At 39.1% G+C, this 144,179-nt stretch overlaps 9 protein-coding genes across 10 annotated transcripts; 2 read left to right on the forward strand and 7 right to left on the reverse strand.

Moving 5' to 3' along the window:
• Positions 1-11,283: 11,283 nt before the first annotated feature.
• LOC120714504 (gap junction alpha-5 protein-like) lies at positions 11,284-22,149 on the reverse strand. The gene is made up of 7 exons (XM_040000761.1): positions 21,711-22,149; positions 18,605-18,732; positions 17,026-17,190; positions 15,032-15,328; positions 14,685-14,750; positions 14,442-14,590; positions 11,284-13,575 (listed from the first exon to the last, which is right to left on the reverse strand). Exons 2-7 carry the CDS (start codon positions 18,671-18,673, stop codon positions 13,107-13,109), a joined length of 1,215 nt encoding a protein of 404 aa, XP_039856695.1. The 5' UTR covers positions 18,674-18,732; positions 21,711-22,149; the 3' UTR covers positions 11,284-13,106.
• A 5,525-nt stretch (positions 22,150-27,674) lies between these two features.
• On the forward strand, positions 27,675-33,493 carry LOC120714280 (follistatin-related protein 1-like). The gene is made up of 11 exons (XM_040000416.1): positions 27,675-27,782; positions 28,036-28,110; positions 30,431-30,520; positions 30,660-30,789; positions 30,874-30,903; positions 30,996-31,117; positions 31,307-31,425; positions 31,616-31,728; positions 32,257-32,367; positions 32,466-32,566; positions 32,938-33,493. Exons 1-11 carry the CDS (start codon positions 27,777-27,779, stop codon positions 32,959-32,961), a joined length of 921 nt encoding a protein of 306 aa, XP_039856350.1. The 5' UTR covers positions 27,675-27,776; the 3' UTR covers positions 32,962-33,493.
• A 176-nt stretch (positions 33,494-33,669) lies between these two features.
• Positions 33,670-36,608, reverse strand: LOC120714048 (runt-related transcription factor 3-like). Its single transcript, XM_040000062.1, has 6 exons — positions 36,605-36,608; positions 35,297-35,487; positions 35,012-35,171; positions 34,310-34,414; positions 34,149-34,223; positions 33,670-34,042 (listed from the first exon to the last, which is right to left on the reverse strand). The coding sequence occupies exons 1-6, from the start codon at positions 36,606-36,608 to the stop codon at positions 33,696-33,698; spliced, it is 882 nt and encodes a 293-aa protein (XP_039855996.1). The 3' UTR covers positions 33,670-33,695.
• supt3h (SPT3 homolog, SAGA and STAGA complex component) lies at positions 35,993-45,342 on the forward strand. 2 transcript variants are annotated; one of them, XM_040000414.1, is made up of 12 exons: positions 35,993-36,118; positions 37,049-37,152; positions 40,395-40,479; positions 40,757-40,843; positions 41,000-41,096; positions 42,124-42,254; positions 42,481-42,556; positions 42,934-43,046; positions 43,130-43,234; positions 43,338-43,469; positions 44,400-44,489; positions 45,211-45,342. In XM_040000414.1, the coding sequence occupies exons 2-12, from the start codon at positions 37,061-37,063 to the stop codon at positions 45,250-45,252; spliced, it is 1,050 nt and encodes a 349-aa protein (XP_039856348.1). In that variant the 5' UTR covers positions 35,993-36,118; positions 37,049-37,060; the 3' UTR covers positions 45,253-45,342. The 2 variants fall into 2 exon arrangements, with proteins under 2 accessions (XP_039856348.1, XP_039856349.1); XM_040000415.1 differs by having other exon boundaries at positions 43,341-43,469.
• Positions 45,343-45,349: 7 nt separating this feature from the next.
• On the reverse strand, positions 45,350-54,336 carry cdc5l (CDC5 cell division cycle 5-like (S. pombe)). Its single transcript, XM_040000413.1, is given in 19 exon segments — positions 45,350-45,769; positions 46,070-46,150; positions 46,284-46,415; positions 46,514-46,603; positions 47,246-47,353; positions 47,449-47,700; positions 47,869-47,949; positions 48,024-48,188; positions 48,466-48,637; positions 50,343-50,491; positions 51,457-51,648; positions 51,768-51,912; positions 52,129-52,220; positions 52,326-52,452; positions 52,591-52,690; positions 52,935-53,062; positions 53,199-53,360; positions 53,542-53,645; positions 54,115-54,336. Coding segments are annotated over 19 exon segments (2,439 nt in total). The 5' UTR covers positions 54,160-54,336; the 3' UTR covers positions 45,350-45,655.
• Positions 54,337-55,782: 1,446 nt separating this feature from the next.
• napba (N-ethylmaleimide-sensitive factor attachment protein, beta a) lies at positions 55,783-67,037 on the reverse strand. The gene is made up of 10 exons (XM_040000236.1): positions 66,798-67,037; positions 63,299-63,378; positions 62,626-62,742; positions 60,253-60,299; positions 60,061-60,138; positions 59,902-59,957; positions 58,108-58,192; positions 57,771-57,875; positions 57,591-57,659; positions 55,783-56,942 (listed from the first exon to the last, which is right to left on the reverse strand). Exons 1-10 carry the CDS (start codon positions 66,893-66,895, stop codon positions 56,790-56,792), a joined length of 888 nt encoding a protein of 295 aa, XP_039856170.1. The 5' UTR covers positions 66,896-67,037; the 3' UTR covers positions 55,783-56,789.
• A 2,924-nt stretch (positions 67,038-69,961) lies between these two features.
• On the reverse strand, positions 69,962-106,207 carry LOC120714164 (1-phosphatidylinositol 4,5-bisphosphate phosphodiesterase beta-1-like). Its single transcript, XM_040000235.1, has 32 exons — positions 105,834-106,207; positions 101,455-101,532; positions 99,301-99,369; positions 97,047-97,187; positions 96,873-96,952; positions 96,512-96,565; positions 95,802-95,877; positions 95,251-95,351; positions 93,656-93,819; positions 91,564-91,710; positions 90,320-90,477; positions 89,162-89,244; positions 88,983-89,067; positions 88,698-88,863; positions 87,373-87,428; positions 85,488-85,584; positions 83,827-83,911; positions 83,455-83,579; positions 82,598-82,752; positions 82,320-82,487; positions 82,138-82,237; positions 81,305-81,409; positions 79,066-79,178; positions 78,833-78,983; positions 78,634-78,687; positions 77,410-77,587; positions 77,007-77,139; positions 76,653-76,729; positions 74,178-74,267; positions 73,958-74,015; positions 73,698-73,784; positions 69,962-73,210 (listed from the first exon to the last, which is right to left on the reverse strand). Exons 1-32 carry the CDS (start codon positions 105,930-105,932, stop codon positions 73,058-73,060), a joined length of 3,486 nt encoding a protein of 1,161 aa, XP_039856169.1. The 5' UTR covers positions 105,933-106,207; the 3' UTR covers positions 69,962-73,057.
• A 12,894-nt stretch (positions 106,208-119,101) lies between these two features.
• crls1 (cardiolipin synthase 1) lies at positions 119,102-126,011 on the reverse strand. The gene is made up of 7 exons (XM_040000607.1): positions 125,415-126,011; positions 123,198-123,335; positions 122,669-122,798; positions 122,501-122,586; positions 121,789-121,857; positions 120,970-121,061; positions 119,102-120,126 (listed from the first exon to the last, which is right to left on the reverse strand). Exons 1-7 carry the CDS (start codon positions 125,865-125,867, stop codon positions 120,030-120,032), a joined length of 1,065 nt encoding a protein of 354 aa, XP_039856541.1. The 5' UTR covers positions 125,868-126,011; the 3' UTR covers positions 119,102-120,029.
• Positions 126,012-126,272: 261 nt separating this feature from the next.
• Positions 126,273-134,665, reverse strand: mcm8 (minichromosome maintenance 8 homologous recombination repair factor; the record flags this gene model as incomplete). The annotated part of the gene is made up of 20 exons (XM_040000063.1): positions 126,273-127,074; positions 127,694-127,883; positions 128,767-128,843; positions 128,982-129,191; positions 129,285-129,498; positions 129,578-129,773; positions 130,087-130,167; positions 130,288-130,348; positions 130,523-130,660; positions 131,375-131,405; positions 131,715-131,853; positions 131,939-132,019; positions 132,231-132,376; positions 132,897-132,982; positions 133,122-133,320; positions 133,417-133,514; positions 133,666-133,815; positions 134,006-134,088; positions 134,215-134,280; positions 134,485-134,665. Coding segments are annotated over 20 exons (2,520 nt in total), but the record flags the coding sequence as incomplete, so codon positions are not given.
• Between the last annotated feature and the right edge of the window lie 9,514 nt (positions 134,666-144,179).

Here is a 144,179-nt window from a genome sequence, read left to right on the forward strand (position 1 = left end):
TTCTGCTTCATGATTGGCTGTAGAGCATTGTCAATCAATTGCATGCCGTGTCTCCTGTCCAGTACAAAATGTGTTCAGCTTGTTAAATTTACTTAAATCTTTGATTGCTAGCAGTGTGACTCTGAAATGCTGTACTGTATTTTTTTCAGTTTCTCCCCAACAAAGCCTGTTTGAGCTCCCTGTGCGACCACTCCCTGGAACCATACTGAATTTCACCAGAGAAACACACACACACACACACACACACACATATATGAAGAGAGAGAGAGAGTATGTATAGTATGCAAACGGCTACCAAACAGCCATCATAATTTGTCATGCAATGAGAACAGGACAAATCAACAACTGACAATGACTAATTAATATTAAAATCTGTAACATAAGGTATTGTTAGGAGTTTAGTCTGTTGCTGTTACTATTTTTACCATTTCTTCTTGGAGCAACTGTAACCCACATAATTTCCTTAGGGATTAATAGAGTATTCTGATTCTGATTGTTTCAGGACACATGACCTGCCATTATCCAATGACACATCTGCTTACCTGTGTCTTTTGCTTGTTTCTCCTCCTCTTCTTTTGTCTTTTTTCTAAACTCAGCACCTGATGGCTTTGAATTTTTCTTGTCCATCTTCCATTGGTGTTAATTTTGCACTCCAGTATTAACACCCATCCTCCAACTCGAGGATGGCCACAACATAACCTAATAGACCTACATCTTGGTTTACAGATTCACTTTGTCTAGGGTGCATTTCTGGGATTTCGCACAACCCAGGATTCAAATCATGAATACATAATGAGCTTGGATTTACAACATTATGAATGAATTTAAATCATCAAACTATAAACTTTAAATTGTTATTGATCCCTTTACCCAAAGTCCTAAAGTGTATATTTATTTTCTTACTCTTCTTATATATATTGTTTGTTTACCTGCACTGCTGTAACTGAAGCCTCGTTGTCTCGTCTCTCTATATACTGGACTGTATGTAGCAGAGTTGACAATAAAGTTTACTTTGACTTCAGCAGCAAGCAGGCGCACCGAGGGCTCTCGCGCTCACTTTTCCCATATGGAACTTTGAAAAAACATTGGTGCAAATTATAAGTCTGTATCATAATGTCTGGTGTTTTCGTGTTTGTTGGTTTGTTATTATTTTTGTTTTATTTTGCGAGTTGGTTATTAGATGCCGCTCCAGCCAGCCAGAGAATCCCCCACCGCCCCGCTCTCTCCTCCCTGTGCAGCAAGCAGCAGGCAAACCTCACAAACGGAGGGCGCCCTTACTCCCAGCAAATGGGTGATAGAAAACCGATCGGTGCCTATGCCATTCCCAATATGCGCTAGCATGGCGTTGGGGCAGCATGAGAACGAGCATTTTTTTTCTCTTTTTGCCGATGCCCGTGATGACGCTCCAAACCACAATGCCGTCCCGGGCAGACGCCCATGTCACCCGTATCAACAACCACTACTGCTTGTTGTTCCTAGAGTACAATGGGAGGGAGAGCCTTCAGTTTTCAGGCCCTGCATTCTGTGGAACCAGCTTCCAGTTTGGATTCGGGAGACAGACACTATCTCTACCTTTAAGATTAGGCTTAAAACTTTCCTTTTTGCTAAACCATATAGTTAGGGCTGGACCAGGTGACCCTGAATCCTCCCTTAGTTATGCTGCAATAGACGTAGGCTGCCAGGGGATTCCCATGATGCATTGAGTTTTTCCTTTCCAGTCACCTTTCTCACTCACTATGTGTTAATAGACCTCTCTGCATTGAGTCATATCTGTTATTAATCTCTTTCCTGTTCCACAGCATGTCTTTATCCTGTTTTCCTTCTCTCACCTAAACCAGTTGCAGGAGATTGCCCCGCCCCTCCCTGAGCCTGGTTCTGCCAGAGGTTTCTTCCTGTTAAAAGGGAGTTTTTCCTTCCCACTGTTGCCAAAGTGCTTGCTCATAGGGGGTCATGTGATTGTTGGGTTTTTCTCTATCTATTATTGTAGAATCTATTGTACAATATAAAGTGTCTTGAGGCGACTGTTGTTGTGATTAGGTGCTATATAAATAAAATTCAATTGAATTGTATTGAATTACAACAGTAAACTACATAAAACCACATAAAATGCACATTCAAAAACTATGGCAAAGCCACATGGATCCCAACACTCAGGAAACGTAGGTCCGCGCTCATCCAATGGTGAGCACAAGAGACCAAACAGAGAATGACACCACAGTCTTCTTTTTTTTTTTTGCTTGTCTCGTTTGGCTCTTTTGCCATCAGAATTATTGTCTAAAGGAAAAGAAAGATGGCCAACGAATTTACTTTACCAAATGGACCAACCCAGCCTTGCCGTATTGGTCTATTTGATTCACCTTTTATTGTTTATTTTATTTTCATTTGTTAAATACGGGACAGACTTGACAGAAAGGGGAGAAAGAATGAGGGGGAAAAAACAGTGTGCAAGAGGTACGGTGATAAAGGGCAAAAAACAAAAGCCAACAAAATAAGCAGACAAAAAATACATACACTCAACAAAAATATAAACGCAACACCTTTGTTACTGCTCCCATTCCCCATGGGATGGACGTAGAGACCTAAAATTCATTCCAGATACACAATATAACCATCCCTCCCAAACAGTGGTCACAAATCAGTCCAAATGTGTGGTAGTGGGCACATCTGCTATATTGAGATAATCCATCCCACCTCACAGGTGTGCCACATCAGGATGCTGATCTGACATCATGAGTAGTGCACAGGTGTACCTCAGACTGCCCACAACAAAAGGCCACCCTGGAATGTGCAGTTTTTTTGCGCTATTGGGGGTCTGGGGACCCAGAACCGGTCAGTATCTGGTGTGACCACCATTTGCCTCATGCAGTGCAACACATCGTCGCATGGAGACTATCAGATTGTCAATTGTGTCCTGTGGAATGTTGGTCCACTCCACTTCAATGGCTGTGCGAGGTTGTTGGATATTCGTGGGAACTGGTACACGCTGTCGTATACGCCGGTCAAGCACATCCCGAACATGCTCAATGGGTGACATGTCCGGTGAGTATGCTGGCCATGCAAGAACTGGGACATTCTCAGCTGCCATCTGCCCTGAACAATGTGAACCATGATTCATCCGTGAAGCGCACACCTCTCCAACGTGCCAGACGCCATCGAATGTGAGCATTTGCCCACACAAGTCTGTTACGGCGACGAGCTGGAGTCAGGTCAAGACCCCGATGAGGACGACGGGCATGCAGTTGAGCGTCCCTGAGACGGTTTCTGACAGTTTGTGCAGAAATTGTTTGGTTGTGCAAACCAATTGTTCCAGCAGCTGTCTGGGTGGCTGGTCTCAGACGATCTTGGAGGTGAACCTGCTGGATGTGGAGGTCCTGGGCTGGTGTGGTTACACGAGGTCTGCGGTTGTGAGGCCAGTTGGATGTGCTGCCATATTCTCTGAAACGCCTGTGGAGACGGCTTATGGTTGAGAAATGAACATTCAATGCACGGGCGACAGATCTGGTTGACATTCCTGCTGTCAGCATGCCAATTGCACGCTCCCTCATTGCTTGTGGCATCTGTGGCATTTTGCTGTGAGACAAAACTGCACATTCCAGGGTGGCCTTTTGTTGTGGGCAGTCTGAGGTACACCTGTGCACTACTCATGATGTCAGATCAGCATCCTGATGTGGCACACCTGTGAGGTGGGATGGATTATCTCAATATAGCAGATGTGCCCACTACCACACATTTGGACTGATTTGTGACCACTGTTTGGGAGGGATGGTTATATTGTGTATCTGGAATGAATTTTAGGTCTCTACGTCCATCCCATGGGGAATGGGAGCAGTAACAAAGGTGTTGCGTTTATATTTTTGTTGAGTGTATATCAATCACCTGTTGAGAAAGAAAAAAGAGAAAACAAGCAGAAAAAATGAGCAACATAATAAACAACATCATCACGATGATCTGGGAATATAACAGTAAATACTAAATATTAAACATTATTGTGCAGTACGTAAGATCAACAGCACACAGTGTGCTTTGAGGTAGGAGCCAAAAAGGGTGTAGTTTGTGTGTGTGAGCACCCGTGTGTACACCTGTGAGCATGAGCGCGCTTGTATTTAAAAGGTTCCTTCATGTAATGATCTGATAGAGGGGGTGGGGGGCCACAGCCCCGTCCTCCAGGGCATGAAGCAGGTATGGAGGAGATCAAGACTCCAGACATCCAGAGGCCCCCAGAACACCAGAGACCAAGGAAGACCAACAGAGGGGCAGCAGCGCCACTGTCCCAGAAAGAGCTGAGGAGAGTCCCAGATAAGGGGTCACTCAGCAGCCGCGGAGCAGAAGCCAGGGGGGGTTGCAGTGACGTGCCCGTGAGCTCCGCCGGCAGCCAGCTGTGCCAGAGTGACCGAGCCCCAGGCCGAGAGGCCGAGGGCACCCCACCCCCGAAGTGGCCCGAGCGAGCCCCAGGCTCCAGGCCCCGACAAGCAGCCACCAGGAGTGAGCCAGTGTGTACCTGGATGCCCATCCCAAGACACAAATAACCACCAATGCACCGATGTCTCAGGGCGTCTGCCACAGGCAGGGGAAGTGGTGGGGGGAGATAGGCCTCCATACCTTGGAGGGCCTGAGATATCCCCAGAGAGGTGACGTCTGATATCTGACCTGACATATAGACACACATACAAACATCCATTCCTAACGTGGAGACAGACATAAATAGACACTGTACACACAATCACACTCCCCAAGCGTACTCTAAGCCCCCAGGTCTAGGTACTCTTGCCCGATGGACTAGAGGTAGGCCTCCTGAACTGTTGTCAGCCTCTGCCTACCCACAGCGGGTCTCACCTGTTTTGCCGCCCACCGGGTTAGCCGCCAGAACTATGTTTGCTGCCAATAGGGCAGGGGTTGGACTAAAGAACTGAGTTTTTCGTTTTTGTTGTTTAGTGGTGTTGTCGGAGAGGTTTTGGGGCCCTCCGTCCTGGACCCCCCACCGCCCGCCCTGGGTTGGTTTCCTGTTTTTTGCTTTTTTGTTTTAGGGTCGTCGGGAGCCGACCCTTAGAGGGGGGGGGGGGTACTGTCACGGACCCGGCTCTGGAGGACTCGGGGGTTGTGAGCAGGATGGACCATTATTATTATTATTATTAGTGTTGTTGTTGTTATTTGGGGATGTGTGTTTTTCTGCACTATGCTGTGTTCGGTGTTCCACTCATTATATGTACAGGCAGGGTGTGTGGGTGTGTACATGTGTGGCTGGAGGATGGAGAACAGCCACATGCAGGCCTGATGGGTGTGGCCCTGCAGGAGGACTGGCCACACCTGAAGTTCCTGCCACACACCTGTTGGTGATCAGGGCTCGTCGGGGGAGCTACTTAGGAGAGTGTTGGAGCTCCCACCGTCGCAGGATCATTGAGTTGTCTACCCAAGTTAGTGTGTGTCAGTGTACAACGGTGCAGTTCGTGTATGCCTGCCAGGGTTGGTGTTGATGGCTGTTTTTGTGGTTTTCACCCCAGGTGGAAGAGTGGACCAGAACAGCAGCACGCACAGGTGTGCGAGAACACAACAGCGGGGAGCACACACACGGGATTCAAGGGAGCAACCGGGAGTTATTGTGTTTACAGCCTTTACTGTAAATAAAGTGCACTGTTTGCATCGCAGAACCATGCGTTTTGGGTCCTCATTCCCCCATATCCCCACGGTCTGCCAGCCAGACCGTGACACCCGGCATGCAATGCGCGAAAGTCACGTGGTCTGTCAACCTCTATAGGGTCAAAATTCGTACTTGTAAGTTGAAACTTGAGTGAAGAGTTTCACACGTACTTTTTTGCTATGTGAACACACAAATCTTTTGTACACACACACAAATTCTTTTTACACATACAATCCTGATTTACAAGTACAACAAATTTATGACCACAATTTGAGCCCATATCCTCAATAGACCTGCATGAGAAACCTCAGGATGCAGGTCTATTGAGCCTATTTCCTGCTGGCACACCTGAGAGTCAGCTAGAAACTTACAGTAACTTGTACATCATGCAAAGACTGCCAGACTCTGTAATACTGTAAATGATCAGTGACTCAGATTAACACTAAACTTTAAACAGTACCTCTGTGTCTTTCTGTGTGTGTCGAACATCCAGAATCAGAATTGAGTCAGGCTGCATCAGCTGAATCCATTATTTGTAAATATCAATATTTTTTTATTCAGGTGTGAGGGAAATACATAAGAGTGCAGTGGAGCGATGTACCAGATGAATCCCTGGCTAACGGTATCGTACTTAAATCAGACTACTGAACCAGCCACATCAGCCACATCAGCCTATTGTGAGGTCTGTTTAAAGTAGACTGAAAATGAACTGCAGGTTCCTGAGAATTGGACTGTGAGCACAGAAACACATGTTCATACATACAGCTGTAGCAAGCTTACAGTAATTTTAAATAGTCTGCAGAGAAATGTGTGATTTACACACCGGGAGGAGATGCACCACAAGGCTGGATAGCTTGGTTGATCTCTGGATTGTGGTGGCATATTCTTTTGAAAATGGTTATTCCTGTTGTGTTGACTGTTAACATTGATTCACTCACTTGTAGGATGCAGTTTATTGTGTGTGAGATCAATGAGAAGTAAGATAATTGCAAGCATGTTTAGTACATTTATCAAGAGTGAACTTTTTCAGCAATAGGAGGTGAATGACATGACAGAAGCTTTGTGCACATGGTGCATTGGTGGACATTTTAAGTACAAAAACAGCAAAAAGGAGGGACTGTTAGAGTGAATTGTTAAAAATTGCCCTTTTCTAATGTTAATATGAATATTGCATGTTATAGTATTCATATATATCCACATAGTATTCAGTGCCTTTTAATCATAATATATAGTGTGGCAAAAATATTTGATCATTTTATTAATATTTTAACGTGTGACATTTATTCAGAGGTAGTGTTTGAAGTATTTCTTTTACCCAGAAATCTTTTAGTCACCTTTAGTAACTAAATGTATACCAAATATTATTACTATTACTTATTGCACTTGAATCTCTCAGTACACAGTACAAATTCACACGCTGTGCTGTCACACATTTTCTGAGACAGGATGTGTTTCTATGTTCTGTCTCTGAGAACAAGATACAGTGACCACAGATTGAACCTCACATAAACTTAGGTCACGGTAGGTTTAACCTTCATCTGTAAGTTTCAGTTTTCAAACAACTTGTCTGTGGTGTCGTCGCTGTGTCTGACCACATTAGCACATTATGAACTTTTAACACTAGAATTACTGGCCCTTGTTTTTTCCTGGTACAAGTCCCTACTACTAGATTTACTAACCCCGTGCAAATTTGCCTAAATTCCCCTGAACCTAACACCTCCTAGCACCCTGCTGAGAGGCCTTCAGCTCTATTGTTCTCCTGCTTTTGTTGTGCAAACATACCCTCCCCCAACCCCCAACCAGGAGAGATTCAGGAGACAGAAGAGAACCAGAAGAAGGTCTTTCCTTCCAATCATTGTCAGACTCAACAACTGTGTCTCTCTGTGTGTGTTGAACATCCAGAATCAGAATTGAGTCAGGCTGCATCAGCTGAATCCATTATCTGTAAATATGAGTATTTTTTATTCAGGTGTGGGGAAAAACATAAGAGTGCAGTGGAGCGATGTACCAGATGAATCCCTGGCTAACGGTATCGTACTTAAATCAGACTACTGAACCAGCCACATCAGCCTATTGTGAGGTCTGTTTAAAGTAGACTAAAAATGAACTTCACACATCATTGAACCTCACATAAACTTAGGTCACGGTAGGTTTAACCTTCATCTGTAGGTTTCAGTTTTCAAACAACTTGTCTGTGGTGTCGTCGCTGTGTCTGTCCACATTAGCACATTATGAACTTTTGACACTAGAATTACTGGCCCTTGTTTTTTCCTGGTGCAAGTCCATACTACTAGATTTACTAACCCTGCGCAAATTTGCCTAAATTCCCCTGAACCTAACACCTCCTAGCACCCTGCTGAGAGGCCTTCAGCTCTATTGTTCTCCTGCTTTTGTTGTGCAAACATACCCTCCCCCAACCCCCAACCAGGAGAGATTCAGGAGACAGGAGAGAACCAGAAGAAGGTCTTTCCTTCCAATCGTTGTCAGACTCAACAACAAAGTACCTGCAGCCTACAATACACCATGGTAGTTTTTATGTGCAGTATTTCTCATATGCAATATTAGTTGCAATATTAACATACCATAATAGACCCATTTCTGTAATATACTCACATATCTATATTATTGCTAATATATATTGTAATATATCTATATCACTAAAGCACTTCTGGATGGATGCAAACTGCATTTCGTTGCCCTGTACCTGTGCATGTGCAATGACAATAAAGTTGAATTCTATTCTATTCTATTCTATTCTAGTTCTTGTCAATCCTTGTCACTACATTGCATGCCTGTCCATAGACATATATACACACAGAGTTGTACATATATTTATATATCCACACCTTACAAAATATACATAAAGTCTAGTTATAGATAGAGTGTGTGTGTATATATATATATATATATATATATATATAAAAACCATTGTCCTTGATGTAAATATGTAAAAATTGTGTATGTTTCTGTTCTGTGTCTTGTGTACTGTTTGTTTGTATATGTGTCTTTCTTGCTGCTGTTACACCCAAATTTCCCCTTGTGGGACAATTAAAGGATTATTCTATTCTCTATTCTATTCTATTTTGCGTTTTGCTGATTACAAATTTGAAGAATGTAACAATGGCACTGACTCTGACATATAGTTTAAAGCAAACTATCCATTTTAAAATTTGACACTCTTGACAACTCTGATTTTCTTCCTTCTATGTATATGAAGACAAATAAAAAGATGAAGACAGAATTTAGTTTGAGTTATTTTTGTATTCAACACATTAAACATATAACTATAACTGCAAAAATACTGAAATGTGATGAAATGCCATTAGTTTTCACACTTTTTATGTCAAAGGAATACCAAACCGCAAGCTAAATTTTTGAGGCACAGGCATTATCTCGTTACACTCACTTTATTTTTGCTATTTAATATAAATGTCTATCTTTTGCTCAGTGCCCAGAGAGGTGTTAAAGTTAAGTTAAAGTTAAAGGAGTTAAAGTTTAGTCCCACTTTCTATTATCAAAAACTTAATGAGACACTAGGCACTATGGTCTGGACTCCTAAACCATATCCAGACTGACAGTGTGTGATACATTCTGGAAATCACTAAACCATCATGTCAATGGTTAAAAAGTACCATTTAATATCTCTCATAAATTACCCTGTTTCACCAGATGGGGATGCTGTCTCTCCACTGTTTTCCAGCTCCACTATCTCCCAGAGCAGAAGGTTGGCAAACTTTACTACCAAAAGATAACAAAAGCAAACAAACAACAAAAACAGCTAAAAAAAAATCTATTTCATATAATGAAGCTCACAATGCTTATTAAGTGGGACTTAAGTGCCCTTCAATATGCTTCTACAACCCAGAAGCAAGACTTTTACCCTCCCAGTGACTTGTGATTTATTAATTACTCATCTAACATTATTTAACAATTCCTTTGAAATACAATATAATGATGATGTTCATAATGGTCATTTATTGCTTTACATCTCTCACAAGAACCTCTTGTGATGGGATCACACCACAGTGAGTTAACTGTAAAGAGGAACCTGTATTCATAACTTAACTTGGATTTGATTTCAGCAGTTTCCCAACTACACACCTGTGCAGTTTTGTGACTGCATGTTGCATCATTGTAATGCTACAAGTTTGTTATAAGTAACAGCTTACAGCATCTACTTTCACTTCTAGCTGTGGCGTGGTTATATTTTTTATTTAATTGGTCTTTATTTGTTGTTGTTATTATTATTATTATTATTATTATAAGTAGTACTAGTATACTATTAAAAAGGACATATATTTATCTAATATTTAGATAATAAGCTGAGCCTTGATATCTTGAAGTTAAACAACTTACCACAGATTAAACATGGCTGCCACAGATGGGACAAGAGAAGAGAGGGGAAAAGAAAACATGAAGCTCTTCTTTTTTGCAGTTCCCAAACATTCCTGGACCTTAAATGACCTTAATGGGAATTTTCCAATCAGCTCCTGTCCATGCTGGAAGTTGGCCATGGGAATCAGGACAAATGTATAAAAGTGCCCCTTCCTTAAACTATCTAGCATTTCTCATGTATCTTAATGCCTGTTTTGTCCATCGTTACTGTTCTGTCTTTCATGGGAAGAAATCAAGTCTGCTGGCCCAAAGTGAAAACATGTGCCATAATGATGGCAGATAGATTACACTGTCATAATGACTGGTCATTTCTCTACCAAGCAAACTGTGTGCACATATTATCAATTTGTGTGAACTTAGCAGCATTAAGTGCAGTTACAGTTAGAAACACATAGACTAGTCTAAGTATACTATTAGATACTATTAAAATACTTTACTTGTGTATTTATACATTTAACTTTTCCTGCATAGTAACAACACAACACAGGAATCCTTGGTGCTCAGATGACTCTGTTCTTTCTGCTTGTCTGCTGATTTAAATTTTATTACAGAAGCTCAACAGATGTGTGGCGATGTGTTGCTTGAGATATTGAACAAACATTGACCTTGAGGTCTGGAAGTACCAATAACTCCATTTCCTTAAATGTCTATTCAAGACTGACTGCAAAAATGAATAAATTGCCTATGTTAAAATAACCAAATTTACATTAACGAAAAAAAAACATATTTACAGCCACCGTTCTACATAGAACTCCTTCTTTTTGGATTTCTTTTACAACTCACAACACTGATTTTTTTAAGGCTTAATATTTTAATTGTACCTTTTGTTAGCATTTTTGCAGATGCAATGGAATTACCTGACAAATAATATGGCCTGCTGTGAGGGATAAAAGTGTGTGCTTCAGATTCTGTGAGTGAAATTCTAATTTCAGCGCTAATCAGCAGATATTGCTGTCTTCATGTTGCACCAGTACAGTTTATGAATGCAGGATGTTCCCAGCTCCAAGTATGGCTGCCTATGGCTCTAAGAAAAAAAATCAACATGTCAAGCAACTCTGAGTCTTCAAAGACTCTGAGGCTGCAATTTGCATTCCTGACTGAAAGCATCATGTGTGTCCTGTATATACAGTCTATGATGCTTTGTAGCAAACAGGCCTTAACTTTCCACATAATATCCTGCAGAACCAGTCCACATAGTTGCTGCATGAACACGAACAGTTTCTGGCTATTGTGGTTCCAAGCACAAACTCTAATGGTTTGCATATGTTGCATTTATTTTCAAAATGTATAAAGCATTCACATTATTCAAGTGTAATAATAAATATAAAACAAATTTAAATTGTCATTAACAGCATTGGTCACTGCTTAATACCCAACCTTTTTTGTGTGTGTCTCCAATGACATTACGAACAATTTGAAACAAAACACATCATATACATTATGCTAGACATAGTAGTAGTCCCATGCTTCATTCTATGTGTGTTCATAGCTAAAATGACCATAATATAATGTACTAGAAACCCATCAGTATCATCCAGACTGTCATATTTTAGGAAATGCAAGAAATCTTTGAGAAGAAATTATAAAAGACATGCTGGTGTGAAAAGATAATCTACACGGTATCAAATGTGGCTGAAAACAGAGTGCAGTTCAAATGTGAAAAAAAATTAGCAAAATGTTTTTAAGCGGTTTTACAAAATCACATCGTAAATTTCCAGTGCAAAATGTTAAATAAGTCAGTCATAAGTCCAGCCAATAAGCCACAGAGTTTAGGCTCAGTCTACAGGTAACATAGAAGTCCCCACTGTGTCCAGTGCTGGTACTTCCAAAGACATGAGGCTCAATTTTGTATTTCCTGGGCACACTCAAGGACTGCAAACCAGCAAGAACTATAAAAAACACTGCTCATGCAATATTTATGTGATACTGAAATGTAAATGTATTGTTTTAAAGTCTCATTTAATTCAAATGGCACCTAGTAAGAACGTAATTCAACTGATTATAGAGCAGGTGAGCTAGAATAAACATTTCTGCAAAAAAAAATGTGAAGAAGTAACAGTGAAATAAACACAGTGTAAGTTTGTTATAGGTTTAAGTGAAATACCTGGCAAGCAGGTAAATGCACTAGCATTGGAGGAAATCTTCATCTCTATCTTAAGTTTATCGTCAATGATAGGCGACAAATTTTGGGAGTAAAATCTCAGAAAAATATATATTTAAGAGGTGTTTGCCTTTACATGATGTTAAAAATAAAGCTTTAAATGAATGTGCCTCATGCCTTTTTCTTTGGGCTTTGAAATATAACAAATACGTCACAGTCAGGATTTTAGTGCATTTTTTAGCTTTTCCATTTGGGCCTTTTAAGGTCCTGAAACACATTAGTACTATTAAGGCAGCTGTGACTTGGACCAGATCTCTTCTAGCCTGCACAAGCTGCTGTTAGTCAGGAGATAAAAATCACAAAGAGCATGTTTTTGAAAAGTTTTCAGATACAGTCACTGCTGCTGTTCTCAAAAAAGGCTTTGTCAGCATGCTTGTGACTAAAGTCATGAATTAATTTGTGCCCAACTGAGTCACACCAGTAAATAAAGAAAAGAATAAGACATCTATGCTATACAGTGCAGACTCCCTCAGTGGTGTCACCCAAACTGTGTTTTTTTTTTTCACCTTTTATGGCCTTTTTGGTGACTTAAGTCTCAGCATATAAACAGTGCAAGCTTCAGGTGCATGTTTGTTTCAGTTCAAGAAGAAGCCACAATCCAGTTATTCTTGATGGATTTAGCAATCTGTGTAGCACCACAACTCCAGACATTGCTGCCCAGTTGTTCAATCCCTAGTGCAGGGTGATTACTCAGATGTTGGGTAAAGACCATCGTTTAAGTCATTAGGAGCCGTATAATGTTGGAAGGAAGAAGATAAAAGGAATTAGTCATCATTTGCATGATTCCTTAGATAAAATGAATCATGTTATGAAAGCTAAGGTGAACGGACTTATTCAGCTTTAGATTGTCTTTTATGCATGTGTGGTTTTTTTCAGCAGGTTTGTAAATCTATTATCTATTTTTTTATTTTTTTTCTAAACTGCGAGGTCATCTGCTCTAGTTCGGCTGCTCGTTCCGCTGGCTTTGCTGTATCTTCGCTTGTCCTTATGCAGCAGCACATCTGGGCCACCATTTTGGATCTGAACACAGCCGACGTCCCTGCTCTCGGGGGTATAGCAGTTAGCATCGGGTCTCAGGTATCTCCCATCTTGGATCTGACCGTCATTGGTCTTCTGCCATCCATGCGAATAGCAGCTCATTTGGAGGAAGTTTACCTCTTCCACTGCGGCTGCCATTTTGTTCTGCTCGGTAGCCATGTTTTCAGAGTTTTGTTGGTTTGCTAGTCGGTGGTTGGGGAAGGGGAGGGGTAGGAAGTGTGTGGAGCCAGTCACGCACTGGTTGAAATCCGGAGGTGGTGTCGATGGTGGTGGAGGAGACAAAGAGAGCTGTCGGCTCAGAGAGGTGTTGGCTGCTTTTTTGGCTTTTGCAGAGCACAAGAATCGCCTGCAATAAACAGAGTGAACCAGTGGGAAAATGTAAGATTTCAAGTTATGCTGCCAACCACAACATACCGTGCTGCCCGCTGTGAACACTTCTTTAAGAATTCACTACCACAAAGTGGAAAGCATTCCCTGTTTTCCTCATTCCATTTGTTCTAATGGTAAATTCCAGGAAGTACATCTGAATCACTGAAGGCTTAAAATTGTTATTGGAATCGAATCTCTTGAGGGAAATGAAATTTCGTGAGAAAGTTGCATTGTTTAATTTTACAAGACTTTAAAATCCATATGAATACGTCTCACTGTTGACCAAAAATCGGAATCATCAGCAATCGTTATCTTTATCTCTTTCTTTAATCAGGTTTAGACTGAATACAGGAGAATAACCTGTGTCTAGTAACATATTAGGATATTATTACCACATTGCAGTATTTACTCTTACTCTTCAGAAAAAAAGCCACCTTTATTTTTTCATTTTTAGTGGAGTTTTAGTGGAGTTAGTGGAGTTTTGTCTAGTTAAAACTCCACTTTTTTCTGGCCACTTTGGGGGTCACAAAACAACAGATTAACACAGTCGTACCTGATATGAAATAAACTGTTACATAATTCACCACTATTTTTGTTTGTGCAAACTGGCAACAAATTACATCTTTGTTAATGACTAAATGCTCAAATAGGTCTTAGTAACTTTATCAACTTTAAGCTTCTTAAATAAGAAATAAACATAACAATCATTAAATAAAATCATTAATTACCTAAAAACTAATCATCAATTATCATCATAGTTCAAAAGAATATTCTGAATTCGTTCGTCTATGTCGTCATGTAAAAACCTTTTCTAACTAAAAAACTATACAATGAATTTCTGACCTGCAACAATGTTTCCATGCCAGGTGATGTAGTTCAAGCACACTGAGGACCAGAGAGACAGCTGACACGACCAACATGAACACTATAAAGACATTTTTTTCTGTAGGTCTGGAGACATAGCAGTTAACTGGATGTGGACATGGCCATGCCTAAAAGAGCAAAGGAACAACAGAATTACTGTTATAGGCCCAAATATTGTGGTTAATAGCATAGAGTGAAATCAAAATTATGTCTGATTTTTACCTTGCAGACGTACAGAGGATTGAGAAAGATTCCATACAGGAAGTACTGAAGACACAGAAACACCACCTGGATGGAAGGACAGGTTTTTTTGTTGTTTTTTTTACAGGTAGACATCATGTTTTAGGCACAATACAAATACGAGTCCTTTAATGTTTACAAATCCTAAACTTTCATGAGCAATTTGGTCCAAACTCTGCAATACAATTTTTCATTAATTTGCTTCTATTCTCATTTCAGACCCACCTACAGCCTTTGGAGGACAGACATGAGCTTGAACTAGACAGATTTGAAATCTTGACCTGCTATCAAGTTATGTTTAAGTTAAAGGCAGAAATGGTGACATTTACCTCCATGATGCTGCGTATCAGTATACTCAGAACATATGTCTGCAGCAGCGCTCCCCTCAGGCGAATTCGACCTGCTGAGTGACTTTCATTTTTTTCATTTCCATCTCGTTCCCCTTTCCTCTCTTGTTTCTCTCCACCTCCACCTCCTCCTTCACCTCCTCCTGGGTCTTCTTCTCCCCCTCCCTCCTCTCTTCCCTCCTCCTCCCTGTTCCTTCTTTTCTCCTCTCTGCGGACAGTGTGCATAGCGTGGCCCATGTAGATCAGACTGGGAGTGGATACAAACACAATTTGGAGCACCTGGAAAGACATGAATAAGACTTATAATCAAAAGTAAAACAAAAGTTGTTATTTTCATCTGCAGCAGTGTGAGATATTTCTCAGTATGGACTCCCAGGACTTTATACTTTAAACAATTTAGGTGGGGAGAGAAACAACGAAACTCTCATCCAGAGCAGATCAGGCATCAGTGATTGAAAGTATGAAATGCAAGAGATGTGTCATTGTTCTGGCCCATTAGCCCAGTTATGTGTTTTCATGAACTTTAGAATCATAATTGATGTTGTAATTGGTTCTCCGTTATAATTGATTGCCATGTTTCTTAGTGTCTTAGTTCTTTGTTTCTCTCTTTCTTCCCCTTAAATCTTCTTTTATCTGATAATCTGTTCTTGCTTGTTCCTTGCTTTTAATTTTACTTCCTTGTGTCAAGTCATCCTGATTCATTTCAGCTGTCTCTTTTTACCCATTTTCCACATCCCCCATGTCTATATAGTTTCTAGTGTGTTCCCTTCTGTTGTCTGCTGTGTTTCTGGACTTTGTTATATTATGATCTGTTTTATTATCAGCCACAATAAAGGTTTTGCTCACTTCAAACCCGTCTCATTTGGAGAATGCATTTGGATCCTATTTTCCTGCAGTCTTTGACAGAATGACTCAACTAGCAGTTGAGTGCTTGAACAGCAACAGGTGGCGCTCTCCTTTTTAAATAGGGCTTTTGAACTGAAGCTATGGCTCAGTCCTGAGTATTAGTCTGTACTCAGGGGGACAAACTGGGGCAGCTGCCACTGCAGGCTTTGCAGCCTGCTTGAACATATTACTTGAACATTTATTTTTTTAGGTTTACACAAAGGATAGTGACTCAAAATTAAAAGATTAACTCACTAATCTGATATCTGCAAGAGTTTAACTTCCACCATTGAAGATTATTCATTTTCTAGGAAGCTGTTAAATTTAGGTCAGACTAATGCAGTAGAATGCAAAGATTTAAGCTTGATAGACCTGGAAATCTATGTCATAACCTACGTTGTAATTGGAAACTCAGTCTTTCATACCATTCAAGTCTTTATGGTATGCATCAACCCAAAGTGTTGCCACATTTCTTGGGAAATGAGTTTCCGGTTTTTTTGGTTGTGAGATTTTGATAAGAGTTTTATTGTTTGATCTGAACTGTTGTTGTGGGGGGGGGGATTCATTTGCAGGGAGGCATTTTTAAAGCAGCCCTTGCTCTCGGCTGCAAGCATAGATAATCTCATTGAATAGCCTGTATGAAATGGAAACATTTCACCATAATTAATCCCTTGAGGACATCAAGTGACTGCAATTTATTTTTCACACTGCACTGAAATAAATGGAAGTAAATAGCTGTAAGGAAGGTGGCAAACCAATCTTAACACGTGATAGATTTAAAATTAAAATGCTTCTTTTTCTTCAACGACTCCAGGATACTGTAGCCTGAAATGTTTGATGAATGAACAGGGATGTACAGACACAGATATATTCCAACTGACTAATTAGAGTTCATATTGTGTTTACAGTTTTAGAAAATGTTTAAAAATCATCAACATGTATAAAGAAGTTCTCTTGGTTGATGTGATAGAGTAACTCTAATATATTTCTAATAAAATGTCAAGCTTTAAGATGGATTGGCTGACTTCTTTATGATCTTTGATTTCAGTTGGTTAAAACAAAAAGATAATCTTTGACTGCCAATGCATTACCCAGTATCGTATGTGTGCTATGGGGAAGGCTCGGTCATAACAGACGTTCTCACAGCCTGGCTGTTCAGTGTCACAGTTAAAATCTTCCTGTTCATCTCCCCACGATGACTCAGCTGCTGTCCCGAGAACAAGGATTCGGAAGATAAACAGGATGGTCAGCCACACCTGTGGAGAAAAAACATGAAGCAATTATGACCTCCAGTCTTCTTCTTCTTCCAAAGATTAGAACAAAATCAGCATTAACTCAGAGTCGGTTAATTGGATAAGTGTAATTAAGGGTTACTATAATTATTTGTTTCTGCTGAATTGCTTCAATAAAATATCCTTTAATCAAAGTCTAGACTGTGGACATTCCCATTTTTACCCTTTTTAAAACAATAAAGGTATAAACAGCTCTTAAAGGTTACTCCAGCCCAGAGGGGAGGGCCACTATAATGAATGAAAATTGTTATTTTCATCTGCAGTTATTTGGGTTTGGTAGTATATTTATGTTATGGAAACTCCACCTCCATCCATGGACAAGCAGGGAGAGCAATAGCAAGACCCTGCACAGAGCAGTGAGAACAATAGGTCAGTGATTAGGTCGGGTGCACCATGAAAGGAGGACTCGGAGTTTAGCTGGATTGTAAAGTGGCATTTAAATAGTTTTCCCTGTATGAGGTTTGCCAGTTGGATGCCTTGACAACTTCTAACTGAGCCATCAGCTGGCTGGCAGTGAGAATAGCTGGTCTGCCAGTACTGACTTCATGGCCACCCTGAACTAAAGTTATTACATACTTTAGGAGCTGGTTATCTTTGTAGTACTTCTAAACAGATTTAAAAATGCCTTAGAAAAAGTACACAAAGTGCTGACTGATTGAATTGACCATTACAATTAGTTATTTAAGAAAGAATCTAAACTAGAAAACTGAGCCTTCTCACAAGTTCAATGATATGTAATGTTTATTGGGGGGGGGGGGTTTAAAACCAAGAGCGTCATCATTTCCTAAACCTAACCAAGCGAGTGAAACAAAGATTTAAAAGAAACAGTCCCACAAAGAACGTGAATTCCAGTCCTCTTGACCTTGTGCCATGTCTAAATTTGTTATCTTGGTTTATAAATTGTGCTCCTGGATTCCTAAGCTTTGCCAACAGTTCTGTAAACAACTTACTTTGAGGACTACTACTACTTAGCTTCTCAGAAGAAAGAGGACGCACACAGTACATGCACACATTTTACAACAATGGACATGCATTGAAAACCAGAAGTTACTATCGTTACAGTTGTAAGTAACATTAGTTCCATAAAATCTCTGAAAGTGAAGTTATTTGTTTTTGGTTTCTTTTAAGACTTGTTGAGTTGAGTTTCGAATGGTTAAACTAACAGATGTTTGTATGATGTTTCATTCTAGTGTTACAAGACTCTGAAACCACAAACCACGAGTCGGGATACACAAAATAAACAGGATGATTTAGAAATACATGAATGTTCTATTTTGAGTGTATATGTTTGTCTGTCATGAACAGAGGATGTCGGACCAGTCTTGTGTGTTAGTATGCAATGTGTGTGTACATATACATGTCTGTGTTTGCATGTTACCTTGCCGACAGAGGTAGAGTGCTCCTGTACTTCCTCCAGGAAGTTTCCCAGTAGGCTCCAGTCTGCCATGACTGATTACAACTCAGATTCCTTACTCACTGCTAAACTGTGAGCTGGGCAATATCCACCTGAACACACCAACAAAGAGCATGGGAAGGTTTGCATGAGTAACAGGTGGGTCACATGATGCATTCAGGCACATCTTACAAACTAATTTTATAACAAAGTTGAGGTACCAAGAATAATCCTCCCTGAATCAGACAGAATTTTATGTTTTCAATAGATTTTAGGACTTCCTACATTTATGGAGATGTAGCTTCTTTTTTATTACTTCATGAGAATGCTTTTCAACAAAAGCAGGGAATGTACAAGTGAGAAAATGTCTTTAGCTTAGAAAAAAGCATGGAAATCTATTAAATTAACATCAACTGTTAACATTTGATTGGCGCAATTTTTTAATCTTCCTTTAAAAAAACATTTCATCTTGTTTATAAATAGATTTTAGTGTGTGTGTGTGTGTGTGTGTGTGTGTGTGTGTGTGTGTGTGTGTGTGTGTGTGTGTGTGTGTGTGTGTGAGCCTCTCTCCAGCCCGGCCACGACCCCATTAATAAAAATGTCTGTGCCCATGGTTTAGTTTAGCTTCCTCTCTGTTCCCACACTCCCCCTCCACCTGTCACTGGGGAAGGAAAACTAGAGATCTACTGTAAACACTGCTACCATGCACATACACACACACACACACACACACACACACACACACACACACACATCCAGTCTGTTCCTATGTTTGGTTGTGTCTGTACCAGTATGAACACAAATCTTCCTTCCCGGCAAACATGCCCCCTTGGGGCCAGTGTGGGCAGGCCTGCATGTCCCACAGTGGGCAGTCCACTATGGGCCCCAGTACCATGCCAATGCCTGTAGGGGACTAGGCATCTGGACCGAATGGTATGGAGCCCAGAAGTACACACATTCCATACCAGTACCAGGATCAAGAGTGTAGGACCCACATATGCCCCATGTTGCATTACTGTCACCAGCTGGTATGGAATGTTGATTAAAATCTGTGCTTCCTTTAAGCACTCCCTCGTTTACAACGTGCATCAATGCACAATGCTGGAGATTTCACACCAGACACCTGGCCTGACACAACCATCAGGTCTTATGTCTCTTGTGCTTGAACCAAGAATCTTTTGCTTGTTAAATACTCAAGTCTCTACGTAATAGAGGCACTTACCCTTAAAGACAAAAACCAAAACCCTCAAATTCTTGGAATATGACCTGATATCTTTCACTTCTTGAGTTATTTTGCAGTATATCAATAAGAACCAATTTAAATTCTATTTTACTGAGGTTTTGAATCAGTGACCTTCTCTCAGCCTCATTTAATCTTCTCCTCAAGAGTCATTTATTCCTTCATGGTGATTCCTTATCATAAAGAATGTGCTAGCAAACATGCCTGTTTGACCCCACAGTGGGCAGGTGTGGGTGAACTGTGGGGCTGTGTGGGCGCAGAGCAAACCTACATTTATCCCACTTGGGACTCAAATGGGTGTGTTGGGGTTAAAAAAAAGTTAAACATTTCACATTACTTTTTACTTTTCTTAAAAGTAACATGTAACATAGAGTACATTACTTAGTTACTTGAGAAAGTAATTCATTTCATTATTTGTTAAATTATTTTTGCATTACACGTGGCAGTATTTGACTGCCTGGGATGAGATTTTGTGTCACAATTTTTAAAGTTTGAGGAGATTTTGCAGTTATCTTTATTATTTAAATACATGTATGTGTAGATACGTACATGACAAGATAATAAAAAGGAAACACAGACAAGGTAACTGATGACGACATACCTAGGTATTTGGATTATGGATTCTGATGTTACACAAAATGTGATTCTGATGAGTACCAGACTCTGTACAGACTTCCAAAACAGGGGGAACAATAAAGAGCATTTCTGGGTGGAGTGGGACTGCTTTACATGCCAAATTTCTCACCCTTCTGTCATTTGATTGATGTCATTTCTCGAACCAGTGGGCAAATGTCTCTGACTGTTTTTGTCCCTAACTTGGAACTCATATTAAACTTATATTAAAAGTCTATTTCAGACGTGTTGTTATGCAAGAAGCACTAATTTCAGATGAGAAACGAAGATGAACTTAAAAATCTGACCAGAAAAAAAAAGTTTAAAATCAGATTACAACTTTTTTGGCAACTTATTTATTAAATGCCCATCCCTTCCTGTTTTTGTAAAGCCCAGAAGCTTCGAACAAACCATGTGTGTGTGTGTCTCTGTGTTGTGTGTGTCTGTGTGCTCCCATTCATATCTTTCACAAGTGATCCCAGCATCATTAATAACAATATTACTTCCTTGTATAGACTTTCTCTTGACCTTTGCATGCATGTGTGTTTCTCTTTGTGTGTGTGTGAGAGAGAGAGACTGGGTGTGTATATGTGGAGTCAGTATTGTTCTGCATCCTGTCTTGATAATGGGCACACAGACACACACACACACACAAACACACAAATACAAAGGCCCCCTCTTTCTCGAGCTGGTTTACAATAATAAATGATGAATCATTGACATCGGTCAGACATGAGGATGTTTTCAATGCGATAATAAGCTGAATAGAAAGTATCAACAGGTCAACGTGATAAAATTCTGCCACATCCATCAACATCATGGGCGTTCATTTAGAGACAAACTAAATTCCAAACTCAAGTAACAAACTCAAGTAACAAAAGAAGTTTAATTTGTTAATTATTTTAGAATTTACTCAAAGATTTCTCTATCTTTATGCACACTGGCATGCACACACACACACACACACACGCACACACGCACACACACACACACACACACACCTTTTATTTGTGGCACTTCTTTGTGATCTTATTTAAGGTTTTGGGGTCTGAAAATGCTGTTTTGTGGTCATTTTTAGCACTGATGTGGTCATTATTAACACTGGAATGCATAAAAACAGAAAAAGATGCTTACACTTTTGATATTAATTAAATATTTAACATCTTAATCTTAAAATGAAGGCATTAGCCATACTGTAAACATGTTGCACTAAAACTCTGCCACATACAGATACTTTACCTGATTTAGGATACAGAGAAAGGAAACTTCTAATCCAGTGATAGCCTGATGATTGTAGACTGAGGTTAAACTGATGGATGCTTTCTTCCTGTTGGTGAGGTGCTAGTAAGCCAGGCACTCCTCCTCTTCAGAGTTGATCCTCAGGATGTAGGAGCAGCAGATTTAACAGCTGACAGATGCACGTATTCAGATGATCTGTGATGAATGACGGCCACTCTCCAGCTGTGAGTGTGAGCGTTCCTGCTCAGCCTCAGTCACTGAATGTCAGCGTGAACTTGATGAACCCGACAAACTTCAGGACAGACAGGTTGAGACTGACACAAAGACGGATCGATGGAGAGAGTCAAGTTGATTCAGGGGAGTGAAAAAGGAGTCAATCCAGCAGTTTGGAGCAATTTGTGTCCAGAGAGATCTGAACTGAAATGAAATGTGTGTGAAGCTGTAGTTTATACCCCTCTCTCTCTCTCTCTCTCTCTCTCTCTCTCACTCTCTCTCCCCCTCTCGCTCCCTCTCCTCCTTCTACATCTCCAGAGGAAGTGGGCCTGGTGCCTCGCTGCCTGCTATTCAACTCTCAAATATAGGTGCATGTGTTTGTTTGTGGTGTTTGGCACTGAAGGAAGTCACATATTGTATTAAGACACAATAGCTAAAAGACCCAGTCCTGCATTCCTTCATGTCACTCTCTCGACATATATCTCTCCGCTTCTCTTAAGCTCTGGTAAGTGACTTAAGCTTAAAGTATAATTCCACAGGTCAAAGGAGCTTGCAAAGAAAAGGGAATCACAGACATATAATTCCACAGGATTTATTATGGAATCTCTTTGGAAAACCGCTGGTTAGGTTCCTGCACTGAGACTCTTCCGAAGATAAACACAAACTGGTTTCAGTTTCTTAAGTCTTTCGTTTTTGTGATTTCAGTGAATTACATTCATTTCATTTACTTATTTGTTTTTAATGGAAACTGAAATTTGCCAAATATAATCAAAAAGTAAAAGTGAACATCTTTGCTCAAAATAAAAAGTAGGCTAAGATGCAACATGTGACTTCAGTTCATGACCCCAGAATGACTGAAGGGTTAGAATGTTGGACAGAATTTCACTTGGGGTTTTTTAAATCAGCATGAAAACACTTTCTAGCAGCTGTGTCTTCTTTTCAGAGAACTTGTGATAGAATAAAAAGCACCATGGCTTCCTCCAGGCTCTTAACAGCGTGTCTTTTCCTCAGTATATCTAAAGCAGTGGTTATACCATGTGACACTTAAAGCAATGTGGCGAACAACACTGCACAGCCAGAGGATATAAACGTTACACCAAATGTCAGAAATTTTCAAGGTAATTTTCTTGTTTTGAACCAGCTGAACTGCCATTAAAAATTAAGTGATGACATTCGGCTTCGTTTCAGTGAATTCATCGACGTTTTCTTAAATTCGGTCTGTGATATGCAAACACATAAATCCTCCACTAATTATGTAGTTTCACAGTTAGGGGATTTTCTTGAATGGAGTGGGTAGATAAAATAAGGTCTCTCGCTTTGAAATGACCAGATATTGTTCGAACATGCAACTCTGCTCACTGCTCACTTCATTAGGTACACCTGTTTAGCTGCTTGTTGATGCAAATACCTACACAGCCACTCGTGCGAACATGGTCCAGATGATCCTCTGTTCAAACAGATCATCAGAGTGAGGGAAAAAGGTCATTTAAATAACTTTCAATGTAGAATGCTTGTGATGCCAGGGTGGTCTGATGACCTGGGATAACTATTTCTACAGTCTGCAGAGAATGGTTAGAAAAAGAGGAAAGCAGCAGTTATCTGGGTTAGAATTTCTTGTTGATTCTAGAGGTCGTAGGAGAATAGTCAGACTTGTTTGAACCGATAGGAAGGCGACAGTACCTCTAGTAATCACTTGTTACAACCAAGGTATGCAGAAGAACATCTCTGAAAGCACAACACATCAAATTTTGAACCTTGGGCTACAGACCACAATGGGTGCGCGGCCACGCCTGTCAGCTAAGAACAGGAAACTGAGGAAGTTATTACATGTAATATAACTGTAGTGTAGTTTGCTTAAAGGCTACTGCTAGCGTTTTAATTCTTAAACGATTGAATATTTTATTTCCTTATTGCATTTACAGTTCAAAAATTCTAAAAGTTGGAATAACTTGTGACACATTTTCAGCTGGAATCCAAAAACCTAGTTGCTGGCTTTTTGTCACATGAAGCAGAGTGATCATTTACTTCAGGGTTGTCCTAAAAAAAAAAAAAAATCTCCATGGGACAAAACAACAGATCCCCCAAAAACTTCCTGTAACACATGATCTTTTTATCAAAGATCAACTTTTAATGCTTCACAGAGCATGCACACCCTTTGATATACAAAAACTCTTTATTTTGTTCCAAATAGCTTCAGGAGATTAAAGTTCTGCAGATTTTTAAAATAATAAATAGAAAATTTGCTTGTTAAACTTTTTGAACTTGTTGACTTTTTGTTTATTTCCTTGTTTTTGCTCACATGTTTATTGAATAGGCGACCATATTTAACTAATCTAGAATACAATCATGCACATGTGACTGAGATTTCATACCATATTGATACTTTGGTATTGTTATAGATTTTCCGTGCATTGGGTAAACTAGATGAATTGCACAATGTTAGTGTTCTTTGTCATTTATTTATGCACTAACTTATACCTTAACTTATAACCTACACCTGTTTTGCATCAGTTAAAAGTATGAATAATTCATTTAAGTGTCATCATAAATCAGATCAGATCAGATCACTCTGAGAACACAAGCCTCCACCATGGCAGCTCACTCTCTGCACACTATTTTCTTTTATGCAAATAGTTTTGTATTTTCTGTATATTCATTTTGCCTTCTTTGTTCTTTTTAAAAGTAATTTAATAAGTTTAAGACGTGAAACAAATGCATTTGAGCATAAATGTATATTATTATTTTTTATTTATGTGTTTAGACAAATTTAAATGTTTAGCAATAGATACATAGTAGGGAAAATGGATTTGCTAAGTAAATAGTATACGTTTATTTTGTTTTCCAAAAGAAATTAGTACTTTGTACATGTCTTCAAATTTTTATGCATTTAAATCGTGATGAAACCTGTTTCTGTAATGTACACAAAAAGTATCCAATACCAACATGTTTGCGTCAGTCTGAAAGCCTGTTTTCATTTTAAATAGTTCTCTATCCCTTTGACCTTGAGGTAAGTTTATTGACCTTGAAGGAGAGGTCAGAGGTTAAATCTAAGATGAATCATAGTTCCTACGTTTCTAAAAGGTTTTCTGTCCATTTTCAACCAATAAGTCATCAAGCTGGCCGTGACGACCTTAGTGGATGTAAGGCAAGTTGTAATGGATTATTAACATGACCCCACTCTACACAATAAACTTTTATCAGAATCAATTCAAAACTTTTTTAGTTATTGTGTTCATGGGACAAAATGACATACATGCAAAAACATGGTGGTGGTAAGAAACTTGCTGTGGAGTTGTGAGATGTGATACATGTTTGTGTCACCTTATTCATAAAGGAATTAAAAGAATTTAACTAAAAAGACAACTTCAAGCATAATTACACTCTGTTCCACTTTTGGTGCTTTGTCATTACTCACCCAACAAGCAGTTGTTTTCCTAAATTGTCTCACACAGAAAGTCGACTAATGTGAGGTCATCACAGTTTACCAAGTAAAAGTGATCACCTCACGTTAGCCTCTAGAGAAACAAGCCTCTTCTTAGCTTGAAAAAGGAGATGTATATATTTAAGAAAAAGAAGAATATCTCTAAAGTGTCAAATTATATGTAGAGATATGAAGAAGAGAAAATAATTAAAATGAAAAAAATCAAGACACTGATGCAGAAAATTTAAATTGAATTCCTGTATAGTCAATATTTGAGAAGGTATAAAAACTAGATAGGTGTTATTAGTGGTCCGTATAATGAATGCAGGCCTATTTAAAACTGTAAAATGAACCAATAAACTCTCAGAGACTCAATGATGAAACGCAGAAAGAGTACAGGCAAACATTTACTTCCTATCATCATCTCCTCTCCTCCTCTTTAAATTGTGTCTGTATGTGTGGCTTTGTGTGAACTGCATATTGGTGTGTATCCATTTTGGAGTGTTTTGGATGCATCACACCTCTGCTATCTCTTAGCTAATGGGAACAACGATAACATACCTTCCATTAAAAGAACACACGCACACAGAAAAATGATGTTAACACTCTGGCTGACTGCTCCCGACTATTTTTAAGAAGCACTCCAGTGGTGTGGCAGCGCACACCGGGAGGTTGGGTTTATCTGAACCTCAGCACCTCCTCTGACAAACAGCTGACTGTCACACCCGAGAGAGAGAGGAAGCTCCAAGAGGGATGACAAAGTCGAGCAAAATGTTAACACAGTGCTGGAGCTACAGAGTTTTGTTATCGGAAAGGTCACACTGTGAACAGAAGCCTACAACAATCATTTCCAAAATCAAATATTTAAAAAAACTAAGTGCAATTCAACTAAAAATAGTTTTTTTTCTAATATGGCCAAACTTTTCAGATGAATTAATATTTATTTTCAAACACTTATCCACTAAAACAGCTGCTGCCTACTGTCTAACCTTGTGTCCTTATCTTAGTCTAGAAACACATGTGACTGTTAAGCTGTTTGCCGCTGTTATATGGGCTGATCAGACCAAGATGATCCAAGTTTGTTCCAGTGTTGTTCACATGATACTGTTCTTAGCTAAAAGCACACACTAAATATCTTATCTTTATCTTGAAGATTGTTTTTGACATGATTGATATTTTGTGATTAACATTTGGAACTAATGATGACACCTACTACATAAAGAAGAATGGATCCATCTATGGTCTCATGACTCTCCCCCAGTTACAGTTCTGGCCTCCTGGGCACAGTTTTTCTGCATGTAGACAGTTTGTGTTTATGTTTAAGATTAAATATTAGCACATCTACCTCCCGAATCCTATTCATTATTGCTCAGTGTGCTGGTAAGAGTATAAATTTAGTCGTAGGGTTTACACTTATCTATGAGGGCAGGCTGGTAGAAATAGTCTGCGTGGGACTGTTTGTTTCATTCACCATCCTGTTTTTTAAGTAATATGTGGATGCCTAGTGTACTGCTTCACACATTTGCCTGGCAAGTGAAAGACACACAGCCTGCCCTCTGTTGGTCACAGTGTAGTACTACCTCATCACGCACAAGCTACATTTTATGTGTTCCTGTTGTGTTATAAACATTTTTGTCTGTTGTAAAAGTGACGGCAGAGGTGTTACTAATGTAACTACTGATAGTGGTTTGAAAAGCTACGCCAGCACGCAGTACCTGTGTTGTTATTGATGGCATTTAGATATAGAAGCACTAAAAAATGCAAATGCTTTACTTCACTTGGTGGTCTCAGTGCTACAGCACTGAGAAACTGAAGGGTACAGAGGCCAAACAGGGCAGAAAAGTCAGTGATAGTAAAAAGTAACAGCTGGAGAATATTTTCTTTATTAATTAGGATAATTAGAATCGAGATTGTACACAAAAACCTTGTATCTTAAGTCCAGAGAAATTGTTTAATTATCTAATAATAAATAACTAAATAAAATATAATAAAGAATATAAATACATAAAAATATAATAAATATAAATAAACATTTAAAACTAGATTATATAAAACATAAATCTATATTCATAAATACGTATAAATATAATTTGTGAAAAAAACAGTGGCACTTTTTTTTTTACTGAAATTTGTCAGCAGTGACTCTTTTTTTCCTGCATCTGTCAGTCACTGTTTAAAGTTGTCTGAACATGTTGCGTGCCTTTAACTCATCATTCCTACCACAGAAGACAAGTGGGTTTTTATGTGTTTCTGAGGCTTGGGGGGTAGAGGGGTGGGGGTGACTATGGACAGCTGGTCTTCTTTCTGTTCCTGCATCACTCCTCCTCCTCTTCTCTCCCCCCTCTCTCTCTCTCCTCATACCATGCTGTCATTTTTCAGCAGAACAAAGCAGGAGTCTTCACCGATCACTGCTGGATATAAACTCATCATCTATGCAGGTACATGAGGATATTTTGGAAGTTTGGGTGTTTAGCTTTGAACAGACTCGCTATAAAGTGAAATTTGGATACAGGCAAGTTGGTTCTTACAGGCTGATTGCAGCAATTACTGAACAAAGTATGATCAGACTCAGTCTTCACTGCTATTTTATTTTTCACAGTAGCATTACTGATGGTGTCATGCATTACAGTGCAGCTTTACTTCTGTTATTGTTGGACAGCATCATGATTGTTCCACTCCTGTCCACTTCAGATGTTGACCATCTCTGTGCTCCTGCTGCAGTTCCTCCTCTTCTTTCATCTTGTGTCCTCCTCTCCCCTTTCCAAGGTAAACTCACTGCTGAAAATATGTCGTTTTGTTTTTATTTTGATAAAATGGAAATTGAGAGAAGTGTGCGGAATAATTATAGTGCTCTATTATGTTTAAGTACTAATGAGAATATGTTTAATATTACACTAAAAAAAGCTTTTGTTGTTACTGTTGTTGTTGCTAATACTCACTAGTTAGTAGCTGATGTTTACGGGCAGGTGTGTGCTTGCATATGTTGAGGTAATCATGATTTAGGAAAGTGTCTGCATGTGTTTTGTGCAAGTGTTTTTAAGGTAACATAGAAACCCACAGAAATATAGAACAGGTCCTCAGGTGTGTCTCGCACTCCCTCCACCTGTAATTTTGGTGCAAACACACTCTGCTATGAGTAAGCTTGTTTCAAAAGAAGTTTCAATGGCAACTTTTTTTAAGTTACCTTTGAAAGAAGATTAAAAAAATATGGTGACACACATTAAAATTTACTTTACTTCAAAGGTTTCAACAATCATGAGATAAAAACACTTTTTGAAAAATGTGAATAGAGTAACTCCAACATGTCTTTTTAAATGTATATGTCGTACACAACAGCCAATTAATAAAAATACATCAGGAAAAAAAAAAAGAAAAAATACAATAAATCAGAAATGTTACAAAAAAGACAGAACAGAATCCAAAAGGACTTTTAAGGGGAAAATGGATTACTGCAGAATTGAAAATCTACACAATGTTCATGCAGAAGAAGCACAGGATTGTTAGAGAAGAGAATAATGAGGTTGACTAAGGGAAGGAAAGAGAAGAGAAAATATAAAAGAGAGAACGAGAGAACGAGAGAACAAATCCAGAAACTTGGTTTGCAGCCAAACAAAGTAAATAAGACATATACTCATAATTACACCGAAAACATTACTGCGGTGTGTGTGTGTGTGTGTGTGTGTGTGTGTGTGTGTGTGTGTGTGTGTGTGTGTGTGTTCCGTACCGTCAGCTGGTTGCTAACAGCAGGTTTTCAGTGCAGCAGGTGTCAGCTGGACAGCCACAGGCGACAGATGTACCTATTGTGTGTGTGTGTGTGTGTGTGTGTGTGTGTGTGTGTGTGTGTGTGTGTGTGTGTGTGTGTGTGTGTGTGTGTGTGTGTGTGTGCACCCTTCTGTGTCTTTGTGTAGAACAATCTGGGAGTGAAGACATTTCTTTAAAGTGACGAGTTTGTGCAGTCCTCTTTCATTTAAAAGACTGTCCTGAGATCAAAGTGAAGATTACTGCTGGAGCCTGAGTTAAGATGTCCTTATGGTAGAGCTTTGGGAATACATGATTTCAAAAATGTTTTTCATTTTCAGGTTTTCCATCCTGTTAATAAAGAGGAATGTCAGGAATCAGAGTGTAATTTTGTTCTTCTGTGTATTGAGTATTTATTGCTGCTTCATATAATTCACTGTCTCCTTAAGAACACTTTGAAAAGGAAATCTTGGCTTGTCATATCATAAACATGATGAACTTACTGAGAATTATCATCTGAATCTCGTCTGTTTTTCAGCTTTTTGAACTTTTAGTGACTTTATGTTGCACTGATTACCTGTTGTACTGTTGTACTGTAAGTTTATGTTGCACTGATTACCTGCCAGCAGGTAATCAGTACAGGGATGGAAATAAATACAATACAAGACTCTGAATATAATAAAGAAAACAAAATATTTCACAGGTAATCATTATTATTTTTATTTTTTTATCATTATAATCATTTTTGTTCAGCATTTCTCATTTGCCTCCAAAATGTTGGCTTTTGAATAAGTTTATTAAAATTGCCTAAAATAATATTTATATAAATATTTAATAATATTACAATATTTTATAACAGTGCTTTGCCTATATTTACATTGGTTATAACAACATTTTACTTATCAAACGTATCTTATCAACTGCATCTTAATTTGGTGTTTAATATATTATTTTCTATACATTCACATTTAATTCTTTCAGTTCCTTTAATATGTAACTGGGTTTAAATGGACATTTGTTGATAAATCAGTTTTTGTCTCACTCAGAAATGGAGGTGGTGAAATTAAATTTTAAATTAGAAACAATGAAAAAGTCCTGAAGAAGACAGAATTTAAAATGAGATGCATCGCTGCGCAGCTGCTCCAATACATTTTGTCTGTGTGTGTTTGTGTGTGCGAGAGAGGGAGAAAGTCATGGTCATTCAACGTGCCATGTGGGCTTTCAGACGAAGGTCAAAGGTCACCATCTGGAATGTGGAGCACACCCACCCCAAATTATTCCTCCACTCTTCCCAATTCTCTTCACTGTGATGACAATGTCTTTGTCCCTGTGTGTTCTTCTGTGTTAGGATGAGTCGGTGTGTGCCAGGACTTTCTGCGGTGCAGGTAGAGAGTGTGTATCGACTGACCGAGGAGAACCAGTCTGTCGCTGTTTACAGGTAAAGGTACTGATAACTAGCAAACATGTGTACTTGTAAATGTGTACGTCTGTATTAGTTTAGGGAAAGACTGCAGGTAATATTTCTGCAGCTACCATTTTTTGGTAATCTTCTATTGACGAGCCTGTTTCCTTTGCAGCAGTGTGACATGTCAGAGCACTGGGTGTGTGGCAGCAACGGAAAATCCTACAGGAATCACTGTGAACTGCACAGAGACGCCTGCATCACCCAGACCAAGATACACGTGGAGCACAGAGGACACTGTCTGGGTCAGTATCCACAAACACAAACTCTTTAAGCTTTGAGTGAAGCTTGTGCAGTCATGAAGGATTTGTGTGTGTTTCTATTTGCAGAGAAACCAACAAAGGCCGATGTGAGCCCCAGTAAGTCACGAAATATTTCACATTTTTACACAATTCAGCAAATTTGAGTGGCTGTCTAAAGCCGGTCTCTTTTTCACGCTTCACGCTTGCAGTCGTGTGTTTCCTATCTGATCGTGACTGGATGAGAGAGAGAGTGATCCAGTGGATTCAGAAAGAAGCTGAAGATCTGGCCTCAAACACATCAGCCGGTGACATCCTTCAGACATATTTTCAGGTGTGAATACTTCATGCACTGTATAATAATTACAAATGTATCTGTTAGTCACTTGTAGGAAGAAATGATACATTTTAGCTTATTATCTTGCATAGCTTCAGCCTTAAGTAATATATGAGAATATCTGTGAATAACTAAACAAGGTAAAAGATTTTGAATGCAGTTGTTGATGGTGTTTTTGTGTCACAGGCGTATGATGATGGGGATTCACAGCTTGATTCGAATGAATTTCTGCGATTCCTGAAGCACAATGAGACGGCACTCAACATCACATACTCAGACACTCTGCAGACTAACCTGCTGCTGAGGTATTCGTTTTTTCATCGCTGAGAGTTTGTTCTTCTAATTGTTTCGCGTTTTGTTTTGTTGTTTTGTTTGTATATTGCAGCACACATTTTGCACATCATTTTAGAAATTAAATGGCTGTTAAAACTCCATATCCAGACTTCTCCAGTCATTTACTCTTACATTTACCTCTTACTTCTTTCTTTTTCTTAGATCTCTGTGTGTCGATGCTTTGATAGAGCTGTCGGATGAAAATGCTGACTGGAAGCTGAGTTTGACTGAGTTTATCAACTGTCTTACGCCCACCTACCACCCAACTGAGAGAAGTAAACATGCATACACACAAGCAGCAAAATAAGAGTATGAAACTGAACAAACACTTTTTGTGTTTGTGTGATTGACATTTTTCTAAGATTTCTATTTGCTTTTCTCCATTGTATTCAGCTTTGGATTTATCCTAACACTGCTTATCATTTGAAGACTATTATTTACTGGACTTTACAATCAAGAACAAAGAGTTTACTACTTGGGGATGTATGTATAAACAAACAAAAAAGGAACATATAATTACACAAACACATACTTAGTGGCAAAGTATGTTTAACTCAATGTATGATCTACATCACGAGTGTCAAACACAAGACTCACGGGCTAGAATCAGCCAAGCAAAGTTTTGGATAATGTGAAGAAGAGCACATATTTTGGACTATTTTAATGTATTTTCACACATTTTACAGCATCTGTTCCTTTTACAAGAATTTTTATTAAAAACTGAAAACTGAAACTTTTTATATTTTTAAGGACAAGAAAGTTAGCTTTTCTTGTGTTTATTACATTGTGTTTTATGTGTGTAGAGTGTGCTCTGGAAGACGAGGTCTTTGAGGATGGAGCTGAAACTCAGATGGAGTGCAACAAGTGTGTGTGCGCCTGTGGAAACTGGGTGTGCACCGCTCTGACCTGCAATGGTGCGAGTTCACTTAAAAACAGTAGTCGTATTGTATGACTGCTGCATTTGTTCTGTTTCTGCCCGCTGCTGTGTTTATCTTTGCAACATGTGTTTCAGGAGAGCATCAGGTTGATGAAGACACTGATGAAGGAGGAGAAGATGAAGAAATGACCGAAGAAGAGTGGAGCAGGAGGGTGGCTGAACTCAATGCTTTAGAGGTCGACAGTCTCTCCTGAAACAATATTATTAACCTTTAAATTGTTATTCACAGAGACGTTTAATCTCAACATAAAAGTTACTCAAATTTAGACCAGAGTGGCAAAAATACATTTATTTCTTCTGAATAAATAAATGCATTAAACTGCAGAGTAAGGGAGTTTAACAGAAAGGCACAACCAGAAAGAGTTCCACTTCCAGGTTTTCAATAATTGTTGATTGAATATTTTTTTATTAATTAAAACTATTAACTTAAATAAGTCATTTAAATGTACAACTACAAAATTCTTCTGTAGCAATGTGATGCACACATGATTGGTATAAGTTTAAACACTACCTACAGGTCAATGAACGTCTCTTTTACCTGTTTCAGGCATCTGTCACCATGGAGAACTGAGGTCCTGAGTCACAACAGCCAGTCAGCAGCTGAGTGGCCTTCCGCTCCAAACATGAGGAACAGGTTTAGTTTAAATAGCTGTTGTTATTATTCCTATAAATGATTCAACACATTTTATTTGTGTGAACTGTTAAATCACTTCTAAATATTATTCTACCTCTTATTTTGCTTCCTGAATTTAATGCGCTCAAGTTGGTTGCTAATTCACAACCAGTTTTTAAAAAATGTTTTTAATTTGTTATTGATTGCTTTATACTTTTAAAGAATGGAATTATATTTTCTGGCTTTTGAAGAACACATGAGCACGTTTTTGTTTTTTTCAATTTTTGATTGATAACTCTGTCTAAACTTTGATTTCCCTCTGTATTAATGAACAAGTATTTCTGAAATCTAATTTCTTATGATCAGTGAAACAAACAAACAGCCCCCAATGCTGTTTGTTTTCTTGGGGTTTGTAATGAGATACTACTTTAACTGTTTTGATAGTGAAAGCTATTTTTGTATCATTTTTTATCTAATAAAAATGAGCGTGAGAAGCAACTATCGAATTCTTTTTTATTATTATTCATTGTTCAACACAATATATACAAATGTTGTTTTAATAAATAACAGTTTACAAAATATCAAGAACGTAGGTTTAAGGATTTATTCTGAGAAAAAAAGAAAGAAAAAAGATAGAAAAACATTAAAACCGGTTAAATGCTTACATTATGCTAAAATAATTCATCCAATCATCAATAAGGTCTCCAAACAGGCTCCTCCCCTCTCATGGAAAGACATGCCCCTTCAATGTAATTGGTCAGTGCTGTGACAACATTGCGGTCCTCCCCTGTGGTTTGGAATGGTTGGTTGGGCCCGTAGTGGAAGCTGCCGGCCTGGAATGGACCACTGTGGCTGAGCGGAGCGGGGGGAGGAGGAGGAGAAGACAGATAGGAACTGTATGGAGGAGGTTGGGTAGAGTAAGGGAGAGCAGGCAGGTGGTGCATTCTGGGAGTAGGAGCGAATGAAGATGCCAAAGAGGTCACTGGGCCCAGAAAGGACTCATTCATCCACAGAGAGGTGGAAGGAAAGGATCTGCATTCTGAAGCGAGACAAGAAGCATCAACATCAGTGTTTCTCCAGAACTCGTTGTTTTAATTTTCAGTGGCCTTGCTGTGTCATTCTTGCTGTGACATTTTATGTCTTACCTGATGAAGCCGTGCTGCTACTGATGCTGGTGGTGGGCCTAAAAACTCCAGCCTTCATCTCCTTCTGCCTCTGACCTGAGATCAGAAGAAATAATGTTAAAACCTGCCCGGATCACCTCAGAATTGATCCAATCATACTGTTTTCACTCGTATTTACTAACGTCTGGGCAGCCGTGGTCCGTCCACGGTAATCTTGATGGCCCTGTGTAGGGTGGCGATCTGAGGAGGTGATGTCAGCACGTTTATCGTCAAGGTGAAGCTCTTACCTTTAAAACGATAATAAAACATATGTACACATGAAACTAGTTGAGTATACTTTATATAGATTTGCCTACTTTGTTTTTATTTACTTAACTGAATCAATTTTTTTTGTCTTATTCACTGTTTTGCTTTGACTGCTCAAAACTTTTCACTTGTTAATGTACTTTATCCAGCGTTATTTCTATTATATTTAAATGTATTTTTAATACTCTTAATTGTATTTAGTGTGTTCTTTATTTCTTTTAAATCTTATGACTTTTTAATTTATTTAAATGTGCTCATGATTACACATGATTTGCTTTCTTTTACTCAGTTTTGCTCTGATGTTATTGATTAAGAAACGAATTAATTAACTAGAGTTAATTAATTCTGGCTCCATAGCTTGATTATTGATCTAACTTTACAGGTATTCAAATATTTCAAAGAAACATATAACAACAACTAAATGTTTTAACTGTGTGATTGCAGGGCACTGCAATTGCAAATAGTGTAAACAGTGTAGACAGAGGTGGTAAAGATGGCAGGCTGCAGTCTTTCCTCTTGTTTATTGACAAACAAGTATGAATAACTTGTAACAGTGCTGCATGTATCTGTTTGTATACCTCTGCCGCTGCGGCCGATGAAGCGGAGGTCGTTGAAGTGGGCACAGCCTTGCTTCATGGTGGCTGTGGCATTACGTAGCTCGGCGCTAACATTTTCATCATTGCCAGCCATCACTGTCACAACCACGCCATCAGGCACATCGTTCCCCAGGGCAACAACCTGAGAAATGAAAAAACATTGTAACAGGTCTTTTATCTTTGTGAACAGAGGATTTTTACTCTTTCAGTATGAATAAACTGTATTTTGGTTTAAAAATAGCACCAGTGTATATGTAGATTACTCACAGTAAAGGCTCTTGGTAGTGTCTTATTACACCTCCAGTGCTGAGGCAGGCTGCTGCAGAGGAAATTTGGGCTGTCGGTCGGGACCAGTCCTCTGGGTGGAGCTGTACTGCACTGGTGGAGACACCTCAGCTCCTGTTCATCCAGTTGACGAGTGCTGGCTGATGGTGACAGGCGGCACTTCACCACAGGATCTTAACGATAGGAATAAAGAAGTCAATTTTTATCCCATTTTGTCTTTCATTTTTTGTTCTTTTCTCTGAGATTACATGCATTTTAGACTTGAATATATTTTTATTTCCTGAAGTCAGTCTTAGATTCAGACTGTATTAAGAGTCATATTAGATGGCAATTTAAATAAAGGGTTAGCTATTGTAGCTACTGCCTCAATCTAAAGCACTCCAACACCAGTTATATTTGTATACATAAATGTGTATTGTAAAATCATTACTAATTATATACATTTATTTACTTTTTAATTTTGGACCGTTTGGTCCTCCATACAAGTGAGATTGCCGCAGGAGAGCGCTCAAAGATATACAGCATATTTTGTTAAAGCTGTGTCGCTATGGTGGAAATGTTAAAATTCTGAGTACTGATTAGAGTATAAACACTTCCCCTTTAAGCTGTGTATCTTCTTCAACTGTAATCTCAGCTGCTAACCTTGTATTTAACAGCTCATAGCTGGAGTGTAGCGCCTTTCGACCAGGACGTGTAGAAAACTACAACTACCACACCCTCGCGCTCCCTTGCGTCATCAAATCGCGCCGAAAACAGAAGCAAACCAGAACATTAACAGTAATAGCGTCTCTCTGACAGACTCTGGTGAGAGTTTTTACTTGTTTTATGCTTTTCTATGTGTCTTTGGTTCTCCTCTTCGCCTCCCCTCCTCTTTCCCTCCTTTGTTTCTTTTCTGTATTGTGTTTCAGCCACCGCAGTGTTTGAATATGAGGGAACTGCGCTGTATTATTATTCATATTTTACTGCCGGAGGGGAAGTTACTGCGGTCACACCACCTGTCCAACTGTAGGAGTGTGTATGTGTGTTTTTATATTTATGTATGTGTGTGAACGTGTGTTAGGACGTTGTGTTTATTCTCCTGAGCTCTGTTCTGCTATTTTGTTGTTTTAGGCTCTTGGCTCGGCTTCTGTTGTGCTCTGATTTGTTTAGATGAAGTGATCCCAAAATACTAAAACCACATGAAAGTAAACTACAAGTGCAGCATTGTGATTTATTTCATTTGAAACACACACACACACACACACACACACACACACACACACACACACTGTATAAAGGAGACACACATACACATCTGTCGAAGTAGAGACTAAGTGCAACAAAGCCGTGCAAAGCCGTAACATGAACCAGCAGGTTCCTTCACATAGATAAAAACATGATGCAGGAGGATCAATCTCAGATGCAGCAGCGATCAGGATGAAAAAAGAAGCTAAAAAAGCTGCAGTATTTCTAATTGGAGCTGCTTTAGCTGTTCTATACTGAGGGTACCTGAGTTTCTGTCTCTATTCAGACAGTGAAAAGGACGGCACATAACATCCACATGTGTGAATGAAGTTATGGTCGTTGGCACTAAACTTGAAGATGAAACTTTTCAGAAGTTTCAAGCAGATGAGATGAATGTTACTTTGTTCAGCTTGGGACTTTATTGGCATTAAGTTGTTCTCTTCACTCAAAAGATTGTAAATTAATTTTGCTCTCTAGTTTAATGTGGTTCTGTCTTGGTTTTGTCATCAGGTGGGTGTGGTTATGAGCAGTCCCATGGCTGGCTCCGCCCCCTCCAGCTCTAAAGACCGTCCAGCTTCCAGGATCAATTTTATCCCAGAGCTACAGAGCATGATGTAAGACACACACACACACACACACACACACACACGCAGACAAACAAAGAGAAGGAGTCTCACCCCAGTACAGCATTGGGCTGGGGCTGCTGAACAGACTGTTTGAAGCCATGGAAACCTGTTTTTTAAAGGAGAGAGCCACAATATTAGCATTGTGGTTAATGACACTTTGCAAATCCAAAACAGATGCCTGAAAACAGCACATAGCCCTTCATTTCAATATTTTATATAACACATTTGTACAAAGAGTTCAGAAGAATTTCAAGAAATTATTTTTTTTAATTGCTAAAGTATAACTTTAAGTAACATTTGGTTTTATGTCAAGCAAAACAAACGAAAAGCAAAAACATAAAAGTATGAAATTAAATGGCTCATATCCAGAGACATGAGCCACGAGTGATAATCAGTTCAGACTTGAAGTCTCTAGACATTTAGTTAACCTTTACATTCACAACCAGTCAATATGACTGATGGAAAAAAGTACTGCTCTGCACAAAAGAAAAAAAAAGAAATCTAATTAACATTCCTACAAATTCACAGTAAGTGACAGTAGGTCAGTATATACAGAATGTAATGTTTTATCAGTTTTTATTAGCAACTCTTTCATTATTAGTTTATTTTTAGGTTAAAATAATCACATTCTGTTGTATTAAGTGACAAGAAACTCCATATATTTAGATTTTGGACCTTTTAGTTAGAAAAGAAGAAATAATCAGGAAGGTTCAGCATTAATAAATAATCTGCATTTTTCACCATTTTCTGAAATCATCCTGTCGAGGAAATAATTAGTGGATAAATCAGTGAAAGTGGAAAAAGATCTTTAAAAATAAAAATGTAGTTAAAAACAACTGTTAGTTAAAACTGTTAGTTAAAGTTAAAAACAACTGGACAACTCCGGTACCATAACAAATTACTTTTTGACTTAGTTTCTAATATGAAGTCGCTTTTTCTGCTTAGGTTTTTTAGAAGTACTACACGTAAAACTCTCATATTTAAATTCTTACTGAAGGATTTTTTTTCTAAAGAAGCCACATGCCTGCTGCAGCCTCCTTTGTGCTGTGTGTCTTTTGCTGTACTCACCTTGTGTGGGCTGCAGAGAGGTGATGCTGGTGGTCAGAGAGGCTAAAACCAGACTAAACCCCAAAACCTAAAATCAACCTAAAGTCTGAAGCCAACCTCCGAACCTGAGGCCAACCTGCCCACAACCCCAAACCAAAACCTCTCTCACCTGTATGACAGAGCAACAAACAACCAATCAGGGAGCAGGTTAAAGGGCCGGGGGGCAGAGATTAAGCAAGGGGAATGGTGGGGGTGGCGATCAGGTGTTTGTATTTCATAGAGAAATAAAAGGAGAGAGTGGGAAAGAGAAGAAATGAGAGAAGGAAAGCGCTCCAGGATGTGGGTTTACGTTAGTCTGCCATCATGGAAGTGGCTTTCTGGATGCAAATTGAGGTTTTGACCAAATTGTGGTCAAGGTGTATGTGTGGCCTGTTGACCTTAGTGTGTGTGTATGAGAGAGAAACAGAGACATACACAGACACATTTACTGGCTGCATGTTTATTTGGAAAGTAACCAAAACTTCAGCTCTGCCTTGTTTTTAGACAATAAATCATGTTTTTGTTTAGTTTAGTAACAGTTAATAGTTAAAAATTTTAAAACTTTAATACCGTACAGATTAAGAACTGCTTTTCATCTTATGAAGATTCCTTTACTTATGTAAAATGTTTATAAACAAGCAGTCACACCAGATTTTTAACAAATCTGAGCTGAACTGAATCTCACTACCAACTTAAAGTATCTGCTAATTATTCTCCTGCTATGTTTCAGTTAGTACCGAAACAAGTTTTAATATCCAGCTACATTTAATTTGGATGCAATTAAAGGTATTTAAAGTAATGTGAGAGACGCATCCTTTAAAGGACTAAAGTCATCTGAGAAAGCACGTTTTACAGTACCTGTAAAAAAGTAAGTACGCCCCACTTTTAGCAGCAATAACTTGATTTAATTGATTTCTGTATGACTTCATCCGTCTGTCATATTCTTCACAGCATTTCACTTGAGTTGAGGTCTGATCCATTACAGCAGTTTGATTCTCGTCTCTTTCAGCCATTGTGCTGTAGTTTTGCTGCTGTGCTTGGAATCATTGTCCTGTTGCATGACCCAGTTTCAGTCGGGTTTTAGCCATCTGACATGACCTTACACTTAACCCCAGAATACTTTGAAATAGTTCACAGTCAACTCAATGGCTGCAAGGTGCCCAGGTCCCCCCGTACTTGATTTGTTTGGCTTTCTCCAAACGTGGTGCTGTGCGTCATTGCCAAACATCTTCACTTTGGTCTTGTCTGTCCAAACAGGATTGTTCCAGTCTTGTGGTTTGACTGCCATGTTCTCTTTTTTGAGAAGGGGCTTTCTCCTGGTAACCCTTCCAAACAAGCCAGTCTATTTCTAATTATTTGCAAGTGTTAGCGGTTTATGGTGAGAATAAAAATGAAGGTAATGTCCTGTAATGACAGTGTTGAATGTGAGCATTTTTGTATGCCTCTTTAAATCACTAATAAAATATCTCACCATTCACAGGTTTTAGCTGTTGTATAGTTAGTAACGATGTGTTATTCATAATTTATTTCTTTTGGGTAAATTTCTGTGTTTTTATAAGGCATTTTTTTCTTGTTTGGTAAATAAAGTACTTTGCTTCTTGTCAACTGGAAGAGGCTTCAGCCTCCCTGAAACCTTTGGGTGAATAAATGGTTTTTAAAAAGGGATGGATGATAGAATAAATATAATTGCTGTAAAACTATTCTTACAGGTGTTATAATGTACAAAATATATACTTAGAATATATAAGTATGTTTCTCTGCAGGAAATCCACTCTTTAAAAAAATCCATACTATATATTTAGCTTTTTTGTTACTTATTATGATTAATTATGTAATATATTTATCTTTTAAATAACAGTGTATAAATACAGTAATTTTAATTTTGTGAAGGTGGTAAGAGGCAGGCTTCATTAATGGAAAATGATAGAAGTAACCCGTTAGATAGTTAGAAGTGATCTTTCAGAGCAGCAGTGTAAAATGAGTGCTGTTAGCACAACCGGCGCTAAGTTTAAGAAACATTATGACTTTAGACTTTAACAATTAGCAGCTCTTTAACACGTGGCAGTGTAATTAGATTCGACTGATGCACTGGAAGCTCTGCAAGGCTCTGCACAACTATGATTATAGCTGTGTTTGATTTTCAGGTTTGCTCTGGGAGATGCTCGCAGGCCTTTGCAAGAGACTGCAGCGCTGGTGGAGGATATTGTACACACACAACTCATTACTATGGTAACATACAACATAACAAATATAACGCTGTAACAGTTATCTGTTCAAACTTCAAGATCAAAGCCTAAACCACCTGAAGAGTTGATTACAGGCTGAACAATAGTAAAGCACATAAGACAAATAAAACCCTTACATGTATAACTGATGTGGCTGTAAAAATCCACGATTCTGTCTCATTTCGGAGCCTCTGAATGGCAAAAAAAACTAAATGTAATTATATTAAAGCACATGTGCAATTCATTTCTGACTTTACTGAAGCAATTGGTTTATTTCTCAGCTGCATCAGGCCTGCGAGGGAGCGGCTCTGCGTGGCTCGAGGGTTATTTCACCTGAGGACATCTTATTCCTGATGAGGCGAGACAAGGTACAAAATGCACACGTGAATAAAAAAAACATTAAATATTCAAAACTGTATGTCCATGAATCTTTTCTTCCTTTATTGTTTTTTAAGGTTTGAAATAACTAATTCCTTTCCCCTTTTTCTGTTCTTTATCTTCACGCCTCAAAATCTACTGACCAGAGGAAGTTGGCGAGATTATTAAAATATCTCCAGTTTAGAGATTATAAATCCAAAATACTCAAGACTCTTGATGATGAAGACACACAGGCAGAATCAGGTGACCTTTTAAATGTTATTATAACCCTGTGACCCTGTTTTGGAGTGGAAATCAATGCGTGGGCTCAAGAGCACTTCTGAGTCATTCAGCTTGTTGCTGCATCCACAAATAGAATTTAAAACTCTTGAAAAGAGCATTTAAATAGTTTAAATAAGAAAAAACTTTTTCCTTGGCTCACACTTCTTTCACATGGACTGATGCAGAATTGTGCTGTGGCCTGATTGGTTAAAATTTAAAGCTCATTATAAATGTGGTCACTCTCCTCTTACACAGGCTGAGTGATATATGTGATGGTTTGGCTTCACATCTGTAATGGCACCATTGATGCTTAACATTTGCTACTACTAACATTTGCAAGGCGATGTCAAAATGTATCAGCATTGCACTATAGTTAAAAAGTCCGGGTGTTAAGCTTGTGTACACTTGTGTCACATTATGGAACAAAAAAAAAAGCCAATTTTAAGTTGAAGAACTTCAATTATGTGTCAGACATAAAGGTCTCGTCAGCTCCCAAATGTTTCTGTTTAAAAAAGTGATGCAACACACTGGAAAACATGGTCTTGTCCCATCTTGTTGGCTTAAATGGTAAATGGCCTGTATTTGTATAGCGCTTTTACTAGTCCCTAAGGACCCCAAAGCGCTTTACACAACCAGTCATCCACCCATTCACACACCCATTCACACACTGGTGATGGCAAGCTACATTGTAGCCACAGCCGCCCTGGGGCGCACTGACAGAGGCGAAATTTAACATTATCATATTGCACATTGCACAATACAAAATTCACCTTAGTTCCCACATTTGATATGTTGTTTTTGCAATACCTTAAATTACATATAGGTTTTAAATAATTTGCAGATCTTTAAAAATATATATTTTTACAGCATCCAAACTTTTTCAGAAACCACTTTGTACAAAAAAAGCTTCAAATGCTACAGTCAAAACCCAAGTGAATACTGAGCTCTGGTTTTCATCTTAAGTGTTTCTTTCTTTTTTTGTCTTTTGTGAACAAATGGGGTGCTGTAGGTCCTGCTGGTGCTAACCAGCGGAGGCAGCGACTGGCCCAGGACTTCCTGGTGTGGATGGATCAGACCGGTGAACTCCTGTCATTAGCAGAACGTCAGGAAATAGACCCCATCAAACAGGAGAGGATGGAGGTCAGAGCCCATCGATGTCTGCATGAAAATGATTGATTAGTAGGGCTGTTTTGAAAGTAAATGACACATATATGAACTTATAGATTTAAAACGCCTTGACGCATGCTCAATCATCCAGATAAAGATTTCCCAAAAAGTTGATTCTGCTCATCTGGACGTTTTCAGTGGGAGAAACTGGGATTATAGATTTAACTTTAAGTGTTTTTATGTGTATTTGAATCTTCAGCGTTTGGAGCGTCAGACTCGGAATATGGACCCGGCTCAGTACGCCGAGTTCTGTGAGAGTCGACAGCTCAGCTTTGGTAAGATTTTAAACGGCCCACTTAGTATCTGTCTCAGGAAGTTGATTCTGTCATAGGTACAAAAGGAGTAAAGGATTACATTTTATTGCTAATGTTTGCTTTCATGTCGGTTTGATGTTGCGTATATTTTTTTAATGCGGACTCTACCTGTGCTCTAAGTCATGGTTTATGGGCATCTTATAAATAAGCAAATAAAGCTGTGGACTGTGTTTTTATCCTGTTAGTTCACCAATTGAATAATCAGCTGATTATTTCACTTCTAAATTTAAAAACGTACGGTACGTACGGTAAAAACCTGATTCAGGATCAGTTTCAGCATTTTAAGCCCGTCTGACTTCTTGTCGTGTGTGCTTACTTGTGCCCGTCTTCACTCCAAGCTAAGAAAGCTTCAAAGTTTCGGGACTGGCTCGACTGCAGCAGCCTGGAGCTGAAACCCAACAGCATGGCCATGGAGATCCTGTCATACCTCGCTTATGAGACTGTTGCCCAGGTAACTTGTTAAGTCATTACTTCACATATGTGCGTGTAATTTAAAAGCTTTCCCCTGTTTTAAAATGCTTTTCCTTCGTTCAGATCGTGGATTTGTCGCTCTTGGTGAAGCAGGAAATGACAGCAAAGACTAATCCAGTCAGTCATGTGATCTCTGCCAGCTACATCCACTACAACACACATGCTGAGGTGCATACACACACTTCATCACACATTGAGACCTATCAATCGCTAAATCTACCGTCATAATATTACTGAGTAAATATCATCTGTCTTTCGTCTTCCTCCCCAGCAGGTGAAGAAGGATCCAGACTCACCTGAAGCCACCCCTCCCTCCACCCCAGGGTCCTCACACTCGTCAAAGCCCGTCCTACAAGGTAACGGCAGTGTGGATGGCAGGGCGAGGCAGAGGAAACGTAAAAAGGTGAGTCCCAGCTGCAGTTTCTTATGAGTTTAATGTCTGTGTGTATCATGAAGGCACAGGAGAAATTACAAAGGCAGTTTAATTATGGCGGCAGGTTTCAGCAAAGGCGTTTGTCTGCCTCTGGATAGGTTTTGTCAACAGAATGGAATCACAACCTTACATGAGATCTATATAAAGTGTGCTTAACAAAAGATCGTCATCGACACGACCGTGGAATAAAGGATGCCGCAGAGTAGGGGGATTAAGGGGCTTTTGGCTGCACAAATACACCCTGTAAAACATCCTTTTTAACTTGTAAATTATTATTAAGTATCTGGTGCATAAATGTTTGTTTTGTATGATGAATGTTGTCAGAGAAGTCACTGCAGGTATGATCCCAAACCAGTGGTTTTCATTTTAAATGAAACGCACTGAGATTCAGTATAACTCTAGAGATCAAAACACATGTTAATAGTCCTGAATCTAAGCAAGAGTGTCTGGGTTAAATGGGTCTAAAGTTTGGACCCCAGGTACAACTAAAGTAGCCAGTAATTGTTGTGATTTATTGTACATTTATTTGCTTGATCATATTTTTAGAAGGACTTATGATGAATAATGAATAAATGCTCTGACAATAACAAACATTTTGCTGTATTAATCTCTTGATTGTACTAATTTTTGACGAGTCAGACTTTAATGTGTCTTAACAAATGTTTAGGAGAAAGTCTTCTGTGCAGATGTAGAGTATGAACTCCTCTGTTAATTTTCTTAATGTACATAATAACTGATGTTATTGCTAATTGCTAAATGTAAGTCTCTGAACACACAAGACAAAGGTGACCATTTTCAGCTCATGGAAAACTCCACGTTCCTAAAGGAAACATCCAAAACATTCCATTGTGTCCTTTGTTGTATTTGTGTTAATACTTATTACTCATGATTGTGTTTCAGAGCTGTCCGGCTACAGTGGAGCCTCCCAGCGGAGCGATCCAGCCCTGTCACATCCGAGAGGCTATTAGAAGATACAACTACAGACACACAGTATGTACACAAAGAGAAACTTACACAACTTTTCCACAGCTGATTATTTTCTTCTTTTTTTTTAAAAAAAATTCATGGGTTAAAAGTCGTATAACTACTGCATACAATACTCTTAATTTAAAGTGTTGGTTTAGATGTTTTACTTTTTCTGCACATGTCTTAACCTGTAAGATTAAAGTTATTGATTGCTGAATCAATAACTTTAATTTGTCCTTCATGCTCACCGATCCAGATCGGAGTCAAAACGAGCATTCCTTGCTTTTTGTGAAATAGGATTCAAAGTTCAGTTGAATGCAAATGTGACATTTAAAAAAGTTAATCGTTTGAAATGTCAGCATACTTTGGTTTGCTCGTGTATTTGTTGTCAAACTAAAGGTAGAATCTCCCCACAACCGTCGTTTTTTTGTGCACAAATGTGGGTTGTGGGGAGGTATTTTTATATTATTTTAAACAAACCATTAGGTCTTTTTTGGTACTGAGTAACTAGTCATGTTTGTGATTTTGGTTGTCACAAGAAAGCGTCTGTGAATCGCTGTTTTGTTGCAGGAAAAGAACAATTACTCTGCTACCAAACCAGTTATTACCAGACCCCCCCAGAAATAAAAAAAAGTTATTTGAAGCAAATCTCTCTGTACCTTGTGTCAGAAATACACTCTGGACAGGAATTTAAATGTGTTTTTTCCTACTGAACAACATGCAGTCCATCTTCTCTCTCTGGCAGAGTGCCTATTCCAGGAGTGGGATGACCTTCCTCACCTGCTGAGGACGCATCAATTATTTTAGGCACGTTCTTGGATTTTGTTCTATACATTTTTTTTTTTCAATTTCTATTGTAATAAAAACATTTCAGTAAGCCGGTGTCAGATTCATGGTTTATTGATTTTTACAGACCCAAGGTAGTTTTCTTATAATACATTAAACTTTCCTGTTTGCTGCACTTGATAAAAATCTACCCCAGTGATACTAAGTTATGTTGAAAAGAAACTTTATTGGTCACTAATACAGAAACACAAAGGACCACTGAGCATGCTGAAAACTCAGCCTGTGACATCTTAACAACATGAGCACATGGAGGGCTTATCTGTAGGATTTGCTGCGGGAAATTAAAAGGTTCAACACTCGCGGCAGCGGTCAGTTCAACATCGATGTCTCTGTGATGAGTTTGCTCAGTATTTCTGAGCACTGTTGAGCAGCGACTCCCTCTCCATCAGCAGCTCTCCATATCTCTGCTGAAGTTCTTTCTCTCTCTCCATCTGCCTCTCCACGTCCTCCCGCAGAGCCTGAAACACAAGTTGAACACTTGTAAACACCAGTGAGATGTGTTAACTAGCTTTTTTTTTTTTAAATAACCTCAGTTACACCGCTGCTTTTAAACTGGATAATTTTAACCCCACTTTTCATTTGGGTGGGCGTGTAGTGCTGTATGTGGTCTGTGATTTCATTTCTAACATTCAAAGACTTAAAGTTACTAATTTTGTGTGACCAATGGAACAAAAGCAGAGGAGACACCTTGCACTGTGATACACAGGTGTGTGTGTGTGTGTGTGTGTGTGTGTGTGTGTGTGTGTGTAATGTCTTACCTCTTGGCGCCTGGGAATGGCTGTGTCTTCTTGTTTCTTCAGTTGAGTGAAGGTCTGGAGCTCTGTGGCTGCCTGCTCCACCTGGTGGACACATTATGAATAACATGATTGTTATAGAAACTATGACACTGACTTGCACACCGTTTCAGGCACCATAATAATTTACAGCCTGTAACAACACAACCTGTCAGTCCAATGAAAATGTGTTCAGTACCTGTTCCCAGAGTTCACTGTGCTGCTTCAGGAGACCCAGCGCTCTGGACTGAAATCCTCCAAGCAGGATTTTCAGTTTCTTCTCCAGTTTAGCTGCTCTCCTGGCCTCCGCTGTCATGTGACCACGGTTCACCTATAGGGTCCACAAATACAGAGATGTCAGTGTTTAGACCAGAGCTCAAAAAGATGAAAGAGTCAAGTTTGAGAGCTTTTTTTTGTGTGCATTCTCACATCTAGCTTTTTCTCCAGGCTTTCAATATGGTCTTTCTTTGATGCCAGGTTTGCTCTGGTGTACCTGTTCTGAGTAGGCAGATACAGCACCTGTGCAGACGCAGATAATATGAACAGTTTCAACAACAGACAAAAATTTAATTGGTACCAATATTGTGAGATCACGAGTACAACAGTTTTCCCACATGCCATAAAGAAGTGTATGTAATGCATATTGTTAAAGGTGGCACACAGCAAGCCTACTCTGCTTTAGATGCATCCTCACTGCTGTATATTCGGCCTTTGGTTTAGGTCGTTACTTCAGTAGAGCATGGACTGCTCAAGTACAGCATGAGAAAATTGTTATTACCCCAATTTGCTGAAACGCATATTATTCCAGTGGGGAGGTGGAGGGTGAAAAACAGAAGATACAGAATCACACAAGGCCCAGACTAGTGTTTTAGATCACAGTGGACTTGCACACCTCAGGAAACTCACTTCAAAACACTTAAGCTTCGGGGAGAATGATCGAGAGTCAACACCTCAGCTGTGTGCCATCAAAGGCAGACTGGGTGTGTAATAACTAGTTGGGTTAGACTGCACTGCACTACTCTACTCCATCCATGTGTATTTCTACACACTAGAAGCTTCTAATTTAGAAATATGACAAATATACTGACCAAAAGGTGGTAACAAATCTCTACACCTATTTATGCTTCTCTGACTTCTCATTTTTGGTCCATGGGTGCTCACCTGTCCGTAGCATTCCTCCCACACCTGACTGTAAGCCTCCATGCTGAGGTCACCGTGGCCCATACCTCCCTTCACCACCTCCATTTCTGCTGCCAGGACTAACTTTGCCTGTTTGTTGACACAAAGGTAAACAGAATTACTGAGTGTAAACAGTGTAAGGGACTTCTTTTTTTAAAGCAGAGACATCAGTGCTGCCGGGTTACCTGTTCCATCTCCTCTGTCCTAATTGGCTTGTAGGAGGTTTTTTCCAGGTAAGCAATATGTGACGCGTTGTTAGACGTAGACGTGGGGCCTCGGATTTTGCCGCGCTGCAGCTGATTGGCAGCATTGGCTGAAGGGTGATGCAAGCAGTCAAAATGCAGCATGGTGATCATTTCCTGTTTGATGAGCTCTTCAGCCTGCTGGAGGTCAGAGAGTGGCTCCATGGAGGCGGGACGGAGAACAGACTCGTTTACCTGCAGACACAGAGGATCATAAGCACAACTGGATCCATTTAATGCCAGCTAAAGTAGATGAAATTAGTTTTTTCTTTGCTCGCTTTGATCTCTGAAAGATTTGATGATTACATTCAAATACACATTTTCCTGCATTTTATTTAAATTATTTTGATGTTGTAATTTTACCTCAGTAGGTCTGGGGAGACTCCTCTGAACAGGAGTGTGCCGCAATTTCAACTCCTTCTCTCTTTCAGCATCTCGTAGAGCCTGGAAAATGGCATAAAGTGAACCTGTTGGATACATCTTATTCAAACTACGTGTGTGTGTGTGTGTACACACACCTGCTTGCGTGCTTCTACATCTGCAGAGTCTTCTATGAATCCCATCTCAGTCTCAGTTTCTTCGAGTTATTTCTCAGCGTTTTCAGGAAGAACGATCTCAAAGTCGTTCTTGGGGACAGGAAGTGACATCAGACCCTGTCTCAGGTGCTGCAAACTTTACCTTTGCTGTGAAGAGGAGAACAGCAGGTAATTCATTCTGTGGTGTGTTGTTTGTTTCTTAAAACACAAAATGTGCATCTGCTGCCAAAACATAAAACTAATTGTTTAAAGTTGTGATTTTTTTCCATTGTATTTAAATTTTATTCAAGACACAAAAACAGAAAACTTGGAACTTTTCTGCAACCTTCAGGATTTGTGGCACGTTACACAGATTCTTAACCGATCATTACAAACCTGTCTGTTGTGCATTCAGATATATCTATTGGTGTCTTTTTTATTTTACCGTGTGTTTAGCATATGTAGGGTCAGCCAGTTGTTCCTCTGTGTTAATATTCAGTTTGTCTCTCAGTGGTGTACGGCCGGGAGTTAAACCTGGAGTCCGTCCCACACGTGGAGTCATCGCACCTCCGACTTGAGGTGTCATGCCATCTGACCCCTGACCTGGACCAGGAGTTCTGTTGTAGTTGAAATACACAAAATTATTGAAATTAGTAAACTGTATAGGAACAAGTATAGAAACTAGAGATGGGCACGATACCACTTTTTTATGTCCGCGATACCGATACCGATATCATAAATTTGGATATCTGCCGATACCGATATGAATCCGATATAGTGTTTTTTAATCAACAAAACTGTTTTTTAAATATCTTGCTGCATTTTGTATAAGTTCATACTCAAGTTTAAAACAACAACTACACTAAAGCTATTCTGTTATACCTGTATGCAAAAAAAAATATTTCATAGTTCAGCAATACTGATCAATCTGATAAACTTAAACCTACACCATCCTCCCTATTCTGGTATTTTAAAGAGTACTTAGCATAAATATTAAGCAACCTAACTAATAGGGTTCCAACTCCCAGCAACAATAAAAATAAATAAATAAAAAATAGGGAACCACCCCTCACGCTCCACCTCATGATGCTTAATCGACGTAATCAACCTTAATTTGATGCAGTGTGAAAAAAAATGCACAGAAATCAATTCTTTTTCAAGAAATATTAAATAGATTCAACATCTTTCTTCAACAAAATTGCAGACTGCACAGATGGTACCTTCCCAAAGGAAAAAGTACTATAGCTTACTAGGGTATATATATTAGACTTAACAGTTACTATATACAGTAATGGACTTCTATACATTTTACATCAGATTAAAACTTTGGGTGTAAGATTCAGATAAATATTAAATAATTAAAAGCGAGACATTTTAAATGAGAATAAGAAAGAAAAGTATGTCTTTGTGCCCCCTTTTCCCTGTTCATGCCCTATCGGCCCCCCTGGCTAAACTTTGCTAGATCCGCCCCTGCACAGTTACCAGCGTCAGCTACGTAGAAAAAGATCCTCGAGTAGAAAGTAATATTAAATAAATTCTAACAACAGCTGATCAAGCTTAAACGTGCTGCTGTTGTTCAGCCGCTGGTTTCCTCTTTCTGGTGCAAAGTGGGCCAAAAGCAAACAAGAGAGACGGAGTCGCGACAGAAAAGCCGATCAGCTGATCGTTAAGCATTTTTCATGATTGAAGTAGCAGCCGGAGAGCGAGAGGCAGTCGCTTGTTAAGCTTAACGCAGGAATGCTTTACAAACATTCAGAGATGGACTTACACACTTGCTTTACTTCTCTCGGGATAACTTTGTCGGAGATGAAATGCCGGGTTGCTAGCGAAGCTCCACATGCTATCCAGACCACTGACAGGTCCCGCATGCCACAGCCGCTCTATCACGTGATGCATACTGCTCCGACGTGCTAACGTTCTGAGGTGAGTTACGGCGTGTTGCAAGTTTTGTGAGGTGCTTTCGTGATATTTAATGGATAACAAGTCTAGGAAATCCTTTCTCTTTGGTGAAAATGGTTGAGTTGTGACATGGAATAGTGCACCACACATTCAACAAATGCAGCTCAACAAATCTGACACCGCATTTGAGGCTTGAGTACTAAATGGTAACACATGTCTCTTTAAGATTCTTTGTTCACACTGTTTACAAAATGTAAAAGGATAATAGCATCTGGTTTTTTGTTAGAGCCTTTACGAAGGACACTTTTGTGTTTATTACATCTTAACTTGATGCAGAGAGTAAATTTAAAAAAAGAATTCAGAACTCTATTTACGTGACAGAGAGTAAATCTTATGCTATGTGACGGATTAAAGGTTTCTTACCTGAATGGTGTACTGAGAACAGTGTTGGGCGTTTGTATCTGTTGGCGCTGAGGCGTCACTCCACTGAAGTCGCTCTCATGCAGCGGGGTGTTGAGGCCTCCCTTCAGAGGGGTGTCGATGTTAGTCAGAGCCATCAGGTTCTGAGCTTCCTGAAAACACACACACACACACACACAGATGGTACAAATTAATTTACGGATAAATACTAAAAAACAAAAAGAAAGGAATTTAGTATAATTTCAATTTAATTTAATTTTACATTAGTATAGGAGAAACATGCTCTCTCTTTCTAGTCAGTACTTTTGCTGCAGCATTTGGGATTAACTGAAGGCTTTTCAGGGAGTTTTTAGGACATCCTGATAATAATGAATCACAGCAGTCCAGCCTGGAAGTAATAAATGCATTACCTAGTTATTCAGCGTCACTCTGAGACAGGATATTTCTAAATACATTAAGACATTAGGCAAGTGGAAGAAAGGAGTCCTACATATTTGTGTTATATGTGCATTGAAGGACATTTCCTGGTCAAAAATGACTTCAAGGTTCCTCACAGTGTTGCTGGAGGACAAAGTTATGCCATCCAGAGTAAGAATCTGGTTACCCACCATATTTCTAGATTTTTAGGGCCGAGTACAATTACCTCTTTCATCTGAATTTAGAAGCAGGAAATTAGTATCAACTTTGTAAAGTTACATTTTTACTGACAACGATATTCCTTAATGTATACATAAATGCAAATACATAAATGATGCAAACAGATTGGTGGCCAAGTGATCAACACATAATATGTACATGTATTTTTAAGCACTATCCTGTCTCTACTAACTTAAGTTTATTATTATCTGGATTGGCAATAACTGATCAAACAGCAGACTATAAGGTATTTTTCTGATGTAACTTGTATGACATTCAAATGTGCAGACAGGACCGTGATTTCACATTGGCCCTCTAATTTTGACTGACTTTATTCTTTATTCATGAGGGACAATTTAGCTTAGCATCTCTGTAATTACATGGATCAATTAATATAAAATATCACAGATATGCAGAAATCACACATATGAGATTAAACAAAACATATGTGAGACATTTTGCTTTTGAGTGTCTTTATTACCTGCATGATTCTGTCCTGAGCAGCAGGGGTTCGTGGGGTCCGTAGCCCTGTTGCCATGGTATTGGTGACACTGTATTCTGAGAGGAGGGTGGAGGAGGCGGAGTTAGCGCTTTCACTCTCCTCGGCAGCTTGACGGGCGACCTCACTGGCGACACCCAATTTGACAACTTCCTCCAACTCAGCATCACTGATCTGTGAAGAAAGGCAAATTAAAAAACTGAATGTACTACCTGTTATCAATATAACAAGTACATTATATTGATATATAAAATCAAGAAGTAATAACAAAAAAAACAAAACAAAGTGGTTACCTGTGGTGCGGGTAACACTAGTTTGGAACGTTTTTTGGTAAACTCAGCCACTCCGCTGGTCTGCAGGATGGCAGACGGCAAGTCACTCTCCTTCTTCTTCTTTATCTTCTGCTTATCTTTCTTCCTCTCCCTCTCTTCAGTCTCACTATAAAAAAAAAAACACAATAGGGCTTATGAATGGATGAAGACGAAAAAATGTGGAACACATTTTGATCCTTATTATTTATATTATATAACATTAGCGTGACATTCTCACGCCTTCGCTGGGAGAAGCCAAGAACCAAGGAAAATATTTAAGTGAGATAAACAAGGAACCTTGTTAGCATACAGAAAAGCACCAGTAGTTTAAAGTTATACTAACTTGCGTAATTCTCCATCCAAGTGCTGCTGTCTGAGCCTCTTGAAATTAGGCTCCTGAGCATCATACTGCTCCATGCTGGTGTCATAGAAACCCTTAAAGTAAACAAAAGACAACAATTAGTACTGTAAGATTAAGTTAATCTCACTGCTGATGTTGTGGGTTATTTTTAAGGATACAACACATAAAGCTGTGGTTACCGGTGCAGGTTTCTTTTCAAAAGGGATTTCAGCATTATAGTCTACTCCTCTCTTCTTCTTTCTCTTCTTCTGAACATCGATTCCTGCTGCTCTCAGCTCTCTGTGTTTCTGCAGAGCAGCCAGCCGTCTACAGTATGACATCAGAAAAAAAATAGTCAAATATGATCATTTTATTATTACATGTCAACTGCTCTGTAAGAGGTCCAGTTATGGACCTCTAAGACAGCTTGTCTTAGAGCAATTGTAAAAACATTATTAGCTGAACCTGGCTTCCTCCAGCTGTTTCTCTCTGGCCTTCCTCTTGGCTTTCTTGCCCTGAGTGTTGGCCAAACGAGCCCTGGCCTCTGAAAGCATCTCCAACTCATCTAGAGACCGATGAAGACAGACAGACACACACAAAACTCATTGATTAGTTACCACATGTGACTGTGTTATGATTAAACTCTCACATGACTCGACTGAAAGTACAAAGTAGAAAGGAATTTTTTTAAAATAATTAAATATAAAAATGTGCAAGATAACTAGGAAGCAAATCCATTCTTAACATCGGGATAGATTCTTTTGTTGGCTCAAATAAATCTGACAGCATCTGACAGTGTGTTTTTGTACCTTCATCCATATCCACAGGGTCAGGTCTGGCAGGTTTTGTTTCAGGATTGGGATCAATCTCTCCTGGTTTCAACTTTCTGGGGTCATCTCCCACTTCCTCCTCATTGTCTCTTTGAGCTGCTTTGTCCCTGAATAAAACACAAAATACATCTCAATTACAAATCAGCAATGATTAGCAACAATGAATGCTCCTGAACATACAAGGTGAAAAGCCACAGAATTATAAATCATAGTGAATAAATGTGTCCTTAGAGATAAACATACAGCAGGTATTCGTAGTGTTCCAGACACTGAGCAGCAGTCCTTCCTATGATAGGAGCAATGGTCCTCCACTGGGTGGGCATCAGCTTGGCCAAGTGAAGCAGCTTCTCCTCCTCTTCTCTGGACCATTCTGTTTTCTTGATACTGGGGTCCAACCACTCGTACCTACAGAAAGAAACAAAGCCAGAGGAGAAGGTCTTTATTTCACTCTTCATAAAGAGAGATTTGAAAGCTAAAAAAAAAAAAAAAAAAAAATCACAGACAGAAGAAACAACCATCAATGTATGTAGACGTTTAATTAATCTCATGTTTTTGACACATCACACATCTCTGACTCAAAACTCACCATCGGGCTTTACACTGTTTGGCAGACTTTCGGTGCAGCAGGGAGGCGATACGGGACCACTGGTTTTTCCCATATTTCATTACAGCTGCCTTGAGGATCTCATCCTGAATAAAAAAATTTTTAAAAAGGAACAGACGTCCATAAATTAAATGGATGTACTGAATGACAAATGATTTATAAAGACTAAACATGTCAAAATCTTTTATCCTCAATCCGCAGTGGGCAGATTAATTTTCATCCCAGTGCTGAACTACAATTATATTATCCCCTATCTTTTGCTCACTTATAAACTTTTATGAAGTCTTGTGGTTTATTATTTTGGCCATCTAGACTGCCAAATATTCGCTAACTGTAAACATATGTTTAAGTGCAAATTAAAAAGCTGCGTTCATGCAACTCAACACAAGCAAGAAATAAAGTCTTAAACACAGCTGGTGATAATTTAAATGAACTTAAATTGTCACACGGGATGAATTCGTTAAATGAGTAGCTAGCTTCATGCTAACTCGAGACCATAGGTTTGCTTTCGGAGGTTAGCATCATGCTAACCAAGCTAGCCATGTAAACACGTACCTCAGTGTTGCGCCAGACGCCTCCTTTAATCATAATTCGCGGCATCTTGGCGGCTTCGTTGTATCTCCTCCTTCAGTGAAATGCTATAAGTGATTCTTATCCAGTTGTGGTGTTTTGTAACTTAAGATGCAAACAAAACAAAAATCCAACTACAGAACAAGCGCTGCGAGGGAAAAGGCGACATGCACCATACCGGAAACTCAGAACGGGTCCACCAACTGAATTGTGGGTAATGTGGTCGACGAGTAATGACGAAAATCGATGACAGTTTCCTTTACCCCTCCTACCCCGTCCCCCTCTTTCGGAACTTGATTAAACTATCGACTATAAATGGATTAAACAGACAAAGTCTATGAAAAGCACACACCATAGCATTAATACATGTAAAAAAAATAACATGAGATACATCTGAACATTTAAACATAAATAACTTGTAGGAAAAAATAATTCATTTTAAAAAACACCGTTGGAAAACACATCCTCTGTGTATACACATTTTCATTTAACGAGAGCATATCTATTATTCCATATTGGTGTTACATGTAGCGTGAAAATATGTTTCTCAACCAGTTTCGAATAGATAGGAACCATTGATATGTAAGTTCCTGAATTCAAATCATAATAAAAAGTCTATTCCTCCTAAATTTTGAAATAAAAAAACAAATAAGGTTTGTTAAACCAAAAATAATGATCTACTATTAAGGAAGGGTTTTAACCATTTTAACTTTAAAACACCAACACCAGATGGCATCTGTCATTATGTCATTCAAGGTTATCAGGCAATCAAAAGAAATGTGCAGGATTGTCAGCAGAGTACAGCTGAGACACAAGGTCTGATGCAGTGTCCTGCTGACTAGGTGAGTGGATGAATAAATACAGAGCTGCTTGCTGTCTGGAACTCAAAGTCCCACAGGACCTTACCTCTGTTGTTGTCAGTCACCTGTGGTGGTGTCTCCCATAGTCACAAAGGCACAGATGTTCCTCACCACTTGGTTGTGCCTCTCAGTGCATGCGGTCTCAGTTTGCATCTTACAGTGTGGCAATATGTGTTTGATAGTCTGCAGGGCACACTTTGCACAGTCTGCAACTTGGGTCCTGTCATGTATGGTAGACTCATGCCTCTTTGGAAGCAGTACTTATGGCCTCTTCTTCTGCTGCCATGATCAGAATTTCTGTGCTGTCCTTTAAGCAGGCTTTTTCAAGCCACTTCTTGGCTTCAGGCATTTCCTCTATCAGTCAACAGCACATCACATCTAAAAGCTTGGTCTTCTATGGCAGTTCCTTTTCCTGTTCTGTATATATACATGAAACAAATATTCTCTGAACACAAAAGCTAAATATGAAACTCCTCACCATTCCTTGCTGAGCTGTGTTGAGTGTTGCAGAATTCATCTTGGTGTATCCACCTGCCTTTGGGAGAAACCTGATTGACTCACTCTCACCTATGACTAAAATCCATTTCAGATCCTAGCTTCCAAAATCTGTAACTGCAGCAATAACTACCACAGAGACACCAGTTCTATTTAGGAATGCATCTACGTTATGTTATTAAAGTGAATGTAGTGTATTTATTTCCCTTTATTTATATTTATTTTCATGAGGTATTCTTCTTTCTCAGTGTTCTCGTCTTCTGGCCTGTTTCCATATTCTAAATAAACACCCAGATACTTGGAGCGCTGATGTTTTTATTCAACTCGGTCTCTGAAGTACATATTTACCGATTTCACACAAATGATACCAGGCTACATGTATGTTCTTCACACATTAGCACAACACGGAAAACACTTACAACAACATGACAGTAGACATGCACAAAACAAGGCAGTGACATGAGTCACCACTGGTGGCTTACTGTGCCGAACCACCACTGGCCTGAACACAAAGAGCCAACCAATCACAATGGGTGATTTCTCTGATTTGACAGGGTGTGGGGATGCGGAGAGGACAGTGAGACAGAGGAGGAGGAAGAGAAGAAGTAAAGGAGAAAGGAGAAGGAGAGAGAGCTGAGGGGCTAATACCTAAAATAGTAAGACAAATCATAACACTGAGCACCATAATAAACAATACATATGTCCAGTATTGACAATAAATATCAGAAGTCTCATAAATAATATTTCTCTCTTTTTTTTTTTTTAATAACATATTTCCTTAAATCTCATGTAAGCTGCAAACTTTCCCATCAGACAGTTTCATTTACCTTTCTGGTGTGGACACACACTCTTTCTCTTTCTCTTTCACACACACACACACACACACACACACACACACACACACACACACACACACACACACACACACACACACACACACACACACACACACACATACACGTTTTCTTTCCACTCTTACTTTTTAAGTACAATTCTGTCCAGTGTTACAAGAGCAATACTGCAGGACCGGGAGACACAGGGTGATCTTAAGGTGATTTAAAGGTGATGCTTAGCTCATTGGGGGGCAGGTCACATGCAGACTGATATGTACAACTGTAAACTCCTTCACCTCCCACCCTCTTTCATCTTTCTGCCTTTACTTTATTCTACTTTTGCACATCCATTAAGATACATGCCTGTCTCTTGTCCCATCATTTAATCCCCTCCACTCTCATCTTCCTTCTCTCTTCAATGGCCCCTTTCCTTATTCCCCCCCCTTTGTTCTCTCCCCTCTTCTAAGTGTGTCTATTTCAGGTCCCCAGCGTCCCCCTGGATGGTTTTCTTGATGCGTAGCAACATCGTGGTCAGCCACTGGTCCAGGCGAGACACAGAATCAAACTCCTTCACGGCCTCCGTGAACGCCTCGCTGTTCTGCTCCTCGTGGGCTTCTAGCAGTTTCTGTTGCACAGAGGAGTGGCGAATAGGCAAAAATGTTCATGGGAAAAAACACACAAATGGCACAATTAAGCTCTGTTTAGTAGCAGCAGTGTTTTAATGATCATATTCTGTGGGCTTTCCTTTACATCATAATGTTCTTATGACTATTTACATTAAATACTATTGAAAGAAATCTACATGTTTGATTTCAGTGTCTAAACTTAACTAAAGGTGCAATATCTGAAGACATATCAACTGAAGTTGGGGTAAGGCTGGGCTGTACCTTTGTGTAATGCCAGTTTGAACCACAAGATGGTGCACTAAGTCAATGCAATTGTTATTTAATCACGTAAGTCAAAGATGGAGAGCTACAAAAATATACAACAAACATTTGAAAACATTTCAATGCATCCACTAATAAACAGCTCCTCACTTTCGGTGAAAAGTTTAGTCTAAACCTTTGCAGAGGTTAAAAACACAAATTACATTTAAATTTTCCAGGAATTTCTTTCATAAATCACTGTCTGCTTGTTGTAAAGAGTGTTTATATTATTTTTCATAAAATTATTGTTTCAGCGTAAGAGATTTTATAAACCGTTAAAACCTTTAATAAAATATTTATGCAAACTTAGAAAGTTACGTTGAAAAAAACAAGAAAAGGTAATTTACCTTTAACAGTTTGAGCTCTCTGGAGTCTGAGAAGGCTGGAAACATCTCTTCATACTTCTCGATGGCCAACTGAAACACACAGGCGTTAGTGTTAAACCCGACCCACAAATACATCAGATTCAGTGTGCATGTGTCTGTGCGGACTCAGTGGCTGGCTATAGTTGTTGTTTGTTGTGTTACCTTGGCATTGAGCTCATCCACAATGAAATGACAGAGCGATGCCTTAAAGAAATACTCTTTTGCGTTGTACTTGAGTAGGGGATTGTCCATGGTGCTCATTGCAACCTAAAACACACATGGAGGCACAAACATTAACCAAAGTGGGCAAATGTCATAAACGACCAGTTTTTAAAACCCTCTCTTTAACTTGATACATTTTTACATTTTTGGTCACTTATAAACCAATAAATTTTGAAATGGGATGAAACATTATAAAAAAGGGTTCTTTTCAAATACAATAATAACTTAACATTATTGCATTTATAAAAGCAAAATGGGTATAACAATCAGTTGTTACCTGCTCATAGATTTCAATCGCTTTCTGGTACTGTTCCAGCTGAGCGCTGTAGTGTCCGACCTTCAGAAGACATTTGTTAGCTGAGCTGAAAAGACACAAACAATTTTACTTTAACATCTGCTGTTTCTTTCATACTGAATCTTCCTACAGATGACTGACAGTTTTTTACCCACAGACTGTATACAAAGCGTATTATCCAGCTGTAAAGACCATCAGGCTTGGCTGAGTGAGCATCACTCAATGACCACTTCATCATATTGTACGAGTGGCAGCTTTATCATGAAACACTCCACCAGTGTCAACAATATCACAGTCACATTTATACATGTACAGTTATACAGTTTCCCCTACAAGGGCTATAACCACTGCTTATATTTTAATTACAGATCAGGTTCTCAGTTTTTTCTCACTAATCAGACTAAAGTGTGGTCCATCAAACTCCAAGAAACACAACTTTCCCCAAATCAAAAGAAATAAGAGTCCATAACACAAAAATACCAAATAAGCAATAAAATCAGCAACCCCACTTCTGGATTAACCCTCTGTGTAAACTCTTATGTTTTCCTTTGTCCTTTGTTCAGTTGTCTGTAATCATAGTCTGGTTGGTTCCTTCCAAGTTTTCACAAAATGATATACTAGTTTCATAAGTATGCTGATGAATATGGGGTAAATTTAGTAGTTGAACACAATAGGTCTGCAAAAAAATGTATAAAGATAGCATTAACATCCACAGTTAGTTTAAGAGAGAGCACCTCCAGGAGACAACAAACAGGGGTAGAGAAGACAGAAACTGTCATGGTCCCCGTGTCTCCCTGGCTGGCTCTGTGTTAGGCAACATGTTTTTTTGTTGTTTTATGCTCTCTGTCTTTCGCTCTCTCTCCTCTGTCTGGGCAGAGCTCATCACAGGCTCCTGCCTCTGGCCCACGCACCTGTCTCCAATCACAACACCTGCTGCTCATCGCCTGCAATCCTGAGCACTATTTAAGATGGCGGTTCTGTGCTACTTGTCACTGGATCGTTGAGTATTCTATGTTAGTCTGGCTGGCAATTTCTGATCTGAACCTGTGTATTTATCTTAGTCTGTTTCTAACCGAGTCCTTTGTGTGAATAGATCTTCCTGGACCCGTCCCTGTAAACCCAAAGGACCTGAGAGCGTTTGAGTGGCAAAGTGCTTAGAAGCGCGAGCGCCTACAGAAGAGAGTGGAGTGGAATTCCGAAGAGTGTGGCGTGTGTGTGGATCTCTCCCTTTCCCACGGACCCTGGAGCCCTGGTCCCCGCGCCCCCCAACCCCTGCAAGTTGTACATATTTGCAGTTGGTGTTTAGTGTAAATAAAATCACTGCTTTGCAAAGGATTCCTGGTCTGCGCCTGAGTCCATTTGAGTAACCTGAAAAAAATGGTCTTTCTACTTTTAGTAATAGAAATAATTGTTTATTAGAACTGTTTTTTTTTATTAATATCCTAATTTATCAACCTGCAAATGGTAATGTGTTGTTTTTAACCCATTATTATGTCAAAAATTCCAGTAATTGTGATCTACCAAGTCAGAAGATTTGTGTAATCATACCCACACACAAGATGTGAGACAAATCTCTAGTGGCCATTTTCAATGCTGAGTCACAGCTCAGCAACATCCAATAATCTTAAATGTTTTGCTCTTATATCTGTTTTTTAAATTGCCCCACTGCTTGATTGCAAAAATAATAAACAAACCTGACTCTATAAATAAATGTCGGTTTTAGCATTATGTATGTACTATATGGTTATTTAGCTTTTAGCTAAACAGCTCATTTACCTGTTAGATTCTTCTCCCTTGTAGTAGTCTGCTGCCTGCTCGTAGTGGGCAATGGCCTGAAAACACACACACAGACGAGGACATTCAGAGCGTCGCACATAGATCCAAAATCTTTTCATCCCAAAGAAAGGGAGGAAGTCCTTTTACTCCCCACTTTACCTTCTCAATGTCCACCAGCTCTGACTCATAAATCTCTGCTATAGTGATGTGATGTTTGGCTGCAATGGTAAACCGACCCTGTAGTCAGCACACACACACACATAGATAGAAGAGGCAGTAGAGGACATTAATCAAAGGAAAGACTGAGATCATTGTCAGAGAGTGAGATTTAATGGCTGGCAGAGGTCTTACCATGTCAGTGTAGATGTCAATGGCCTGATTTAAACAGTTGATAGCCTCTGGAAAGAGACAGATGAGAGGGTAAGGAGGGCTTTTATAAATACAAAGAAAATGGAAAGTGTGCTGAAGCCCCGAAATCATAATTAATAATCTCCAATTTCAGTTTCCTCCCTATGTGACTGTTAACCTGATAACCCGCTGTATTTTATTAAGCTCATCACCAGGAAGCAGGAAGTCTGTCACAACACAACCCAGATATTAATTTTCCTAGAGCAAACCAGGGACCCATTTTAATCTTCCAACAATCCCACCCCTGGGCCCGAACCTGTCGGAGAAATGCAGTGATGAAGAGGCTTCCCCTTTCACCACGTAGCTTTACACTTTTTTGTAGTTGTTCTGAGGAAACTGAGGAAGTGTAAACACAGCACATTCATTTAGCACATCTGTGGAGTCAGCTTTAACCTCTTTAATATCTCAGTTAAAACTGTTGCAATTTGATAAAACTGTTACTGCATTTTGGGGGGAATGGGAAGCAGCAACCACCAGAAACAGGGTTTTCCTGCTTTGAACATCTTACATAGAGGCAAAGAAATGAACCAGTGCTGTCAAATAGTAACTGTTTAACCAGTTTTTACATGTATTTTTCTTTACCTAAACACAGCAAACACTATTCTTTTGGTTAAATTGTCAAGACATTTTATGCATCCTGCCTCATTGAGCTCCATTGTAGAGCCCTTTCAGCTACAGTGTTCACAGGCTCCTGTTTTTCCTGTTTCTTTAAATTCTTTAAAATCTTCTTTTTACTACTTTAAAAAGTGTTGAATGAATGTTTTTATGGAGCCAGGCTGGTTTAAATGGACCCTGTGCTATGTTTAAACAGCAGAATTTGCTGCCCAATGTTCAGAGAAGCTTTAAACATGTAAACCCACAAACAAGTAAGAAAAAATGGATAAAGAAGGACAGTAAACAGTTAGGGCAGCTCAGCTAATCCAATCTTAATCTAATTACCATTATGGCTTCCACTGATTATAAAAACAAGCATATCTTGTTGTAATGTCACTGTAATGTCTTTCCATTACAATGATGCACTTTCAACCTTCTCTAAAACTCCAAACTCACTCCTCTGACGGGATGTGGAACGTTTTTTCTGCATGGGCCACAACAACAGAGCACCGGCATTTATATAATGGTTTTCTAATCTAATCAAATGTTGGTTTCCAGCACAAACGCTACCAAGACTGATTACCACATATTCTACAACCAGCTTAAGAAAATCAGCATAATGAACGTAGATTAAAGTTCTGACACACCCATATTCAGTCCCGTCTGCCTAAGCCTGGTTCTACTGGAACTTTCTTCCATCTAAAAGGGAGTTTTTCCTCCCCACTGTCACCAAGTGTTTGCTCATAGGGGGTCATGTGATTGTTAGGGTTTTCTCTGTATTACTGTAGGGCAGGGCTGCCCAATCCCAGTCCTCGAGAGCTACTATCCTGCAGCTTTTAGATGCATCCCTACTCCAACACAGCTGAATCAAATGGTTTGATTACCTCTTCAGCATGCCATCATGTTTGGCAAAGGCCTGATAACAAGCCATTCATTTGATTCGGGTGTGTGGGAACAAGGATGCATCTAAAAGCTGCAGGACGGTAGCTCTCGAGGACCGGGATTGGGCACCCCTGCTGTAGGGTCTTTACCTCACAAACATAAAGCACCTTGAGGCACATTTGGATACTTCTCATTAAACATTTTACTTATGTTGCACTTTGTGAATAAAGGGTGAAGAAATCCAAGAAAATTGACAAATTTGGGTATAATTGTGGCTAGAGGGGACAGTTTAGATGTTCAGTTTAATTCTAGTGCCTTTTCTGTTGCTCCTCCCTTCTCCACTTGTTAAAGCGACAGATTTGAAGTACAGAAATCTGAATAAAGCCAGATCAGGAGGTAAATGATAAGAGTCCTTGAACAAAAAAAACAACAACACACTGATTTTATCTCCGGGCTGACATAAATGGATGGTTTTATCTCCTGAACGTCAACAGCACCTATTAAAATTGGATCTCACTCGGCTCATCTCAGAGGAGTGAGTTTGGTCTGATTAAAATCAAGGCAATTATCTGCGTATCAACCAAGCAGCTTCCAGCCAAACATCGGTGCACCACAATGTTGTTCTTACATAACAAAAGTCATGTTTTATGTCAGCAGACCTTTCCGACACAGCCCCAAACAGACCTGTGTCTCCTCTCAGCAACCAACCATCGTCCTGTTATTAGGCAAATGTGTAAATCTGTGGTGCAACACTTAAAGGAGAGATAATGCACGGCCTAAATGTAAGTTTGTAGTGGTCACTCAGCCAGATGTGTGTGTCTGTATGACAGAAGCACTCACCCTGTGGGTCGGCCTTCTTGTAGGCGTTTCCTGCATCGACGAAGCTGGTGGCAGAATCCAGTTTGTTCTGAAGCTGCATGTGGAGCCGAGCGGCCTGACAGAACGCGTTCCCAGCAGCTACACACACACACACACACACACACACGCACACACACACACACACACACACACACACACACACACACACACGCACACACACAGTCACATCTTGAATGAGAAAAACTTCATCCAGGTTTCATTTTTTTACTCCTGCTGCATTACACGACCATGCTCACGACTGACTGTGTGGACGGACACACATCAGGCTGCATCAAAACTCACATCCAAACAGCTAAATTCTGCACAGCGTGAGCTATTATTGGCACATCTGGCATATGTAGAGCACAGGGTGGCTCCTGCAGACAAAATCTCACTGATCAGTCCATGTTTAAAGATCTCATTGCTGTATGTGGTAACATGATGTTTTCTACAGGCTGTTGAATCATTCATATGCTACTAAAATGCAGAGGGTAAAAGCATTCAGATACATGTGCGTGTCTGCATGTGGGTGTTTGTGTGGGAGTTTATCTTTTTTTTGTAAAGCATTTTTTTTTTACTGTCTAATGAATGTGATGCATGTACTTGTGTGTAGATAGTGTGTTTGTGTGTGTGTAGATAAGTGTGTGTCACCCACCACTCCAGTTCTTTGCCATCTTAAACATATTGGCTGCTCTGGCGTACATTTCGCAGGCGTCCTCCACCTTATGGTTCCCCCTAAAACACACAACAAGGATGCACATAAAAAGCAAAGTCAAACAAAATGTATAATTTCTTTTGTCTGTTTTCATCAACCTCATTTTTGAACCTGACATAAATGTTATTTTTTTAATGTAAATTTACTTCAACACTACAAGTTATTACTACAGCTCTTCCAGTTTAAGGACAAACCTGCTGAGAGGACAGAAACCCCTCCAGCTGACACACTCTCAAGTCTCAAATCAAATCCTTTTTCTCTTGCATATTGTATTGCTGTGCACACAGATACTTGCTGCACAACTCAAACTATATTTTTCGTTCCTGTTCGATAACCGTGCTCATCTGTGCATCATATTTCTTTCTGGTTTACTACATGAAGCCTGAACTAGGTCACAAAGTATTTACGTCACACTCCACAGGACAGAGGACTGGTTTGCATCTAGAAAAAAAGGAGGACAATAAACCAAGCAACCATAAAAACGAGAGAGGCAGGCTGCTGATTTGCTGATTAGATATGGATAAAAGATGTGTATTTCTCTTGCAATGAGAAATGTAATCTGTTAAATGTGATTTAAATATGAGAAGGACCATTTCCTCAATTTTGCAAACATTTTTATCTTAAAAAAACAACTCAATGATTTATTTTCTGTAAAAAAAAATGCAAAAACAAATGTGGAAAACAGTGTTAGGGAGCAAAAATGAAAGCGATATCGCACGGTGTTCTTTGCGTGCAAACCACAACAAACAGACAAAGTTAAAACCCAACAAGTATCCTTCTCAAGCTCAATGATAAATAAAAACTGTAGATTTTGTTCAGCATTTGACATTTCGTGGCTTTGCTACTTCCCTCAATATTTATACAAGAGTCTTGAAGAAAATCTTTCATAAAAGATTTCAAATAAAAGGCAAGTAGCTCTAAATCATGAAAAAAAGAAGGGGCTTTGTTCAGCAACAACATCTGCACCTTTCTGTAGGAAAATAAATGCAGCTTTTAAATTATACATCAACACTAATTAGATGTATGATATGATATGGCATCACAAATCTACAACCTACCTCTGGTCACAAAACAGCCACAGCTTAACTCGTCTCATCTTTCAACGCACGGGAGAAACTCATCAAATAATCATGGTATAGCTTATTGAGTGACCTAGTTCTCAATTCTAGGACACCAAATAAGTAGCTCTGTGTCAAGTCCTCAGTTTGTCAGCAATGTAATTTTTGACATTTTTTTTCACTGTACAATACCAAAATGAATTTGAAATGAAGCAATCTGTATGTGTCTAAAGTGTTAGTGCATTAACTATCTCGAAATTGCTCAAATTTTTATACGGTTTCTTTATTTTAATGAGTCAAAAACTATTAGGTTCAAAAAGGACTGATGGGTTTAACTGTTACTACATGACAAATCAAACTCAATCAGAGACACTATTAGAGAGGTACATGACACTCAAAGTATCCTGAAGCAGAAACTATGGGAAACTTTTTTAAAAGTAAAGATGGTGAAAGAAAAAAACACACATTTTAAAACCTTATTTTGGGAGAGGTGAGAAAACTTTGATCTCTGACATGCAGTTTTAAATGTCCTAGTGGTCAATAAAATTAAAGTTAATTAGGATAATGCTTCAAAATATTTGCCCGAAAAAGTGCCTTTATGCATTATCAGGATGATTTGCTTTTAGAAGAGCTTTGGCTCAGTTTATAGTCCAATGAGGTGTGGACACAACTGTGTCACAATCACTATCTATCTATCTATCTATCTATCTATCTATCTATCTATCTATCTATCTATCTATCTATCTATCTATCTATTCTTTTATAAATATGCACATATAAACAAAGATTTAGGACCTATAATATAACTGTATTTTCTGATACTGTATGCCAGACTTGGTACTCTGGTATTAATCATAAACATTTACCATAAAAGACCATATGGGATTTAGTGTCTGATCGTGGCTACTCCTCCTTATTCTTTCATGGTTATTTAATAATAACCAGTTCTGCTTTGTTGGCCAGCTCACTTATTGTTCTGTGTGATCTATTTTAATGGCTTCTAGGTTCATATTACTTGCTTAATCTTATGTTTGATTTTAGTTAATTAGATGTTCCTTAAAAAAATGGCTGATCATAAATCATAAAATCCTAAAACCCCATGTTATATCTCTAAATATGCAAGCTGTCAGTTGAATGGACCAAAAATCAGAGTAGTCCATTAATTGAAAAAACAAAAAACAAAAAACCCCCAAACAAATAAAATTATTATCCGTCTCCGTTGTGTAGTAAGAAAGGTTTTTCAGGGATCCTGTTCAAAACAACTCAGATGATTTCTCTTTTAAGTTACCAGTTTGTGTTAGTTATATTAGCCTGCATTATTTTTCTTTTCTTATTTACTTATCTACTTTATAATACACTTTATGTATAATTTTATAAAACCGACATGACTCTAACAGACACTCAGGACATGCAGATGAATTGATTTTAGCATCTAAACCTTAAAGATAATTAGGGTAAATGCACATGTTCACAGTGTTTCTTTATACCAACCTTTTACACGTCTGTTTGAGTTGAAGTTGGCTGCAATCATCTGACCCAAATTTATCAGATTCAGATAGTAAACAGTCAGATTTGGAGAGACTAATCTCAGAGGCCATCGGGTCAGTTTGAATTTGGAGAGACCTGCTTTGCACAGAATACATGTTTTTCTTTTTTTAATCTTTATTACAAAAAGAGCCCTCAGTTAATAAGTTGCCTCAAGCAAACCGGCTGTTTGTTATCAATGGTTACATCATATCAAAAATGATGGCTAAACATCCGCCCCTCCCACACGCGTGAAATAAGCTAACTCACTCCCATTCCCACCCACCCCCCCACACACACACACACACACACACACAGAGCAAATAAAAAACCAAAAAGAAAACCATCCCCCGCAAACACCGCATCACCACCGGCCTGCCTGCGCTGCTCTCCCCGCCTCCCTGCATCTTTGCCTCGGCCTCACGCTTCATCCAAACTCGCTCACCTCCAGCATCCTCAGCATCAGCACCATCCAGAGATGTGCCACATTTACATTTGCCAAGATGCACAATCTGCGGTGCCAGCCAGTGTTTCTGGCATGAAGCCGACTCCATGATTCGTTTATAAACGTTAAAAAAAAGGACACAATGTCATAGTGAAAGTTAGGCGCACCCGGTGGGATTTATAAGGAATAAATTAAAGGGTGATGATAAAATACAAAAGCGTGCAATGCAGGCTCATGTGCGCTCGCTTCTGAGCGTCAGGCGCGTTATTTGTATATCACAGGCCTAGTATAGACATAATAAAGCGGCCTGTCCGTGGAGAAGATGGGCCCTGTGTGCAGAGAGCCCCCTCCCCTCCCCACCACCACCACGACGAGCTGGTAAACAGAGGCAGAGAATCAGAGCATCCTTTACCCGAACATCCCTCCGAGGAAGGATCCGGACGCTTTGACCTTCTTGTCGGCTTCAGCCATCAGCTGCATGGCCTCCTTCTCTTTCCCGGAGTTGTCCATGACGAGCTGGGTGTCTGCCGCTGGAGGAGGGACGGGAGGAAAACAGGCCGATGTTCCGCAGTGGATGGAGAAGAGGAGAGCTGAGCAGAGGAGAGGAGAGAGGAGAGAGAGACGTCTCTGCTGGTTGCTGAGAGGCTGCAGCTCTTCTTCGACGTCGAGAGTGGAGCGTTAGTTGTGAGTCAATGGCACCATCTGCTGGAAGGAAGCGGAAGTGCAGCTAACTGGCGCAAGGTTGTAACTAAACTTAAAACTAAAAACTAAAAAGTTAGGAGAAGTGTGGGTTGACCCCTAGCAATCTAACGGTGTCCAACACCTTTGATGAGCATGGATAGCACCTGTTGAGGATAATTAGATATTTGCATTGATGAGCAGTTTTCCAATGAAGTGGCAGTATAAGAAGGTTTATGTTTTAAAGTCCACAAAATAAAGAGTAAAGTTTTAAAATGAAACAGTATGGAGTACAAAGTACAATGCTGGCATAAAGAAATAACAGGTTAGAGGCAGATAAACACCTTCAGTAATTACTTGATTAACTCTAATAATTAAATTCCAGTAAATGGCAGCACCTTGGTGTATTTAGATTTGAAAGATTGTGAAGACAACCTGCCGGTGACCTTCAAAGTGAAAATCAGAATAGTGTTAGTTTAGAGACCGATTCTCTACTGGGATTTTCCTGCACAAATACCTCAGGTTTATAGAGAGTGGTACAAAAAGACAAAATATCCAGCGAGCTTTGCGTGAAAAGGTCTTGTTCATGCCAGCGCAGAATAGCCAGACTGCTTGGAGCTGAAGGCAACAGTAACTCAAATAAACACAACCGAGTTATGTAGAACAGCACCACTCAGTGCACAACATGTTGGACCTTGAAGCAGAAGAATCAGCAGAAAACCACACGGTGTGCTACGTTCCTCAGCTAAGAATACAAACTAAGGATACAGTTACTGCTTATCAAAACTGGAAAAGACAAGATTGTAAAACTGATTCTGATGCAACATTCACAGATAGTCACAATGTGGTATAAACAACATTACAGGCCGGCGGTAGTGTCATGGTGTGGGGATATTTTCTTGGCACTCTTTGGACACCTTAGTATCAATTTAGCATCATGTAAGCTTCTTAGCTGACTTGACTACTGTTGCTGACCATGTCCATCCTTTTGTGACCAGAGTACCCATCTTCTGATGGCTGCTTCCTACAGGGAAATGTGTCATATCATCTTATACTGTTTTCTTGAACGTGACAATGAGTTAACTGTGCTCAGATGGCCTCCACAGTTACCAGATTTCAATGATAGAGCACTTCTGGGATCTGGTAGAGCAGGAGTGTCTCATCATGAATGTGCAGCCGACAAATCTCCAGCAAGTATGTCATGCCATCCTGTTAACATGGACCAAAAATATCTGAAGTATGCTCGCAGAACCCTTTTTTAATCTGCGACATGAAGAATTAAGGCAGTTCTTAAGGCAAAAAGGGGTCCAACACAGTATTAGCAAGATGTACACAATAAAATGGCCATATACTATACTGTATCACTACTGACAAAGCTTAATTAAGCTAAATAATAAATTCATATCGAGCTGTGAGATAAAAAAATTCAGCAATTATGATCCAATAATAAAATATGTTCACAAATGTTCCATTCTGCATATTGACTATTTCAACTTAAATACTTTAAGGATGATTTTAGGATACAACTGTTGCTCGATTGCTACAGGGAGATTATGACTTTTACTTAAGACAGTAATGTAAAATAAAACAAGTTAAGGGCACCAGTTAAGAGACTATTGCAAATATTTGTGTTCGGTATAGCATTTCAAAAGTTGTAAATTTGGTTAACTGATAAATTTGGCGATAAATGTCTTATTACAGATCTCACAAAATTCAGTGCAACAACAACTATAAAGACACAAACAGCAACAACAAAAAAAAAAAGATTTGAATTCTGGTCTGAGTTTAAATTTTATCATTACACCTGCGTTATTGTTCTTGCTCACTAGAGGGCAGCAGAGTCATGCAGAAAACATCTGTCAGAAAATCATCTTGTAAGGTTATTAAATGTTAGCTCATGTGAGACATCCATTTGGAATCATGGGTTGATTAGGGTTCTGTGTAGGTTAGCTGTATGCTCAGCGTCAGTGTTTGCTGTTTGATGGCTAACTTTGATATTTTCCGACTGCTACGGGAAGCAAACAAAAAACAAAACAACAAAAAAACTGTTGGATTTAAGTGAATACAAATGAAAATGTTTCCATGGTAATAAAATTATATATTTCAGGTGTTTGGTTGTTGAATCACAAAAGCATAAAACAACGCAAATGACATCAGGGCAAATGAAAACATACAAGAGGAAAGTTCTATTGACAAATATGTTGCGTATATTAAGGAAATAGATAATTAAAAATATATGTTGTGTTTAATTAACAGTTTATGTACGGCTTGATTCAGTTCACTACATGTTTTGTTATTTAGGAAGCAGAAAGGTTATCATAGTCACATTAATCTCCTGTGACAGACTGGTGCTCAGCTCCTCCACTTTCCTCCCCCACACCTTCAGTACGGCGCCCGAAAGCTCACGTTATCCCGGCTGTGCACGCAATTACCGCAACAGCAAAGTTTTGTGAACAGGCACGATTCAGTGGGCTTGCCTTTGACGAGGCTGACAACAGCAATTACCTCCTCTCACACAGTGCCTGAACAGTGCATCTTCTCGCAACACTGTAAGTCTTCAACTGTAATGGTAGAAAAAACATTCCAAGAACACTTTGTTTTTTAGATCAAATATTTAATAGTCTGGTCTTAAAATAGCATTCAATTAACCCAAGAAACAATTCAACTGGTGGAGAAATCTAATACGATAAAGCATGCTCAGTATATGTGCTAAAGCATGAGGCATGTTCAACAACACATTTTTGCAGTAGAACCTCAGCCACTTTGCAAACATGAACATCCTTTAATAGACAATTTAGTGAATGATGAGGCACTCTGATGTTAGTGTGAAAAGTTAATGACTGAGTCTTTATATTGCCATGAAGACTGCAAGTGTAAGCTACCTTTATGAGGTCAGGAACAGACAGTGACCCCAGATTGTCCAGCTCAATCATGTGTGGCTTAAATTTGAAGTAAAGGTTCACGGCAAAAAAAAGGTTGTTGAAAGCAGCTGAGGCCTTAGAGGAAAAAAAAAACATCATGGAAAATGTTCCAACAAATATTGTTCTGGAAGATCACTATACAAAGAGGAACAAGCTCCAATCATTTTACATTTTTACAGCAAAGTAAAACTTTACAAATTATGCTGTTAAATATCAGGAAAATAGCAACCGATAAATCCATACGTCATCAGAATGAGGACTACGTTATGTACATCTTTCACATTAGAACAAATAAATCATGCAGTGGCAGCAGACTTTCACATTTAACAAAGACACCTGGCCACCAAATCAGCTCTGCAGCAGCATCTGGGGCAAGTCGAGGGGGTGATTGCTGCAACTACAGTAGTCAGAAAAAATCCAAAATAGGCCGATAATAAAACCTTTGTACTTTATCTTTCAGTGCAAATCCTTCTCACTCGTATAAACATGTCTTCTACTAACAGTCTTTAAAAAAACAAACAATGAAAAAACATATCAGTTTTACATTTCCTGCCAAAATCTCATGAATAAATACACAAAGCAGATAATGATACACACTTACTGGGAACTAGCATCATTTCTGCTAGAATAAAACACAGAGTTCTGCCATTAAAAAATCCTTAAAACAGTTGTGTCAAAATCCTTATTAATGTTCAGATAATGCAGTATATGGATGAGTGATACACACCCACACACATACAAAGAGCTGGATATTAACTTCTTGAAATATGACACATGGTAATATGTTTATATAACAGAATCCTGAAACCACAAATATGAAATTAGATGTTTATGCAACTGCATGAGGCAAAGGTTTAGGATAAGAATTACTGACAGAGGACCTACTATGCTCATATTTTTGTTCTTGGGCAAAGCTAAAGTAGCTTTGCACAACTCACAGGTGAAAATAAGCCTTATTTATCTTATACTGGGCACTGTTGAAGCACTGTTGATTCATTCATCATCCTTTAAGACTTCTCTTGCTTTAAGCCTTCTGATTGTCTGGCCTTCCTAACCAAAGGATGGAAAAGCAGTTGGGACTTGCCTGAAACGGAGCGAAGAGTACAAAAAAATTATCTGAAGTCCCATTGTGACCCCTTGCACCTTTGGTCTGTGATTTCCCTACTCACTCCAAGCTTGTACAGAGAGAAAACATCAACCTCTGCTTCAAACTGACCTGAGTTTTGTGTGGATGGTCATTAATTGTAATGTGAGCAGGGTCTCTTTCCAGTTGAAGACTTCACCGTTTCCACTTGTAAAGGCATCTCTTCAGACAAGAAGTGGCAGTGAGAGAATGCTTGTCATTTTCTTTCAAACTACATATGGCTTTAAATTATAAATTCACCTCTCAGTGAGAGACTGTCAAGACTGAATATAATTGTAGCAACTTGAGTCAGTGGAAGGATATTTAAAGGAGAACATTCAGAACAGAACTGAAAATGCAGGACTTCTTAAGCCACTAAAACAACCTTTGCACACTGCTTTAGACCAGTCACCAGATTTGTCTCCCTGCAACAATTATAGAAATGAAAATCAAATTGAAGGATCGCAGTTGTGACACATAAGAGGAGATCCAGCGTCTGTCACAGAGGCGCAAGTGCAAGAGAACAAAGCGGGACTTCCACTGGGAGATCTAAAAAAAAAAAAGCATCTCTATTAATAATTGTCCAGATGTGCACCAGAAGATGACTTTTTAAGGGAGATCAGACAAACTTACAGCAGGTAAAGGTTTTTTATATTATGGAGTTATTGTCAGCTCCTTTAAAAAAAAAAATCACACCTCATCTGTATGACAGTAAACAGGGAAAAAAAAAAATCCTATTTAAAATCAAAAAAAAGAAACGGAATGCATTATTATCAGGATGTAGGCAGAAAAAGGAAAACATTTGCCTCTCTTGCATTTCCACCACTGAGGTGTCCCTGACAAAATCACCAACATCCCAGCTGCAAAGCTGCTCGGAAGTCAGGCATGTAGCCTGTGGCTATATCAGTGATGCTAGCCAAAAAAAAAGAAAAGAAAAGAAAGCGTTTATAATAACAGTGATAAATAAATGCATAAAAAAAATACAGCATTAACTGTTGTCATGTATTAACCCCTTAAATTCTAATCTTTCTGTCTTTCTAAATAAAAGAGTTTCATCCAGATTTAGTGAGTAACAGCTTCCAACTGTGAGTTCAGCCAGCCTTGGAGTGGAGATACTTGGGAGAATTGTGAATTGCAAAATGTCTTTTTCTGTCCTTGAGAGATTTAACAAAACCCAGACGTTAGTGGTTCTGTTTTAAAAACTCTCAGCTCAAACAAATGCTACAGTGCATTTTATTCTTGGCAGCACCAGACCAAGTGTGCTGATTGTGTTTGTAAAAGCATGGCGCCGAGTGCTCCAGGATGGAATTGTTCTAGCTTTGTGGTTTTTTAAATTTTTTGACATTGTTATAGCAGACTGGACAAGTAAAAAGGGCAAACAGCTGCTTAGAATTTGTTGAAACTCTGTTGAAAACTCTATATTTGTAAAGATTTCTCTCCGATAAGACAGAGCCTGATGTATGTTCAGTGATCTTCAAATGATAGATAGATAGATAGATAGATAGATAGATAGATAGATAGATAGATAGATAGATAGATAGATAGATAGATAGATAGATAGATAGATAGATAGATAGATAGATAGATAGATAGATAGATAGATAGATATGCAGTCATGCAGTACAAACTGTTGAGGTCTAAAATAACAGATGACAGAATAGAAGACTTAATGCAAGACTAAACGGGGTCTGATTAAACACTTGTATTAAACACACAAAGTTCATGCTAGAATGGAATAAAAAATAAATTGTTAAAGCATTCTTCCATTAAAAAGAAGTAACAGTCTATATAAACTTGATTATTTACTCTTTCGCGTCCTCTTCATCAATACTTCTTGTTATCTTTTATTCTCATGCTTTGCATTTCATTGATCTACTCCACGCTGCTTCCATTGATCCAATTGTTCTCGTTCCTCATTCCCCCTCGCTCCTTCATCCCTTTTCCCCCTCTTCAGTCCTCCTCTGAAAGAGCTTCGTGTGGGGTGGAAGGTCGTGACTTGCTGTGGCCTCGAACCTCCAACTTCCTGTCCTGCAGGAAGTCGTGAATCTCTCCAGGCAAACGCTGGAACTTCTCCTGAAACTCTGCCTCCACAGAGCCCTGCAGCTGGAAAACACCACACACATTCGCTTGCTCACTGAGGATAGATTGCTTTTAAAGATTTTTTTGTGGCTAAGGTGGGATTACATAACGGCAGATGTAGCGAAATATAACCATGATGAGTCAGGTCCCAGTCAGAAACACCACACAAATTTGTTTAGTTATCTCCTACAGTTGAGACAGATGGGTTGTACATTCAGAAACGCAACCAGCTGTTGTCAGCCGTTTCTGCCAACACTCGAACAGCTCCAATATGGCTGCCAGAGGCCACATTGCATCCTTTAAATGCCCCACGTTGACGTCAGCGCTGCCTCTAAAGTGCGTGGGTGTGGGCAGACAGCAGTACCAGTTTCGAGCCTCATGTACAAGAAATGTTCTTGCCAAGCAGTGCATTTGCGCATGAAGCTTGCAAAGTGGTCGGTGGCAGATTTCACCGACTTTGGCTAAAAATAAATGAACTTAATTGTGGACAGAAAGAGAAACTCATATTTACCTTTGGCTTCTGGTCTTGTATCTCTTGCAGGAGATCATTGTGTTGCTCCACCAGCTGCTCGTGGCGCTTTGCCTGAGTCTCCTCAAGCTGAGGATAAACAAACAGACATACAGTTTTATGGAGCATTTTATGATTGCAGAAAGACAGAGTTGCACTAAATGGAGAGAGTGTTGCAGCCATAAAATTTTCATAATTGTCTCTTTGGAATTCACTTTATGGAAAGGCCCATAAAAATTCCTTTAACCTCATCTGCTGCTCACCCTTTTAATGTTCTGGACGACTTCATTGACGTAGGACTTATTGATCTCAATCTTCTCCCTGGGAACATAGAGACAGATGGATTGACATTGATTGGATCTGAGATAAATATTTTTCTCTTCTAATGAGACTAGATCAGTGGATCAGTGCATGAAGCAGATGAGCAAGCTACAGCAGCTAGATAAATAGTGAAATGTGTGTGCGTGTGCTTATAGATCGTACTCCTCAGCCAGATGTTTCTCTTTGGTCTTTGCTTGGTTGATCTTCTCTGTTCTCCTTCGATCCATCTGCTTCTTCAGCTCTTTTTTCTCCCTACAGAAGCAGAAAGAAAGATTAGAGCAAATGTTTGGGAAAAAACATGGTATCAAGTTTTTAGAAGTGCACTGGGTAAAAGTCTAGCTCATAGTATCTTTTGAAGAACAGCTGAAATAAGATAGGGTACATATAAAGTATCATGTACTTTAAAAAGACATCTTTAGCAATCCAGAGCCATCTTGGTAACTCTTCCTGGCAATTATTTGGGCCGGTATTTGAAGAATTGCCCAGATGATGCCCTCTAATCTGTCCCTTTCTATTGTTAACCTTATTTTAATTGTCACTACAATGTAAAAACTGAAAGCATAGAATTACCACTTGAATCTGATTCAAACTAAAAGCTTTTTTTATTTATATTTTTTATATAACAGAAGCTATGGTTTTACCATCATGGCTTCTGTTGTGGAATTCACATCTAATTTTTGCTTCCAGTGGAGTTGCTCCCTCTGGGGCCAATAGAAAATGCGGAGGTCAAAACGAGCTTTCATGCCTCACACAGCAGGCTTACTTGTTGCTCCCAGAGTATTCAAAAGTAGAATGGGAGGGAGAGCCTTCATTTTCCCTCCTCAGTGGAACCAGCTTCTAATTTGGATTTGGGAGACAGACGCTATCCCTACTTTTAAGATTAGGCTTAATCTTAACTAGATAAATACCTAAGATTAAGCCTTAGCTAATCTTAGCTGGGTTTTCCTTTTTGATAAAGCATATAGTTAGGGCTGGATCAGGAGACCCTGAATCCCCCCTTTGTAATGCTGCAATAGGTGTAGGCTGCTGAGGGATTCCTATGCTGTATTGTGTTTCTTCTTCAGTTACCTTTCTCACTCACTGTGTGTTAATAGACCTCTCTGCATTGAATCATATCTGTTATTAATCTCTGTCTCTCTTCCACAGCATGTCTTTATCCTGTCTTCCTTCTCTCACTCCAACCGGTCGCAGCAGATGGCCCCGCCCCTCCCTGAGCCTGGTTTCTTCCTGTTAAAAGGGAGTTTTTCCTTCCCACTTACAATCTAAAGTGCCTTGAGGTGACTGTTGTTGTGATTGGTGCTGTATAAATAAAACTGAATTGAACTGAATTATTAAATCACCTTCAATTAGCTCTAGGAGCAATTTAAGCATTTCAAGGTAACTGCCTATAATTTTAAGCTGTTAAATGCATGCTTTGTCTGTTTTTCTTCCACCATTTAATATGATAATACTAGGAGAATTTCTACATTACTTTCAATATAAAAAATTAATAATATTGCAGATCATTAGTTTCATGTTTTACAATATAAATATTTCTCAAAATGCTGGCAGTAGATATATTATGTTGTCATAATTAGGTGTCAAAACAGTGATTATGATTTCATTTGAAAAGGAAAATATGCTTATGTGAAAATGTGCCTGATAAATAAATAAATGACATGTTTTATTTACTGGAATATGCAAATACATCCAAACAGGAACACTTCCAGAAATCAGTGTCTGTGAACACTGTGGATTTGCTGTGCCATCCACAAATGCAGGTTAAAGCTCTATCACACAATGGAGAATCCATATGTGAACATAATCCAGAAACGTTGCTGCCAAAACTCATTTAGGCAAACTGGAAACCTGTATGAGAACAATTTGAGATTTTCTTTTGGAAAACATGGAAACTACATCCTTTGGACTAAAGAAGAGTGGAACCATCTGGCTTGTTATCAGCACTCATTTATAAGTGTGGACTTGGCGGTTTGCACATCTGGAAGGGCACCATCAGTGCTGAAAGGTATATACAGATTTTTATGGAAATATACATTCACATGCAGATGATGCTGTTTTTCAGGGAAAGCCTTGCTGATTTCAGCAAGAGAATTCAAATGCAACTATTGTGACAGCCTGGCTTTGTACTGGAAGAATCCAAAGCTGACCTGCAGTCCAGACCTTGTTTTAAAAAATAAGAAAACAGACCATTGTTAAAAAATGAGGGGATGCTACACAGTAGTAAACACACCCTGTTTTTTTTAGTTGTATTGCTAGGATCAAATTCAAAATTAACTCTTAGCCCCCTGAAAGCCTACTAGTAGTTATCCGTGCAGCTCTTTTCTGAGCCGAGTTGTTTGCATCAGAAGTAGGGAGGACGGTTTCTAGTGGTCGTCAAACCACATCTTTATTCGTATATACTGACACATCCAAACTTGTCATTAAGTGTAAAGGGGAGGTTGTCAAATTTTGTCTTTATGGTATAAAGACCATAAAGAATGGCACCATGCCCTGCAAAAATCCAACCTGCTGTTGCCTGAAGCAGCTCAGAGGGAATGCTCTTCAAGCTACTGCTGTTATGAAAATAACTCTAACACCATGTGGAATTCCTCTGAGCTTAAAGACCCGTGAGACTTCAGTCACAGATTTTTATCTCACTTGTCACAGATGTCTTTGAGCTTCTTCATCTGGGTGTTGTGACTCTCCTCAGCCAGACTGGTCAGCCGCTCCGTCAGCTGGAGGGAACAAAGACACTGGTTCACACAAATACATTTTACAGACATGCTCAAAACTGAAGGCGCTAACTTAACACAGAGCCTGTCAAACATCATTCTTATTGCTATACAGCCTGGGGGGGAGAAACTTTCTGTCATGCCAATCATAGCGTGATACTTATTAGCAATTTGTCTTTTGGGGAAGATGTTATTATGAGTTTCCCTTGTCAATAATACTTCAATCAAAAGTGAAGAAACTATTTTTTTTGTTTTAAAAGTTCGTTTTGTTAGATTTTACCGTTTTAATGTGTTCTCTCTGCAGATATTTCTGACTATAGTACTGTTCCTGCCTCAGAGCCAGAAGCTGCTGATGCTGCTCTTCTCTCAGCTGCTGCAGACGGTCGTCCTTCTCACTGTCCGAGTTCGAACTCCTGACCAAGGGCAAATCGAAGATTTTAAAATGAAACACTTTCCCCTCTCTTTCACAGTAAAATAACAGGTGTTATTTCAATATGATAAGAGAAAAAAATGTTATAATTAAAAAAACACAAACACAACGTGTCTGTGTGCGTCAGAGTTATTACAGCTTTAAAATGTATAATTATTTTTCTCTTTTTTTTCATTTTGACTTTGTAATTTTCAATTCAGTTTAGTTTTAGTTAGTTTTATTTTATTTACTATAATAACGTTGGTGTGCGTACCTGTTCTTGCTGCATTGTCTTGCTGTCTTCTTGTATTTATTGTTGAACTCTCGGAGGAGTTCTGACGTTTTCTTCTGGTGTCTCCTCACTAACTCCTTCAGCTCTTTAAACTGGCGCCTCTGCTCCTTCTGGTAAACTTTGGACTGCTGCAGATTCTCCAAAGTGCACACTGGGACATCTGTTACCATATGTGATCACAGATCATACAGTGTATGATTAGTTTGTGTTAAAACTCCGGAATCATTGTTTTTTGTAATTCAGTTCAGTGAGTGTATGCCTGCTGGAATTAAGTCAAAGGCTGCCTCTATTGTTTCCCCCAGGAGGAGTGTGGGACCAGAGAGAGCAGTGAGCACGGGGAGTGCAGAGACACAGGAGCAGAGAGCACTAAACAAGGATTTTTTGGGAAGAAGACACAGCATGGGAGTCAGGGGAGAGCACGGGGTTTCGTGTGAACTGTTTACATCACTGTAAATAAACGCACCGCTCATCATTAAGAGTCCTGCAACTGGGTCCTCATTCCCCACTTCCCAACAACTGAAGTATTTCATAATGTCATTCAAAGTACACAATGCACACATTTTTACTCATGTACAAAAAGTTTTCCAAGCCTTGCTGCTACAAAAAGGATACAGAATTTCTTTTAATAAAAAAAACCCCTAAAGTTTATTATCTATAAGCACACACTGATGATTATACTTGCAAAATACAAATACTCCAGTACACCTTCTCTGTAAAGGCTCTGTGTAAACATGCAAACCACGATGAGCGACTGAGAAACCAAGTAACACTTCATGTTGTCAACCAAAAGGAAACCTCACCTTAAAGTACACCACACTTTATAGATAAAATGAATAAATAAATAAACAAAATAAAAAATGATGCCATTCATGTTAATGACTGTGATCATATACTTAGTAGGAATGTATTTCCTGAGATCATAAATCAATAAAGTTAATTTTCCCTGCTTCTATGAAAACAGACTTCTTCTGCAAGCCTTTAGAAAAATCACAGGTTTAAGACATGCATGGATTGGCTTCACTTTTCAGACCTAGTCCTAGACTCACCTTTATATAAACATATATAATACACGATATATTTAAGATACACTCAGTGCTAATTTTGCTCTTAATTATTTTTTAAATTTGCTATCACTGAATCACACTTTCAGACCAATCCAGAGAATTAAAATAAGAAATCTTAATATGTAATTATGTAAATACTGACCTATCAAAACACTTAAAACCAGGTCTTCAGTCTTGGCTGCTGGTTTGGCTGCATCTAAAATGTAGAAAAGAGAAAATCCATATCAAAAAAGTAAATTTAGTATTTGTACATATTATCATTAGAATATCTGCAGTTCACTTTTATCAGTCATTTAATATTTGTATTAGTGTGTGCATCTTCACTTGCATTTGCTAACTACCTGTCGTGGCTGCCTGTTGATTGGCTGCAGAAGCTTTGGGTGTGGTGGCGATGGGGGTGTGGCCCGGTGGGCCAGAGGCCGGGCTAAGCCCGTTTTCTAGTGGAGCTGATTTCAGATCAGTCTTACGCTCTGCACAGCTTTCAGTCTCCTCCTGGAAATCAATACCAAGACCTTTTACAGCCAAACTTTTAGCTCACGAGACAAAGAATGAATAGAATCGAAGCAGGTCTGACCTCAGTCTGCGTGTCCTCCTCGCCATCCTCCAGAGTCAGGGCTGCCAGCTGTTTAGATCTTTGCTCCAGAAGGTTGACATAGCGAATAGGGTTCGATAGAGCCTCGATTACATCTAGAAGAAATATGAACAAACACACACAGAGCTGATGGCATTGCATGAGGACTATGTGGACATCATGAATATGGTTATGTGTATGTGACCATATCAGATTGACTAACATGTAGCAGTTATTTAAAACAGGAAGAAGTCATAGTTTTTGTGTACACATATGAAGATAAAAATTGAAATGCTAAAACCAAAATCAAGTGAATAACTAAAAGACCAAAATAAATAAATACATTTTCCACTGAATGCACCAGAAATATTAAAAATACACGCAAACATTTTTAATTTTAATTGGAGGGACATCAGTTGACTGGTTACAGTGGCGTAAGGCAGGCATCCTTTATGCATCCGATTTATTTGACTGTGGGACTAAATGTTTTTTAAGCTTTGATAAAATTGTGGAGTTATATAAGTTGCAGCGTAATCAATTCTGGAGATATGTCCAAATACATAGTTCATTATCGAAGTGGCTGGGAACGCCCTTGAGTTGTCCTGTGGGCAGCCCTGTGGAAGTCCTGCTCTCAAGATCATCCTTGGGTAAAGGTATTACCTCTAAGATTTATCACTTATTGCAAGAACGGTCAGCTGACCCTCTCCTTAAAGTTAAGGGCTACTTGGCCCAGGACATGGCATTGGACATATCTTCAGTTGAATGGGATTCATGTTTTCAAAATGTTAATACTAAGAAACAGGCAGTAGATTTATTCAACTTAAGATAATCCATAAGTGGCATCGAACACTGCAACAATTGTATAAATGGAACCTGGCCTCTATGGACAAATGTTGGAGATGTGATGGTCAAAATGCTTCGATTTTACATATCTTATGGAGCTTTGGGATTAGTAGGAAAACATAATGGAGGTAATTTTCAGTGTTTTGAAAAGGAGATTTGGTATCTCACCAAAACTGTCCATACTTGGTATAACCACACAACTTTCTGATGGAGATTTTTCCAGTTATACAAAAAGATGGATTATTCTGGCTCTTACTACGGCCAAATGGGTCCTGCTAAGACATTGGCGGAAAAAGAACCCCCCTCCCTATGAAGAGTGGCAAAATGGCAATGGCTAAGTTGGCGTCTTACGAAAAAGTGACTTATGGTTTATTAGACAAATTGCATCAATATGATTGTATTTGGTCCCCCTTTACAAGCTGGCTTTCTGTAACTTGAAGAACAGAGGAGTAATGACAGAGTGGTGGTGTGGGGATTGGTGTGTTTTTTGGGGTTATTTTTTTGTTTGTTTTGTTTTTTTAATTATTTATTTATGTATTTATCTTTAAGTTCTGTTATTGAAGTTTAAATGAAATAAATAAAAATTGTTTATGATAAAAAAATACACGCAAACATGAATTAATTTATAAAAATATTTAACTTTGTATTAATTCCCCTATTTATTTACATCCTTATGTAATTTTCTTTTTTTTTCACCATTTTTATTTAATAATTTTAGCAATTTACATGGATTTATGTTGATTTTTTGTTACTGCATTTCTTTCCATTTGCCAAATTATGCAAATTATGAGTAAGTAAATCAGAAGAATAGCAGTACTAATGTTTATTTATGTGATTTGTATTTATGTGATGTGATTTGTGATTTTGTCAGTTTTGGTCATTCATTAAACAAACAAACAAACAAACAAAGGCGCCCCACTGCACTCTGGACTTTAAATGCATAAACAATGTTCTGAAAGCTCTTCAGCTGATGATCAAATAAAATATTTTAGCCGTTTAAGACACTTGTGCTCAATCATGTGGGTGAGACATTAAAATGATAAAACCTTTATTCTATTGAGCCAATGAATATGTTCAAGAGATTTACTGCAAGGAGTGGGTTTCTGCTAATGGATGAGCCAAATAGACGCAAAAACAGGAGCCCACTTCAGCCATGATTGGTCACGATATGTCCTGTAGGTGGCACTACAGAGCTTGGGATCCTACATGTGTTGAAAAACTGTCACAACAGTGGATACCTTTTGCTGTAAGCCACCTTGCATAAATAAAGACACTGCCCTTTCCCCCATGTTCTTTTATGTGATGCTTGGTTTTGTTATGAAAACAAAAAACATGAAATAAATCAGTTAGTGTAGCTATTTGGTTCTGTGATGCCATTAAACAGTCCAGAAGTTTGTACCAGCAAATGTATCTGGGACATAGTCTTTGACTTCAATGTAGACGAACACAGCTGGCAGAATCAGAGACTGGTTTTTCTCATTCCTCAAGCCGATGTAACGATAACCTGCAGAGTAACAGATGCAACAGTCATCTGGTTCATGTAGACAGATAAATATTTAATGCAATGCACAAAATCCCGGCAATAAAGTTAGTTGGCAGTAAGAAATGCTAAGTGTTTTCAGACCAAGCATGAGTGAAGTCAAACTACACAGAAAAAAAACTTATTTAGTTCACATTGTTTGTGCCTCTGCAACCTGATCACACAACTAAAGTCTGAACATAAAAGTCAGGATGTTTCCCGGGAGGTAAGGTAAGCAGAAAAATCTAGAGCCCCAAAATATGATCAATGACACAAATATCAACATCTGTACAGTCTCCACAAGCATGAAAAGCCAAAGAAATATTTATGTATGAATCTTTCGTGATAGGTGCCGTAAAACATCTACACATATAAAAAAATGCTGATTTTTATTCTCTGTGACTTTTTATTTTATTATTTTATCATCAGTTCATTTCCTGGGAGTTTGGACAGTTATTGTCTGCTAAGCTTGATAACATATTGCTGTCTTTGTACAAGGAAAACACAATAAACTCCATAAGAAACATGGAGAAGAAAAACTGCAATACAAACTAGTGAACCCATAGAAACTCAAGCACACTCAAAGAAATCTCTGAGAGGTGTAGTTAGTAATAGCAGTCAGCACTAAAGGTACAAAAAGGTCAGTATCTGATAGATAAATACTTTAACATTTAACACCAGGGTGAGAATCAAAGGTTGAAATGAATGAATACCTGGCCTAATGGCAGACACCGGAATAATTCGATGACCAATAAATTTCCCCCCTTCTTCAAAGGCAGCAATTCTTAGTGAGGCCAGGGTAGGAAGAATCACCTATGAAAAGATTTGTCACAGTCACACTGTTAATAGGCTAATTAGTATGCACAGGTAAGACATCTGACTCCCTGTAACGCACCTTTTTGAACACAATCGGCTCTTCGTCCCACACTGGATTGATGGCATTGTTGTTCTGAGACGTTTTGGTCTTCAGAGCTTTCCGCCGAGTGTCTGCAGGGAGTCCGAACATCTCCACCTCCACATACACCCCCACTCTCCGCTCAGTCAGGAACTGGCCTGAAATGACCTGAAACACAGAGGATTCACTTATATTTGTTTAAACATATACAGGAAGATACAACAAGAGTTATACCAATAGAGACTGTTTAAAAAAAAAAAAAAGCACTGTGAATATACCTTCACAGAGAGGGTGTTAGCTACAATGCCATCTACTGTGTTTTCCGTAAAAGGGTCAAAGTGTTTGTCTGGGCGCCTCATGAACTCAGGCTTCAACCTGTAGCCGCTCCGACCGTTGTACTCGAACATAAAGAGATTCAGCTGCATGGACAAATCTGCAACAGAAAATTGAAGTTTAGCATCACAAAGGCTTAAAGCACCAGTTTGAGTTTGAGCTGTGCAGCTGCACTCTGGTTGTTGCACAAAAGAGCAGCAAAGTGGAATGTGTTATTTTGGGGAATCAGTGGCTTCTGAAGTACATTTTCAGCTGATCTGACTCTAAACAAGGGTAAGTGGTTAACAAATGAGCACTTGCAAAGCCTGGATAGCCTTGGAAAGACTATCTCCCTTAATTTAAAATGCACTAAAAAGGGGGGGAAATCTTGAATGCTTTCTTTTACTAAGGCAGAAGCATTATAAGGCAGAGACATGGCACTCAAAAGAAACCTAAATGGGAGAATTCTGCAATTCCAAAAATGGCATTCCCTCTAAAATGTCAATAATGACATTTCTTCATGACAGTCAACGGTGGCACATAAAAGTCGCAATCTTCCAGTAGAGGTCCAGAGCAGTTTCAACTGTGTCAAATGTTTTCCTTGGTTTAATGTGGATTAGCACAGCAATTGTTCAAGATCTCCGTAGGGATGAGTCAGAGATGAACTGTTATGTTCGTGGCTTCATTTATTCAGATTAGTCTTTTAACATGGAATTGGCCAGTGGGCTTTCCATGATAGGATACTTGCTTGTGGGAGGACTTTTATTAAAGGTCCTTGAATGCACCTTTTACAAAAAAAAAAGAAAAAGAAAAAATAGTTTACCAATAGTTTGGTAGTTTAGAGCCACCAGTTGACATCCTGCATTCCAGAAGAGTTGAGGCATAAAATTTGATGAATCCACTCTGGTTCCTTTTGGGTAGATTCGACTCAGCTGAGATTTATTATATCTGGTTAACAGAAGGTTAAGGACCATTATTTCATTAGTAGTGCTAACATATAGATTCATGTAAAATGTATTGTACTAAAAGCTGCTGGTATAGAAGCTGATGAAATGAAAACTTAATCAGAACTTACTGAGTTACAAAGATTTCTGAAGGTTAACAGAAAAAAAGCAAGCAAAAGTGAGAAGTCAATGAAAAATAAAGTGATGGTGCCTTGGTGTGATGTAACTGTGGTAACTGTTGCCAAGGATACTCTACAAACTCCACTGGTGACTTTGTGAGATGCTCCAACGCTTTGGTCTCCACAAAAGACGACATGTGGTAACAGCGGGCTGCCTCTACACAAACACACACAAAAACGAGAACACACGCATTTCTGAGCAATTAGTTTGGTTTCAAACTTCCTGCATCTACAGAAAGTTAACAAATTGAAGGAACTGGATGAACCCATTGGTCTCTATGTGGGGATCTGGTGGCTCAGTTATTTTGTGGGGGCCACTTTACTGACATGTTTTTGCTCTTTTAGAGGGACATGTCAGTGTAAGTGTCTGAGTAATTACCTTTATCCTACAATTAAACGTGTCTCTTCCAAGAGGACAAAGTGTTCACTGAATGGTTTGAGGAGAATTAATGTGATGTAAATCCTGTGCTATGATCTTCACAGTCACCAGATCTTAACCAAACTGATAAATTATAGGAGGACTGAGGTGTTAAGTGTTCAACATGACTGTGTAGGATGCGATTGCAGAGCTTTGCAGATATGAGCTGCAGGTCTGTAGCAGGGCAGGGCAGTGTCAAAATATGTGGTACAACCATAAATATTGCCTACTTTTGCTTATGACTGGCTGGCTAGTTCACTGAGAGAAAGAAGTTTTGTTTGATTTTTTAAAAAAGTTTTTATATTATATTATGGCAATGTTTTTCTCCCTTTGAAGGACTGTTTTCAACAGATTCATCCATGTGTTTTATTACTGACATCAAGCTACGCACTGGTAGCTCAGTTTTATTCACACAGCAGTTACATTTTATATTGTAAAGAAAAACATCAGTATCTACAAGAAAAGCCTACAATTAGATGGCCCCCTGTGAGCAAGCACCTGGCAACAGTGGGAGGGAAAAAGTCCTTTTTAACAGGAAGAAACCTGTGGCAGAACCCAGCTCAGGGAGGCGAGAAAAGAGAAGAGATAAAATAGAAAGAATGAAAAGAGGAGACAGACAAAGAGAAGAGAAGGAAGAATTCCCACAATCACTCTCTCTGCACAGCCACAGACCCACACGCATAAACAACAACATGGGACAGTGAATCCTGATTTACACAACTCTCTCCACCACCATCGCCTAAACACAAAATGAGGATCTATCTTCTGGGAATTATGTTGTTCCATTCTTCCAGTAGAGTTTCAGAGACTTGAAAGATTCATCCCAACCCTGAAATTTTCTAGACATGTCTTTTGAACGTAAAAACACAGATCTACAACCCAGTTGGATCAGATATTTAGGGGTTTTCAATTTACTAGCTCCCTATGCCAAACTCACAACATGAGCATAGTGCAGGTAACTATGGGCTGGGATCATGTGACCTGCCTATTGAAAGCTCTACTTAGGTTGAATTCCAGCAGTCAAAACACATTTGGCCCTGAATAGCTCCTGCTGTGTGTAAAACATTGACCTGATCCCCTCTTCACACATTATCATCTATTAAAACCGATTAAGTCACTTTGTGTTGAGTTTTCCTTTCATTTGTCACCTGACTTTACTTTAGATAACAATTTTAATTAAAAAAAATCTCTCTCAGTTAATCTCACACCCTATTTCGTGAACACAGTGAAGGCCAAACTTATGCATTATATCATTTATATTGACTTACAGTGGATATCACTACAAAATAACATATCTATACTGAGCTTTTCTTACTCTTGGAGGCTTCGAAGGAGTTGAACTTGGTAGGCTGGACGTAGTTAACCAGAGTTGACATTTCCTCTGTTGCCACTGCTTCCCGCTCAGCTGAGCCCTGCAATAAACGACAGAAGGAATAAAGTATAAGCGTCACACATCCAAAGCATAGTTTCAATGAGATGAGATACATCTTTTTCCATAACATCTGGAGGGAACAGCAGCTGTCATTTGAAGCAGACATTTTCATTGTTTGCAGTCCTGCATTTCTCTGCACAGCACTTAGTAACAAAAAGAATGGCAGCAGCAACAGAATCTGACAGCAAACACTAATACCAACACAACAATAAAAATATACAGCAAAATGAAATCCATCGACTTTTTAAACACAAATACACAAACACTTGTGCACACACTCTATGTCCGACCTGCTTTTCATTTCATTTCATTTGTTGTTTATTATCCTGCTACTTTTTGTTGTGCTTTTTTATTTGTTTCAACCTTTCACTCTCGTCTGTGTAATGAATTCTGTCTTTCTGTCTCAACACCTAACGTACTTGTCTGGTCTGTTTGATATCTCTTGCCACATTATGTCTCTTCTACTTTTATTCATTTACATTCAGCATCATCTGAAACTTAAAGGGGAACTCTGACATCAAACGCATATCAAAGACTGTTTACAGCTCCTGGGGAGTAGTTTAAAACAAAGTGAAAAACACACACGTTATATAAAACCTCTGGTGGCTCTAAACAGAGTTGCATAAAATATGATAAATGGCCTTAGGTGATTTCACTCAAGACAGCGAGTTTAAAAGTTAGAAAGAAGGGAGCTTACCAGACCTCTGAAGCCAGCTGATCACCTTTGCTCAAGGCTACATTAGCTTTTGATACATGCAGTGCAATAAATTCCCCAGTAGCAAAGATAGAGGTAGAACAAAGTATATTTAGATGCATATATTTAGATATATGTTATAATCTATAACATATATAGAGGTGTCAAAGCTCCTCATTAATGGTACTAAAGGGTACATTAGGGGTACTAAAACAATATCAAACAGGTGATTTTGTATTTTCTTTTGCAGTGAGGTGCTGTGTGTGCACAGCACGATCTCATCTTCTATAAAAATTAATAATTACTGCAACAAAACTTTTTTGTGATGCCAAAGCTTGGAAGAAAGCACAATTAAAAAGGCTTTTAAGTACATATTTAATGCCGTTAAATGGTTTATTTTACTGGAAAGCAGGATGTTTTCCTAAATCTATTTCCTCTGTGCTGTACTTTGTTATAATTTAATGCAGATACACAGAAAGAATAAAGGCTGAGAGAGCAGCACTAACAGATATGAATCTGTCTGGGATGAAAGTGGGTTGCAAAGGGGCTTGCAGATATGCAGAAATTGTGGGCAGGCTGAAGCAACTTCAGTTGCACTATGATATCACAATACAATGGCTGGTCAACTGCAGTGATTTTGTGGGAGCAACATTGGTATGATGCTCTAGCAAAACCAACATCCTGGTATCAGACACACTGTATAACCCCCAGTCAGATAAAATGATAGTAAAGTAATGCTACATAAGTGCAGTCACCTTATTAACAAAAACTGCGAAAACAGAGGAAAATGCACGAATGGTACAGATACGGAATAAACCACAAGAACCACTGGAGAGACAACAGCAAAAATAAAGCACAAGCAACAGCAAAAAAAAAAGAAAAGAAAAAAAAAGCAAGTGTTCACAACAACCCACAACAACAACAATATTCAGGGTTCAGAACAAGATTAACAATGACAATGGCTTAAAGAATAAACAGCAAAACCATGAAAATAAACAGCACTTGTAAACATTAACGAATGGTGACAGCAGTGAGGGTGACCCTCTGTCAGCTCTGTTCGATGTCACCACTGACCTTTTTACCATCATCATCTTCATCATCATCATCTTCCTCACTCTCAGCTTCCATCTCTGTTAAAATTAAACAAGTCTTCATCATCTCTTCATCTCTTTGTCTTTTTTTTTTTTTCAGATATAAACGGCCAGAATAACACAGTTATTCAGCTGACACAAGAAAAGGATTTGCATTCTGCTTGAAAAGCAGAATGCAAATAAAATACCCTCACATAAATACTTCAGTTTAATGAGATGTGTCCTAAAGCTGGTGAAAAGAGCTAGAGACTGATAAAAGTATTCACTGGAGGAAACTTAGCCTGTGAACTGCTAATCAGGTGTGATTGATATAATCATCCAGGAATTATCCATTAACATGACTGTTTGGTAGCAATTTAGCATATGCCTGAGAGCAAGGACAACAGATTTTCTCCTGAGCTGTACAATAAAATCTGTGCACAAATAAACTAATAATAGATAATCATGCACAGCATCTGAGAAACACATGACAAAGGCAAATTTGTGCACCAAAGAGCAGAATACAAACCAAGCAGATAGTGGAAGGAGTTTAAACAGCCCTGTGCTTTAACTTCTCTGGTGCTGATTATTCAGCCCACTCAGGCAGTCATTGTCTAAAGGGTCACAGCCACTGTATGAGCATGGACTTCAGTAAAGATGCTGGTCTGATCTTCATTCACGGTTGTGCTCTCAATTGCTGTCCTGTTTTCAGAATCTGCATGTCAAACATGTCAATAAGGCTCCCTTATTTCCCTCTGCTCTGCTATTTAATTGCTGAAAAGAGCTTCAGACCTCATCTGGGATGTCCTGCTCATTAAGCATCCCTGATGAGGTGGAGTAGATAATACTTTGGGCCAAAGGATTTTACAAAAAGTCATGATGGAAATTGTGGTTTAAAGAAATGTGCTGTCCTCTGATAGTGACCTTTCAGAAAACTAAACACTACAAAATGATTTGGGGCAGTAATCACATTATTTTTCCTGGGTCTTTAAAACAAATTTCTCAGGGACAGTGCTGAAGCTCCAGCCACTGCGCCTTTTTTCCAATGATGCTGATTACCCGATGACTCATGTTTGTGAGGACATACGCCTGCTGAATGTGAAAACACTTTGAAAGACACACAGTGAAAGCGTTTTTTGGACATCTGATGCCCTTAAGTTACAGCCGGAATATGCCTGGGTTTTTAACATTTCTCCAGCCCCGTGCAGCTGTTGAAACCACAGAAGAATTTACTGTCTGTCGTATTTTTTATACAAAGGTTGTCGCAGTTGAATACATTTCACTTGGATTTCTGGGCTGAAAAAAAGTCCTTTTGTCTTTGTGTCTTACCTCCTGTGTTGTTGCTAGGAGACACTGGTTCATTGCTCTGATTGGCAGGTTGGTCCGTCAGTCTCTTTGTGTCTGTGTTATTGGAAGGTTTGTGGGATTTCTTGTTCTTGATGAGAATTTTGCCCATCAGCTCCTGAGGACTGGGCAGAGGGACACCTGGCTCCAGCTGCAAATACACACAATAGAAGAGAAAAAAAAAAGACAGAAAAGAGAGAAATTAATTTAAACTGCAGTCTGATCACAAAATAGACACTTTGAACACTTTCACGTGTCAGTATTTCTTACAGGGTATTTGTCCAGAGGGTCAATCAGAAGAGCTTCTCCAAAAATGGATCGACAGTATTCAGCCATTTTAGCCTGCTGCTTCAACCTGATAGATGGGTAAATGGAAAATTACAGATATAAACAAAAAGATCTTATGATTCAATCAGGATATTAAAAAACATAAATAATGAGATTCTCACGAGTCCACGTGGTTTTCAAAAGACAGGATCACAGGGAAGGGTGAGGTCTTGAAGGCGCATTCTGCAATAGCTTCAATCACCTCCTAGAAAATGAAAGACAAAAACACATTGCAAAGTGGCTTGCAGATATTCAGAAACTCAAGGCAGGTTTTTTAGGGAAGACCTTACATATTTAAGTAAGATAGTGTAATGCATCTATTACAACAGCATGGCTTCGTAGTAGAAGAGCCCTGTTAAACTGGCCATCCCACAGTCCAGACCGTGAACGGCTGAAATCATTTGGCACATCATGCAACAAAAATTACAGAGTCAGGACTGTTGAACATCTAGAATCCTATGTGAGACAAAAGTCCAGCAATGGTCTGGACGTGCAGATTACCACTTTATTGAGACATGATTCTGCCTCTTCTTACAATAGTACATTTTGTCAGTTTCATTTGACATGTTTTCTATGTAGTATTGTGAATAAAATATGGGGTGTCTGCAATGCTATAGTTATTGTGAATTCTTAGGGCCATGATAATCATGCACACCAAAAGTACAACAATCCCTCAGAGAAAATGAATGTTTTTAGCCTGCTTTTAAAAGTTAATGGTTGACACATTTTATGTATTCTAGCAATCAGGACCATTCAAAACAAACACAAGTTGGCCTCTTTAACAAGCAGAAGATCTAAGCCAGATGACTAAGAGGTTGCAATTAGCTCTTAAACAGTCCAGAATCATTGCAGATGGCTTGGCATTTTCATTCAGCCACAAAAACAATGTGAGCAATCAAATTCAGAAGGTTTAATCCAAATCTATTTATATTTCAACAGCACCAAGACAATTATTGTACACGTTACAACATTATACACAAAAAAAAAAAACAATAACTGCCCTATGAGCAAATGCTTGGCGAGAGTGTGGAGAAAAAAAAAATCCTTTAAACAGGAAGATGTCCAGCAGAAACTGCTTGAGGGAGGGGCAGCCATCTGCTATGACCGCTTTGGGTGACTGGGAAGCAAAGAGAGAAAAGAAGAGCATATAGAGCAAACAACCAAGAGGATTAAGACGAACCTTCTGGAGAGAAAACACAAAATTGTACCAAACATTTGCTTAAATGGCTTCCTAAATGTGCACTCTTAACTTGCATGATTTAATTCCCACTTAGACACACCTTAAAGGAGATTTCTGAAGTCATGGTGAATCCATGAGTGATGACAGGTTCCTCCTCAGCAGTCCGTCCTTTCCACACATCCAATTCCACACAGCGGCACCCGGCCAACAGAACTTGCCTGTACATTTCTACTGAGGAGCTCCCGGCCAGCTGGCCCGCTGAAACACAAGGACAAGAACAAATGATGCAAAACAAGGCTATAGATTTAAATACAAAGCTACTTCCTGGAAGTAAGTCTGTGTAGGCTCTCAGTCACTGAGGTCATGGTAGACTTGAGGACTTGAAAAGAAGGAAATTACTTCTTTTTGCTTTGTTAGAATGTTTCATCTCTCAACCAAGAGTCTTCTTTGGTTCTAAAACAACTCATGAAGAGTCCCAGGTATTTAAAACATAGCAGGATTGCCCCTTAGGATGTGATCCCGAAGGTTGTTCGTCCATTTATCGTATGAATAGTCACATAAGCCAAGATGTGAAATAATGCATGGATTATTAGTGTCACACCTTGTCTCCTTGTGTAATAGATAACCAGTTCCGTCAAATATTTTTTCTAACTGTTGGACAAGCAGGGAGTTTGCATGCTTATAGAAGCAGAAGAAGCAGGAGACACTTGAATCCCACCAGGCCACGATTCCAAGCTCTCTTTTTAGGCCATCTCGTTTTAGACTCAGGTGCAACAGGCCTCAGGTCTGTGCATAATTTTGATGAAACTGAAAAATGTTATGTGCGTGTTAAGTCGCTTTGTGTCCCATATCCTTTATGTCTTCATTAATGCTCAGCCTATTTGGAAAAATCTGGATGAGATCTGCATTTGGCTCATTTACATGCCATTAAAGTGCTTTTGTTGCTGCAAATGCATACTTTTTGTTTAGCAGAGGTATTTTTCTGGGATGTTGTTTAGCTCAGTGTCACTCTGAAAAACTATAATGGCTCTCTTAGTAGAGCTGTGTGTTCCCCCGATACTCTGCTTTGTTGGCAGAATTAAACTGTCAACTTGAAGAAGACTTTGGACGTATTTGAGTCGCAACTAATAAAAAAGTTTGGTAATTCACCTTTTCTCCTGTTTGCATCAGTTGTTAATTGAACAGACAAATATTTTATTTTCTTCACGCTCACACATTTAAATCAACTCATTTGTTCTCTCCCAAGAAGTTGCCAATGCCTATCAAAGAGAATGTATTTGGATCAGACCGGTGATGGAAAGTAATGGATTTATTGCTGAGCTTTTAGGACTTGTGCATGCGTACCTGTCAGGTAGGTATTATGCGATGAGTTGATGAAATAGTGAGATATCGGGAAGCTCATGTCTTCAGACTGATCCAGCTTTTCTGGTGGAATGACTCCATTCTCATCACTAGACAGATAACTGGAGAACGCCTGGAGGGAGATCTTGCCTAAAAATATTGTTCACACAAACACAAAAGACAAAAAGTGAGAACCCTATTCCAACAAAAATCAGTTCAGGACAATAAAAACTGGTCACTTTGACTCTTACTTCATTTAGGCATGATCAAGACAATCTAATGAAGTTGGGAAAGTGAATTTGAAAGTGCCGTAGAGTTTGGTGGCACACAGGCTGGTATTTCAGAAGCTGCTACTCTTTTTTCCCACACAACCATCTCTAGTATTTACAGACAGAAAAGGAGAAAATAGCCAGTGAGCGTCAGCCCTCTATGAAAAAAAATGCTTTGTACATGCCAGAGGTCAAAGGAGAATGACCAGACTGCTTTGAGCTGAAAGGAAAACAGCAGAACTCAAATAACAGCTCGATACAACTACGGTACATCTCTGAATGCACAACATGTTGAACCTTGAAGCACATTGGCTACTGCAACAGAAAACCACACCACATCTAAAAAACAGGAAAGGATGCTACAGTTCATACAGGCTCACCAAAAGTGGACAACAGAATATTGGAAAAACTTTGCCAGGTCTGGGAAGTCTCAATTTCTACTGTAATATTCCGATGATTGGGTTTGGAAAAAAAACACATTAAAAGATGGAATCATCTTGCTTTGTATCAACAGCTGCTGTCGGTGGTGTAATTGCATGTGGGATATTTTCTTGGCACACTTTGATCCCGTTACTACTAAGTTATCAACATTTAAATGCCAGATGAGTTTTGTTGCTGAACATGTCCGTCCCTTTATGACCACAATGTGTCCATCTTCTGATAGCTCACAAAGCTCTAATCATCTCAAACTGGTTTCGCCAACAAGACAATGAGTTTACTGTAATCAAGTGGCCTCCACGGTCACCAGATTTCAGACCAGTAGAGCACCTTTGGGACCTTGGGAATGAACGCCATTTTTCTATAAAACATCCTGTCATTTGGTGATTGTTGGGTCTGTGTTTCCACAAGCCCCGCTAATTCTAGAGACTTATTCATCATGAAGAAAACAAGACAGTCGATCGATCATTCACTTGCGCAAGGGAGGCCTGTGTCCACCACGAAAATGACCTCACATCTGACCTCCCTTGCTGCCTTTTTATTGAGAGACAGTTCACACAAAAAAACATCAGAACAAAGCCGCGCTCACATGGTTCTAAGACAAGGCATTGTATGTATATGTGTGAACTTCTGTAAGAATGTGTGTGTGTGTGTGTGTGTGTGTGCTAAATGTTAGCGTCATAGCATCATTGTCATACTCATTAAACCCTTTAGTGACTTGTCACCATCCTAGAATAAAGTTTCAGGTTTTTCCTTTTTAATTTCTCAACCCTCCTCTATAAGGAATTTTTAATTTCTGATAAGGAAAATATAATATAATATGAACATAATCATTTTATTTCTTAGATAGCAGCACTGTTATCTTATGGGTGAAAAAAAATCTGTAGTTTATGTTTGATGCAAAGTAGACACCTAAATTTCTTCTAGTAGGATCTACACAAATTACAGAGTAAGTATATAGGTGGGTTAGAAAGGTATTTTTGGATCAACTTGTGTGGGATTTTATTTTTAACCTCCTAAGACCCGAATTCTTCCACAGCATGCATTTTTAATTTCTCTTTCATATTTGAGCATATTGGGGCCCGATGAATGTAAAAAGAAAGAATTACTAGATTTTTTTTTTACCTTATTTTTGTTTTTATGAAAAATAAGAGCCACATATGAGGATATTTGTTTAAAATTTTGATAGAACAGCAGCAGTATAATGTCCTCGTAAGTGGATATCAGGCCCTTGTAGAGCAAAATTGAGTATTTTGGTCTAAATAACTCAAAATGTGATGTCCACATATGTGGACGCCAGGTCCTAGGAGGTTAAAGTAAAAAAAAAAACAACAACAACAAACAAACACATAAAACCTCCAGCAAAATCTGCTTGTCTAAGTGTGTACCTTGCTTCAGTTGTGCCTGGTCATGTTGATACCTCTCCATCGCAGTGTGCGTCTGTGCAGGACGAAGAGGTGGGTAGAGGATTTCATTGAGCCTTGGGTCTCTTTGCTTATTGTTGATGAACTCTGTCATCTGATCGACTGACAGCATCCTATCATTGGCTCCTCTGCAGAGCAGAGAAGAGTCAGGTTGAAAGTGAGAGCATTAGAAGATAAACCTTCTCAGAAATTTGTATGCTGTTTGTGTATTTTTGTGGAACCACTGCCGGAGTGCTGCTTAACCTCATACTCTTGAAAAACAGTTTTTAAAATGGGAAGAGTGCTATTGTATTGGTTTCATCAATTGATTAAATCAATTAAGTTAAATCAATTTGCAAGGGTTTAGAACGTTTGTAGAAACTGGAATACGTCAACATGTTTTCATGTGTGATGAGAAACCACTAGAACAAATGTACAAGTGGTATGCTGCATAAATCTGCCAGTTTTCACATTGTACAGATTTATCTACTGCTTTCCAATGCTAGAAAAAAACCCCAGATACAGAGAATTACTACTACAAGTACAAGTGTAGTACAAGTACTACAAAAATTATAGCTAAACATTTAAATTCTTTTATTATTATCATCCTTTATTGATTCCAGTTTCTTCGATGCAGAAATGCCCTGTGATAATATTTGAGAACAACTAGATGATACGCTTCATTTTTTTTAAATATCAAGTTGTCATTCTAAGTGTGAAGATACGATGTGAAATTTCAGATTGGGCCCATCTCACAGTGGTTCAGGTCTCAGTCACACAGACCTAGAGACCTGTTGGCACTTATCTAGCAACCACCAGTCATGCGGGAAAGGTGTGTATTCTGTGACTAGTAAGCGAGTGGTTGCTGGAGGTTCCTGACAGTCTCGTGCATAACAAACTGGTAGTAAAGAGGTATATGATGAAGCACTGAAAAGCTCCTTGTGATTGCTGTGGTCATTACTAGGCTACAAGTAGTTTGCATAGATGTTTGCAGTTTCACTGCAGCTCAGAGAGAAAAAGGTAGAATGTCTATTTTGTCTAATAGACATTTTTTTCCCTAGTGATCAGTGGTCGCCAGGGGGTTGTTGACTGGTCTTAATGAGGTCATATATTTCCAACTGCATATCAACTTGAAATAAAAAGAAATTGTGACGTATTGTCTTGTTGTTCAAGAAATTAATACAAATAGATTTAGATTTAGACACCTTTCTGGTTCTAGGGACACAATTACATAAAAAAAACCTCCAGGATCAGGATTTAGATGGGCTTCAGAAAGCTAATTACTTCTAACAAACTGGTCCAGTTGCATAACATCGTTGGAAGAGGGGATAGATTAGTTTTAAGAATATGATTACTGCTGCAAAGCTAAAGATCAACCAGTTTGTTCAATCCCTGTCTGTCTGTACAAGTGGGACAGACGATGAATCACGATTTTTCTGATATCAAAAAAATTGGCCTAAAGCAAATAACAGCTTTTCATTTTGTAGAGTAGCTTCTTCATCTTTAATACATCTTTTAGCAGAGTAGAGGTCAGTAGCTGCAGCAAGAGCTCCAGCTCAAGTTATTTTCTGTTTACTTACTGCAGTTTGAAGATGTTCCCAAGCTCAGGACGAGGGCACAGACTGTCCAAGAAGTTCCGGTAAACTTCAAGTGTTAAGTCTTCCAGTTTGATGCTGTCACCCTGTCAAATACAAAGAACATGGGCATTAATTATTGATAATGCCAACTGCAAAATATAGTTCAAAACCCTTTTTAAAATGCAACTTTTCCTCCAACATGTCTTCTTCAAAAACAATCTTTCTGTGCTCACAGGAATATTCAATGTGTGATTCATGTAAAATCAACACGACTTTGTTTTGAATTGGAAGTGGCTGCTTGAAAACTTGATGACCCAGATATCTGAGCTTATTTCACCCATCCATGCACTATGAGTCATTCTGGACAAAACCAACAGACAAAAGCTTCAACAGCAAACAGAAAACTGAGAAGAAAGAATAAAGAGAAAAAGAGAGAAAAAAACAAAATACTTTGTGAGTCTAATATGTAGTTATCCATGAAAAGAGAACAGCTTTTCATGTGTGTCTTTCATTCCCTGCCACCTATAATAATCCAAACTAACTGAAGTATTTACCCGTCCATAGGGCAGTTTGCAGCTCTCCAGGGCATTCTCGACTCTTTTTCTGTCCGATGAAAACAGCCGAACAATACTGAAACAGACAGTGGTGCAACAATATTATGATCATTCCACCAACCCAAAACTCATTTTTTTTACTTTCCGTAAGAACCTCTACGTATTCTTCTCTCCAACTAATGGGCCGACATTTACGGTGCTAATCCTCCATAACGGTTCTTGAAATGCAACTATTCCCCGTGTACGCAATTTCACTTTGGCAAATCTCACCCTCTTCACTCGAGCCCAAAGCTTCGACTGTGCAAACTGTCAAACCGTGCGGGCTTTCTTAAAACTCTACTCCCTCGGCTTCTTAGATATCAGCTGACCTTAATTCGGCTCTCAGTTTGCTTCTAAAATACAGCTTCCTGTCATAACTGTATTATCCATCTCATGCTCTGGCAGTGGTTGATTACCAGGTCAGTGCTGAATTAAGCACCTTCATGAATCCTGTCCCTGTTTTTGCTTCCCCAAGTGCACATGGAATTAAGTTTATTTTTGGAAGCAAGGGACAGGAAAGAGCAAAGTTAAAGTTTGTGCGTGTCTCTGAAGATTTCTTCAGGCTAATTCCTCACGTTCCCAACCATATACTGTAACATGTGCCTCAAAGCGAATGCTTGGGTAAAACCACTGAGTGAGGCTTGGGGACCTAATAATCATCGGGAACTCACTTCTTGACAGGAATTCTCCCCTCTGCATTCGGCTGAAGAGTTAACTTGATGTACCTGAAGCAGAAAAATTAGAGGGTGTCAGTTTCAAAGGGTGAAGTAGCAAAAGTGGTCGGGCAAATGGGTCAATGGTGTGTGTGAATGAAGCATTTTGTAAAACCATTAAGATTAAAAGATGTGCAGAAAATAGGTTTCAAAAAGGTGTCAGGAAGCAGCAGGGATGATTAAGTTTATCACAAAAGACTCAGTATTTTTTTTTATTAACCTCCAAACTCCACAAATCCACATCTGTGCTTCCCTTTAAGCCATATACTGTTTAATAAAACAAACAAGTGCGTGCAGTGATGAATGTGTGCGTACTCACGCTTTCAGCAGACTCTGGTCTCTGTTGAGATTGTGGCTCAGCAGGTTGGAAGACAGAGAAAACAGTTCCTCACACCACACCTACAAAAAAACGAAACACAAAAACAGTCACACACTGCATCATCATTATCATCGCAATTAGTCATGGTCACGGTCGCTTTAATGAGCTCAGCACCTTGGCTTCGTCCTCCTGCGAAGCGATGAAGTTAAGCTGGTTGACGTTTACAAGGTCTGAAGCCGTAACCACGGTAACCATGCGGTTCTCCAGCCTACCAACCAGATTTCCCACATCGAGCAGCTCCCGCAGCTTAGCCTCCTATTGGATGACATGGAGCGAAAGCTGTCAGTGGAATCAGAGCCACGAGGGAGGCATGCACTGTAGAGAGGAGACGGATGAAAGTGAGGGGACCTGGAGGGATGCGGGGACGGCTGAGACCATTTGAGGCAGTTTATTTGCATCTATTTTTACCCAGTGTGACATGTTGTTTGCAACATACAGTGTGTTATATGTGTAAAGAGAGTGCAGGCTGAACCGGATAGTAAATCAGGCGATCAAACAGAGAAAGATGTTTTTGTGGAAAGTAAGGAAAAAATAATAATTTAATGTTTGTCACCTTCCTCAAGAGGGGCTTCACATTTTCTCCAGTTTTTCTGACTGAAGAGGGTCTCATCATCGCTCATGCAAGTCTTGAGTTTCCACTTATTTTTTTATTTTCTAGTAAAATGGGAAATAGGCACAGCGACTCATTGAAACTTGTGCAAATATATATGGAAATACAGTATATAAGGGAAAATCAGAGTCTGTACAATTCTAACAAGGCTGAAAGCCAACACTGGGTATACACAGCAACCTCTATTCTTCAGCACAGCCTGAATTCTCCTAGGCAAGCTTTCAAGTAGTCTTCAGGAATAGTTCTCCGGGCTTCTTGAGGGAGATTCCTCTTTTTCCAGTCAAGATGATACACGGTGTTTCAATAATGTTGAGGCTCTGGAGAGGCCATTCCTACTATATGCCATCTTACTGATAGTGTTACGTTGTATGTTTTTCTGTCTAAGACTGAAAGTGTGTTTGTGAACACTGCTGCCAGATGCTTTTTAGATGCTACTGTCTGGTTTGTGACTGAAATGCAGTCCCAGGACATGATGGATTCTCCACTGGTTCCATGATCCTCTTGGGGAAACTCCCATAGGGCTTAAAATCTGGGACTCTCCACCAGTTACTCTTAGAACTGAAGAAGCTTCTCTGATGAGAGGTGAAACGTCTTCAAGGAAACTTAAAGAAGTCCAGACACTTTTCTTTCCAAGCTCCTTAGACTACCATGACCTGGGTGACTGAGAACCTTCACAGACATTTCAAATTTGGTTTGTGTAATTTGGCACATCTCAGACTTTTCTCCTGGTTCCTTTCTTTGGTTTTTTCTTGACAGCCACCCTTCAATTAATACTATTTCTATGAGACTTTGGGGAACCAATCAACTGTCAGGTGTCAAGTCTTCTACATTTTTGTTTTAATTTCTTAAGGACAATACTTTCAGATACTGTTTATCTGTTGTAAATAGTTTTTTGACCTGACGTTTTTTCTTTCAACATTGCCTGTAGGCTTCAAAGTAATTGTGAATAGTTGTCTGTCTCTTAGCCCTGATGGCAGGTGATCTGCCCAGTGTGTGTATGCCACGAGGTGATGGCACACCAGCCACGTCTCCTTTTGCGTACTTATTGAGGAAAGATGTGAAATCACTGATTTTTAAAAAAAGGTTTTCCAGGGGTTCGGTTTGTTAAATGTTTTTGCGTTTTCCTTTTGTTGCTTTGGTTTAATGTTCAATCTTGTGATTATTCCATTAAATTCCCTCCTCACATGGTGGCACATCATTTTCAGGATGACAAAGTAAAAGCAGGGGTAGAGGAGGACCAGAGGGAGGAGATTATTAGAGACTTATGAGGCAGTCACAGTAACAATCAAGGATTAAAATCATTAAGAAACCCAGTCAGGCAAATATTATGGCTGCCCTCGAACAAAATACATCAGATGCTTTGCTATTTATGAAAGCAAAGCACAAGTCTTCTATTGAAGTAGGAAGCAAAGCAATAAATATAACATAAACGATAGTAGGTAACAGAAATAAAATCTAAAGTATTTCATGGTAGTACAGAAAGAAAAAAGAGGCAATAAAAAAGATCAACTTATTATTAAAGCACGAATGCCGTAATGTCAGCTACAAAAAGTAATGCAAACGTTGAGTCAAATATTAAAGATTTCATGAATAAAACATCACATTCTGCTGCATAAGAGGAGCAACTGTTAGGTGAGAGGTCACTGGCTACAGAGATGCAGTAGGAGGATTGAAAATTGCAATGCAGGAAGGACACAGCATACATTTCACACGTGCAGGGTCAAGTAGAGGTGAATATAAGCAGAGAGATGACAGTACCTTGGGTGTTTTCGTGCTTCTGCCTGTTCTGACATCTTTTACCAGGGTCAGGTCCAACAGCTCTGTGTCCTAATGAAAACACACCCACACATAGAGCACACACACACACACACAGTCAGCTGTTATCTGGGAGCTAAAGGCCTCCTGCTGTTTCCTGTTAAGGATTTAAGCCGACCTGGAAAGAAAGTGTGCATGTATGTATGTGTGTGCAATGGTATGCTGTCTTATATGCTTGCTTTTTTCATACCTTTTAAAGGTATCCACCCAGCCTTTGACTATACATTGTATCTCTACAGTTCTTGTATATGAATACATAACCTTAACATTGGCAAGCCTCTTGATTAACAAAGCTAAAAAAAAAAAAAAAAAAAAATTCCAACATTCTTGGAATTGTCTGTAAAAAATAAAAACAGCTAATTCCTGAATAGCACACAGTTTGTGCTTCTCATGTATTTTCATACTTTCAGGTGACAAAGCTAACCTCTGGGCTTTTGAACATCTGGGTGGCCACTTATGATCGCAAGGCGATTGCACAAGTCACCTGATGGGAGGCAATCTGTCTCCAAATAATCACGGTCCAACTCAGACTGACTCACTCTCAAACAGGTTGGGGAGGCTTTGCAAGTAATTGATGTCTAATTTATGAACACTGACAGTTTGCCAATGTGTTGCAACCAATCTGAATCAGTCTGTGCTGCTGAGTGCAACTTGTCTGCTGTTCATGTCTTTGCAGCAGCTGACTCGACTCAGCTGGTTGACAAACTAGCTGTATTCTGGTTATATCCTGAAATAAAAGCTGGAATGCTGAGTGTTTATGCCATTCTGCAGTTAAATCACCATCTTGCAGCAACTACCTCATTATTTGTGGAGGCCTTTATTAATATTTGTTTCAAATCTATGTGGTTCTGATTTGACTGACTTTGAATGTAAGTATTTACTGTACTTTTCTGTGTAATGCAAATTTCTCTGTATGTAGATGGCAACAGAGTTGCTATTTTCACTGCTTTATCACAATAAATCATCATATTATCACAAAAAGTTTGCATGTAATTACCAACCTGTTGCTATTTAACTGTAAGCTAACTCAGACTGATATCTGACCAAGTCAGTGTAACTATCATTTGAAGACAGGAACTGGCTGTGAGTGGTCACAAACTTCAAAGCAACCATTTCAAAGGTAAGAAAACTGTAAAATCATTACACATGGTGGGAATCATTTTGGCTCTGCTATGATCTCCAACTGCAGCATTTAGTATGTCTTTTTCTCTGCATTCCAAAAACATAACTGGTTATTGTTAGCACAGTGAACCTGAATGTAGTAAATATGTATGCAGTTTCTGTAGTAGATAAAGGTCACAGACAAGACTATGTGGAAGCAAGATATTTAGCATCTTATAGCAAAACATAACATAGCATAGCAAAAACAGATCAGACTAACAGCTAGACTGTATTGGTTATAATTTTGTGTATAAAAAAAAAAATAAAATTGCTTCACAGGTGCAGAAAAAATGATTCAGACAACATTTAATCAAACTTAAAATGGAAAATTAATTTAAAAAAACAATCTTCATTAGCAAATTAATTTAGTCAAATGTGCATAAAATAAGAAGGTAATGAAACATTACCCGTCACCTTTCTCACTCACTATGTATTAATAGACCTCTCTGCATTGAATCATATCTGTTATTAACCTCTGTCTATCTTCCACAGCATGTCTTTTATCCTGTCTTCCTTCTCTCACCCCAACCGGTCGCAGCAGATGGCCCCGCCCCTCCCTGAGCCTGGTTCTGCCGGAGGTTTCTTCCTGTTAAAAGGGAGTTTTTCCTTTCCACTGTCGCCAAAGTGCTTGCTCATAGGGGGTCATATGATTGTTGGGTTTTTCTCTGTATCTATGAAGCGCCTTGAGGCGACTTTTGTTGTGATTTGGCGCTATATAAATAAAATTGAATTGAATTGAATTGAATTGAATCTTTGATTCAGAATCTAGTCTGAAAAAAGTTCCAGTTTTAATGACTGAAATACTGAATATTGATGAGTCACCAAATCAATTAATGTCACTTTTTGAGGTATCAAGCTTAATTTGTTCCTCATCATTTAATATCTACAGCCAGTCTAAGAGAATTATATCTAAGACAGTTGATTTTTGTGCTTAACCTTGGTTTGGTCGGTCCAGTAGAGGTAAAATCCATGTGGATCCACATGCAGAGTCACTGGAGTGACAGTGGACAAATCCTAGGGAGACAGGTGGAGAGAATGAAAATAACCGTAAAACATCATAAAAACTCAAGCGAAAAATCATTTACGTAGCTAATGCACTCATAAAAATGTTCTACTTTCTACTTGGTAGGGTGAGAAAATTGTGTAAGAATACACTTGTCTGTGGTGGCATGAAGTGATAATAATTCATACTGTAAGTGTCCAGAATCTTATTTTACTACTCACTACAGTGTGACCTCTTTTAACCAGGGAACACTAAGCGATTTCATTTTCATGTTACAGAAGTTCTTTTCAGCTGTCATAACACTAACTATCTATCCATATTAACCCACCATGACAGTTCCTAATTGGCTCCAGGTGGATTCAGACAGAGCAGCTCTTCTGATGTTTTGCTGTTTGAAAAGTCATAGCATTTTATACACAGCAGGTGTCTCAGAGGACCGGTTTCTGTGGCTAATTACTGGTTAAAAATAAAAGCACCTTGAAGCCTGGTGTAAATATCTGGTATTGAATGGACAAAAATAATACTTACTAAGTATTTTTTATATGGGGTTAAGCAGTTTGAATCCCCCAAATTATTTGATAAACTGATGTTTTGAAGCTCGCAGCCGAATTGAATATGCTTCAAGGGAGTGCAAAGATTTTTGACTATGTAAAGCTTTGAATCTAATAAAAGTTTAATCAGAGTGGTTTCAGTTGCTTTTCTGCAAAACAGAGATAGGATTGGAGTGACTTTATTACAGGTACTGATGGAATCTTTTAACAGTTTCAGTTGCCATGAATCAAACAAAAAGGTTCAAAAGATTTAATGTGACAGATCAAAAATAAGTTAATAATCAAAAATAAAGCAACTTAAGCTGTACAAAATCAATAATAACAGCAAAAAAAGTCTAAATATCGAACAACACAAACATGCCAGTGACGCCAGAAGAAGACAGCATAGCATCAAAAAATTAAAGCTGAAATTTGTCATTTTTGCAAAGTTGGTGAAGCAAACTTAAGACTTCTTTATAAAGTTGATTAACCTGCAGCTTTTGTAACCGGGGAGCTGTGACTTATAGTTATAGTTACAACAAGACAATTCAACCAAAAGGTTTTAGACATCATATCATATTGACAGTATATGTTAAATTGAATCCAACATTTCTGCTGGTTCAGTAATAGGAGATTCAATGAAATAATGAAGGCTACTAAAGGATTATTGTATAATAAAATAATAATAATATTGTTAAGTTGACTAATGCTGTTAAAGATTATAGTTGTAACATTGGCTGCTTTTGACCTCTCGAGTTATAAATATCAACATGTCAGAAATGAGAGAGATGGGAAACTTTGCTGCTTAAATAAACCACCAAACTGCATGTCATTAATGTATGATCTGAGCAGAGTGAAGCATGATACCGTGCAGCTCAACTCATCTGCTTAAACTAGCTCACCGGCTTTGCTTCTTCCTATTCCGTACCAGCACGGATTGGACCGATTTTTCTCCACTTTCAAATCTTTTGTTCTCATTGTCCTAGCACACTGAATCTTCCTAAAAGGGCACACACAAACAAAGACTATGGCATGCCAGTGCCTTCTCATCCCGGGGCTTGTAATGCTACATTTTACTGGATGCCTCCGTGCTATGCGTAATGTGTCCTTTGTTGTTGGTACCTTGACACGGACTTGAAAACAATCTTGTCTGAGGCACAGGAATAAGATGTTCCAATACAATTTAATGTTACATCTAATTAATATAGTGCTGTCCACCTTCTTATAAGCTAAACCTTAATTGATTTGATGCTCAAACCCAACAGCTGTATTATCTGTGTGCAGAACAAGAACAGGGAGGTGTGAAACAGTGACAGTTTCCCACTTCCAGCATGAATCTTTTGCATCTTTCACAGCTGCACACAGTAGTGAAGGCTTTAGCCTAACAAGGTTCTGGACTCAGTTACTGTGAATGGATATCAGTTTTGTACTTCTACAAAACTGCTCAAACTGTTTTGTTAATGTGTAAAAATTATTAACAGGAACAGAGATCTATTTAGGTATTAGTTAAATGAAAACCATAAAAAATGCCTGGCACATAGGTTAATTGGGCTGCTGCTATATACTATACACTGCCAGAAAACCAGTACATGGTTAGGGTTAGGAAAAGAGTATAGGTAAAACACACCCACTTGAAAAAAGTAGCTCATACTATTGAAAAAAGGACATGTGGGCTAACTTGTGTATAATCGACCCATACACCCGCCTGAAATGATGCCCCAGGGACAACTGGAAAGGTTAATGTAGTTTGGCAGCTTGTAGCCATGACAGGCAAAATATCCGTTAGCAAAGTAAAAGGGTATAGGCTACTGAAATAAACTAATCCCCTCTTTGAGGAAAGCAGCTGAAATCAATACCAACAGAAGCTAAGGGCACTGATGACCAATTCGGATTCCTTTATTGTCATTCAGTCAATACATCACAAGTGCATTGCTGAACAAACTTACAAGCACAGAAAAATCACAATAAAACAGAACCAGATTTAAAAAATCTGTCTATTAACCACTGAATAATGGACAAAAAAAATTAAACAATATGAAAAGGTATGAAATATATTTTAGGGATACAAATGCAAAAAAGAGCCTGGAACATGCACTAGTGGCCAAAAGTCCACCACAAGGAAGGAATACCACCTAATAAACCAACTATTATCACCTTTTAGAGTAACCAAATACAGTAACTGAACCAACACTAAATTAGTCACTGAATTCTAAAATTTCCCATATTTCTTCAGAATCTTTAGAAAAGAACATATGTTCTCCTCATACGTAAAAAGCTGTGAATTGTGAGTGAGAATAATGGAATTTATTGATTTAAGATTTAAGCTGGACTATTCCAGATGTCACAGGGAGAGAAGAAAGGTATCCTCGTCAGTTCTATCATTATAACTTGTCTTTAGTCCCAGCTCAGAATGTTGCACCTTAATTTAATGGTGCAAAATTATATACAGGGGTACACAATAATTTAAATAATTAATTGTTTGCATGCATGGAAAATGACTAGCATTAAAACTCTTACTAAGACTCTTACTAAGACGGTTTGTCTGTCACACATCAGCATCTGCTTTTCATGTGGCACAATTGCTAACCTCGGCAACACTATATTTCTATGGTACTTCTTTTTCTCTTTGTTTTCTTGATCGTACACAAACTGTTTCATAATACTATTCAATAAAATCTGGCAAAGCTATACCTCTTACCTGCTATGCTATAATTAATATAGCTATTGAAAAGGGCACATATTTAACCCTTGGAAGGACTTTTTACTCCATCCCTATTTCTCAGAAGGTACAGGAACCAGCTTGAGCTCAGTCCTCTAAACATTAGATGTCCGTACTTATAAAGTTCTTCACATTCTTTTGCAGGATTTTTGTTTTCTTGAAAGTGTTAACACAGCCTACATTTGGAAGAAGAAAAACCAGAAGAAGAAGAAGCTCAGAAGCTGGTTAACTAGCTCCCTGGTTGTCACCTGTTGCCATAGCAACTGATTCTATTTTTCATAAAGCCCGGCTCTACATGTTGGAGAGATTCAAATATCAAAACACACACACACACACACACACACGCACACACGCACACACACACACACACACACACACACACACACACACACACACACACTCGTTTAAGCTATTGTGAATGGATTCAGCTCTGCATTGGATTAGTTCTTAAGTACTTCTCCATAAGTATGATCCATGACATCATAAAGCTCAAGGCAGTGATAATAAACACACACACACACACCTGATCTGTTTAGGTGCTGGTAACCATGTCAGTTACCATGGCAACCGGACAGCATTTTCTTTTCCTCCTCATTGTCAGCGCTCTGTACTTCAGCATACCAACACACACACATGCACACAGAGGAACACACACAGCTCTGCAAATACCTTGTGTTTGACTGTGCTCATGAAGGGCACAGGAGTAAGTATGTGTGGGCTTTATACACACACACAGTACATGAATACTGGTGGATGCCAACAGGTGCCAATAGAAGACTGATCAGAAACACATTTCAGACACACACCTACATACACACACACACACTATCTGCCTCACTGGTAAGATCCACAGGTACTTACTGCCAAAGCTCAATCAGCAAATGAATAGTAAACACATCTGACAACATGGCACATTTCCTCCTCTTCCTCCTCAATTTCTCACGCTCCACATTAATTCAGCTAGTTTCAATTCTTTGACTGTTTTCTCAGCCTCCTTATTTTTTTTCAAGTAGTAGAATTAAATAAAACTATTTGCTTGTGCTTGAGGAAAATCAGTCCTTACCTCATCCCATTTAATGAAGTTGCTTCCGTTCCTCAGCGTGTGAGAGACGGAAGGAGGTTGGAGTTTCAACGCGTGGACCCCCGGCTGAGCACTCGCCATGGCTTCACACACACATTAACCCTCACTTTCTCTCTCTCACACACATGCACGGACTAGAGATGCTCAGATGCAGGAATGCTGCATGTCAGTCATGTCCGAGCTGAGAACTCCTCAGAAGTCAGGCATAGATGCTCAGCTGCAGCAGCATCCTCTCCTCTTCTGAAGAAGAGTCTTGTATTTTGTATTTTGTCTTTGCTTTATCTTTGTTCACTCTTAATTTTTTTTTATTTGAGCCCTTCTTCTCTTTCTCCTTTCTTTCTGCTCTGTGCCTCTGTTCTCACACCTCTTTTTTCTTATTCTTCCCTCCTCTCTTCTTTCTCCCTCCCTCTTCTTGTCTCCCCCTCTCTCTGTTGGTGCTGCATCTCACAGAGAGACAGACTGAAACAGATGCCTTCGTGGGAGACAGGATATGTGTGTGTGTGTGTATGTGTGTGTGCATGCACTGCCTCCACAATTTGACTCATCGGCGACATGCGCACAACGGCAGCTTCCCACAGATGGGGGAGGGGTAAGAGAGGGAGAGCCGGAGCGACAGGGAGAGCGAGGGAGATAGAAAGAAAGAAAGAGAGTGGGAGAGATGGAGAGAAATGAGGAGAGAAGAAGAGGAAGGAGGGAGAAAGAAGAGGAGAGAGAGAATAAAGAGCTAGAGGGAGAAAAGAAAAAGAGAGTGGGCGTTTTAGAGGAGGGTGAATCAAACCAAACCAGGATTATAGTCAAATGAGGCCAGTTTTGAATACACACTATATTAACAGCTATATTATGTGCTTCCTATACCAAAGGCATTAATCTATTATAACAGCCTCTGCTCGTATGGGTAGGTTCGCCATCATGCTGTGAAGCTACGGTGCAGGGATTTGAACATCAGTCCGGTTTGGTGCTGATACTGTGTCATGAGGCTTTTACTTAGACAAGGTTTGGTTGAAGATTTGGCGACGTGCTGGTAACGAGTCAGCTTGTTTACAGCCAGCTTTAAATTTTTGGTTTCTTTTGTTAGTTTGATTACTCAACTGTTTAAATTTTATTCAGGCTTACACAACAGAAAAGAGTAGGAGTAGGATCAGCCCTCCCGAGCTATGATTCCCCCCCCCCCAAAGCGCCACCCCACCAAAGACATTGAAGTACAGTACTGTTCATCTTACAGTCCACATTGGATGAGAGCACAGATCAGTACCAATGGGAATGTAACTGAGTACATTTATTTCAGTGCTTGTACTAGTATTGTGCTGCTTTCTGAATGTATTCAACTATATTCTTAATATACTTATTGCACTTGCTACTAATTGCACATACTTATTAGTATTGCTGTAGTTACTTGGGTATTTTTCAGATTCATTGGATCATTTTAGATAAAGCTATAGTGCTATACATAGCTAATTAAAAACATCAACAGCTGTAACATTAAAGATATACACACATCAATAAACTGCTAATTTTAATTCAATAATATCATAAATAGGATTCTGAAAAGTGTCATTTTGAGTGAACTATTAGCTACTTAAGTAGAATTATAATTTGTACATAACTGAAAAAGTAAAACGTTTTTTTCCCACTTTGCTTTAATAAATCTGATAAAAACAGGGTTACAGATGAGCTTTATAATTTTAGTGTGTACACCAGTTTTCTACACATACACCCACCCCCTCTGCATTCTTGGTTCAAGCATATCACCCCATTTAAAAATTGCATATCTTTTAAATGTAGTCTTCGGTTTAAACAAACATTTCCAATGTGATTTATAGAATTTTAAAAATTACGTTTTACACATTTAATACATTTAATACAAGCCAGCTTTGTGCTCAGGGGAACGGTGAAGGTAAAAGCAGAAACAGAAATCCCCAAGCTGTTGTCACAAAGCTGGAAAAACGCTATATTATATCACTGTGTGCTGTAGAATTTAGGTTTTCCTTAACAGAGACCATAGGATTGTGGCCAAAACAGTTAAACAGCAAAAGTATCTAGAATGCACGAGTTTCCACAGACACAAAATACACAGCATTACTTTCTTTGTATTTTTATGGCTGTGATTTTTATGTTTACAAACACAGCTAATTATAACAGAGGAAGAAAGAGAGTGGGCGAGATGGTGAATGTTGAATAACTGAATATTGGATGATATGAAGGAAAAAACAGAACAATTGAGGACAAACAAGCACAAATCACCGACAATGCGTTCCTTCCTCTAAATGCAAAATCTGAAATTGGCAGGTTTGATGCAGTCAAAAAATAATTACCAAAGTGTTAGTGGGAGTGTAATCATTCAGTGGAACAAGAAGCCTATAAGGACATTTAAGGACATAACCTTGTGAATGTCTGCAATATCTGCTCCTGCGTGCTGTGTTTAACAATAAGCGGTAGATCTAAATCCAGTTCTGTTTTCTGAAAAGCAATCTCAGTAAAACATGTCACTAAGTGCTTACAGAGAGGGACACAAAAGAGATACATAAATACAATAAAATGCTCATAAAAATGCATCTGCGGTGATTTCACTGGGAAAGCGGTGGCACAAAAAGGTGAGCTCACACATTTATCTGTCTTTGGAGGGATGAAAAAAATAATTATTCACACAGTGTGCTATTGGAACCATTTTTACAATAAGTAGCTGCGTACAGTGCTTACTCTGAGGATTGATTTCCCATTTCAGTAAGAAACAAACAAAAATAATAAAAAGGAGAAGAATGTTATCCCTGATGCTCTATAACTTACAATTCTTATTTTAGGCAGAGCGATTTGGCTGTCGTTTTTATTGCAGAATTAATAAATAAATTATCTTCCACCATATTAATATGGATCCAGGAATCTCCCAGATGGAAACTGGGTAAATAAAACCAAAACTAAACAACACAGTTTGTATGGTTAAATATCATGTATCTAAATAAGTTTTTGATGAATTGATCACATAGACTGTATGTAAAAGATGGCTATGGCTTTATTAGTTTTGAAATGTGAATCAGTCATATGTAACTACAAAACAGCTATAGAGCAACAAAACTAAAAGCATTCAGAATAGCTTGTGTGTTGTATCTGTAAGCCGTATATAAAAGAGTTGAGGCTTTGGCTTTGCTTTTCTCTTCTCTTAGGAAAGAGAAAAGTGACCCCAGTAAAGTGCCTTAAACCTGCATTATTTGTAATTGCCAGCCGGGGGCAACAACTCTGGTTGCAAGAAGGAGACTGATTGTATGCAAGTTTGTGGGAAAATGACTCTATTTCTCCCTTACTCTATGACCTTGGTAAACACTTCTTAACCCTTTAAAGCCGGTCGGAGCGGACACGCTCCATTTTGCGTAACTATTTTAAAATCCCGGTAGCACTGCAACCACGTAAGCTAGCGCAATAATCTTTTTTGCATATGAAACCGGAGGAGTTGTACTTACATCTTATCCCATCAGCTTGTCCTAGGTCACAGTTTCCTTCCACATATAGCTTTGCAAAAATTGCATAAAAAGTGCTTGCAGCAACAAAAAATAATATTCCAGAAACACGCTTTGCCGATCCGATCAGCTGTTCGTAACACTTCCTACGTCCATCAGCGTGAACTGTCACATGTCCGCCATGACCTGGCCAAAACCGGAAGTGACGTCATTTTGCGGAAATGTAGTTTTTTACCATCAAGGCCTCATGAGCCTATACTGGTGTTTTTAAAAGTTATGTTTGACTTTATGACTTTCTGTGTCGTTTCTGGGATGCTTAGGACTCATATTGCACTGCTAGAAATAGTTTATTTTGATGCATATGCTGTTATTTTGCAAATTTTCATTATAATATTTATTTTCGTTTTTCCTGCAGTATATGAAAATTGGTGTATTTCAAAAATAAAACTATGAAGACACTCAAAATAAGTTTCCCTGTGGTGGGAAACTAGTTTGTGCAACTTCTTTGTATTTACAGTTTTGAGGGATAAGCGTCTTAAATTTCTCTAACTAGAAATATATGTTAAAAAAACAAAAACGATTTTCAATTTTTTTGTAGTTTATTGCACTTTTTTGCAATTTATGTAAGTACTATGCACTTAATGCATACATATTATTAAAATTTGGGCTATAATGGTTGTATTGATGTATAGCAACTTGAAATGCTCCCGAAAATGGCTCCACAGCATGTAAAAATATAATATAAGCTCTGGCGGACTTGGTTCTATGGTAGGTCTTAAAGGGTTAATGGGTTTATAATCTCAGTCACTAGCTTCAAGTCTTTTTCAGATCATTTTGGCCCAAATAGAGAAAAGAAAGGAGTATAAAATAAGGTGGACCTTCCGATCTGAGTAAATCACTTCCATTTAAACGTTTTTTGTGCCCTAGATTGTCAGTCAGATCTACCCCTCACTTGCAATAGCCATGTTCAAAGCAACAAGATGCTGACGACATCATATTTTAATGACATTCATATTTTGAGATTGTTGTAGTATTTTCAAGTGTCATTAATGGCGTGGATTTAAGATAGCAAGACAGGGAACACTGCCCACCCATTGCTGTTTACCTTAACACATGTACCTCCTATGTACACTTATATATGAAAATATTTATTTCCATATGCCATTACATAAGTCACAAAAACACAGAGCTTGTTGCAATGCAGCAGTGTGACCCCATAACCTCCACAGGGTCTTACACACTCATGATATGCACTATTTCAGGGCCCACTTTACCAGCTATGCAGCCTCCTACACACTCACACTTCAGTGCATGAAAAGACACGTGCAGAGACTCATGTTGCCATGATACTGTGTGATACTGTTCGTCAGCGCCAGAGCCAAAATTATCTGTAAATATACAAAATTAACATTTTGTTGACAAGCTTGGCTGAAAAAACAAAAACATGACTGTATTGAAACGATGAGCTACATAAATTTAACATGAATTTAACTTTTACTAAAAATGCCATTTAGTCTTGTATAGTGAAAAGAAAAGATGTGAGAGAACACATCTGAAGTCTGTGCTCGCTCATCAAATATCTAAGCAAGGCATTTTTGAACACACAGACACCGAGCTCTAAGAGCCGACAGATTTTTAGATGAAATCAAAACCAACACTGATGAAAATGAGGATTAAAGAGGCATTGTGTAACTATATTTGAGCCAGCAGCAGAAATGTCTGAAATGGTTAAAGCATCTATCTTTGTGGCTTTACCTACTAAATTTAACCTCAAAGTTAAAGTTTGTTAAAATCTTCCTTCGAGATTCAGAATAACTAAATAATCTAAATGCGCTGACATTAAAAGGCAGAAAATTATATCAACATGACAAGAATTCTATATACTGATTGAAGTTAATTTACAGTGGAGACTGACCAGGACAATCACGCAGAGAATTGCAGCCTAAGAAGAGAGCTATGCACATCTGCATATATTAAGGCAACTTTTCACACTTGAGCACAGCAGATGATATAGATACATAAATATGGCCAATTGCTCATCAAATAACCTTTTCACTTACGTCCCAGGGACAATGTTTTTAACAAGTATTAGCTGATGAGAGTGTCTATGTTTGTCAAGATGCCATAAATGATTATTTTGACTCTCCAGTTTCCTCTCTGAACCTTTTTGTGGAAACTAGCTCTGATGTCTGCAATAATATATGCTTGTTGTTTAAAATAAAAGACACACTTACAAATAGTGTGGATGTATCTGTATATTTTAGCAGCTTTGCAGTAAAATCTTCTGGCTTCTTGAGCTCTGAGATGTGACAAAAAACAGCAGGAAAAGAAATTGAAATAAGTCAAAAGTGCAAAAGAGCAGGTAGGTTTTGCACTATGGTGAGATGACACAGAGCAACTGAGAAACTCCCACAGCCAGGTTCTGAGTTTTTGTCACGGATGGCTTCAGTTCAGAATCTTCCTGTTAAATTTTCATATAGCGAGTGCAGCGAACACAGACTGTAATCGGTAGCTAAGTGCTGCCTTTTAGTAGCATTTCTGGGGGTGCAGAGTTCTCCAGTGAATTTCTTTTCTGCATTTATAATTCAAGCAACATGAAACACGTTGCAAGTCTTTGAGGATTAGATAAAAAAAAAAAACACATAAAAAAACTAAGACCCATTTAAATCATAAAATTATGATCAACTGAAGCTTTTGGCAGTTTTAAAAATGTCTGTTAAAAACAGACTTGTCTGTTAAAACAGGTTTTTATTAGAATTTACAATGACAGGCAGGAACATCAAACCCACTCTCTGATATTGTTTAGTTCCCTCTTATGGCTACAAAACACGCGTTCCCGAATGGCTTCTACAACACCCCTGATGATGTCTTGTCACAATAAGATCTTGGCAGCAATGTATTCCTTCTTTATTAGATTCTTGATTAGATTCAGATATGGGAAACGAGGTGTCCAAAATCAAGCTGAAATCTTCGTTTTGTCCCTCAAACCGTTCTTGAACCATTTCCGGAGGGTGGCAGGGTGTATTTTCCTGTTGAAAATTGGCCCTTTCAATCAGGGAATACCGTTGCCAGGCTTAAGTAGGGGGTTATGTTTGAAACTAACACCTACTTCAATGCTTCTCAGCAAAACATTGCTCTGAGCTTCACGCCACCTCCACAGGCTTGCCTTGTTCTCACAGTGTATCCTGCTGCCACGTCTTCCCAGGTAATTGCACATGTTGCTGCCAACATAAAAGAAAAGGAGATACATTAAACCAGGTCCCCCCAGTTCATCTTCTGCCAAACCATGTGCCTACTGTAGACCCCTTCAGGGATGAACAGGCATCAGCAGGAGCAAAGCCCTTCTAGAAGAAAATCAGAATGAATGTGGGCAGTTTTCTGATATACCCTATACACCAAAGTGGGCTATAGAAATATTCCATACACCATTATATTACAGTACCAGCACCTGCCTGAACCACTGATAGGATGGATCCATGCTTTGATGTTATTTAAGTCAAATTCTGACACTTTCGAATGTTGCAATAGAATTTTTCTCCTAACATTTTTCCAGTCTTTGTGAATACTAGTCTCAGTGTCAGTCCTTCAGTTCAAGGTTCAACGTATTGTACATTCAGACATGTTCTGCACACCTGTAGCAAGTGGTTATTTGAGTTTCTGTTGCCTATCAGGCTGAAGCAGTCTGGCCATTCTCCTCTGTCCTCTGACATCAACAAAATCTTTTCACCCAAAAAGCTGCCACTCACTGGATATTTTCTTTAGGTTAGTAGTTTCTAAATGCTCTAGCACAAAAAAATCACACCATGTTCAAAATCACTTAATTTCCCATTCTGTTGCTCTGAATTTCAGCAGGTCGTCTTCACCACATCCACATAATTTATTTAGCTGCTGCAATGTGATTGGCTGATATCTAATTACTTAACAAGCAGTTAACAAAGTAGCCAGTGAGTCTATTGTTCCCATTTTAGCCACAGACTGGCTCTTGATTTTCCCATAGATTTCTATTCTAGATTCTTTACTTTTCATATCTCCCTTATATAGTATATCTACAATGGCTACAGCTCCAGAAAGCTGCAGTTCAAATTTGTTGTGACACTTTTATCTTAAGCAACATCAAGAGTTTCAGTAATTTGTGCTGCAGAAGCGCTTCAGTGAGTCATGCCCCCCCCCCTTCATTGGATCACTTCTGCATACCAGGAACACCTGATAAGACTTGACATTCTGAAGATGTCCAAGCCACTAAAATAGACAACACAGCTGCTCACAGCCTTACTTTTGCCCATTTTTCTTAATCCCAACACATCAAATCTGAAGCAAATTGCTGTGCTAAATGCAGTCCATCATGTCATAGGTGCTATTTGTAACAAGATAATCAATGTTACTCATGCCACCTGTCAATGGTTATAATGTCGTGGCTGATCGGCGTATTACACTCAGTCACCCACTCGTGCAAAATGTGTCCTGCCTCAGTGTCCAGATAGAAGGAAACATTGCTTACAGAATACAAAGCCATTTCAAAACAGAGACTGCTCAGAGTTTCTGGTAATGGGACTCCTTGTTATGCACCAGAATCCCTCTGCAGAAGCAAAAGTAGCAAACAGATAATAATGATGCAAACACTTTTTTGTTGTTGTCTGGATTTCTAATACTGAGTCACATTTTACTGTATCTGGCTCACAGGTTATTAAAAAATGATTAAGTATACGTAAAAACCTTTGTTAAAATAACATTTTAGAGTAATACTTTTAAATTAAATTTTCCATTATGAAGGACAATTACAGTGCTACGGTATTAAAATTCTTTCCTTTTGAATCCTAAATGCTATAGTTTGTATACTATGCCGTCTTACTAAATGTGTTCTTTGCCCTTGCCCAGGTCTTTTATAACCATATGATGGCCAAAAACTACAGAAAAAAGGCAGCGATTATGAATTTAAGAACATTTCTTTCCTTCAAGAAATTGCTTGTACTTTGCTGCTCACTGCATTATCAACAGGAATCTCAAATCATAAACGCTGCACAAAACCACACAACTTAAGACACTCCTACTGCCCACACACTGGCACTCACACAGACACAAGTGCACATGTGCACACACATCAACAGACAGATGCATTAACACACACACATTTACACACACCCCAATCTTCACCAGCAGATCTCCGTGCTGGGAGCTTATATAAGGGAGAGTGGGAGGCTGAGAGCTATTTCAGGACCAGAAAAGATGTAAGTGTGCAGGAGCATGTGTGTTTGTGTGTGCGCGGAGCTATAGTACCCATATGGATTTGTGTTGGTACGGCTTTGTGAGTGTAGGCCTGGTGTAAGCACTATAAGGACTCTGATTCAGTGGGTTTCATAAGCAATCAAGTTTGAAGTGAAGTTTGGCTCAGAACCTCTGGCAGCTCAAAGTCTCTGTGCCTACGACGTGTCCAGTCACACCACGGAGCTTCATGAACACACACACTTGAAAGGCAGCACTCCCACGGAGCTGTGCAACTGGAAAATGCCTGTTTACTTGTCGTAGCCACAGACAAATCAAGTGCACCCGGATGTTGTGGCAGCCACATCCTTGCCTTCGCAGCTCTGATAAGAGCCTTTTGAAAACCTTTTAATTGCAGTCTTCTCCCTGAAAATCCTCTCTAAATTGCCTCAAGTCTCTAAAAAGGATTATAAAAGAGTCTGTTCACAACTTTGTACTTAAGAAAGAGTGCCAGCAAAACTGACTGCAACATGTTTTGTGGATTATACAGAATAACGGGAAACACATTGCTGCCGTCTTGTAACTGTAATTATTTATGGTCGTGAGCACCACAAATTAAATGCAGTTCAACTGAACCTGATCCAGTGAAACGATATGACTACCGTGAGAAAATATGTTCATGCTGGCAGAGTGGTTACGGGGACGGACTGTGATGTCAGCAGTTCAGTCCACCACATTGCTCCAGACTGAAATGTCTTGTCAGATTTTGCATGGACTCGCATGAAATTTCACACAAGCACAGAAACAGGCTCAGGAATGGCAACAACCATGGTGTCAGACTCTTCAGAGGATGCTGTTGATAACCTACACAGCAAAGGCCAGATATTACACACAGGTGGTGGCTTGTGTCAAAAAACACTGAAGTGGAATAGCAGTGACTAGGGAGGAGTGGTGTCAAATACAATCTTCTACTTAATTACTGTTAGCCATGTGAAAGGTGACTTATTCAATTCAGAGTACATCTTCATACTCATGTCCTTGGATTTTATTAGAGCTGCTTTAATAAAACAAGGCTATTTAGTTGCTCTCCCTGGAACACCCTGCCCTCTGTTTATGCTCCCAAGTTTTTCCTTGCATGCTGTAAATAATTTTAATTCTTTAAAAAAATCAATTACAGGATTAAAGTTGAATTTTACTTTAATAAATGTGAGCATGATAGCATCAATAAACTTGTCTTTGCTTACTCTTTGACAGTCTTATTCACTCAGCTAGTTTCACTTTGTGTTTTTCCTACCTTCAGTGGCTCATCCCTGTCCTACAGTTTGAAAAGCAGTGCTTTAAGCCTACTAGTTTCTAATTGGCTTCACCTTAAAAACAAAATGACTAGATAGGCGATGGTTGGGGCTTCTATGCTCACAACCACAGATGTGTGACCAATATGTAGCTATTAGGGATATTTTCTCTCGCTAATATCATATATCAATAGTTGAAAAAATAATAGAAAATCAGCATCTAGAGGAGTCTGAATCCTATGTTTTTGACTCACTGGACAAAAACTGACCTGATCATGTGAAACTTTAGCCATGTTTAATATGAGCATCCACCACTATAACGTTACCTGACAGACAAATGTAAAAGCAAAGCAGGCAAAACAAGATTTCAAAGACATGTCTGTATAGGATATGTCTGTATAAGTTCTCAGTCATCCAGGTCATGGTAGTCTAAGGAGCTTGGAAAGAAAGCAACTGGATTTCTTTAAATTTCCTAAAGATGTTACATTTACACTGAAAAAAATAAAGGTCACTCTTTTGAGGATGCCAGTGTTCACATTTTGGATCGAGAGCACAGATGGTTTGAAAGAGCAGCAAAAGAGGCCATCTATGTCCACTGTGAATGACCATCATTGAACAGAGGGTGGCTTATGACAGCAGCTGTCAGCCACCTACAGAGCAGTCCTGAGATCCCTTTGCCGGCACCTCAACCCCCACTCAACTCATGCAAAGTCTCACAGTGGTTTTACCCACAACCTCTAGTAGTAATGACTCATGCCTTTCTTCACAGCTTGGCTCATGGGATGGGATGATTAATAGTGGGTCACCGGCCCTCCTCCACTAGGGTTTAAATACCTAGACTCGGCACGATTTGGTTTATGTATGTATCCATCCATTTCACCAGTTTTGAAACTAATCTAATAAAATCATCAGGAAACAAGGAGTATCAGTTGAGATGTTGTTGGGCAGAGCTAAGCTTTCTTTAGCTCTGGAGGACAGAGGATACCTCTCACTTCTTACTTGATGCAGGGCTGACTGAAACAGTGAGCGGTAGCCGCAGGGCCGTGCTGACACAAGCATACAGATCCAAAGTTTGTCCTTGTTAGTGTGATTCAGCCTGTCTGTGGGTTTTGGAGAGCTGGGCTGTGAAGTGTGAAGGCACATTTGGCTTTTTTCGCCTCCATCACTAAATCATCTGTATGAGTGTTGGAGGGATTCTTTAACTGGTTTTTCCAGCAGGTTTTGAACCTGGCTTCACTAAGCATGGATAGTCCCAGGTGACAGTTTCTCAAATGTGTCCTGTTAAGTTTTGAAGAACAAGTTTGTTTTGGCATCAACTAAAAGATGAGCAGTAAGGAGAAAATGAGAGTGGCACCAGGTAGAAAATAAAGAAAATAACACACCATTCCTAACTAGCAATAACCGTCAGGTTCTGCTCTATTGTTTAGAAAACTGAGTAATCTGGTTAATCTAACATAATTTACATAATTTAACATATTTCTACTTTTAGCTGACCCTCTTTTCTCTCGAGTCTCACAGTGGAAAAGTCTGTCTGTTACACTAGAGCTCATAGCTGTAGTGCAACAAACTGTGCACCAGTTTCTACTTTTGCTATAGAAAAAAATTGTTTATTTTTTGTCCTTCCATTTTTTAAATCCTTTCTGTGACTTTAAACAATTCCTGTTTAAAGTCACTAGTTAAGGAATATGACTTTAAACAGGAATTGTTAAATATATAACATATAAACACCTAAATTGTCAACTTATTTTTTAACCTTATCTTAAATCCTTTATTTAATTATAAATGCTTATCTGTTAAAATAATCACATCACTGTACAGTTGATTGCTGAGGTCTTTAAATATTTATTGACTGCACATTAATGATACAAACAAGGCCTCTACTGACACTAATGTAAAATCACCTTCGGCGTTTCTTTGCCATTTCTCCATCTAGTGGCTGAGAAAGGCCTTACAGTGGCTTACTTAAACTATTCTCGTTCAAGGTGAATGGGTTCAGTAGCCAGACTAAAGTTTTGTTTATTAGTGGTGTCAGCCATTGTATATAAAGAAAAATAATCCCCACTGTGTGTTTTTTTTATATAATTTGGTTTGTGTTCTTGCAGAAGATGACCTCCTGATAGTTCTTAAATAATCTTATTATTTTCACTTTATTTAAAAATTTATTTTTGGAGATGACAATGCATACAATGTAAATGGAAGATCCTTTAATCAGGGCCAGAAAATACAAATCCGTGGATTCTACTTTAATAAGTGAGAGAGTCATTTTCTGAGACAAGAGCACTGATTTCTTTGTAAGTGTGTCTAGACAAGAAGATTAATTGCAACAGACCAGGAGTCATTTAGACTCCAGTAACCGTGAATGAATGAGATTGAAGAATTTGAAGGGATAAGAGATGGATTTCCAAAGGGAAGATCATATTTGAAAAAGAGAAAGAAAGAAAGAAAGACAGACAGACAAGCCTTGGCTAAAAGCACTAAATAATTGCTGGATGGAAGATTTTGCCTTTTTTTTAAACCTGAGAAATGTTTTAAAGGCATCTCGGAGGTGCTGTTATAGTGAGAATAAATCCTGAAGACAGTTTTCATCTTTAGCTCTTTGTAATCTAAATTCTGACTCACTTTACTGACAGAACCATCACCGTGTAAATAACAGCTGTCAATATCTGTCAGTCACGATGACACGCATCTCACTGAAGTCCATCACTGAGGGCTTGAAGGTATGTTTTCCCCATCTTTAATCTCAAAGGCATAACTAATTAAAGCTTCTCCCAAACACTATATGAAAAGACTGTGGGGCACCAAACAACTTCCAAATTATACTGTACACATCCAATTAGTCTTATCAAATATAGACTTTGGGGGGAAAAAAAATATAAAGCAGCAGAACTTCTTTAAGCAGTGTTTTAATAAGCGTAGGTATCAATTTGTTCTCGGTGACGGATGTCTCATATTAAAATGGGATCGTTTAAATTTATTCACTGAAGATATAATGAGGAGACATCCCACTCAAGGCCATGAAAACAACTTGCAAAAGCCTGGCAGTCATCAGCACACGCTCGGCGAGGAAGCTGCATTACCCAAGTGGTGCAGAAAATTGCTGGGAAATAAATGGTGGAGATGAAAAGGTTATGCTTTCTCGTTTCCCCTCATCACACTAGTTTTCTTCTTGAGGGAAAAAATGCGCAGTGGAGTAAGATACGACCGCCTGAGGAGTTCATCCGCAATGGCTCGTGTTCTCCCCGGGCCTCTGCATAACCTCTGGCTTATCAGGTATATTGATCCCAAGACTGGAAGAACTTGAAAACAGCACTGCAGTTGTTGTGGTTTTTAATGATACACATACATAAAAGCAAAGGAAATGTGTGCAACCAGTCCCTATTATTTATTTTCTTGTCTACAATACATGAGGAAAATAATAAAATGAGATCCTCACCTTTCCCAAAGCTGAGGTGTTTTGTTCTCACAACAGCTGATAATTTGAAGGTTTGGATTAATAGCAGCAATTTAAAAGTTGATGCTTTTTATTAATTATTCAAGTAATAATAGGATCATTGACTCCACATTCCTTAATAAGGATACTAATCTGCAGCTTGGCATTGGCCTTGACAAATTTAAGCTCAAAGCAACACTAAATGAATCAGGACTGAGAATCTGCTGGGCCTGTGGAGCCCAGCTAGGATGTCATTTCACCGCGCACCCAAATTTTAATCCCCCGATTGTTGGTTTTAAATAGATCAGCTGTCACATGTGTGTCCCATAAGATTACCCCTCCCTGAGGAAAAAAAAAAAATCCCCTGCATCCGAAAGATTCTCGTGGACAAACACGAAAGCAGATTTCCTTTTTAATCATAAATCACCGTTGTGTAAAAATGACAATCATGTGACAATAATTAGGTTCACATTGCAACCCCTTGATTGAAAACCTAAGAAAAAATAAACAGAAGCTCTTGTTTCGTGTTGTGGGTGGACGGTCTATATTTGCGTTTGCTGTTTTTATCCTGTCTCTGAATGCTGTCTGTTGGCTCCACTGCTGTTAGGCGTTTCTGTAGTGTTGCAGTAAACCATCTGCGGCCTCGGTTGGTTTCCATGTGTCATTTCCATGGCGACATGTGTATGGTTGTCACATCCACTTGGTCTTAGAGCTCCTGGCGATCGTCCATCTGTCTGCTTGTCTGTCCATCCTTTTACTGGGGCTCAGTGTCTCTGGGGCGACTGCTTTTGTTCTGCTTTCGGTGCGTTTACGACGGTGATCTGGTGTTCAACACCTGAACAGTCTTGCGGCCGTAGTGCCAGTAGCTATAACCTGATGCAGTTGTAGTCACTGCTGTAATATACCTGCAACATGATAAATGACATGTGCTGTAATACACACCAAACTTTGAAAGTATTTGGTCAAATTATTTTTAAGTGCAAAGTTAGAAAAAAGATGAAGGAGAGGTAAATCATTTTTATATTAATATTAAAAGAATAATAGAATTTGTCATCTTATTGTGGTGAGGAATGAATTAATCTCCAGTTTGTTATAAACATTAAATGTGTTGAATTTGAAAGTGTGACTATGCTGCCCCCAGTGGTCTTATGAAGAAAGACACATTGGCTAAACAAAGAGTATGATGAGCTTTAACTGTAATTTACCCTCATTCATTTCTTAACCTGTTGTTTAACTTAAAACTCGATTTAATTGGAAAAATTTATTTTAACTGTATATACTATCTTTAGATATTTGATATAGTCTGTTTAATCAACCACAGCAAACAAAAGCATTTAAGATTTGTCTTACAACTCTAAAATCTAACTAAATAAAAGCCCATAGTCTCATATCAGTAATCCAAACTGTAAGGCTTGTAAATCAATTACGATGCTCAGTTCAACAGTCCACTGAAGTAGATTTGTAAAAATGTAGGTTACTATGGCACAACATGTTTGTCATTGGTCTGATTTCTACTTAAGCTCACTCCGAGGTGCGGACTGAAATGAGTCAGTACACTTAACCTGAACAACGTGCTGCAACAAACAGCATTTATGTGCTTGACTGAGATGAGACCATTTGCATCCATTGTACAATTTTTTTTTTTTTTTTGGTTGTACCACCAGACTGAAAGGAAAAGGACATTTTGGATATTAAAGCTAAGTGGATGAAACTGCGATTGCATAAGTAATGTGGAGCGTGTGGTTTACCATAAGCACTGCAGCAGGATGCTGTCTGTATACTGGAAGACCGGAGCAGCCAAAGAAGCTGCAACCAGACAGAGCTGAATGGCCGTGTTAATCTATTGAAAAAGAACATGAATCATGAATAAAATAAAAGTCAGAAAAGAAAGATGAAGGCATGATAGAATTTTGCACGTATTTGAAATGAAATTATGCTTGTATTTCAGACTGTTTAAAGGCTATTTGTGGATTCAAACATAGAATGAATCAGTGTCAGGTGTATTTAAGAAAAGTTACATATTTACATAGGCTACAGTACTGCAGTAATAAACCATATAACTTGAGAATGTTGGCTGAAGTTATGAATATTAAACCCTGGATAAATAAACTGTGCAAAATTGGGAAATACTGAAGCACAGGTCTTTTAAACAAAAATGAAACAATTTTTTAATTATCTGGGTGTTGATAGGGTGCGGACACAACAGGCACAAACTAGTAAACTAGCTTTGTTCATATCCTCATCACACTGAATGTCTACCTCAAAAACATCCAATGTTTACAGAGTTTAACTGACATCCAATTTGACGCCAAGCATGAGGAAATGTGCCGATGCAAGATGCACAACAGGCTGTGTAAAGGTGCTGATGAGTAGCCTAAAGGCATTAATCATTTATTGTTTAGTAACTTTTGCTTATTGAGTGTAAAGATTAGTAAACTCTGTAAAACTACATCAGCGGTGCTCCTAACACGTGTAGAGGTAAAACTACATTACAAACACTTCATGGTGAAAGGTCTTCTACAGTTTTCCAATTGGTAAAGAGCAGAGTGCACGGTTGTACATCTCACCTTGCTGATGAGTGTGGGCTTGAGCTGGGCAGTAGTATAGCAGGGGTTAAAAAACTTGGTGAGGGTCACCTGCAGAAATAAGAGGAGGAAACTGTAGATTCAGTATTACAGACACTCACAATGCAGTCCAGAATCACTGTGGCCCCAAAATAGTAAAGAGCAGTTAAGATTTACTTTAGTAATATTCATCACGTTTTTGGTAGAAGACAACATAAATTGTTATATAGATTTATTTATTCATGTTTTTCAACTTACAAATCAATACATATTTTCTATTCTTACATAATATCTGAGTAATCAAAGTAAACCTCTGTTTACTGCACTATAAACCTCTTAAAGTATGCTTAAAAAGAACAAAGAAACCAAAATAAATATATAAAAAATAAAATATTATTGTTTGAACGTAAATATACTCAGCGAGCGCGCTGCCTTGACAGAGGGTTGCACTCTCGAAGTGCTTCCTTTCAATTAAAATGCATTATAAATACAGGGATGGATGGATATAAATAATATAATTACTAAAATCAACTGTGCCATTTTTGGCAGTGAGGACTACATTGCAAGCACCCTCTGCTGCACCCACAGTTTAGCTGCAGCAAACTTCTGTACAGTGGGATGCACATGAAAATATCTTGAAATTTGAGTGTCTACATGGCATTTAAATAGAAGATCCTCAGTTAAAGTTTAGTTTTTTTAGAATGATATGTCTCACCGGTGGAGGTACCGTCTTGTATCTGACCCAGAAGACAGCAGCTATCAAACCAATGTCTCTGAAAATCACTAGAGCTGTCAGTGGAGCTGAAACAGAAATCCACAGTTAAAAATCTCATATCCTTGTTTGAGACAGGAAGAAAACACAGAAATACACTGAGTATTATACCTGGTATAAGTTCAGCATAGGTGAGACTGACATATAAAATACTGATGAGAATCTTGTCAGCCAGTGGGTCGAGAGCACTGCCCAGTGCCGACTTTTGAGTGGGCCACGTTCTGGCAATGTAACCATCCAACTGAGTAAGAGAGAATGAGACAGAAAAATGACTAAATAAAGATGTAAATTCATTGTGGTACAAGTTTCTAAGCTAAGCTAAGTAAGACAACTAAAAGGTTCGGGGCAGATCAGAATGCAGTGAGTCCCAATTTAAAAGCCTAATTAACTTTATTTGCATCTCATGCATCTTGATCTTGACTTGATACACAAATAGTAAATATTCCAACTACCACATTTTTAAAAATATTTTTTACAGGTGCATCATTGACATGTGTTAAATGTCCAAAACTGTTTGCAATCCTCAGAAGCTGAAAATGAGTTTACAAGATTTCCTTGTACAGGTGTGCAACTCCAGACTGGAACCGCACACCTGTGCAGGAAGTGCTTTAGCGTAAATGTCCGTTTATGTGTAGATTACCAGGTCAGTAGCTCCGGCCAGCGCAAACAGAGCCAAACTGAGGTGAAATTTCTGCTGGATGATCAGATGACCAAGGAATGGAGCCAGCAAAATCCGACACACACATAACAGGTTGGGGATTGTCCATGGATTCTCATACTGAAGAAAAAAAAAAAAGTAAATATTACGACAGAGTTTACAGCTAGAGCTATTTAAAAAAAAAAAAAAAAAAAAAAAAAAATCACAGAACTTGCTTCAGATCAGTCAGCCTAAATCTTTTCTAGCAGCTGTTCTCAGTAATGTGTGCAATATATATCGATTCTGCATTGGCCTTATTAACAAATAATTTGACATTTACCAATGGCAGGAATTTATATTTTCTCTAATGACTCAAATCAATTTTATGTTGGCAAATGCAATAGTTAGCTTTAAAACAGTTTTTTAAATAATGATTTATTTGTTTCCCTTATGAGTAGAGAGCATCCTGACCAACTGTATAACAGTCTGGTACGGGAACTGCTCTGCCTCGGACCGGAAGGCGTTGCAGAGGGTCGTGAAGCATGCCCAGCGCATCGCCGGAGCACCACTTCCTGCCATGAAAGACATCTACAGGAAGCGGTGTCTGAAAAGGGCTGGGAAAATCATCAAAGACCCCAGTCACCCATCACACGGACTCTTCACCCTCCTGCCCTCTGGGAGGCGCTACAGGAGCCTCCGGACTAAGACCACCAGGTACCGGAACAGCTTCTTCCCCACAGCTGTCAGACTCCTTAACTCTGCCTCCTGACATCTGACCCATGTTAACACATGGACTGAACATACACACACCCACAATGGACAACTGTACCCTCAAACACACAATAATGACATGGACTGAACCACCACTCACAACCACTAGCACTTTATATAGCCTCTGTAGGAATTATATCTCACTTATCTTAACTGCACTACTGTATAGCTGTGTAAATAATCATTCTGTACATTCGATAATTTTTAACCCTACAACTGTTTACAACTTGCATAGTTCCCATTTCTGTATAGCTGTATATCTCAGATTCTGTAAAGTTATTTATTTCATATTCTGTATAGTTTTTCATATTTATATCCTGTTCATATCCTGTACATAGCTTGTACTCACTACAGCCTGTACATACTTATAGTTATAGAATATTCACAACATACTTCATACCGTGTACATTATAACATACCATAATAGACCCATTTCTGTAATATACTCACATATCTATATTATTGCTAATATATATTGTAATATATCTATATCACTAAAGCACTTCTGGATGGATGCAAACTGCATTTCGTTGCCCTGTACCTGTGCATGTGCAATGACAATAAAGTTGAATTCTATTCTATTCTATTCTATAACTGAAAACTCCTTTTATCGCTACACCACAACCTTCCACACCATTCAAGTCACAGTGGTATTTAGTAATCAAAAGCTTATGTTAAGCTGGGTCATATGGCGGTTAACACTGCTGTGTCATAGGACGAAGGTTCTGGGTTTAAATCCAGTCTGCAGAGTTTATGTGTGGAGTTTGCATGTTGTTTGTCTGCATGGGATTTCTCCAGGTACTCTGGCTTCAAAAACGTTGTTCATTGGTGATTCTATAAACTGGCTCTAGGTGTGAGTGTGAGCATCAATGGTTAACATTCTTTTTGTGTTATCCCCGCAACAATCTTGTGACCATAAACCTCTATGACCGCTGAGATGGGCTCCAGCCCACCGCAACAAGTGGAAGAAAATGGACTGATGGGTATTTTAAACATGAACCCATAGAGTCCATTGGGACTCTATGGGTTCATAGAGTCCATTGGGCCAGTAAATGACCCAGGGTTTGGGATAGCTCACAAACACAAAAATCCAGTTTCTCTTACTTCATGCTTGAGAAAGGTACGAGTTTACACTAAACCTTTTTTCTGGAACAAAGCCCAGTGCTCCCTCTTCAGTGGAATATTACCCACAAAGCTCTTCTAGTGTGACCAATGATTACACTATTGTAAATTCTACTTAAGCAACTGTGTGTTTCTTCATGTTTTGGTCATTTGGTCATGTTATGGTCATTCGACCATAGTTCCTTTTAAAAGTAAAAACCATTGCACCGTTTTGGCCAGCAACTGATGAACACACATGAGTTACACTTTATTAATTGTTGTACAACATGCATCTACGGTGCCTACCCCCTTCTTTGAAGTTCATACTCCTGTCACCTCTGTACTCACCAGCTCTTTGAACTTGAACAGTCCGTGTCCCGGTACCGTGCCGGCGTCACCCCTCTCCTCTCCGGTGGAACTGTCCGGCTTCTCGTCGGTCTTTCCACTGCACAGTCCTCGAGCTCTCGGGGACAGCAGAGACCGGAAACTGGCCGCATACCGCTCGTGACCTCCCTGGGTCATGGGTATAGGTCCTTGCACGTGCCATGGAGTCTGCTTTCCCTGCTGGAGGACCCCACTCCAACACGCGACACGGCTGTCTGTCCCTTTGAGTCTCGCGAGGTACGAGCCGCTCACCGGAGGTCGTTTCAACCTAGCGAACTCCGTGACAGGTGTGTATCTGAGCCGCCATGATACGGGCTCCAGTAGGCACACGGGCGCACTCCGCGCGGACACCAGACAGCGAACGTTTGTGTTGCGGCACAGCGGTGCAGAAATCCCCCGAAAACACAGCGTCATCATCTTCACGACACTTACGTTACCGACCTGCTGGCCTCGTGCCGTCTCCCTGCGAGTTCATCATGAAGTTAAAGACCCTGATGGTCAGAGCCGACGGGTACTCTCATCGAGCCAGCAGGCTGCCATGTTGCCGTAAATCGATACGGTACATGATGTCGTAAAACTTACTTTCCTTCAGCGCTTTTAATTTAAAAAGAGAATCGCTTATTTAAATAAGTGGTGTATCAAGAGATAGAAAAATCAGATAATAGTCGGACTTGTCGTTAATAAATTATAACAATTTCTTAAATAATAAGTAAATATTTAGTGTATTAGTCTTTTGAATTACAAATTAAAAGCATTTTCACTACCTCCCTTTTTGTAAAAACAAACAAACAAACAAAAAAAAACCCAACAACAAACAAAAGGCTGAGTGTTCCACATCATTTAATAAAGTGCACAGCAGAGAGACAGAACGTAACCATGAAGGTAATTATGTTTAAGACAAAAATGAAAAGCAAATAAAATATATCCAACAGGACACCCAATACTGAAGTCAATCTTTCAGAAAAATAAGAAATTTTATAATACAAGGGCAGCTTATTATGACACTATTATGAGTTGACAGGGATATATTAGTGCCTTCTCTAAAATGTAACCACAGACAAGCTTACATAAACATCATATACATATTATGTTCATTCTTCTGAAGTATTCTTTAAGTATTTGTAGAAAAAACGGTAAGTAATCAGTTTTCTTTCATATTCAGTTTAGACAAAGTTGTGTAACTTAAAGGCAAAATTTGCAACTTTGCTTAAACTAAGGGTTGCCCAGTTCTGAAAATCTATCTTTATCTGGATTATGAATGAAATGTTAAGACAATATATCAATCTCAAGTCTAACATTTCTCTGGTTAGTGGGATATCGTCTTTACAAGAAGCTGTGGTAGCGGTAAAGATCAGGTTTCAGTAGTTTTCTTTTTTTTTTTTTTAGCCTTGTTTTTGTTGTTTGTGGTTGTTGCCATCTATTCTAATGGTCAAACTGCAGTCTCCATTTCTTTTGCTTTATACAGAACATGGTCCAATGATCGACCTTTTGATAAAGTCTGCAGGTTTGAGCCTGTGAAAGCTGTAAGAAGTTAGATTGTTTGCAGCTGGTACAGCTTGGGCCCTTTCTTCAGCAGAAAACCTTGTTCATTCAGGGAACTCAAGAGGCCTTCGAAATCCATCACCTAGAAAGAATTAATGATTGACTTAATATAATTAAGAATTATACATTTAATGCAATTAAGCATATTGTTTTCATTCATGTTTAAATATGAAATCACTAAGGTTTATGGTGAGGAGAGGGAAGCCCACCTGTGTATAGTTACAAAAGGCAAAATATAAAGGTTTTGGAAAATCTTCTCTATATAGGTACAAAGCTTTGTGTAAAAATCAAAAGTACTGTACACAATATCTGACCAATTTCAGTCAGTAAGGCACCATTAAAGATGTGCTGTGTTTGATAAAACATTTAGAGTTGGAGTTTTATTTCATTTTGGGATAATCAAGAGTTATAACCCTTGCTGATGTGGTCTACATGTTGGCTAAAGCAGTGTCTGTATATCTTTAAATCTTCCACATGCTTTTCTAATGTTTGTTTTTGCATTTTTATTGACAAAGAGCTTAAACAAGTCGATACCTTTTTCCTGTTTTCCTTTAATAAAGTTTTTGTATCATGATGACATCCAAAGTAATTGCTCACAAATGGTGAGAGAACACTATTAATGTTTGTGTCTTTACCTTTATACTGTAAATCAGACACAGTGTTAACTTGACTTTTATTATTTTATATTTCAGTGTTTTCACCTTAACGTTCACTCTGTCGGCAATGGATCGAAGCGTCTGTACGTCGAACTGCTTCTGACCGGTCCTCTGAGCGTGCTGGTGCAGTGCATTGACCAGTCGTTTTGCAGCACTGCGCTGACTCATACCAGACCCGAGCTGAGAGCGCTCAAAGTCCAGATTGCCGAGACCATCTGAATACGTGTTGGCCAGACTGAAAAACAAGAACCACAAAACAAAGGAGAGAGAAATTTACATGCAGGTGTGAGCAATTCAGACGTATTAATATTGTGAATATTATTTAACAAAGATATTAACACTTATCATCTTAGAGTTGGCTTTGGCCTACCATACTGTGCACATTATTACTAGTATGTATTTTCTGTGATATTAAAGTGTCGTATACCGTATCCCTGCAATAGCAACACCATGTATTCATGTTCCCCAGTGAAACAAGTCCAAGCATGTCTGACTGTAAGAGCCGTTTCAGTCTTCTATTACAATTTAGTTCCTAGAAAGGGAGCTACTTCAACAACCTCCAACAAAGCACAGTACTTTGCAAAATATGCAAGAAAACTGGTGGAAACAACAAATGTGTTTGAGGCAAAAACACCATTGAGAACAACCAGACTGCAAAGGAGGAGGAGCAGCTGGCGACGTGGAACTCAAGAGCAAACAGATGACTCAACTGAGCATTGCTAGCTCCGCTCCACATGACACTATTATGGATGGAGAGGGTTACATTAGTCCAATATTGTCCATATGACAATAAGCAAATGGTGGATGCAAATTACTGATGCAGTAACATGGTGGAAAAGCTTGGCTTTAATCAGCTGGTTAACAAGTGCAAACCACGACATAAGAGGTACAAGTGTTGAGCAATGATTTTTATTTTTACTTTTATGCTTAGCGCCCTCACAACTATTGCGCTATAATGGTGTTGCTCCTGGCACCTTGGAGCAATTGATCAATACTTCAAATGAGGTAATGTGTCATCAAAGGCAGCAGCTAACTGAAAGGACAGAAAATGCATTTCATTTTCCTACATTTATAAATGCTATTGCCTACAAGCTGTGAGCATCGATTGTTCGGCTTACCTGTGTTTCATGATCTCAACAACATCCTCAGCATCACTCTTAGTGGCTGTTTCTCTCAGCTCCAACTTGACTCTTGCCTACACAAAAACAGCTACCATGAGACACCAGCAGGAAACTGATCCCTTCTGTTCCCCAAAACTGTATTTTTACTTTGTGTATTCATCCATCACATTTTGCCAGGTGTGTTGATAGAATGCACCGCTATCCAAACCTACCTCAGTTAGTCTAATTAATGACTCCAGCTGTCGTGTGGTGATTGGTGTGGCATCAGTAGGGTTTGCCTGAGCTCTCAGTGACAGGTAGAACTCCTGAAGGGTTTGTGCTGCTTCAGGAGAGAGTTTGGGACGGACATACTGACGAGCGTAGCTGATGTACTTTCTTAAAAGGCACGTTGGAATAGGGTCTATACTTTCACCTGCAGGGATCTAGAAAAATATACACTTAATGCCTGAAAACAATTGCTTTTTTGTGATATCATTGTGATCCGTGTGCGCTGAGAGCAGACAGCGCATCTTTACCTGCAAACGTTCGGACAGTGGCATGTCAGAGTGCTCTAATAGGATTGAGGTCTGTAATTCAGTGTTATTTCTGGTAACTGTGGCACTGCTGGTTCTGCCTCTCCCGGACCTATTCGCCATGACATGCTCCGACAGCTGGCGGTCATGTGACTCGTCTGGGATGTCCAGGAGCAGGAAGACAACATCAAAACGAGAGAGGAGAGCTGATCCCATTCTATACAGAACAAGAGTACACAAATGTAAATACAAGTCACATACTATACAATCTGCTGTATCCTCCATCTTTAACTTACTTCAGATTTTCAGAGACTGTTTTGCCTCTGTTGTAATGTCCTCCAACTGGGTTTGCAGCAGCCACAACTGAGGTTCTAGCAGGCAGAGAGGAAACTATACCAGCCTTGGCCAGACTCACAGATTGTTGCTCCATTGCTTCTAGCAGAGCCTGCTGCTGGTTGCCCATCTTGTCAAACTCATCAATGCAGCAAAGACCTAAAAAAAACAAGTAAAAAAGAAACGCAAGCAACTAACTGTGACACGTGTGAAGCAAAAAGATTCCCCTGCAGGCTGAAAGGCTCGTCTGATAATTTGAGCCTGGCAAACTAAGTGAAAGTGGTCAAAGCAGTGGGGGAATACTTTGTGGAAGATGCTGTGAAGTTAAAAGAAATATAAATAATACTTTATACATGTTTTTTTAAGCAATGTGGCTAGAGACCAAAGTGCAATTACCTCAAAGCCACTAGAACAGGTCGCAATGTTTTATGTTCACAGCACATTAAAATATGCTTAAAAACAAATTTCCCACCTTGGTCTGCCAAAACCAAAGCACCGGCCTCCAGAGCATAATCCCCTGTTCCTGCATCTCGAGATAAACTTACTGTGAGTCCTAAAGAAAAACAGAAAAACTGTAAAGATCACACTGCTAATTTGACTATATTTAACCAAATACTTATTGACTACTGTATAACAAATTAGTTAAGAAGTTTTCTACTTTAACACATTGTACCTGTGGTGCTGGTACTGTTGCCACAAACATAGATACCCCTGGGAGCCACGTTACACACTGCCTATGCAGAGTAAAAGACAAACGTAGAGCATAGTACTAGGTCGAAGAAGAACATATCACAGTTTCAAAAAGGAAATACACAGCACAATACACAGTCTCAGCTTATGAGTCATCAACATAGCGCTGTTGACATGACTTTAGTATTCATTTCTCTACGCAAAGTCCTCTAAGTTACCTGTAACATCTGACTCTTTCCCAGTCCGGGGTCTCCCACTATTAGGATGTGGGGGTCTGCTCTCACTGGAATGCTATTCTTGCCTGTTTGTTTCTGTCTGCCTCCAAACAAAACCAAAACAAGGGCAGCTTTCACCAGCTGCAGATACACAAAGACACAAGAATTACACGAGACACAAGATGTTAGACTAAACTCTAGCATTGCAAGTAAGACCTCATTAGCAGCAGTGAAACTGATAAAAGAAGAGGTAGTTAAAGCAGATGAGTTTAAATACCTCGGGTCAACTATCCGAAGCAATGGACAGAGTACAAGAGAGGTGAAGAAGAGAGTGCAGGCAGGGTGGAGTGGATGGAGTCAGGGCTGATTTGTGACAGAAGGACAGCAGCAAGAGTGAAAGGCAAGGTTTACAAGTTGTAGTGAAAACTACTTTGAACTATAATGTATGGTTTGGAGACCATGACAGAGAAAGGCAGAGCCAAAGGGGTTTGGGTTTTCATTGGGAGTGATCAGTATGGACAGGAGTAGAAATGAATATATCAGTGACACATCTCAGGTCAAACACTTTGGAGATAACGTTAGAGGGGTAAGGGTGAGATCTTTTGGACAGGGAAGAGAGAGTAGATACACTGGATGGATACCGAATATGGAGCTGCCAGGCAGGAGCAAAGGAGGAAGATCATGGAGATAGATCATGAATATAGCAAAGGAGGACAAACAGATGGGATGACAGAGGATGATATTAGTGATAGGATGAGATGGAGTTAGACGATCCGCTGATGTGAGCTCTGACGGGAAAGAAGTAGTAATTTCTAATGAAAAGCTTGTTAGTGTACTCAGTCTTGCGGAACTCACCAGATGGCCGTAGATGACAGGACACAAAGAGCTGTAAAAACAAGTGGACGCAATTAGTTAAAATATGTTGACGTGCAGTAGTAGCATGCCATCATCATCAAAAAGTACATTTTTGGATGACTGAAGAATTTTATAGTTCTAAATCCTGACAAAAATAAATAAATAATCAAGCTAACTTCATAGATAACTTGAGATTAAATTGTTAAAATTGACTCATCACCATACCATTCAAACTCCATTGTTTGGACAAAAATTCAATAAATAGATGCTGTGATAACTCTTGGAACAATACTACATGAAACTAGGTAGCTGCATTAAATGCAGTAAGTAATCATCTTACTGCACTATAAGTCGCAGCAAGTCAGGCTGTGACTGGATCTCCTGAATCGCATACAGTTCCTTCAGACTGAACTCTTCCCCACCACAGCGATCTTCAACTGTCCCGCTTGAACCTTGACCTCCCATCTTGGACTGCTTGCCTAAATATTTAGAAAAAGTTCCAGTTCATTAAATACTTAAGACTAAAGCCTATTAATATAAATGTGAAGGTCTCAAAGAGAATACCTTTTGTATTGCTGACAGAAGTAGCTTCAATGTAGAGGAGGAACATACACTGATCCTTATTTCCTCTAGAACTGCCTGGACCTAAAAAGCACAGTCAAACTATGTTTGATGTCTAAGTAGGAGGGCACTTCTTCCAGCAAACTCCAACTTCAAAGGCTTAGAGTTTTTGTTGAATAAATGCTTGATTTAGTTGAGACATTTTTTATAATTCACTACATATTTAGAATTAGAGACTGCACCGGTATTTCTTTGGCTTAACTTTTCACAATGATCAGAATGTGTGTTTTTGTACCATCATTGCTAACTCTCACTATCCCTGTCACAGTAACAGTGTCTCCAGGCACACAGCTGTCACAGAGGTCAGAGGTCAGGTGACACTCCACTGTCCGTGGGATTCGTCCAGTCTCCCTCTGCTCTCCACTTATCAACTCCTGCACCCTGAAGTGGCACAAAATAATTCAAATTCAATTGATCAGGGATTCATGACAAAGGTTATTTACACGAGATGTGACCTTTAAGGACAATACTTCATATCTGTGAACTGCTGATAAAGCACAATGTCCAGAGTGACACATGAAAACTACACACATATGCACAGTAAATGGTACACACTAAATAATACAAGCAAAAAAACAAAAGGTAAAGTCCCTTAATATAAATGAATGATAACTTACATACAAAGATTCTTCATGAATCAACTTAAAATTAAATGTAAGTGACATGGGGTTAGGGTGATTATAATATGGACCGGCAACAGAGTAGTTTACGGACATGCTGTATATACCTCAAAAATACATGCAACAGAAAGGCTTTTCTTTGGAGGAGCTTTCATGCATTTTTACATGTACATTTAGATATCAGTACATGGCATCCTTTCCCGCTCTCAAATAACAACTGCAACAACCATTTTTGTTAGCTATGTCTTACTGTAGTTTTTCACTGTACATGATATACTCACTTGATGATCTGCCAGTCTACAGTCTGTGTAAGAGGAGAATTGCGGATGGGGATGAAGGTATGACTGCGACAGTCTGGCTTTCCGCACTAGGTGATAAAACATAAACAAGAGATGTGTGAATGCTGACAAGAACGCCATATGCATGTATACAATATAACTTACAGCCTTTAAGTACAGGAAGAAAGTTGCAGAAAAAAGTTAGCGTATAAGTGTGCGTGTACATACTTTGGTAGGTGTAGTGTATTTCCCATGCTGCAGAGCCAGAGACAGTGTGGTCGAGCAGGTCCGACACCTGAAGGCCAACCTGGTGCATAGCGGTCTAATACTGCTCACTCTCACCACTGTTCCCTTCACACAAACTAGCCGGCCAAACACACTGGCACGTAACATTCGCAGTGGAGTCAGTGGGTCATAGTTATAGAGCCTGCAGGTAATTTACACAAATGCAGTCATCCGTATTTATTGTCATTCAAAGTGGCTGTCAAGAAAACAACTCATTATTCTTCACCGAATGAAATACCTCGCACTAATATGGGGAATATTGATGACTGGTGTCGCAACAGGAAACTCTTCCTCTTGCAGCTCAGCAGCTTGCTTCTCCAAATCCAGAGTCAACACCTGAATGATGTGCAGACAGTTTTCAGTCAGCGTTTGGGGTTTTTAGATTGACAGAGACTTAGAATTTGAGCATTTGTTATAATATGAATATCATTAAGACTGTAACATCCCGCTAGCATAAAATGTGTGGTAGGGTCTTTTGTGTGTGTACCTGGTGAATAGCCAATCCCAAACAGTTCAGCATCACCTCTGGTTGTTGTTTCAGTTGTGTGACTATGTCAGGAAGTGCCTGACGCACAGTTTTGTCTGCAATCAAGTCAGCATAATCAACCAGGACACTTCCCTGACGCTCAATTTCATCCTGTACACAAAAACAAAGTTCACTTTAAGTGACATGGAAACAGACAAAGAAAATAATATAGATGGATGAGAAATTAAAGGAACAAAAACATATTAAGTCTCTTAGTAGGATGCCACCAAGTAGTGCCATTGCTGTGACAAATGATAACTTAAAGAGCCAGTGTGTTGTGCACTGAGCTCATCTGACGAACCTTGTCAAACAGATGAATCCTGGAAGTGAAATATTTTTCAAACACTTTGATCTTCTCCACATTAGGTCCACTCTCTATAAATCCTGGACATAAAAAGACATGGAGATCACAGGCACAGACAAAGACACATTATCCTGACTATTAAATGTGACGTCTTTCTAAAGTTTCCATTGTAACAGTGTGACAGGGACCCATTAATGCACACATACCATCTGTGAAGTAGAGTGTCCATCCTTTGTACGGACACAATGCATCAAGAGTAGTTTGACAAAGGACTGAAGAGACAGTTGAGCAGTTGGTTATTTTTGTTGCAGCTGTTCATTCATTGTACAACCACAAATGTGTGGGTTTTTTTAGACAAAGCAGTAACACTAATATGTAGCATGTATTCACCTCGTCTTTTTTTCAATAGAAAAAGAAAAATATAGTTCTACTAATGGTTTCTTACAAAAAAAACACTGTTTGTGTCAGAAACTCACCTCTCTGCGCTCTGTAGGTATGGTTTCCTGCTCCACCTCTCCAACCTCCTCCGGATCCTCCTCTCCATGGTCTACCTCTCCATCCTCCACCCCCTCCTCTCCATCCACCACCACTACCTCCTCCTCTCCACCCACCACTTCCACTACCACCTCCTCTCCATCCACCACCACCACCACCACTACCTCCTCCTCTCCATCCACCACTTCCACTACCACCTCCTCTCCATCCACCGCCGCCACCACTTCCACTCCCTCCTCTCCATCCTCCCCTGCCTCCTCTAGAGGAGCCTCTCCTGGAATCCTGTCCACTCATTACTTTCCTAAGACAATGAAAGGAGGAACAAAAATAAGTGACAGTATTAACGAAACACAAAACACTGTAAATATGCACTACAGCAAATGTTGATATATGTTGTTGATTGGCTCTACTTTTCAAAGTCAACACTGCAGATTTAAGATCAACTTTAACATTTTAAGATACTGTTGGGTAACTTAACTGCCCTTCCGTTTTAAAAACCGTGAAATCCCTACAGATCTAACTACACATTTCAGGTTACAAAGCTGCGGGCTAATGTTTCATGTCTAATTTCTTTCTCTCTAACAGTTAGTAACGTTATCCTTATTAGCCAACTTACAACTACAATCATCGACTTTTTCCTACATGTTCCGTTCAAAAAGTGCCAACAGGTAAAAACACACCGCCTGTCTTTTCTTGAACAGAATGAGTAAAAAATCTTACAGTTTAAGAAAGTGCACAATATATTACTCCATAAACCAATACTGTGTGTTTCGGTGTCTCAGAATTCACGAAGACTGATATTACCAAACAAAAATTCCCTCCACGAAGAAGCTTCTTCTTTTAATGTTATTTTGTCAGATGTGCCTTTAAGGCGCTTTACTGCCCCCCAGAGGATAGCGAAACTACTACAGAATTCTTATTCGCCTGCCGCCCCCATACTCTGCATACTCTGAGCAGGAATTCAAACCCTGTCAGTTGCTCCACAGATGTTTGATTTTACCCCGACACTTTCCTGCTGCTAAAACGAGCAGATGTACGAGGTAAAGATGATGATGATAATGATGATGTAAAGTGCAAACTGATTTCAGTATAAATAGAAGCATTAGAACTTGTAACCTCAAAACTGGAAGACTGACTCCAACATCAGAGGTCTATGTCCAGATTTTTCATTTCTCATCTTTTCCATAGAGCTCATTTCCACTGAAAACCTAAACATCTTCAGCTTTGGGGATTTGATACCTCCAGCTTAGCTTCCTGTTTTTATTTTGGTTAATGCTGCTGTATCCAAGCCATACATCTTAGCAGCTCTCCCTACCATCTTCCAGGCTTTCCCTTTCTCTTGTTTTGCTGTCATTCTGTCTCAAATGAGCCCTGACACTCACCTCCACCTACTCCACCTGCACTTCTTCTTCACCTTTCTTGTGGTGCACTGTCTGGTGCTTTGGATGGTTGAGTCCAGGTTTTTAAACTCATCCACCTTCATTGTCTCTACTACTTGTAGCTTTACCTTTCACCATTCACACACGTGTATTCTGTGTTGCTGCTACTGGCTTTCATTCACCTTCTCTCCTGAGCACATCTCGACCTCTCCAGGGCCCTTCAACCTGCTCGCTACTCTCATTACAGATCACATTGTCGTTTGTGACCTGCCTGACCTCAACTTTCAGCCTGTCGATCACCACCATGAAAAAAAAAAGAGAGCAGATAAGGACCTTGATGTAAACCCACCCTCTCCTTCAACTCATGACTCACGCCTACCACATAACACAAAACAAAGCCCTCTGCCTCCATCTTCTGGACATTTTATGTCATTACATGAAATAGTAACTCATCTCAAGTTCAATTCAACATTATTGTACAAACAATCCATGTATACGTATTTTAGCTAGTTATTATAAAATTAGGAAAAAAAAGTCTTGAGTCACCTCTTATTCAGACTTTCTTGTACATATTGTAGTCTTTTTGTAACCTGTACAGTCATTGGTCGAGACGGCAGATTTTGCAGAGTCAGAATCAGGAATCGAATGCATCGTTGTGCTAAGCATATTTGCTCTTCAAAGATGAGCTCCATAGACTCTCTGTAGGCTCCTCTTGTTGTGTTTGTCCTTTTCTTTTCTTTCTTTCTTTATTGATTTCTATTATTATTATTCACATGAGTGCACTTGTAATATGGCAATGTCAGAGTTGAAGAAAAATAGCAAGGAAAAAGGGGTAAAATAGGTAAAAATATAATAACAAGAGGACCTGTAAGAAAACACATCCAAAGAAAAGCACCTGAAAAGTGAAAAAAAAAAAAATACATGCACTAACCAACAGTCTTGCTGTGTTGTGTGTGTGTGTTTGTGATGAAATACTTGATAATGAGGGTGTGAAGGCGCAACAAAGCCCTCCAGGAGCCAGAGACATGGAGAAAGACCCAGGGGACTCAGGCCATCTGCAGCCCAAGACAGTACTGAAGACCCAAGGATACACATCTCAATGACAACTGCGTGCCCACACCAGAAGAAGGAGGGATGCCCCAGTCAGAGCCCTCGCGGCCAAAGGGCCCCAGAGAGTATACCGGATTACACAAGAACTGAACTGAAAATCAGCAGCAACAGGTTTTTGGTTCGGTTTTGATTTAAATGGTTGTGGTTCAGAAAAGTACCATCAGATTTTGATCCGCAATGCAATGCCATCTGGAAAGTGTCTGATTACCAGTGGCCACATTTTTCAACATTACAATGATCCCAAACACACTGCCAATGCACTACAAGCATACCCGGACAGAAAAACACACAATAAAACACTCAGTCATGGATTGGCCAACATTATTAAAACAGTGTGGAATCATCTTGACAACTGACAATACAACAAAAATCAGCCAACATCCAAAGAACCTTGTGATGTCCTTCACAAAGTCTGGAGAACTATTCCTGAAGCCACTTAAATTAGCTTTGCTTAAAGGAGTTCAGGCTGTGTCAAATGTGTTAAAGAATAAAGGTGGACATACCAAATATTGACTGCCAAGCTTGTTTTTGTCATTTATGCTGCATTTGTATGTCTGATTACAGCTATATATTTCAGTAAACATCTGAATCCATCTCTTATTTTCCTAGAAAAATATAAAGAAATGAAGAGTGGTTCAAGCCTTTTTGCACACTTATTTTTTTTTACTAAAAGTAAAATAAACATGTTTGCTTTAAGTGTGTCTTCACACATACACAGCAAATTCAAACTCAGATGGTTTGAATAATTGTACCATTTAACCCAAAGAAAGATGTTTTTATGTGTGTGATTTTCCATGTACCTTCATAAAATCACATATTTGCATTTCAAAACCTGCGAGGACCTCTGCGAATGGAAATTTATTCAAGATTAGTGAGATTTCACAGCTGAACTAGAAAAATACACATCCATCCAAACATCCATGTCAAAAAGAGGGGCAGATGCTTGGCCAAAAACAAGAAGCCAAATGTAGTTTAGAAAGTGACCAGAAAGTGTGTTCTTAAACTAAAAGTGGTCCACACAACAAAACCTGTTTGAAAGCACACATTTTCTCTCTCTCTCACACACACACCATCTCAAGGGAGTGGTTTTAAGGGGATAGAAAGACAGAATGAACAAGGGGAAAAATCAATACCTGAAGTACTGTGGCCTGGAGTAGTTAGCGGTAATAGCAGAGGGCTGAGAGGGATGGAGACACACACTCACTCACACACACACAAACACACACACATACAGTAAAGGGAGACAGATTGTGAAACAGGTTGCTGCAGGTTGTTGCTAAGGTCAGAAACAACTCTTGTCAGGGAAGCAGACAAAGAAATAAAGACAGAGGGGGAGATATGTCCTCTAATTCTCTCCTATCATTATCCTCAAGGCACTGATAAATGAAATAAGGCTTTTTCCTCCGTGTGTGTGCTTTTGTGATGATAACAGGTCTTTTGTGGAGAGAGATGTAGAAACTGAAGTGCCGGGAGAGAGCTGAACCACCAGCAGTCGCCGCAGAGAGATGAATGCGCGGACTGCGCCTCTCGGCGAGGTATTTAATCTCTACTTGATCAATCAACAGCAAATCAGTGCGAATTCACAGCTATTTGGCAAACAAGGTGAAATCATTTTTCAGCAAAGTTTGTTTTTCAGCCAGACTCTAGAGTTAAGTAGACGATGAGTCACCGCCGCTGGGTTGTGACATGACAACAATATCTACAGCCTATGTCTAAAATGAGTCTGGGTGTCAGGAGAGACAGATTTCATTACTTATGGATGTGTTAGGGACGGGACAAGATAGCATAAAGTCAAACTGAGTTATTTTCACAGCAGCAATCCCCTATTTGGATGCTCTGCTTCTATGCTCAGCCATTTGCAGACTCTTCCTCTCGATGATTCAATCAGTTTCTCACCTGGAGTTTGAGTTTGCCACAGTGCTAACCCACAGAGTAACCATAATTTATTTTTTCCCCCCAATACAATGTCCCCATTGACATATAGGGCAATGATTTATATCAGATATACAATTTTGTTATGTTCCAAATGTCTTGTTTGCTGCGTCTGCAGCCATCAGATCAGCAATAGATCAGCACCAAAGTGTTCAGGTTTACAAGCACCTTAATCTCTGGTGGCCACAAGCTAGCAGGGACAAACAAATAAAAAGGTGCAAAGATCAAAATACACATTAAATGTATGCTTTGTTAACATTGGATGCTTTGTCCTTTTGGATCACACATGCATTTTCCTTTGTCTTCTTTACAAGACACTTGATATTAGCTGCTTATAAACGTTTAGATGATTTAATTTTAGTTTTTGCTGCTTTTTTTCACAGTAGAAAAGGCTTTCACTCGTTTTGATGTTTGGTGATAAGTCATACTTTATGGTGAGAAAACTCTCCTAAGTATAATATCCCAGGTTCAGTGGGTGCAATATGGCTCCCCTCGAGGAGTGTATTACACACTGATCAATCGTGGCTCCAGGAGAACAGCATGACTCAATGAGTACAGGCAGGTGGCCATCACCTTTTTGCTGCAAAGAAAAATTGGGCTGTCAAACCATCATGCTCCCTATTTTGCAGAAAGTACTGGGTGTAGAAACTCACTGGGAGAAATGGTTGGAGGTTTCACAGAAAAGACAGTTGCACATAGTTTAACACTGATTAAAAAAAAAAGTAACGGTTTTAGTGAAACAACGGTAGTATTGTTAAAATAGTGAAAGCCAAGAAAAGTTTGTTCTTAAACTTTTAGCTCTAAAATGAAGATGTGCTGCAGTGAAAAACAGAACATTACTGTTCCTGTGAAATATTCCTCAGTACTTGCATATAGCTTAGCAGTTAGCAGAGCAGAGCAGTAACGAAAGAAAAACCCTGAAAACTCTGGCACACATGGCATAAATTCTTCTGAGATGTTAGTGGTTTCATTGAAACAGCAGACTTATTTCCAGTTTTATGCTTATCAGGACTTCAATTTGGCTTTAAATTAAATTATTAAAAGATTTAAAAAATCATCCTTATTCATGCCATACTATACCAGCTCCACAGCCCTTCAGTTTAGCCCCTGCTTGAAATAGACAGCATTAGCTTCCAGCTCTTTAAGGGCCACCTTTGTAAAAGGCAACTTTCTTTGAACTGGCAGGAGTTGTGGAAGCCTGCAGAGGAAAAGTACCCCAAATATGTTTAGCCAACAGTGCGGGAGAGCAGCACATGCACTGGGCAAAAACAAAGATTAGAGTAGGATGTTTTTGTTTGACAGTATCTTCATTATTTTCTTAATGCGTTACACAAACACAGTTTTACTCTGTAAATCACATCAACTTTTGTTTTTCTTAATGTCTACATGGCCCTGTCAGTAAAGTGTATGCATGTTAATTGGACATTATTATGCCACCCATAATCAAAGGATTTGAACCGAAGTTTGATGGGACTCCTGTGCCTGAGATGACCTTATGAAGGATATCCACTCTTATTGATATATCAAAGAGCATGAAAACCTGAGGCTGAGAACACTGTCTGAAGTCTGAGCCTATAACTCACAGCAAATATTTGCAAATATAGTGACCTTATTTTCTCCCATCTTTAGCCATGACCTCTTGTAGGTACAGAATCAACTCTTTTCCACAAGGTTTAAGTGTGTTTTGGGGAATTTTGGAGGTCAGAAACTAATGTTGGACAAGAGATTCTGGTTTGCAGTCTCTGTTCTAATTCAGCCCAAAGTGTTCTATCAGGTTGAGCTTTGAGCATTAAGAGTTTTTTTTCACTGGAACTAAGGAGCCGAGCCCAATTCCTGAATATCAACCCCCTCCACCCCTCTCCACCCTCTCCACTACACTTGGCACAAAGCAGTCAGATAAGTACCTTACTCCTGGCAACCTCCAAACCAACTCACCAGACAGAAAATTGTGATTCATCACTCCAGAGAACCTGAATCCACTGCTCTTGGGTCCAAGGGCTGCATTCTTTACACCACTGCATCCAATGCTTTGCATTGTGCTTGGTGATGTAAGGCTTGGATGGGGTTGCTCCACTGTGAAAACCCATTCCATGAAGCTCAGATCTTACCTAATCTGAAGGCCACATGAAGTTTGGAGGTCTGTAGTGATAGATTCTGCAGAAAGTTGATGACCTCTGTGCACTTTGGTCCTGGGCACCCACTAATAATACCACTAACAGCTGACTGTGGAATATTTAATAGCAAGGAAATTACACAACATCCTATCACGGTGCCACGCTGGAGCTTTAGTCTTGGTAGCCAAACTTTAACACTTTTATTTGTCACATAAACAGTGAGAAAGCATTACAGTCATGTGGAAAAGAAAGAAAGTTTTCACAGGACTCTACGCAGTCCAGTGAAAAACCTAAACACACCCTTACTGCTTCCATGGGAATAAAATGGGTAAGTAGTAGCCAAGTGTTGCTAATCACATTCACTTGGTTAATCGAGCAAATTGAGCAAATGTGAGCATATCAATAAATGCAGACGTTTTATGAGTGTACTGGTCTAGAGCATTCAGCTGTGTATTAAACGAATGTCACAATCTTCCCAGTTGTGGCTGTCCCAGCAATTTCACCCCAAGGTCAGACCGTGCAATGCTCAGGGAAATACCCAAGAGCTACACCTCACACTCTCAGGCTTCAGTTAGCATGTTAAACACTAAAGCTCATGACAGCACAACTGGAAAAAGACTGAACAAAATTGGCTTGTGTGAAAGTGTTTCCAGGAGAAAGATTCTTTTTTCTAAGAAGAACATGGCAGCATGACTTCGGTTTGCAAATTTGAATCTGAATAAAACCTCAAGACTTCTGGAAAAAAACACTTTGAAAAAACAAAAGCAAAGTGGAGATGTTTCTCATAATGCATATCATATTGATGGCACAAAGACCTCATACCTGCTGCCAAGTGGTGGAGGGGTGATGTTTTGAGCTTGTTTTGCAGCGACGGGATCTGGGAATGTTGCAGTTATTGAGTTTATGATAAACTCTGCATGGCAAACTAATTAGAGTCAACTGTAAGGACATTAGTCTGAAAGCTAAAGTTTGTCAAAACTAGATCATGCAATAGCACAATGATCCCAGGTACTGTCATGGCACTGGGTCTGCGACTCAGTGTTTTGTGGTTGTGGATTCATTTATATTCCTTGATTATTGTTATTCATGGTTTTGATTCTCATTATTGTTTTCTGCTTATGTTATATTCTTAGTTCCTACAATTTAGGTTTCTGTTACTTTGTCTTCCACATGTTCCACATCTAGTAACTTTTCTCCATGTTCCTTCTGTCTCCCTGTCAGTCATGTCTCTGTGCCTCCCCCTGTGTCCTGCAAGTCCTGCATATGGGTCCAATCTCTTGCCTGCCACATGGCAAACATGACAGGTATGTCAGAAAATCTATAAGAGAATGACTGAAAAAGATAAAAGAATCAAGAAACTGATTGAAATGCTCTGATGACCTTAAGAGTGTTGTGCATAAACAAATACACACAAATTTCAATGACTTACAGCAATGCTGTAAAGAAGATGGGTCAAAATTCCCCTACAAAGGTATGAGAGACTTTTAAAGTCTTATACAAAACAATTGTTTCTACAAGTTTATGATGGGATGCACTTGGTTTTTCATAGGGCTGTATATTCCCACTAATCAAAGTCTATAATGCAGCATAAACTCAGCTGACAAGGTAACATCAGCTCAGTGCAAAAGTAGAATTGGAGTTCAGAGCAGTGTGAGGACATATACACAAGATTTTAATGACTGCCTTTACTGGGCTTCCTTGCAGTGATGAACCCACAGAGAATTGTCACTTATTGCAGTTTCCCGCAGCCTCTCGTCTAAGAGTGTTTTTACAGCCCACAGCTTAAGTGTTTTATTTGATCAGTGTTGTTTCCAAAATGGAACAAAAGGGGTAAAAACCAGACCATACCAGCACACCAAATGATATGCACAAAAGATTAGCAAACAGAAAAAACCTACTTGTATTAGGAGCCAGCTATGAGCATAAAAAGCTCCCCAAAAAGCAGACTTCTAGATACAGGTAGTTATGCAAAAACTCTTCTTGCTCTCTGCTTGCTGAATGCGTTAATAGGGCACTGTGAGCATTAGCGATGACTCCTGGGCAAGGCAGAGCCCTCTGGTATTACCAATAGGAGGTGAGAACTAAGAAATAGGGATGGAGGATGAGGCACAGAGATGACAATTATCTGACACGTTCAGCAGGAAGCCATTCATAGATGTGCAGCCAGAAGGGGGGGGGTGTCTTTCAAGGTGTGGTCCAGCACCTGAAATGCTGATAAATTATCTCCAAAAAATGTTTTACTGCTCCACGAATTTTCTTTTATGCTTTAGTATCCATATAGAAAAAAATACACTTGTAAATAAGACACATTTAAGTTGTTGAGAGTCCTTTCCATATATTCTTTCTGTTTTTAAAATTAAACTTGGTGAGTAGTTTAATCGTTCCTATTCTAATATTAATTTTCTGAACTGTTACTTGGATGATGGGTAATCATCATGAACATTGCACAAAAACAAAACTGAAGACAAGTCAAACAGCTATCCCAAGTAAACAGAAGAAGAGAAATCACTCCACACTGCCACCAAAACAAACACATTTACAATTAAATGTCAAATAACCACCAAACAAACACATATCCACAAGCACACACTAAAACAGAAACCCACCCACAAAAAGTCTGGAAAAAGCCACTCTGGCAATTTGCTGGCATGCCCTGCTGACACTTCTGTCTTCTCTGCAGGCCACCAGACTACAATTACAGATGGGGGGCATTTCAGCTGTTATCTGAGAGTAACATATGCATGAAGACACCAGCAGAGACTCTGAAACACAGAAAATGAAATTTGTCTCTCAAGGTCTCTTCAGAGAAAAGAGCAACACCTCTTTTCTGAGCTTCGGTCTGATGAGAATGTCAAGGATTGCACAAACTGCTTTTTTTTTTTTTTGCTTTCCCCACAGACCTCTGCAATTTGAAAACAAAATTACTCTGATGACACTTCTTTGCTCTCTACTTTTCTTCCCATGCTTGTGTTTGAAAAAGAGGCACATAATAATTGCTGCTTTTTACTCTAAGGAGCAAAAAATAAAAAGAGCAATTAATGACCTCAGTGACCTTGCTCCAACTCCTGTCTGTCTTTTTGTCTCTCACAGGCCAAAGAATATATGTCACTTCTCTCCAGCCTCTCCTACTTTGCATTTTTC

The sequence above is a fragment of the Simochromis diagramma genome, unplaced genomic scaffold (genome assembly GCF_900408965.1).
Source record: "Simochromis diagramma unplaced genomic scaffold, fSimDia1.1 OVJJ01000596.1, whole genome shotgun sequence".
Classification (NCBI taxonomy): Eukaryota; Metazoa; Chordata; class Actinopteri; order Cichliformes; family Cichlidae; genus Simochromis; species Simochromis diagramma.

Coding starts and splice junctions, on each gene's coding strand:
- LOC120714048 (XM_040000062.1), bottom strand. Junction 34,415..35,011: donor CATCGGCCGCAGCGGCAGAG/GTATACAAACAG, acceptor ATCGTTTTAAAG/GTAAGAGCTTCACCTTGACG. Junction 34,224..34,309: donor CGGACCACGGCTGCCCAGAC/GTTAGTAAATAC, acceptor TTCTGATCTCAG/GTCAGAGGCAGAAGGAGATG.
- supt3h (XM_040000414.1), top strand. CDS start 37,061: ATGAGCAGTCCCATGGCTGGCTCCGCCCCCTCCAGCTCTAAAGACCGT. Junction 43,047..43,129: donor CTTATGAGACTGTTGCCCAG/GTAACTTGTTAA, acceptor TCCTTCGTTCAG/ATCGTGGATTTGTCGCTCTT. Junction 44,490..45,210: donor GATACAACTACAGACACACA/GTATGTACACAA, acceptor TCTCTCTGGCAG/AGTGCCTATTCCAGGAGTGG.
- crls1 (XM_040000607.1), bottom strand. CDS start 125,867: ATGATGACGCTGTGTTTTCGGGGGATTTCTGCACCGCTGTGCCGCAAC. Junction 121,858..122,500: donor ACAAGACGGTACCTCCACCG/GTGAGACATATC, acceptor TTATTTCTGCAG/GTGACCCTCACCAAGTTTTT. Junction 121,062..121,788: donor AGCCCACACTCATCAGCAAG/GTGAGATGTACA, acceptor CTTTTTCAATAG/ATTAACACGGCCATTCAGCT.
- LOC120714164 (XM_040000235.1), bottom strand. CDS start 105,932: ATGGCGAGTGCTCAGCCGGGGGTCCACGCGTTGAAACTCCAACCTCCT. Junction 83,912..85,487: donor CTCCTTCGAAGCCTCCAAGA/GTAAGAAAAGCT, acceptor GTGTTTGTGTAG/AGGCAGCCCGCTGTTACCAC. Junction 78,688..78,832: donor TCAACAGGCAGCCACGACAG/GTAGTTAGCAAA, acceptor TCTACATTTTAG/ATGCAGCCAAACCAGCAGCC.
- napba (XM_040000236.1), bottom strand. CDS start 66,895: ATGGACAACTCCGGGAAAGAGAAGGAGGCCATGCAGCTGATGGCTGAA. Junction 60,300..62,625: donor CAAGAAGGCCGACCCACAGG/GTGAGTGCTTCT, acceptor GTCTCTTTCCAG/AGGCTATCAACTGTTTAAAT. Junction 56,943..57,590: donor GAGAGCTCAAACTGTTAAAG/GTAAATTACCTT, acceptor TCTGTGCAACAG/AAACTGCTAGAAGCCCACGA.
- LOC120714504 (XM_040000761.1), bottom strand. CDS start 18,673: ATGGCAGACTGGAGCCTACTGGGAAACTTCCTGGAGGAAGTACAGGAG. Junction 14,591..14,684: donor ATCCTCTGTACGTCTGCAAG/GTAAAAATCAGA, acceptor TTGCTCTTTTAG/GCATGGCCATGTCCACATCC. Junction 13,576..14,441: donor GCATGGAAACATTGTTGCAG/GTCAGAAATTCA, acceptor TGTTTATTGCAG/GCGATTCTTGTGCTCTGCAA.
- LOC120714280 (XM_040000416.1), top strand. Junction 30,790..30,873: donor GCACAGAGGACACTGTCTGG/GTCAGTATCCAC, acceptor TTCTATTTGCAG/AGAAACCAACAAAGGCCGAT. Junction 31,426..31,615: donor CAGACTAACCTGCTGCTGAG/GTATTCGTTTTT, acceptor TCTTTTTCTTAG/ATCTCTGTGTGTCGATGCTT.